At 32.3% G+C, this 122,248-nt stretch overlaps 9 protein-coding genes, 2 long non-coding RNA genes and 5 pseudogenes across 18 annotated transcripts; 7 read left to right on the top strand and 9 right to left on the bottom strand.

Annotated features, from left to right (window-relative positions):
* The first annotated feature begins 17,078 nt into the window (after positions 1 to 17,078).
* LOC146911843 (alkane hydroxylase MAH1 pseudogene) lies at positions 17,079 to 18,949 on the top strand (annotated as a pseudogene). Its single transcript, XR_015014677.1, has one exon. The product of XR_015014677.1 is annotated as an alkane hydroxylase MAH1 pseudogene (transcript).
* A 3,282-nt stretch (positions 18,950 to 22,231) lies between these two features.
* LOC146911842 (phosphatidylinositol/phosphatidylcholine transfer protein SFH5-like) lies at positions 22,232 to 25,259 on the bottom strand. Of its 2 annotated transcripts, none has more exons than XM_085718002.1 (7): positions 25,110 to 25,259; positions 24,961 to 25,023; positions 24,076 to 24,153; positions 23,709 to 23,859; positions 23,513 to 23,550; positions 23,331 to 23,408; positions 22,232 to 22,819 (listed from the first exon to the last, which is right to left on the bottom strand). In XM_085718002.1, the coding sequence occupies exons 2-7, from the start codon at positions 24,976 to 24,978 to the stop codon at positions 22,631 to 22,633; spliced, it is 552 nt and encodes a 183-aa protein (XP_085574128.1). In that variant the 5' UTR covers positions 24,979 to 25,023; positions 25,110 to 25,259; the 3' UTR covers positions 22,232 to 22,630. The 2 variants fall into 2 exon arrangements, with proteins under 2 accessions (XP_085574128.1, XP_085574129.1); XM_085718003.1 differs by having other exon boundaries at positions 25,114 to 25,253.
* LOC146911841 (ABC transporter A family member 7-like) lies at positions 24,980 to 28,930 on the bottom strand. Of its 2 annotated transcripts, XM_085717999.1 has the most exons (10): positions 27,891 to 28,930; positions 27,451 to 27,560; positions 27,270 to 27,354; positions 26,857 to 26,985; positions 26,531 to 26,762; positions 26,219 to 26,437; positions 25,905 to 26,081; positions 25,507 to 25,589; positions 25,259 to 25,369; positions 24,980 to 25,145 (listed from the first exon to the last, which is right to left on the bottom strand). In XM_085717999.1, the coding sequence occupies exons 1-5, from the start codon at positions 28,095 to 28,097 to the stop codon at positions 26,670 to 26,672; spliced, it is 624 nt and encodes a 207-aa protein (XP_085574125.1). In that variant the 5' UTR covers positions 28,098 to 28,930; the 3' UTR covers positions 24,980 to 25,145; positions 25,259 to 25,369; positions 25,507 to 25,589; positions 25,905 to 26,081; positions 26,219 to 26,437; positions 26,531 to 26,669. The 2 variants fall into 2 exon arrangements, with proteins under 2 accessions (XP_085574125.1, XP_085574126.1); XM_085718000.1 differs by lacking the exon at positions 24,980 to 25,145 and having other exon boundaries at positions 25,169 to 25,369; positions 25,499 to 25,589.
* Positions 28,931 to 33,060: 4,130 nt separating this feature from the next.
* On the top strand, positions 33,061 to 34,442 carry LOC146911840 (alkane hydroxylase MAH1 pseudogene; annotated as a pseudogene).
* Positions 34,443 to 35,380: 938 nt separating this feature from the next.
* On the top strand, positions 35,381 to 35,881 carry LOC146911839 (short-chain dehydrogenase TIC 32, chloroplastic-like). Its single transcript, XM_085717894.1, has 2 exons — positions 35,381 to 35,649; positions 35,776 to 35,881. The coding sequence occupies exons 1-2, from the start codon at positions 35,381 to 35,383 to the stop codon at positions 35,879 to 35,881; spliced, it is 375 nt and encodes a 124-aa protein (XP_085574020.1).
* A 4,359-nt stretch (positions 35,882 to 40,240) lies between these two features.
* On the bottom strand, positions 40,241 to 42,030 carry LOC146911838 (alkane hydroxylase MAH1 pseudogene; annotated as a pseudogene). Its single transcript, XR_015014671.1, has one exon. The product of XR_015014671.1 is annotated as an alkane hydroxylase MAH1 pseudogene (transcript).
* A 3,177-nt stretch (positions 42,031 to 45,207) lies between these two features.
* Positions 45,208 to 47,547, top strand: LOC146911837 (uncharacterized). The gene is made up of 3 exons (XR_015014670.1): positions 45,208 to 45,506; positions 45,667 to 45,753; positions 47,216 to 47,547. It is a non-coding gene; the product is annotated as an uncharacterized LOC146911837 (long non-coding RNA).
* Positions 47,548 to 51,486: 3,939 nt separating this feature from the next.
* On the top strand, positions 51,487 to 53,859 carry LOC146911836 (uncharacterized). Its single transcript, XR_015014669.1, has 3 exons — positions 51,487 to 51,818; positions 51,979 to 52,065; positions 53,528 to 53,859. It is a non-coding gene; the product is annotated as an uncharacterized LOC146911836 (long non-coding RNA).
* A 1,374-nt stretch (positions 53,860 to 55,233) lies between these two features.
* LOC146911835 (alkane hydroxylase MAH1 pseudogene) lies at positions 55,234 to 57,027 on the bottom strand (annotated as a pseudogene). Its single transcript, XR_015014668.1, has one exon. The product of XR_015014668.1 is annotated as an alkane hydroxylase MAH1 pseudogene (transcript).
* A 1,382-nt stretch (positions 57,028 to 58,409) lies between these two features.
* On the bottom strand, positions 58,410 to 62,261 carry LOC146911834 (alkane hydroxylase MAH1-like; annotated as a pseudogene).
* A 6,176-nt stretch (positions 62,262 to 68,437) lies between these two features.
* LOC146911833 (DNA-directed RNA polymerases II, IV and V subunit 11) lies at positions 68,438 to 73,795 on the bottom strand. The gene is made up of 5 exons (XM_085717990.1): positions 73,639 to 73,795; positions 73,461 to 73,550; positions 72,635 to 72,713; positions 69,583 to 69,678; positions 68,438 to 68,956 (listed from the first exon to the last, which is right to left on the bottom strand). The coding sequence occupies exons 1-5, from the start codon at positions 73,689 to 73,691 to the stop codon at positions 68,924 to 68,926; spliced, it is 351 nt and encodes a 116-aa protein (XP_085574116.1). The 5' UTR covers positions 73,692 to 73,795; the 3' UTR covers positions 68,438 to 68,923.
* Positions 73,796 to 76,643: 2,848 nt separating this feature from the next.
* On the top strand, positions 76,644 to 80,065 carry LOC146911832 (putative glucose-6-phosphate 1-epimerase). Of its 3 annotated transcripts, none has more exons than XM_085717987.1 (9): positions 76,644 to 76,732; positions 77,012 to 77,182; positions 77,777 to 77,851; positions 77,984 to 78,040; positions 78,572 to 78,726; positions 78,856 to 78,987; positions 79,084 to 79,186; positions 79,260 to 79,359; positions 79,456 to 80,065. In XM_085717987.1, exons 2-9 carry the CDS (start codon positions 77,105 to 77,107, stop codon positions 79,671 to 79,673), a joined length of 918 nt encoding a protein of 305 aa, XP_085574113.1. In that variant the 5' UTR covers positions 76,644 to 76,732; positions 77,012 to 77,104; the 3' UTR covers positions 79,674 to 80,065. The 3 variants fall into 3 exon arrangements, with proteins under 3 accessions (XP_085574113.1, XP_085574114.1, XP_085574112.1); XM_085717988.1 differs by having other exon boundaries at positions 76,644 to 76,867; XM_085717986.1 differs by lacking the exon at positions 76,644 to 76,732 and having other exon boundaries at positions 76,924 to 77,182.
* A 4,008-nt stretch (positions 80,066 to 84,073) lies between these two features.
* GC6 (golgin Putative 6) lies at positions 84,074 to 92,526 on the bottom strand. The gene is made up of 19 exons (XM_085717985.1): positions 92,312 to 92,526; positions 91,480 to 91,529; positions 91,237 to 91,364; positions 91,096 to 91,148; positions 90,543 to 90,689; positions 90,336 to 90,409; positions 90,146 to 90,215; positions 89,526 to 89,579; positions 89,319 to 89,414; positions 89,183 to 89,233; positions 89,026 to 89,112; positions 88,827 to 88,940; positions 88,658 to 88,729; positions 87,927 to 88,112; positions 87,638 to 87,741; positions 87,417 to 87,465; positions 87,262 to 87,327; positions 85,358 to 86,125; positions 84,074 to 84,920 (listed from the first exon to the last, which is right to left on the bottom strand). The coding sequence occupies exons 1-19, from the start codon at positions 92,339 to 92,341 to the stop codon at positions 84,372 to 84,374; spliced, it is 2,748 nt and encodes a 915-aa protein (XP_085574111.1). The 5' UTR covers positions 92,342 to 92,526; the 3' UTR covers positions 84,074 to 84,371.
* A 2,062-nt stretch (positions 92,527 to 94,588) lies between these two features.
* Positions 94,589 to 99,950, bottom strand: LOC146911830 (RNA-binding CRS1 / YhbY (CRM) domain protein). The gene is made up of 4 exons (XM_085717984.1): positions 99,680 to 99,950; positions 99,167 to 99,449; positions 96,780 to 97,181; positions 94,589 to 96,263 (listed from the first exon to the last, which is right to left on the bottom strand). Exons 1-4 carry the CDS (start codon positions 99,760 to 99,762, stop codon positions 95,136 to 95,138), a joined length of 1,896 nt encoding a protein of 631 aa, XP_085574110.1. The 5' UTR covers positions 99,763 to 99,950; the 3' UTR covers positions 94,589 to 95,135.
* Positions 99,951 to 104,281: 4,331 nt separating this feature from the next.
* Positions 104,282 to 105,051, bottom strand: LOC146911829 (ribonuclease S-1-like). Its single transcript, XM_085717893.1, has 2 exons — positions 104,797 to 105,051; positions 104,282 to 104,704 (listed from the first exon to the last, which is right to left on the bottom strand). The coding sequence occupies exons 1-2, from the start codon at positions 105,049 to 105,051 to the stop codon at positions 104,282 to 104,284; spliced, it is 678 nt and encodes a 225-aa protein (XP_085574019.1).
* Positions 105,052 to 110,296: 5,245 nt separating this feature from the next.
* LOC146911828 (F-box/kelch-repeat protein At3g23880-like) lies at positions 110,297 to 112,301 on the top strand. The gene has a single exon (XM_085717976.1). It carries the CDS (start codon positions 110,297 to 110,299, stop codon positions 111,479 to 111,481), a length of 1,185 nt encoding a protein of 394 aa, XP_085574102.1. The 3' UTR covers positions 111,482 to 112,301.
* Positions 112,302 to 122,248: the final 9,947 nt, after the last annotated feature.

Below are 122,248 nucleotides of genomic sequence, written 5' to 3'. Positions count from 1 at the left end.
CAAGAACAACAAATTCATCAATTTTCAAATTATATATCACGATTATTGAAAGGAATCCCACCCTTACCTTAATTCAGCAAAAATGAACGAATAGCTACAACAATCGATTCCTTCCTAGCTCTCTCTTGGTTCTTCTCCTCTTCCTCTCCAAAACCAGTTGTTTCTCAATTGTACGTGAAAATGTTTCTGTTCTCACTTTTCTTTCTTTTACTCTCACAAATATAACTCTTTCCTTTTCTCACTTAACTCCCACTAAACTCTCATAATTATTTACTTAATTCTCATTAACTAAAATAAATACTATTTCTACCTATTTCTATTTCTCCTATTATTTCCACAAATAATAAGACAATATTCATTCAAATAAAACACAACTCTATAAATCATATAATAAAATAGCATCACACCATATATCACATAAAATCACCCAAAACACATATTTCACATAAAATCATCTATTTAACAAATAAATTCATATAAAAATACTCACACAACTACTAAAAATAATTAAATAAAAATGGGGTGTTACAACTCTCCCCAACTTATAGAATTTCGTCCTCGAAATATTACCTCAAGCAAACAACTCAGGATATGACTCCTGCATCTTACTCTCCAACTCCCAAGTAAGACTTTCACCAGTTGCTCCTCCCCAAACAACTCTCACTAGAGGTATATCTTTGCCTCTCAACGTCTTCACCTTGCGATCATCAATCCTCAAAGGTAAAGTCTCCACCGTAAGGTTGTCTCTAACTTGCACATCATCTCTAGGAATAACATGTGAAGGATCCGCTACATACTTCCGAAGTTGCGACACATGAAACACATCATGCAAGTTCGAAAGATGTGGTGGCAACCCGACTCTATAAGCCACCGTGCCAATTCTCTCAGATATTTGATAAGGACCAATAAATTTTGGAGTTAACTTCTTGGACTTCAATGCACGACCCACACCGGTCATAGGAGTGACTCTCAAGAACACATGGTCACCCTCTTGAAACTCAAGGTCTTTCCTACGCTTGTCATGATAACTCTTCTGTCGACTCTGCGACTCTTTCATATGCTCTCTTATCATCTTGACCTTCTCTGTAGTCTGCTGAACTATTTCAGGTCCCAACACATTACTTTCACCCGACTCAAACCAACATAAAGGAGTCCTACACCTTCGACCATATAAAGCTTCGAAAGGTGCCATACCAATACTCGAATGGTAACTATTGTTGTACGTGAACTCTATCAATGGTAGGTGACTGTCCCAAGCTCCACCTTGCTCAAGTACACACACCCTCAACAAATCTTCTAATGATTGAATCGTTCTTTCTGACTGACCATCTGTTTGCGGATGATACGCTGAACTCAACTTCAGCTGAGAGCCCAAAGCTTCTTGCAAGCTCTTCCAAAATCTCGAAGCGAACCTCGGATCTCTATCCGACACAATACTCGACGGGACACCATGCAACTTCACAATATTATGAATATAAATCTCCGCCAACTGAGCTACCGAATAAGTGATATTAATTGGAATAAAATGTGCCGACTTCGTCAATCTATCGACAACAACCCAAATGGCATCATGCCCTCTTTGAGTGTTTGGTAAACTAGTCACAAAATCCATGGAGATGCTATCCCATTTCCATTCAGGCACATCTAAAGGCGTCAACAAACCAGCAGGCTTCTGATGTTCAACTTTCGATTTCTGACAAGTCAAACAAGCATATACAAATTGTGCGACATCTCGCTTCAACCCAGACCACCAAAACAGTTTCTTCAAGTCGTGGTACATCTTTGTAGCTCCCGGATGGATACTCAAGTTGCTTCTGTGACTTTCTTCTAAAATCAACTTTTTCAATTCATTATTATCAGGAATACAAATCCTACCTCGGAATCTCAACACTCCTTGATTATCAACCTGAAAATCACCATCTGCATTCTAATTACTAGCACCCATCAAGTCTACAAACTTTACATCAACCTCCTGGGCTTCTTTGATACTCTTCAAGAAATCATTATTAATTTTCAGCATTCCCAACTGCACACTCTGAGGTGCCAATTCACAAACAAGACTTAAGTCTCTAAACTGTTCCAGCAATTCAAATTCTTTCACCATCATAGCCGACATGTGCAACGTCTTCCGACTCAAGGCATCTGCAACCACATTAGCTTTACCCGGATGATAATTCAAACCAAAATCATAATCTTTCAACAACTCTAGCCACCTTCTCTGCCTCATATTCAACTCCTTTTGATCAAATAAATATTTCAAACTTTTATGATCACTAAACACTTCAAATCTGGAACCATATAAATAATGTCTCCAAATTTTCAACACAAAAACCACAGCAGCCAACTCTAAATCATGTGTAGAATAATTCTTCTCATGAATTCTCAACTGTCTAGAAGCATAAGCCACTACCTTACCATCTTGCATCAGCACACCACCCAAGCCCAACTTGGACGCATCACAATAAACAACAAAAGGTTTATCTGGCTCTGGCAAAATCAAAATTGGAGCCGTCGTCAATCTTCGCTTCAACTCATTGAAATTACTCTCACACTGAGCATCCCACACAAAAGCTTTACCTTTACAGGTCAACTGAGTCAATGGAAGTGCCAACCTCGAAAATCCTTCGATAAATCTACGGTAATAACCAGCCAAACCAAGAAAACTTCTAATCTCCTTAACTGACTTAGGAGTCTCCCATTGCGATACCGCTTCAACTTTCGACGGGTCAACTGCAATACCACTTCCAGAAATAATATGGCCAAGGAAACTTACTTCCCTTAACCAGAACTCGCACTTTGACAACTTTGCATACAACTTCTTTTCTTTCAGCACCTGCAACACAATCTTCAAATGTTCTGCATGCTCTTCTTCAGTCTTAGAATAAATCAAGATATCATCAATAAATACAACAACAAACTTATCCAGAAAAGCATGAAAAATTCTGTTCATATACTCCATGAACACACCAGGCGCATTAGTAACACCGAAAGGCATCACTTTATATTCATAGTGTCCATACCGTGTCCTAAAGGCCGTCTTCTGCATATCTTCATCCTTCACCTTAATCTGATGATAACCTGACCTCAAGTCAATCTTGCTAAACACTCGAGCACCCACTAATTGATCCATCAAGTCGTCAATTCTCGGAAGTGGATACGTATTCTTTATCGTCACTTTATTCAGCTGACGGTAATCTATGCACAATCTCATGCTACCATCCTTCTTCTTAACTAGCAACACAGGCGCTCCCCAAGGTGACACACTTGGTCTTATAAACTTCTTATCAAGCAAGTCTTCTAACTGTTTCTTCAACTCTACCAACTCTGAAGCTGACATACGGTAAGGAGCCATCGACACCGGCTTCGTACCCGGCACTAGATCAATTGAAAATTCAACCTCCCTCTCTGGTGGCACATCTGGAATCTCATCAGGAAAAACTTCAGGAAACTCATTCACAACGGGCAATCTATCAATTACCGACTGATTTTCCACAGACAAATACGCCATTAAAGAAAACATCAAATTTCCATCATGTTCTAACTGCTTCAGCTGCTTGATAGATAAAAATTCTGCTCCACTCTCTTCTTTCGCAGAAGAGAAGTACACTGACTTACTAAAACAATTAATACGAACATGGTTGTATTCCAACCAGTTCATACTAAGGGTTACACAACAAACAACAGCAGGACAACGAGGACAATACAAAATTGTCACACAACACTACTAGGCTCGACACGACTCTACTAATTGGCCGGACGGACCAACCTGCTCTGATACCAATTGTAACACCCCGTTCTCCCAACAACGTAATATTAATTATTATAATCAGAGTAATCACACAACGGAGTGTCACACTACTTTTCAAAAATTCATAAATAGAAAATATCTATTTATTTAAGGCCAACATAAAGAATCTTAATAAACTGCAGCGGAATAATTCTTTAAAATATAATTTCAACCAAAATTCAACATTAATGAAAATCTTGGCACAAAGGCCCCAACATAATTCAACTTTATTTTCAACAACGATAAACTCTAATAGCAAGTCTTTTCCAAAATATGTGATACATAAAAGAATGAGAAGACATTCGCAACGATTTCCCCATCCTAGTATGTATCAGAGCCCTTGTTGTTTTTGGATTTCCAAACTGTTAAATTTGGATTTCCAAATTCTGTTATCTACCGAAGTTGTTACTAGGTTGAGTCACGACCAGGTCGCTCTCTTTAAGACGTTTCGTGGCACTACCTGATAGATCTCTGGCAAGTGCACCAAATACTATCGAAGTAGTAAAAATATCGATCCCACGAGGACTGTGTTAATCTCAATTCAGCAATAAGGTAAAATATTTAGGATGCGTAAAAGTTATTTTTGGTTTGCCACTAGGCAGTAGATTTGATTGCATAAAATTAAATAACATAAAATAAAGATTTGGTTAGAAAATAAGAGAGATGAGATCAGATCCTTCGAATCCTCTAAGTTCCCCTAATTGGTCTACTGCACCTATTTGTTATGAATCCTCTTCTAATTTACGATGATCAACAAAATAGCCCTAATCAATCCCTTGAGTTAGGACCCTCTTCTTAAACTACAGCCCCTAATTCCTTAGGTGATCTAATAATTCTTGAAGGTTTTACCGAACGTTAACCTATTATCACTAACAAACGATTATCTATTCCTAGACTAACCCTGTTTATTAGAACAATTCAATTAGGTCTAAGTCGAAAGCCATGGTCAGTGGTCATTCGTTCTCACAAAATCAGGTTATATGTGATCAAGATATAAAAAGCATTAAGAACAATTGAATTGAATAAACTAGAATTGAATTCATAAACAAAATAGAGTTTCACAGCAACATGTGTCAATTAGGGTTACAAAGATTCATCTCGGATCTAATCTCTAAGAGATTTAGCTACTCATAATTGAGTTTACAAATAGCATAATCAATAATGAAATCAAAACATACATGAATTGGTAAAAGGATGATGAAATCGCCCTCCTAGCCGTCTTCAGGTGTTAAAATCGCACTTTAGCTCTCCAAAATCGTCACCCCTATGTTTGAGAGTGACTTCAGCTTAAATAGGCAACTTCTGGATCGCCCAAAATCGCACCACGATTTAGAAATCGTACCACGATGGCCTCTTTGAACCCTAATTTCCTTTAAAGCCCTTCTTGAAATCGTATCACGATGGTATGGATCGTATTGCGATCCAACTCCTCAAAAAACATGCTCTCTGACTTCAAGAAATCGTATTGCGATTAGCAAATCGCAGTACGATTGGCTTCTTCCAGTTCTTCCATATTTGATGCTTTTAACTGCTCCTGGACACTTAATGTTGCTTAGAACTCTATCAAAATGTCAAAATAAGTCCTAAAAATTACGTAATGACAGCATGTCATCACTACCCAAAATTGTGCAAGGTAGACTATCAACCACGCCGCCTCCAGGATAAAACAAGCCCAGCTACAACTGTTCGGTTAACTACTGCACTGTAGAAAAATCGTTCGAGAATTACACCTTCAAAATATGGCTCAATCGTTTGATCGATTGATCAAAGCCACTCGATACGGTACGTAACCGCTCTATTCGAAACCGTTCAAATTAATATGGTATTATTATCATTCTATTATGGTGCTGAGACCACTCAAATATGGTGTTACCACCATTCTAACTTCTCCAAAACATGAATATGGCACTACGACCACTCAAATATGGCGATACCACCATTTCTCATTAAAATAATATAAATATACTGTTAAGATCATTCTTTAATATGATCTTAATAGTACTCAATATTCCGAAGAATCATATATTATCGAAGGGACTATGAACTTAAGACCAAGGGACTATGGTCTTAAGAACACTCTTAATACCGAAGGGACAGAAAGGAGTAGAAGCAGAAGAAACTTGTTAAAAACAAGTCGGAGGGAGAAGAGAGGAAAAAACACTGGAAGCATCGACTGTGAATTTTCGGTGTAAAGAATCAAATGAGGCGAGCTCTCCTTTTATAGGGAGAGTTTGTAACAAAAAACGAGTGACTTGGGGATTAAGTCTGCTTAATCCTTAAGCAAACGCGTTTTGTTTCTTAATTGGATATATCCGGAAGTTTCTGGATACGCGTTTTGGATCGGGTCGGATCGTAACAAATTTATTTGTTACGCGTAGCGCTTACGGATAATGATTAAATTAATTAATTAATTAATTTAACATTTTCAAGTGACAAAAAATATATATATCATTTTTTATTCTTTAACCCACGATATATATATTTTGTAAGCGTTCACCCGTTCACAAAATTGGGTACCCCAAGGGCACACCCTTGGAGGTCACTTTTCCCATATATAAACACTTACTTGTTGGGGTGACCGTTCAATGTGGGACATTTTTAAGTCACACCCACACACTAGTTTTTTTCATAGTGTTTTTCTTTCCAATTTTCTTCACTAGAATTAACTAGTGTTCCAACAATCCCCCACTTGACTTCAAAATGGTTTCGAGAAATAACGTAAAACGTTTCCATAAGATTTGCTAATATACAAAGGTGTCGCCAACAACTTGAACCTTAGCATAGTGGAAGGTATTCTGATTTAACAAGAGTTGCTTACAGCATTGAACTCTATCTCAGACATAGAATCCACACACAAACCTTTTCATAGGTGTATTCTAAAAGCCCGTGCGTTTTAAGGCCCTGCACGTGTATCCCGGTTTTAACGAATGCTCTAGGAATTCTGCCTCGAAATTCCATAGGACTGGCCTAAGTTCCACATTCGTATAGGTGAGTCTGTCAAGGGTACTCCTGTAGCTGTGTACCCCACTCAACATAGAGTATAGATCTCATTAAGAGTTACTATTACCTCATCCTTCTTTCGCTGCAGGATCATGCTTTCTATATTCTTTCTCTCATAGCATGTTCTACCACTTCATGACTTGTTTTTACCCATTGAACCTATTTCTTGGGATCTCCAGTCATGTAGGTCGGGTTACCATCACTTGTGGGCTATAGGCATTAGTCCCATCCTACTGATGTTTCTTGGACTTTCTCTCTATTAAGTCCTTTCGTCAAAGGATCAGCTAAGTTTTCATTCGTACGTACAAAATCAACTCTAACCGCTCCATTTAGAGATACACTCTCTAATCGTGCTATGTTTTCGCCTTATCTGTCGTCTCTTACCATTGTAATAACGATTCTTAATCTTTGCAATAGCCGCGGTACTATCGCAATGAATTAACACAGCCGGTAACGGTTTCTCCCATAAAGGGATTTCAGCTAGCAAGGATCTTAGCCAACTTGCTTCTTCACTAGTTTTCTCTAGTGTTCTCATCTCAGATTCATTCCATAGTGGACTGAGTCAATATCATTTGTTTTAACAAACAACTCCTCTAGTGATGCTCAATGTGCAAACACTAGTCACTAAATATTCATCTGAAAGATGTTCAATTCTATATCTTGTACCATTTAAGTACAATATGTTACTCCTAGTGAAGTAATCTTAGAGTCATAGTCTTCTTAAGGCACCTCATGACTCTTTCTATAGCATGGCAATGCTTCTCATCCGTCTACTAGTAAACTTGCACAAGAGTTTCACGACATCGACAATGTCGGATCTAATACATTCAGTGGCATACCTAAGTGCTGCCAATGATGCTCGTATATTCTGTTTTTCTAATTCCATCTCAAGTGTTCTTACACTTGGATCATAATATGTGATTGCAAGTTTACATTTCTTTAAGATCTTCTCAACTTTGTGAGAATTATCAAAAAAGTTATCTTTTCTGATCTAGTAATCTTGAAACCAAGAATTACTTCAATTTTTTGTTTAGGTCTTTCTTATCAATGTTGTTGATAAACAATGATTTCACATAATTCATAACATGAATCTTTCAATATGAGCAAGTCGTCTTCATAGAGATATATGATCGTGCAAATATTATTTGTCACTTTCATTCACTTTATACTCATTCGATTACATTAGAATGTCAAATTTTTCATGCCATTCCTCAGGAGTTTATTTTAGACCATTCAAATAATTATCTAACTTATAGACCTTGTTTTCTTGTCCATGAATTGCAAAATTTTCAGGTTGTTCCATATAGACTTGTTCTTCTAGTTCATCATAAAAAGGCAACTTTCACATCCTTTTGGAGTACTATCGAGTTATAAACGGTGGCTAAAGGGACTAGTACTCTTATGAATATGATTTTCGTGACTGGTGAAGGAATGTCGAAGAAGTCTATATTTTTCTCTTTTTCTAAAACCTTTGACTACAAGGAAAGCCTTGTATTCATCAACCGTACCATCAGGTTTTAGTTCCCTTTTTTTTTTTCCAAAATCCAAATACAACCGATTGGTTTTGCAATTAAGAGACAAGTCAACTAAGTTTCATGTTTTGTTAGACTCTAGAAAATCCATTTCATCGTTTATTGTTTCTTGCCATAATTCAGCATCCATTAAGGATATAGCTTTTTAAGGCTTAATGGATCTTCTTCCATTGTATAAACCAAGTTCATACTCTTTAGCAATTTTAGCTTTCTTACCTCCTTGAGGTTCTATAACATCTCGTATGATGTTTTCATAACTATTTCTAATTACATGAATATGATTAGATATAGTGCCCCCACTAGTTCTTAATTTTTAAAGGGAAATTTATTTAGCCCCTACTAATGTCGGGCTCCCATTAGAGCCCCCACTAGTGCCCCCACTATTCTTTAGTTAAAGGGGTAAATATTTACATAGAATTCGACATCTTTTAAATTATATGATCACTTTAACATTTAGGTCATAAAACCTATATGTTTCGTTATTTATCGCATACCCGATGAATACATATTCATAGGCTCTACTAGTGAGTTCAACTCTCTTGGGGTCCAAGATCTAAATATAGTCCAGACAATCCCAAGTTCAAAAAATAAGACAAGTTGGATTGTCTTTTCTTCAAAAATTTCTTAATTAGAATTTTTGTTCTTAGACTTGGGAACTCTATAAATTTCAATTTTCGTTATAAAAATTGAACATTCAAGCTCATCAATTTTATTTTCCAAAATTCACAGTCATCAATAAATATGATAAAAATATCATTTTATCATTTCTAATTTATGTGTCTTCAAATTAACACATATCATAATTTATTATGTTTAGAGATTCAATTCTCTAAATTCTGATTTATATGAACTTTTGGTTCATATATCTTGACTGCAATAAATAAAATTGTCTAATTATATAACGTTGGAATTAAGTCCAAGTTACTCAAAAATTAAACTTGTTCATGATCAATTTTGATATGTCAAATATTAAAATCACACAACTAATAAAATAGAAGGAGGATTTAATTTTTAACATACCATCAAAGTGCAGTCTTTTCCCACATGGTACACAAGTCTTTCTTTAAGTCTGAGTTAATCAGTCTTATTCAATAGAAATTTGAAATTCAGATTCTTTCTTATTTTTTATATGAAATATTTGAAACAAATTTCTCATATAATTTCTAATTCATCAAAACCTTTTTCAATTTGATCCATTCATTGATTTTTCAATGTTCATATTTTGTACATGAAACATTACGATGGTTAAATTGTCTTCTTGTTCGACGGTACATCCCAAACTATTCATTAAAGAGGCTCTGTTGAGAACATGACCGATCAACTTTAACAATTTATTTCTTATCATGATGATGATTATATAATAAGAATTTCATGTTACTGATTCATAAGGAAAAACAACACGTAAGCATGTGTTATTAATTTTCATCCTGAAATTTTTTGAGTTAATCAAGACAAAACCGCAACCTCACGTTATTTTTCTTTTTCAGTCCAAACATTTTCTTATGTTTCACAAACTCGTCTGTTTTATCATTATCAATGATAATCTTAAACTTTTTAGTGTTGTTGTTATATCAACAACAAACACTTCATCGTTTCGGTCGAAATATGTAATTCTTATAGCTTGATTTATCCATAATTTATTTAGGGACAATTTAATCTCAATAAGTAACATCTCCGGTAGACATAGCATATCGAAACGTCTTAAAATTGTTGTTTTTGGATTTCCAAACTGTTAAATTTGGATTTCCAAATTCTGTTATCTACCGAAGTTTTTACTAGGTTGAGTCACGACCAGGTCGCTCTCTTTAAGACGTTTCGTGGCACTACCCAAAATTGTGCAAGGTAGACTATCAACCACGCCGCCTCCAGGATAAAACAAGCCCAGCTACAACTGTTCGATTAACTACTGCACTGTAGAAAAATCGTTCGAGAATTACACCCTCAAAATATGGCTCAATCGTTTGATCGATTGATCGAAGCCACTCGATACGGTAGGTAACCGCTCTATTCGAAACCGTTCAAATTAATATGGTATTATTATCATTCTATTATGGTGCTGAGACCACTCAAATATGGTGTTACCACCATTCTAACTTCTCCAAAACATGAATATGGCACTACGACCACTCAAATATGGCGATACCACCATTTCTCATTAAAATAATATAAATATACTGTTAAGATCATTCTTTAATATGATCTTAATAGTACTCAATATTCCGAAGAATCATATATTATCGAAGGGACTATGAACTTAAGACCAAGGGACTATGGTCTTAAGAACACTCTTAATACCGAAGGGACAGAAAGGAGTAGAAGCAGAAGAAACTTGTTAAAAACAAGTCGGAGGGAGAAGAGAGGAAAAAACACAGGAAGCATCGACTGTGAATTTTCGGTGTAAAGAATCAAATGAGGCGAGCTCTCCTTTTATAGGGAGAGTTTGTAACAAAAAACGAGTGACTTGGGGATTAAGTCTGCTTAATCCTTAAGCAAACGCATTTTGTTTCTTAATTGGATATATCCGGAAGTTTCTGGATACGCGTTTTGGATCGGGTCGGATCGTAACAAATTTATTTGTTACGCGTAGCGCTTACGGATAATGATTAAATTAATTAATTAATTAATTAATTTAACATTTTCAAGTGACAAAAAATATATATATCATTTTTTATTCTTTAACCCACGATATATATATTTTGTAAGCGTTCACCCGTTCACAAAATTGGGTACCCCAAGGGCACACCCTTGGAGGTCACTTTTCCCATATATAAACACTTACTAGTTGGGGTGACCGTTCAATGTGGGACATTTTTAAGTCACACCCACACACTAGTTTTTTTCATAGTGTTTTTCTTTCCAATTTTCTTCACTAGAATTAACTAGTGTTCCAACAGCCCTAGACACTTAAGCCGACCAAACCTACAAGTCATCAGTACCTGCACATTACCCACGGTCGAGGCAACATATACGCAGAAGGGGTGAGAAACTTATCCAATAATAATAATATATAATTCATCAAATTAATGAAAACAACAAAGCATATCACAACAGGCATCATTAATAATGTATTTAAATAAACACATAAACAACGACATAATTATTTTCAGCAGCAAGGTACAGCAACAACGACAACAACAACATTATCCACAACGACACCGACAACTCGACAATGCGACAACGACAACAACTCGACAATGCTACAACGACAACAACAACCCAACAATGCTACGACAACAACAACTAATGCATCATGCAGGTGGTACCAATCTACGCGCGTTGAATGCTAAGCATTCCAGGGCATAAGCCCCCAACGATTTGGATGGTTAAAGCATCCCAGGGCATAAGCCCCCAACAGGTGAATGATAAACATTCCAGGGCATAAGCCCCCAACGGGTTGAATGATGAACATTCCAGGGCATAAGCCCCCAACAGATGTGAGTATGCAAATGGACTCAACTTGTGTATATCAACATACAACTTCAACAGCGACTACAACAACAACATATGTGCCTAAAACAATTATGACACACTCCCCAACTTTGACATTAGATGATGCAACAACGTCAACAACGGAAATCAACAACATAGCATATATATAAATCAATTACATTCATCTCAAAGTCTAAAACATCCCCCAAAAGCAATTAAGTTTTGATCAATAGAACATAAGTCAAATATCCATAAAACACCTCAACTAAATCCCTAACACTTAAGTTTGAAGTTGGAAAACCAACCATAAGTTTTTGGACTAACTAGAGATTAGTTATGCTAAGTTTTCTTAAAATTTTCTGAAGACCCACCTGAACTATTTTTATCATAACTCAAAATCTACAAATCTTTTCCACTCCAAACCAAGGCCATTATAAAGCTAACTTAATTATCTACAACTTTCATGTTTACACCGAAAGCTAATTCAACACAGAAACGGGTGAAAATCAGTGAACAATCGAGGAAAAAGTTTGCAGAAAACGTGTCACGATTTTGGAAAACGTGCCACGTTTTTACGACCAGAAAAACCCAACTTTCGACATTTTAAAATCGTGCCACGATGCCCAAAACGTGCCACGTTTTTGACAGTACCAGGTCAAAAAAACAGCTTTTCAAAAGTGCGATTTCAACATATTTTCACCCAAAAATCCCATCTTTGATCCCTTAATCACCCAAATTGTCTTAGAAACATGTTTACAGGTTTAGTATACAACATAGGGAACAAAACAACATATAATTATGCAATTCAACAACAAGTTTCATCATAATTCATCATCTATCATAACTTCTCAAACCCTAGAAACCAAGAACAACAAATTCATCAATTTTCAAATTATATATCACGATTATTGAAAGGAATCTCACCCTTACCTTAATTCAGCAAAAATGAACGAATAGCTACAACAATCGATTCCTTCCTAGCTCTCTCTTGGTTCTTCTCCTCTTCCTCTCCAAAACCAGTTGTTTCTCAATTGTACGTGAAAATGTTTATGTTCTCACTTTTCTTTCTTTTACTCTCACAAATATAACTCTTTCCTTTTCTCACTTAACTCCCACTAAACTCTCATAATTATTTACTTAATTCTCATTAACTAAAATAAATACTATTTCTACCTATTTCTATTTCTCCTATTATTTCCACAAATAATAAGACAATATTCATTCAAATAAAACACAACTCTATAAATCATATAATAAAATAGCATCACACCATATATCACATAAAATCACCCAAAACACATATTTCACATAAAATCATCTATTTAACAAATAAATTCATATAAAAATACTCACACAACTACTAAAAATAATTAAATAAAAATGGGGTGTTACAAAAAGTGTTATGTCTAATGATTATTTCATTTCATTCCTTAATATGTGTGCAATTGGCTAAAGCGACACTCATTTTGAAACGGAGGGAGTACATTATTTCTTCTTTTAAATTCTTAATAAAATTCAATGTCACAAGTAGTGACTAAGCTAGAAATATTTTTTTGAATGGACCAATTTTTTTAACGTGTTTAAATTTACATTTTTTAATTAATTTGAATGACTAGTATTAATTTAATAAAACTCAATGTCACGACTCACAAGTATTTTCCCAGAAAACCCAGCAAAGGACGAAACTGATACTGTGAAACATAAATTATGTGTTTTTTTTTTTGACAAAACATAAAGAGTATTACTTTTTCCACCCTATGCCTATCCTCGCGCACCCTATTTTTTTCTCAAAATACCCCTAGTCCGGATTATATAATCCGAACCCATTTCGGAATATTAAATCAGGATTTATTCGTGTATTTTGGCACTTCATCCACCCTGATGGATGATGATGCCAGTTATGAAAATATTGTTCCGGATTATATAATCCGAAAAAGTTAGATAGCTTCCGGATTATATAATCAGAAACGTGTAAATCACCCCGTTGAAAGTCAACAAAAGCGGGTGGTGAACGATGGTTCCGGATTATATAATCCGGAATTTGCTAAACCTGTCCGGATTATATAATCCGGACTGCATCAGTACAGAGGCTGAAGCCATCTGTTTTGGCTGAGCCTCTGTTTTGGCGCATTTTGCTTGCTTCCAAACAGACTTATCATGCCGGTGACATGTTCTAACAGTAAATCGAACTTATAACATTAAAATCATCAACACAACATAATTTTCGAACAAAACATTAATCAAATAACATTAAAAATTATCCAAGATTACATAACATTAAAAATTATCCAAGTGTTACATAATTCAAAATCATTCAAAATGTTCAAACATAAACATAAAATACAATACTATCAGCCCCTAATAACTACACCCGTACCACCGCCACATCTGCCACCACCCCTGCCACCCCTGCCACCCTCAGTGGCTCCCCGACGACGGTAAACTTTCCCATCATGCACCTCTCTCAACGCATCCTCCAAATGCTGCCATTCATCAGTCCCTTTTGGCACCAGACAGCTTCTCATCACAACATAGATGTGGTCTCTGATGCGGGACATCCTTCCGCTAAGCTGTAAGTACGCAAGGTCTCCATCATCTTGAGCATCTAGCGCATCAAGGACCTCACGCTCTGGTGGCCTCGGCACCGGTACCGGCATGTTTGGAAGAATCATGCGTGGATGAGACACCTGGTAAAACCACTCGATGTATCCATCTGCTGCCTCCACACCATGAACTGCAATCTCTCCCAACTCCTGAGGTGTCAGCGTATAATCAAGTGCACGCTGAAAGCGGTTTGTGATCTCCGCCAAGTTAACATCAACAGGTGCACTCTGAACGGGATGTCTCGGTATGGTCGAACTTACCTTCCATGATGTTTGACAAGGGTTGAAATGTGGTGCTTTTGAGCAACAAAACTCCAAATTTGGACAAGATTTGTGGTGTTCGGAATTAGGGATAATGTAGAGAGAGAGAGAGAGAGAGAAAATGTTGAAAGTGAAACTGTAAAACTGTAAAAATGGGGGGGGGGGGGGGGGGGGGGGGGGTGAAGTTCTTTTTATACTTCTCAACCGTCCGGACTCTATATTCCAAAAAACGTATAGATGTTCCAGATTATAAATCCGGAGGGCATGTTGGTAATTTGCATAGGGCGCGCGAGAAGGCCATAGGGTGGGAAAAGTAAATCTCAAACATAAATTATGTGTTAAAATGGGCCCTAACATACAGCTAAGCAATTTAAATGATTTTGCAGTACTATTATAGGTTGTTGTGACTTTATGATTCCTTCTGTAAGGAATTTAATTATGCCAATCAATTCTCAACAAATAGAAAAATAGAAAAGATATAATGTTGAAGTTAAAAACTCATGTTCGTACCTATGCTAACATCAAATGGGATCCATTCATTGATGGCACTGAAATGTGAAAATTGACTATCCTGTTCGCATGGTATTGAAGTCAATTATTACACTGACTGAGATATAAAACTAAAAAATTCAATATCAATAAATACATTAGTATACTCCGTACGGAATAAAATAATTGAATTATGTTTTACGTACGATTGTGTATACATTTTGAGCGTCAAAGAGATAAGATAAATTGATATGATAGATTAACGATGTGATAAGAAAAAAAAAATGATAGAATTAAAATGAAATGTTGAATAAGTGTTTGAATAACTAAATATTTCCTCCGTCCCAAATTAAGTCAATTATTTGTTCACACACATATTAAGTTTTAAATGCTCTTGTCAAGTATTGATGCATTCACTATTATCATAAATGTAAAGTGGAAGATATGAAATTGGAAGTGATGAAGTAGTATTAATTAGTTATATAATTGGAAAAAACAATTAATATTGCATTGAAAAATAATATATCAGTTATTTTTTTTTTTTTGAGCAAAATATATCAGTTATTTTAAGACAATGTATTTTTACAAAACGGTCATTTATTATGGAACGGAGGAAACTAAGTATCATTGTTGAAAGTATCCTCATGAGAAAAATGTTTTATAAACATTTGTACACCCATTAAACACTTTGAGAGAGGTGTAACAAAAGTGATAGCTCATGATGGCATTTGAAGGTCGAGACAAATAAAAGGTAGTGTAGTGAATGAGTATTGGAAAGACACAGTTGACCCTAAGCATGACTGAGAGAGGCGACTGTCCAGGACATCATTTGTGCAAGGAAATCAAAATTATTATTTTTATTTAGTAGTTAGTGTTCGATTCATATATTTCTTTTTAACTCACTTCGATTAATTACATTGAACATATATTTTTAAAGAAATTTGACTATGAATGAATCTTTTGCAACAAAAAATACATGAAAAAATATTTGAAATGACACAAACTTTATTGATTCGTTTAAAACACCTAAATTCTTATGACCGACAACCATATGGAAAGGTAGGGATATCCAAATGTCATTGTTGTTACCATTAAACGTCTCAAGCAACACAATTGGCGAGCATAGACAGACACATAAAGTTGCAACTCTATAAACTAACATATTAACATTTATTCTTTTGCTCATATGGTTGATGCGTTTTGGTCACAAAGAATTGTCTCCAAGAGTAAATTATTGATCATGTCAAAGTTAAGTTTACTTGGTTGTCTTAGTTTCACGGACCTCTTAATGTTCTCATTTTTTTGCACTCCTTGTGTTCAATTCGAATGGTTTAATTGATATAATTTTGGCTTTAAAAAAAACATATTAACATTTATTCATAAAAGATATCTTGAGGCAATTTCTTTTTCTTGATACATTAAAAAAATGGATATTTATCACATAAATTATATTCCCTTCGTTCGAAAATAACCATGTTATTTGATCATTTTGCATATATCAAGAAAAATTTATAGGTGAAAGATAGAGAAAAATGGTTTTGGTGTCATTGTCAAGTCTTAATACATTCACCGTTATCATAAATAGAAAGTGTAATATATTGAATTGAGAATTATGAAATTAACAATAATTAGAGTGTATAATTAAAAAATAATAATTTTTGTAACAGAAATTAAGAAATAGTTATTAATATTACATTGAAAAATTAAAGGAGTCGTTCATTTTAGGACAATTTTTTTTACAAACGGATTGACAGAGGGAGTACCATTATTTACTCGAAAAAAAAACGGTTCAAATCTACGAATGGTAATTATATATGGTAAAAAAAGAATGGTAATTATATATTTTTGAAAAATAACTATTTATTTTTTGGTAGATTGAAAAATAACTAATTTAATTGGTGCAATGCTTAAAATATCTATCACCTGTCGGTCAAAAGGAGGAAAGACAAATGTAATAAAAAAAAAATTCCATGCTAATGCTATATAAAGGACAACCATACACTACACTAAATCATATCATATCAAATAACATCAATAATTTACAATGGCCTTGCTTAGTTACACATCAATAATTTGTGCATTCTTCTTCTTCCTATGCATCGTCTTCCAAATTCGTCGTTGGAGACGTTGCAAATACCCAATTCTTACAGATTATCCAATTTTTGGCATGATAATACCATTATTGTGGAACTTGCCTCGAGTTCATGATTTCATAACTCAGTTATTGAAACAACAACATAGGAACACATGTGAGTTCATGGGACCTTGGTTTACCAGCATGAACTATTTGGTCACTAGTGACCCCATCAACTTGCATCACATGTTAAGCAAGTGTTTTGACAATTATGTTAAGGGTCATGAATATCATGAGATATTTGAAGCCTTTGGAGATGGAATATTCAACACCGATTCAGAGACATGGAAATACAATAGGTCTCTTTTTCACTCTATTCTCAAACAAAGAGATTTTGAATTCTTTCAAAAGAAAATCATTCAAAACAAGTTGGAGAGAAGTTTGATTCCTTTGTTGGATCATGTCCGACAACAAGGGTCAGTGGTTGATTTACAAGATGTCTTCAATCGTTTCACATTCGACAATATTTGTTCCGTAGTCCTTGGATGTGATCCTAATTGTCTTTCCATTGATTTTCCTGATGTCGCATGTGAGAAGGCTTTTAACCAAATCGAAGAAGGCATATTCTATAGACATAAAGTGCCTAAAAGTATTTGGAAGTTGCAAAAATGGCTTCAAATTGGTGAAGAGAAAAATATGACCAAGGCATGCAAAACCTATGATCAATTTGTATATGCAAATATTAAGTCAAAGAGGGAAGAGCTAAGCAAATGTAGAAAAAATAATGAAATGGTTGATTTGCTAACAACTTTGATGAAAGAAGAGAAGGGGTCACAAGTAGTAATGCATGATGATAAGTTTTTGAGGGATGTTGCATTCAATCTCTTTGTAGCGGGGAGAGATACTATAACTTCAGCGCTTACATGGCTCTTCTATCTTATTGCTACACACCCTTTAGTGGAAGCTAAGATTCTTGAGGAGATTAAAGAAAATTTTGGGACCATTAATATTGAAAAGAAGTTAGGGATTGATGAGTTGAAAAAGCTAGTTTATCTTCATGGTGCTATATGTGAAGCTCTAAGGCTTTTTCCTCCAATACCCTTTGAGAGAAAGCAAGCAATTAAAGGTGATATACTTCCTAGTGGCCATATTGTTAATCCTAATACAATAATACTATTTTTCTTGTATTCAATGGGGAGATTTGAAGAGATATGGGGAAAAGATTGTTTGGAGTTCAAGCCAGAGAGATGGATATCTGAAAGAGGAGGCATTGTTCATATACCATCTTACAAGTTCATTAGTTATAATGCTGGACCTAGAACTTGTTTGGGAAAGGACTTGTCGTTCATTCAAATTAAGATGACAACAATTGCTATTTTGAGCAAATATTGTGTCCAAGTAGTGGATGGTCATGTTCCTATATTAAGCCATTCGATTGTTCTTCTCATGAAGAATGGTTTGAAGGTTAGGATAACAAAAAGAGAAATTTGATGGAAAAGATCAATTTCATCTATAAAAAATCATTATTAATTGTCTCTTGTTGTTTGTGTGTATTTGAGACTTGTTAATTGTATGTTGTTATTAGTTTGTGTTTGGGTTGTAGTAGTATAATTTATTTCTTGTTGTAAATTTTAATTTTAATTTAAGGGGACGAATCATCCATTCTCAAGTTTCTTAAAAAAACAAAAAAAATCCATTCTCAAGTGAAAAAATGTAAGTTAGTTGGAACTTTACTATGAAAATTTAATATATTAATTTGTGGTTCCATTGTTTATTTTTTTCTTTTATTTTGACTCAAGTGTTTTATTGGCAAACTTAAGAATATAGAACAATGAATACATTCAAATATGTGGATAAGTCCCAAATTCTTGGTATAATGTGTATACATATCATTATTGAATTTGTTAAACCATCTACCTATCCAATTTAAAGCGTCCATGTATTAACACTATGAACTAAGTCTGGATAGTTCTTCATAATTTTTAGACTTTTTCAATAGAGTTAGCTTTTAGTCTTTATAAATTTTTTGAATTTAATTTTTAGTTATTTATAAAAAATTTCTTCATTCTTTAAAAAAAAAAATTATTCTTCATAATTTAGACTCTAGCATACATTTTTCTCCTACTTGTCCTTAATGTTAAATCCATGCACGTATGGATAACGGAAGTTCACGTGAAACATATCCTATGGACTTTCAATTATTTAAGCAGCATTTCAAGACTTAATAATAAATACACCTTCCGGTCACTAATATAAGCAAAAATTTAATTTTTAGATTCATTCATTAAATGACGTATGTAGTCTTTATTATAGACTACATACGTCATTTAATGAATGAATCTAAAACTCAATATTTTGTTTATATTAGTGACCGGAGAGTGTAATAAATAAAGTCATATTTATTTTGACAAGATGGCTTTAAATTTTCTAGTTTTGATAAATTTAAAACTTTATATTTTCCACATTTTGAAACCTTCGGAACAGAAGTCTTTTTACATTTAAAACAAAATATCATTAGAATTAGACTGGTCTATTTCTGTTTATACAGTATCTCGAATTTCAATGATAGGTCACAAAAATGAGAACATTCTAGGGTTACAGCCTATAACTCTTAACTGCTCAGAAAATAAATTGAGAGAAAAACTTAGTATACTGTTTTTAATATGGGTCATGTTAACTTGTGCTTTAAGAACACACGTTAAAGAACTTAAAATAGAATTAAGTAATAAATTTTATGTTAAAAAGATAACTTTTGAAATTTTCAAAACATTAAATGCACAATTTCCAAGAGGAAAATGTTAACCAGTGCTCCCGGGGCACTGGTTAAAGCATTTAAATGGTAACTTATCATGAAAATATGTGTAATCAATGCATCGGAAATCGAAATCTTTGACTTTTTTATAAAATTATTTCTTCATTTAGAATCCTTAAAGAGTGCCCCGAGACACTCGTTAATAAGACCCTTTACAAGAAAACACTTCTACTTTTGATTCCTTAAATTATTCCCCAAAGTCACAAGATAACATTTTCCTTTTAATATACACTTCTTAATGGTATTTAATACCAATAGTTAAAAACGGTTGGGCTCTTCATAAAGGCACCGTTGGCAAAATTCAAAGTGATTAAAGCTGTGACTGTTGCAAGAAATGCAATCCATGCATGCAATTTGGTGTGTGTACTTATACAAACAATAGTACTTATACAAACAATATTAAGATAGACGTTCTAAAATACATGTCACATTTTTGCAACGTGCAGTGTTTATAAATATATATTAAATTTTTTAACTAATATATAAATATTAAATTTTTAACTAATATATAAATATTAAGATAGACGTTCTAAAATATATGTCACTTTGACCATATTTTTTAACTAATATATAAATATAAATATAAATATTAAATTTTTATAATTTTTTTTAGATAGTTAAATATATCAATGTTCAAAGTTGTGCATTAGTATGTGTGAAGTGGTTGACTGCGACATATATTTTGAAACGGATGGAGTAATAACTTAACATATGCCTTATAGTGGGACCTAACATAAGTGGATCATTGGCTCGTTGGAGTTTCTTGCTTAGTATAAGAAGATTGCTTGAGTTGGAATGGGAAATTTGAAGTTGTCATTTATATAAAGGTTAAATAAATTTTTCGTCTTTAAAAATATAGTAAATTTTGATTTCAACCCCTATAAAATAAAATTGGATGTTTTCATACTCACAAATTATTTTATTTTGTAATTCCTAATTACCAATTTATGTTTATATTAATGTCAAGATTATAACTTTTTATGTTCAAGATATGTTCATATTAAGTTTATTTATTATTTTAAACCCTTACATGTCTACATTATAGTATCAAGAAAAGTTAAAGACATGTTAAAATCATATCCATTGAGGGATAAAAAATAAATTAAAAATGTTTGTGATGATGAAAACATCATGTTTTATTTTTTAAGGATTAAAATCAAAATTCGATATATTTTCAAGGACGAAAAACTTATTTAATCTTTTATACGAAAAACTTAATTCTACACATTAAAAAATTTGGTGTGAAGAACGTTGTTCTTCCTTGATTCTCTATGAACAATGTCTCTTTGAACTTCGACTCTCTTGTGATATAAAACAAATAAAATGGGCCCTAACAGCTAAGCAATTCGAGATATAAGTTATAAATCACAGATCATTTTGCTGTACTATTATGAGTTGTCGACTCCATTTATAGGGAATTTAATTACGCCAATTATTTTTCAACAAACTAGTTACAAACCCGTGCTTCGCACGGGGTTAGCTACTTTTTTGACAAAATATTATATCGCACGGACAGATTGCGAAATGACAGATAATTACAAACCATAACACAATATTTAGAGTACTCCTGCATCACAGGTTAGAAAATGAAATGTTCAAAACGGCTTATCACGAGTAACAAATGAAAAGATCAAGGACTTTTTTTGTAGAGAGAGATACAAAGCAAGTTGCAGCGAAGACAACAATTGAGAAGGCTAAATGTGCATTGGAAAAGTAGTGGCTTCATCCATAAGATTAGAAAATAGAAAATCAGTCTGTTAAAAAGAAAAACGCCTATCTAATGGGTGGCCAGGAAAACAACACAATAATTAATATTAAACTAATTGGAACCAATGATGTACAAATTACGATTATATAATAGCCAAAATTATCAAAGCCAGCGCTATTGTCAGAGTTACCAAAAAGGGATTAACACCAATATTCACATCACACAAAATGAAAAAAAAAAAAAAAAAAAAGACAGCATTCCCAATTTAAGATAGTCCTATTTTTCAAACTAACTTGTCTTGTTTTTGTCGAATTAACTAAATCTCTTCTTTAAGGACAGAGTGTTAAAGATTATAGTGTAACGTGAACTACTATTTTCTGAGTTATATTGCACATTGGTGACTCCATCTTAGAGCTTAGAATTTTTTTTCATTCAATGAAACAACAAAACAATAGAGCAAAAGTAAATAAATAACACTAAGACAAAACAGCCATTGACAGTAAAATAAAATGTCCAGCAAAAATACTCAGAGGAGGGAAAAAAAAACATCAAATATCTGTGGTATTCTCATTTGTTCATTCATCAATACACCATTTACATTTGCAGGTTAAATGTAAGTTTTTGACTGCAATAAAATATGCATACTACACAAGAGCAACTGTACATGTACATAATTTAGGCCAGAGGCCATGTATTTCAGAAGATTTGGCTCTGCTCTAAAAAAAATGTAAAATCATACATTAACCCGGAACTCGTAAGTTACAATGAACAAAAGTGGACTACTTTAGTCAGCTCCGCGTTTGTTTTCTTTGATTGCCTTCTTCATAGGTGCCCTGCATATAATGATGAAAACAAAAGAATAAATATTTCCGGCTTGAAGAACACCAGCACATGCAAAAGTCCACTTGCAATAATAACATCATGCGTAATAATAGTTATATTTGTATAAACAGCTTCTCTGCACATCCAGTCCTCCGTTTCATCATTGTAAAACACGTTAAAAGGTTCTCGACATAATGCACATGCATTTTGATCCTCGTCGGACGGAACTGCCAATTCTTCATCCTTACAGCTTCATGACGAACCTTGAGAATATTTGGATCAAACTCAAGGCCAATAAAATCCTACAAACAGAATATAATAACAAAATTGGTACGCAATCAAGCAAAATGGAAGGAAAATGTGATATAAAAACTGAACTAACGATTGATTTAGTTACCTCCGCAGGGGCTTGATTAGCCAATGAGATAACACCTTGGGCCATGAGTGAACTAATCAAATATGAATGCTAATCGCTGTCATAATTAGGAATATATGATCACTACACAAACAAATTCCCAATCAATCATTTTTGGAAAGAATTGGATTCAAATTTGATGACATATAAGAAGATAACTGTTTGAAGCAACCATAAAACTTTTGGCCCGCAAATGAACTTGGTACCAAGCATAAGAACAATAGCTGTTTGAAGCAACCATAAAACTTTTGCCCCAGCTCTAAATACAAGGGTTACCTTTTCCTATTATCGACAGACTTCTATTATGAGTATATAGCTTAATGCAGTATCAATTGAATATTTGATGAACTTTTCAGCAGAAATATTTGGCCTAGAGCTAGAATGGGTAAGAGAGGCACCTGGTATGCTGCAATTGGCAGTGGGGAATTATCCCTGAGTAACCTTATGATATCGAGATAAGGAAGACCGGGCTTTACCTGCACATGAAAATTTTCTAAAGTCGGTACAAAAGTGAAGATAAGATGAGTTCCATTCCTAACTATGATCGTATACATAGAGACATAAATAAAACTGAACCAACCAGGAGAATATCAGCTCGCATAGCCAACTTGAAGCTGCCTACAAAAATGAAATTGGTGTTGATTTAATAGCATGAAATGTATATGTAAATTTTAGCAATGGTGGTTTAATTTCTGAGCATACCTTCCATCCAGCTTAAGGTTATGAATTGATGAAATGAACCAAAGGTTTCACAATTTGCTTCAATAATAGCTTACCTGTTGTGATAACAGCAGCATCAGATATAGCATCTTGCATAATCAATTTATGAATTTTTGCTAATGTGCGTTTACTTAGGAATGCCTTCACCGCTTTCCACAACATCTTAAAGCCAGAACCAGCATTAATAATTAAGAGTTTATTTAGAGTCTGCAAGAATAACGATGAATTTTAATCAACTTCAATAGGGAAACTACTACAGTAAAAATTTAAGAATCTGTCTAACTTTTTATGTTATAATTGTTGTAAACTTTGAAAACTATATAATCATTGTCATATTATCAGATAATCTAACTTAATCACACATTAATAGCAGACATGTATATCCAAATCATCTGCTTATGAGCTATGATCAACAAAAAGTACCTCAAGATAATAATTGACATCAATCTTCTGAATTTCCATGAAGATGTACCTTGTAGGCTTTGAGAAATAAGACATTCCCTAGTAGAATAATACAACCACATAACCAAATCAGCCTTATTAGGCCATATAATAAATTATGAAACACTATATGAAAAATTTGCGTACTACTCATCATAACAATCAAAAGTTTAATTAACCCCTCAACAACTTCAATAATCATCATAAATGCACTTTTTGTTTCATAATTTTGACTTAACTAATAAATACCATATCAAAATCATGCATATTCAGAAAACAAACAAAAGAAATAAAACTTTGATTTCTCTGAATTGGGTATGCTTGAATTTTGAAACTCTTTCATATGCTTCATATTGGTATCTCCTTTTTTTGGTGCCAGAAGTACCCTTATCATTTTAATAAATTTTTCGAAACAATAATTAGTCTATTTTTTTCACCATGGGTAAAGCTAAACAGGGGTATCATTTTGCAATTCTCAACTACCATAGATGAGTCTCATTTACCGGCACATAAATCTAATCTACGTAAAAACAAATATGCAATTATTATTTTTTTAAAGAAAACATAATTAAAAAGAAAAGAGAAAATAATAATGTGTTTTACTACCATTCTTCCAATTCAGCTTCTACTAAACTAATGCTACTGTCAGAACCAAAAAAGAGAAAAAAATTTACTTCAAAAAATTGAAAGTTGAAGTTGCGGCAATGAGGTGGAGACAATAATAAAGCTCAGAAACATTCAATAGAAGTAATGAAGAGCAAAATCCATAGCAGGTCAAACACATATGGAACATACACATTTGCGAGTAAAAAAATTAAGTGACTACTACTTACTCGGTATCTTCCAAGGTTATGTCAATTAGCTTACTCTTTTTGCCATTAACATCTTTCTCCGTTAACACATCCTTCTCAACAATATGACCAATGACATCTGCAAAGGTAAATTAAAGCCGCAGCATTATTCGACGACCAAAAATATGAAATTAAAACACGTATTCGATCTAATTGAAAATTTACCAACATGCTTATCCTCTCTGTTAGATTGTAATATATCTTTAATAGAAACAAAGTTGAAATGGTTAACAGGTATAACACTCTCATCAATTTTTGTAAACTTTGTTCTATCAATTAAGTTGAGTTTAAACATATGTCGAGTAGTTTGGTACTTGAAGTCATTGTGAGTAACCAACACATTTTCAATCACATAAGTGGATCTTCTTGAACCAATTTTCGAATTTTAGGCTCCAAGTGCTTTTTTGCAGTTGCTTGAATCTTTCCTAGATGTTCACAAACAAAAACCATATATCAGTCATATATCTTTATTATATTCAACACAAATGAGTATGATGAACTGATGGTAGTTTGCAAAAAAAAAAAACACCAGCTAAATTTTATTCATTCCTTACAAAAACACCTTATGCATAAGCAGCACTTGCACATTCCTCACAATGTCATCACTATTCCACACTGTGTAAATCTCTCTAGGAATTTCTTTCACTGCAGTAAAAAAACACCAAAACCAAAAATCAAACTATAAAATCAATATAGATATCAGACAATTTCACAATATCAAAAGCAAACAAAAATATATGATTTGGTTGCTCTCAATTTTCACACAAAAAAATCAAAGCCTTAAAATAAAAGGAACAATTTCCTAAAAACATGCAACCTCAATTGATCAAAAAGGAAATCAACAAAAACCCAATACTCACAATTGATCCGAATATGTTATTTTCCTATCTTCAATTCACCATGATACCATTTTTACTCAAATATTTTGAAACAATGATAAAAATTTGATCCTTTACATACTTGTTCTAGATCAGATGCCTCAAAGGTAGGAATTCCAATTTCCTGGACAGCCACCAGAAAGTTTCTAACATTTTCAAAATAGTGAAACACAGATAAAGGCGCTCCATCGGGGATTAGTGCAGAATCAACAGGACTCTCCACAACCTCAAAGAGAATACATATAACTACCAGACAAACCTGCCACTTGGCAACCAATATGGATTAAATAATAAATAGAATAGTGTGATTGGTAAAATAGCAAGTTCAGAATTCATAAAACAAAATACACAAGCAATATAACTAATATGACTAAGAATTTCATAAAAAAAGTGTACCTGCATAGCTTCAAGTAGCTTCCTCTTTCTACGTGACAACAAATGTTTACCCATCTCAGCAACATCATCAGTATTAGCTTGAACATTATTAGTTGATTCACCAGTCTGAATGACTGCGGTAGATGTTTCATTTTCAACGGCAGACCCTGCTGAAGTGTATGTTTCACCCTTTAGTTCTTTCTTCAACTCCTCACGGAATCGCTGCTTCTGCTTCATCAGCTACAAAACAGCCATTGAAAAGGAATTACTATACATATCAATAAAATGTTACCCTCCACTCATTTAACAATCCTGATGCACCGTTCTTAATACCTTCTGCTTTTTCTCAGCCGCTTCATTTGCAGCTGCACGATCAATAATACCCTCAGCCAGAAGATTTTGAGGATCTTCCAGATCTTTTTTAGCACCTGGAAGTGGAAGGACTTCCTTTCTGGCAGCAGCTTGCAAGTGTTTAAGGGACTTTGCATACTCCGGAACATATGCTCCTTCGCCATTTCCTTGAAGCAGGGTCTAATCCAGTACTTGGCTCATCCAAATAAACAACCTATATTTGAATTGGCATTTACAAAATAAGAAAACTTTAATCTTCGTGAAAAAGAAAGAAAATAATATCAGATTGGTTGAAAAGAAAAACAAACTCTGGGGTCCTCAATCAATAAAATTGCAACACTAAGCATCCTCTTCATCCCTCCACTGTATTTTCCAGCTTGTTTATCAGAAATTCCTCCATGGTAAAGGTTCAAACTCTTCAAAGATTCTTCTACTGCCTGTAATAATATAATGGGTGCAAAATAGTTAAAATTTTCCCTGTCAAACAAAGGCAAGCTAAAGAGAAAGTAGTTCAAAATGCATCTATACTGAAATCATCTTTTATACAGCCATCTTTAATTGATCCATGCCCTTAACAGAAAAATAAGCTATAAAAATTGCTTGAGAAACATGTTAAAGAGCGTAAAATTTACTGTAATACTTAACTACGAAACTCCTAACATAAGTAAACTCCTAAATCTTAATATGCCAAACAGTAAGAATTCCTATGGTATGAACTTACTTGAGTCAAGATTGAACCTGTAAGGTTTTTAAGTATTCCATAAAAAAGTAGGTGATCTCTACCTGTCAAGCTTTCCCACAGCAAGCTATAGAATCATGAGAAAAAAATTAAAAACTTCTTTCAATTGATATAAATATGATTTCAAGATAAACATAAAAAATTGTAGGAAATTTCAGCTTACTCATGCTGTGGGCACACTCCCATATTAGTATATATTCCATCCATATGAGTTCTTATGTCCTGGCCTTGAATATATGCCGCACCAGATGTTGGCTCTGTGAGACAAATCATCTATAAGCACACATAAGTTGATTAGATTTATAAATTGAGAAAACAATTCAAAGGATGAAACATGATTCGTTGAATTCTAGTGTGTGTCATCAGATGTCCATTATATGTATGGACCAATCATCTTGTTGATTCATTCAGAGGAAGATAACTTCGTGAGGTGTTTCAAAACTTATTCCTTTCTCTTATGTGTTTCAAAGCTTGAAGGAACCCTCTTCAAATATATTTTCCGGGAGGTATAATTTACAATATATATATATATATATATATATATATATATATATATATATATATATATATATATATATATTACAAAATCAACTTTTAACTAACCATATTGATAAAAGAAGTCTTCCCAACACCATTAGGACCAAGCATACCGAAGCATTCCCCTCGAGGAACAGCAAGGAACAACCCTCTCACTGCAAATTTCCCTGGATTTCCATCCCTTCCTGGATAGAATTTTCCAGGAAGCAAAATAATGGACTGATTTGCGTACCGAAGCTCAATTTCACATAGAAATATCAAATACAAAATCATGTCAAAATAAGACAAAATGAATAAAACATAAATGCTACAAAAATAACACAAATTCAAAACCAATTCCAAAAAAGTACACCAAACAACAAACCCAGAAGCTTCAATGTTACAGACATGCAACAAATAAATTAAAAGGCACAAATTGACACAAAATATAAAATTGGGGTTTAGGGTTCGGTTGGGGAGGAAAAGGAAGAAAATAAGTGAACACAAAATCAACAAACAACAAAGCCAAACAAAACCAAAAAATCAAACCCTTAAAATCAATAAAACAACTTTCTTGAGAAATCCAACTCTAATCACCATTGAAACCAAAAAAAAAATTATGTAAAAACAAAACTTTAAACATGCATAATATCAGATTGATCAAAAGAAAACAAAGAAATTAAACCCTAACCAAAAAAATTCTGTAAAAATAAAGAAATCACCTTGAATTAAAAATCCCAATCCTTTTTCTTTCTCTTCTTCTCAAACAAACCAATCCTCTTCTCTCTTCACTGTTCTTCCTTCTCTTCTCCTCGATCCTTCTTTCTTCTTTCTTCTGTCTTCTTTTCCCCTTCTCCCGTTCCCCCTTCTCTCGTTTCCTCTTCTTTTCTTTTCCATCCTCCCTTCTTTTCTCGTTTCCTTCTTCTCCTTCTTTTCTTCTTCTGATGAACAAACCCGCGATATGGAAGAGAGAATTACACATGCATGGCTTTAAATTGGAGACAACCGTCTCTCTCTTACTCTTCCTCACCTGCGCCGCCGATTTTTACGACGGAGGAGAGTGGATCTCCCCCTTTCCCGTTCCCCCTTTCTTCTCCCGTTCCCCGTTTCTCTCTCCCTTTTCTTTTCTTTTGTTTTTTTTTCTTTTCACTTATATAGGGAGAGGAGTCCAATTAATTAATTTACCAAAATGCCCCCAATAAGGGCAAAATGGTAATTGGAACGGACATGTATTTTTATATTTAGTTTAGTAGATAGGCAAGGAATCGATAATGTTGAAGTAAAAAACATGTGGCATATACTCATATTGGTCCCTAGTTATATCAAATGGGATCCATTTTTTCATTGATGGTACTGAAATGTCACCATTTTTTTTTTGAGGGACAAAGTTGATTGTCTTGTTGCATGGAAGTATATATGATTGAAGTCCTTAATTAATACAATGAGTGACGGAATAAGTATTTCGTTTACTAAGAGCAAAATAGTTTACCATACATATTTATGTAAAAATTAAAGTACATCAATATATTTAATAAAACAATTAAGAGCAATAATATTTTGATACAAAATTTAGACATAGCACCGGCCCAATACATTTGTAGAAAAAATTTCCGTAGGTTGAAAGTAATTTTATTTGAAGCATGTCAGACACACTAACTGCGGATGTCTCGTTAGTCGGAATTTAAACGTTGGTTTGTCACGTTACGAGGGTTTAGCCCCTTTTTTATTTTTATTTTTTTCGTTTTGTTTTATTTGTTTTTTAAATTATTTCTTTTATTTTTTGGTTGTTAGATAAAAATGACAAAAGTTATTAAAAACTCACACACATAAATGAAGGAGTCGGGATTTAAACTTCGTTCATGGCGTTTGGACTAACAATTTTGGAATTTTTACTACTTGAGAATGAAGGAGCCAGGATTTGAACTTTGTTCACGGCGTTTGGATTAAATAAAACAAACGAAAAAATCCGTTAAATATTTGCAAGTATCCGTTGCGAATTTACTTGATTATATATGCAAAAGCAATTTTTTATGTATGATATAATAAAATCAATAATGATTTGGTTGTAGTTGACCACTAAACCCTCAAAATTAGAAATATTACGAGTTTAACTGAGATTAATTAAGAAATTTTGGTGGCTTTACTTTCATATATTATTAGTACTAGAAAGTATTTAAAAAAAGTTTACAAGTCCTAGCTCAAGTAGCAAAAATTCCAAAATTGTTAGTCCAAACGCCATGAACGAAGTTCAAATTTCGGTTCCTCCACTTATGTGTGTGAGTTTTTAATAGTTTTTGTCATTTTTATCTATCAACCAAAAAATAAAAGAAATTATTTAAAAATAAAATAAAAAGGCTTGTTCCCCAAAAGCAACGGCAAACATAAAAAAAAAATATAACCATGTTCGCCAAATCAATCATCAAACATTAAAAAGCAAAAATTAAATAAATGTTGTTCGCCATTTACTTTGTAGAACAAGGGTACTAATATCAATTTTTTTCAACAAGGGTAGTTCCATCATTTTTTTTTCATATGGAGGGCAGAAGAAAAAAAAGAATTCTGCTCTTTACCCAAATGCTTTTGCTCACTCCCAAAGTAAAAGTCCATAATGCCCCTACGCATGTTAACTCACGTGGCGTGAGTTAACTTACGCTAGTTATAAGGTGAACGTGACTTAAGTCACGCTACGTGACTTAAGTCACGCTAGTTATAAGATGAACGTGACTTAACTATCACAATTTTTATTCTAATTTACTTTATTTGAATTTATTAATTCAATACGCAATCGTAAAATAAATGCGACAATGAACAAAAATAAAGAAACAGAAATAGTAAATATAAAATATCATTTTATTAATATAATTCTTATTACATTTACAATTGGGTAAAACTAAAACTGCGAAAAAGTAAAAACCACCAGAAAACCTATCTTCCTGGGGTAAAACTAAAAATAAACCACAAGAAAACCAACCTTCATGGGGTAAAACTAAATCTGCACATTTAGTTTTACCCAATGTGGTTTTTTGCCCAAGAAAGCTGCTCACTACTTATATTTTCCCCAGCATTCCCACTACTTATCATTCTTTCTCTTTTTACACCAAAATAAAGAAAGAAAAAAAGAAGGAAAGGAAGAAGATTCATATGGGGAGAGAGTGAGAATGAGAGATGGTGTGAGGAAATGGGGAAGTTTAGGGGTGTATTTATAGGGAGAGATTGTAACATAGGTTATATCTACCATAAATAGGGTCAAAAAACGTGTAAAAACTTATCAAAAACGTGTAAAATCAATTAAAATGCATTGAACAAAGTTAAAAAAAACGTGTTCTTGAGCCCAGGATTAACACTAGCGTGAGTTAACTCACACCCAGGATTTACACTAGCGTGAGTTAACTCATGCACAGGTTAACACTAGCGTGAGTTAACTCACGCTAGTTAGGCCGGTGGTCACAACTCAATAACACGTTTGTTGGACTTTGGTCGGTTATTCAACCATGGTTTTATTGTGTTTTACACGTTTTTTTTTTTTTTTACTGTTTTTGACTGAATTTAGTGCATATAAAACCTATGCACTAAATAATTTTCAATTAGGCCTTCATTTTTTTTTGTTACATTTAAGGCCTATATTCTAAATTAATTTATTAACTTTATTCTAAATTATTTTGTTTACATTAATCTAAATTATTTTCTTAAATTTATACTAAATTATTTTATTAACATTATTCTGAAATATTTTCTTAACATTATTGTAAATTAGTTTGTTTACATTAATCTAAATTAATTTATTAACTTTATTCTTAATTATTTTGTTTACATTAATCTAAATTATTTTCTTAAATTTATACTAAATTATTTTATTAACATTATTCTGAAATATTTTCTTAACATTATTGTAAATTAGTATGTTTACATTAATCTAAATTAATTTATTAACTTTATTCTAAATTATTTTGTTTACATTAATCTAAATTATTTTCTTAACTTTATTTTAAATTATTTTATTAACATTATTCCGAAATTATTTTGTTAACATTATTCTACATTATTGATTCGATATTATTCTTTAAATAAATACAAATATAAATAAAAGTAAATGGACTAAATTAATAAAAGCAAATGGACTAAATATAAATAAAAGCAAATGGGCTAAATATAAATAAAAGTAAATATAACAATATCTCATTTCATTGATAATTCATACATTACAATTATTCATTACAATTATTCATACAATAATTTTAAACTTATTCACTAAATCTACTTATTTTATCCTTCTTGGGGTAAAAAGTGAACAATCTTCGTGGGGTAAAATAGTGAGCAACCTTCTTGGGGAAAATACATCATCAACCCTTGGGCTAAATTTAAATCTGATTTTTTTTTACCACAAGAAGTTCTTTTTACCCACGGTAAAAAGTTTCTGCGGTTAAAAAAGCAGATTTAAAATTATCCCAAGGGTCGATCACTTCCCCAAGTCGGCTACTCACTATTTTACCCCGACGAATTTTGATCACTTTTTACCCCCAAAGAGAATATTGAAAAAAAAAAACAAAGAAAGAAGAGAATTAGAGGGAGAGAGTGGGAGGAGATAATGTGAGGAATATGGGAAGTATGTGAGGGTATTTATAGGTAGAAATGGGAACCTGGGTTGTATCTAACTTAAATGTGGTAAAAAAAAAAACGTGTGAAAGTGGTAAAAAACGTGTTTCTTTAATGTTGAAAAGCTGACCAAAGTTGGAAAAACGTTTGTTCTTCACCGGCTAACTAGCGTGAGTTAACTTGCGCTAGTGCTAAGTGATGCGTGACTTAAGTCACATTCATATTACACTAACGCATGTTGAGTCACGTAGCGTGACTTAACATACGTACAAGATACACTAACGCATGTTAAGTTACGTAGGGGCATTATGGACTTTTACTTCGGGAATGAGCAGAACCGTTTGGGTAAAGAGCAGAATTCGAAAGAAAAAACTTCCCAAGATATGAGCATAAACTTAACCCATAACAAAAGGAATTGACAGAAAGGTGAAATATGTTACGAAAAAAAAATCCCCTCGTATCTCCAACTTAAGATATCTATTATCTATTATTGTCGGCCAATTAGGAGAAAAAACAAAAAACTGAAAATTTTATCGAAATATACAACTATATCATACTATAAAACTGAAAATATATTCTTTAAAAAATAACTGAAAATATCTATTATTAATGTATAGGTTAATGTTATATAAAGGACAACCCCCATATATACAACTATATCCTATATTGAAATATATCAAAAATTTATAACAATGGTTATCCTTGGCTATCCATCAATAATTTGTACACTCTTCATCATATGCATCTTTTTCCAAATTCATCGTCTAAGACGTTGCAAATACCACTCTTTTGGAACTTGTGGCAAGTTCATGATTTAGTAACTGAGGCATTGAAACAACAACATAGGAGCACATGTGAGTTCATGGGACCTTGGTTTACCAACATGAACTATTTGGTTACTAGTGACCCTATCGAACGTGCATCACATGATGAGCAAGTATTTTGATAACTATGTAAAGGGTCAAGAATTTCATGAGATTTTTGAAGCCTTTGGAGATGGAATATTCAACACTGATTCGGAGAAATGGAAAAATGGAATATTCTATAGACATATAGTGCCTAAAAGTGTTTGGAAGTTGCAAAAATGGCTTCAAATTGGTGAAGAGAAAAAAATGACCAAAGCATGCAAAGTATTTGATAATTTTATATACGCAAATATAGAGTCTAGAAGAAAGGAGCTAAGAAAATGTAGCAAAAATATGGAAATGGTTGATGATTTGCTAACAAGTTTGATAAAAGAACTAAAGAAGAGAAGAGCTCACAAGCAAAGCAGCAGTACATGATGAAAAGTTTCTAAGAGATGTTGCATTCAATCTTTTTGTAGCTGGGAGAGATACTATAACTTCATCGCTTACATGACTCTTCTATCTTATTGCTACACACCCTTTAGTGGAAGCTAAGATTCTTGAGGAGATTAAAGAAAATTTTGGGACCATTAATATTGAAAAGAAGTTAGGGTTTGATGAGTTGAAAAAGCTAGTTTATCTTCATGGTGCTATATGTGAAGCTCTAAGGCTTTTTCCTCCAATACCCTTTGAGAGAAAGCAAGCAATTAAAGGTGATATACTTCCAAGTGGCCATATTGTTAATCCTAATACAATAATACTATTTTTCTTGTATTCAATGGGGAGATTTGAAGAGATATGGGGAAAAGATTGTTTGGAGTTCAAGCCAGAGGAGGTGGATATCTGAAAGAGGAGGCATTGTTCATACACCATCTTACAAGTTCATTAGTTATAATGCTGGACCTAGAACTTGTTTGGGAAAGGACTTGTCGTTCATTCAAATTAAGATGACAACAATTGCTATTTTGAGCAAATATTGTGTCCAAGTAGTGGATGGTCATGTTCCTATATTAAGCCATTCGATTGTACTTCTCATAAAGAATGGTTTGAAGGTTAGGATAACAAAAAGAGAAATTTGATGGAAAAGATCAATTTCATCTATAAAAAACCATTATTAATTGTCTCTTGTTGTTTGTGTTTGGGTTGTTATAGTGTAATATCTAAGAAAATCTAATATTTTTTCTTCTTGTTTTTTATTTTATTTATGGGAATGAATCATCCTTCTCAAATGAAAAAATAAGTTATTGGACCTTTACTATGAATATTTAATATATTAAGTTGGTGGTTCCATTGTCTTTTTTTCTTTTTGACTCAAGTGTTTTATTGGCAAACTTAAGAATATAGAACAAATATATTAATTTGGTGGTTCCATTGTCTTTTTTTCTTTTTTTCCTTTACTATAAAATTTACGAATTTAATTTTTAGTTATTATAAAAATTTCTTCATAATTTAGATGCTATTTGTTATTTATGTTAACTCCATCCACACATTTTTATAATATTTGTGGTCACATTGCCATTTTGACATCAAAAGAAGAGACAAATCTAAATATCTCTATTTAATGGAGTGCTAGATTTTTTTTTAGAATAAACAGTACATGAATAACTGAATTTAAATTTTCAAGTGTTGAAATTTTTTTATTTTTTATTTTGAAAGAAAGTGTTTTTGAAGGAAACACTTTCTTTTAAAAAAAATAGATGTTATAGTTATAGAAAATTGAGATTTAAATGGTTTACAAGGTAGGAGTATGAATACTAACTAGCTAGAGGTGTATAGAGTAAATTCTTCATTCCACCAAGAATAGGCAAACGAAATAGGCTTCGAACCAAATGGCTCAATGATTATAACCTTTCATAAACAAGCCCTAGCCCTCTAATTCCCATTTAACACGTTACTTAGAACTCCAAATATTAATCACATAATAGTAACGAACGTTTAAAAGTTGTTAACCATAAAAGTTTTGTTGCAACTACTACTTGCAAGTTGTATACAAGAAGCTCCCACAATCGTATATTTAAACTAGTGTATCTCTGTGTTTATATATCTCGGATTTTAATGATAGGTTCTTTCTAGGGTTACAGTACAGGCTATACAACACCAGCAGTAATTCTGAACATGTTTGTAACATGGATAACAATAATGAAGTTGTTATTATTGTTGATTTTTGACTTGGAAGGTGGTACTTATGGTATTGGAGCTGAAACAGCTAGAGTGTTAGCAAAGAGAGGAGTGAGAATTGTGATTGGTGCTTGGGACTTGAAGAAGGCAATGAAAGTGAGAGACAATATACAAAAAGAGAGTCCAGATGCTGAGGTTATTCTGTTGGAGATTTATCTTAGCTCTTTCTCTTCTGTACAAAGATTTTGTTCTGATTTTTTAACTTTAGATCTTCCACTTAATATTCTAATGTAAGTTCTGTCATCATATTGTTCTACTTTTTCATTTTATAATAATAGCATAGTGAAATAAAATGGGAAAAAGTAATGATATTTTATGATATGTGCAGTAATGGTTAGAATAAATAAATTTTACAGAAACAATGCTGGTATATTCTCTCAAGTTTTGGAGCTTTTTGCAGAGAAAATTGAGATGACATTAGCCACAAATTACTTGGGTACATTTCTAATTCTTAATTCTTAATGCATATTTGGTATCATAGTGGTTACATTACATAATGAAAGTGTTCATATTTTATTGAATTGTAGGACATTTTTTGCTAACAGAAATGTTATTGGACAAAATGTCCATTCTTACTGGACTCCGCCCTCAAAATCTAAATTTTCATCATTTAGACCCTTTTTTTCATGGTGATAATACAATTCGGATTACGTAATCCGGAATGCAAAGGGGCATTTTTGGAAATTTTACAGGGCGCGGGAGAAGTCAACAGGGTGGGAAAAGTAATACTTGATATAAAGTTTAGACATCGTAAATGTGACTTCTTTAAAAAAAAAATGTGACTCATCGTCGGCCCAATACATTTGTAGGCCTAAAGCAAACTTTAAATCTTTTAAGTATGTTGAAGAACAATAACACAAAATTAGAAAAAAAAAATTATGTAGGTTGAAAGTAATTATATTTGATGCGTGTCAGACATTAAATGTGGATATCTCGTTAGTTGGAATTCAAATATTGGTTCGTCACATTGTGAGAGTCTAGCCCCTTTCACTAGAGTCAATCCAATTATTGGAAGAAATTTTAAAAAAAAAACTTAATCACTAATATGTTGAAAATAATATTTAATATAGACATTGTTTACCCAATGTAGTTTCTTAAATGATTAAAATAATATAAATCACTTTTTACTTTTGCAAACATTGACTACACCTATCTTAATATATTTTCAAAAACTAAAAATATGAATGAAAAAAGATTTTGAGATACGAATAACAAAAAAAAATATAGCATTGGAATCAAACTTGCAACATGAACTGCGACTCTTCATCTGACCATCACGTGAGTTTATGGTAAATATGTTTAGAAAATTTGACTTAAATAAATATATTCAAAGCTAAACAGATTTGAGGCCTAAATTTTTTGGGGGCATAAAGCCCTTACTTTAGTAGCAGCCCTCTTGAATCAACTGTGACGAGATTATATAAAATACATGCAATATAAATGTTAATTTGATTAAGAGAAGAAAAGGAGTATTAAAAATAAGTTTAAAGGTGGTGGATTATCAGTTCAAAACAACTTTGCACATACAATCAATGCAAACACTCAAAAATGGGAGAAGGTAGTTTACATAACACCACAATTATTTTCTACTTTTTCTTTTATTAATTAATCTAATGTGGTAATTTTCAGTGTTTTCAATAGTTGTCTGTGCAAAATTACTTTGAACCGACAATACACCACCTTTAAGTCGGTCATCATGTATATATCGGAATATAGACAATTTGCTTATCTTGGATTAAATAGACAACATACCAACATTAAAAAAAAAACTATTATTAGTTCCAACTGTTATTTTTATCAGTTTATAGACTTTAAGACTAAATATATTTTTAGTCTATATAAGAAAAATTACTTTTTGTACCACAAGAAAAAGTCTCCAACGCATTTTCCATCAACATTTTCGTCTTTGTTTTTAACTCCCTGAACATGGTGAGCAAAAGTTAATGTGAGTTGGATCATGGAGTTCATAATGAAAGTAGGCATGACAATCACGTCTTGACATTTTGGTAACCTAACATTTTTTTTACGGCTATTTCTTTTTTCACCATACTCTCTTCTCATGCATCCTATTGGATTATAAATTCCGAAAAAATGAAGGGCTTACGGAGATGTTTTAACGTGTTTTAGAGAGTTTGGGATTACATGTAAGTTGTTCAGTTTATAAAATTCATAACTGGTACGAGAAGAAAGTAGAGTAGAAAAAAGCGTTTTTCCCACACGGGTGTGTGAAGAAAGCGTTTGATTTCAATTTCATCTTGTGATATGGCCCAATATACACACCTCCTGGAGACAGCCCAAATACCAGATTAAACTAGTCTATACCCCCAACACAAGGTTCCATACTCTCACAAACCATGTGAATTTTTAAAAGGCGAAATTAAACTCGTCTTCGTTTAAACTAAATTTAAGATAATGATTTCGTCATTTATCTTTTTTTCATGTCATTTTTATCCTTCTGATATGTTTGCATATGAATTTTCAAGCATCAAATCTATAGATTTGAATCTTGAAAATTCATATACAAATTGATCAAAGGAACAAAAATGACGTGAAAAAAAAAGTAAAAGATGAAATCATTGCCAGAAGTTAAGTTAAAAGATCAGGAAAGTAATATTTCCTTTTTGTAGGTACTAGAATTTATTTTTATTTTTTTAAAAGAAAATATATGGAACATAAGTTTGTTCCTATTTTTGTTTTTTACTTTTCCAAAATGTCAGAATTTTGAATTTTTCACATTTTAAAAACTTAAAACATAAATTTTCACATTTTCAAAAAACAAAAGAAAAAATAATATTTACCCGGCTGTTTTTTCTTTTGGAGTTTTTTTAGATGTTACGCCTATATGCGGCATCGTTGTATTTTTTCTCTGCCTCTCCGCGTCTTGCGAGAGTTCCGGTTTCAATAATATTTGCCGTTTTAAAAAGAAAAAAGAAAAAAGTTGGAGCGTCTGTCTTAACGTAAGCTAAAGGATAACTAAGATTCTTTTCTCAAGTAACTTACTAGCTAGAAATTCACCTCATAAGATGACTAAGTAGAAAATCTACAGTTCAAACTTCAACCACTAAATATTATATGGAATATCCCTACCAATTGTACTATACTTACGGATATGAGACAAACAATCTGAGTTTTAATATTGCATATATAGATTTTTCACATTTAAAAAAAGCAATTAACAAAATTATAGGTCAACCTCTATGTAGGCTATGTCAAAACTACACCTAAACTTCAAAATAAAAAATAGACAAGTGTAAATCTTTTTGTTCTGAACTTTTAACTTCTTGAAAAAAAGTTAAAAAATTCACAAATTTATTTTCTATTTTGATTCTTCCTCGAAATTTTCATAGATATTGCCTTCATTTTTTTAACACACAAGTTCATATTTTCTTATATTTTTTAAGTTAGTTTTGACCAATGTTGTAACCATGGCTATATAGGTATAAGTGGTTCGGACATAACCAATAAAACTAAAAGCTTATTAACAAAAAAATATTACATCATTATAATTTTTATTCTTATTACTTACTTCCACTTAGACTTTGCCCAAGCTCAATATGAAAAATACACCAATGCACTATGAATTCTCTTTTCTCATTCAACCTTCTTCTCAACAAGTCACGAGTAACAAAATTGTGGTTTGTATGCATTATTATGCATGGTAATATGCGATGGTTTCAAAAGTTGCAGAATTCGCAAACAAGCATAGCATTAACTATTGTAAATGTATTTATTTGTTTTAATTGTATTTTCAGACGACCGATCAACCAAACTTGAACCAAACTAAATATCATCGGTTTAGTTTGTTTCAATTCAACTGCTAAAATAATGTTGAAAATCAAATCAAACCGAACTGTTCCCCATTTGATTGGTTTGAATATTTTTTTTTATTGATAATCGAACTAAACAGAACCGGTACACCTTTAATTATAACAGACAAACCAAGTCGATGGTTTGTGATTCATAAACCTATATACAAACTGCAAATTAGTTCAGATATTTATTTTCATAATATTTCACATCATTGTTGATTAACATTTTGTTAACAGATGATCTAATTGAAAGAAATAAATTAGTTATAGAACCAAATTACAAATTTTTGTTGTTTAAGGGTTTATTTAAAAATTCTTAAATAGTTTGTGGACCTGGAGGTTTTTTTCTTCTTCTAAATATAAAGAGAAGAAAAGTGAGTTTTAATGTTTCAACTTTTTTATATATTGGAAATTCTGAAATTCTCTTTTTAAAATATTGGATCATAAAGTCTTTCACATTTAAAAAAAGCAGAAGAAATTTTGGACAAATTAAAGTAAGAATTTAGATAATTTGTGAGGTTTGGAGACTAAAATTTTAATTCATCAAACAATTGGGAAAACATAATACTTAGAACCAAATGTCTCCATAATTACAAGCTTTCGTAAACTATAGGATAAGATAAACTAGCTTGTATACATGTATAATAATAACTAGCTTTCAAATCTTATCATTATCCTTTCAATCCAATTCTTGAAGAGAAAGTCTTATTCAATATTCTATTTGCTATCAAATCAGCAATTGGAATTATTTCAATTAAGATCACTTTCGAGTTGACTCAAAAGAAGAAGGTTACACAAATAATAATTTGTTAAAAAAATTGTGATGAAGATACCAATTAGTATTGACATTACATCCAATTTGGACAACACACATTACACTAGCTCACGTATAGAGATAGACAACAAATTACACTAGTTTATATGACATTTCTTATGTTATAAAAATTTTCTATGATTCTAGGAACTTATCAACTGCCGAAGTGAAAATAGATTGATAATCAAATACAAGGTCTTTATAGAATGATAATTTTATTTAAATAAATATATTTAAAATTTTAGATAGATATATTTTTTCATAATACTTCTCACATAATTGAGATATATTTAGTTATTTGATACAAGATACCATAGTTTTCAAATATATCCCCATACTTCATAAATATTTGAAATTGCTAGCTATCTCCATCAAATTAAATTCCCCTTTTGGTTATCTTAACCTTGAGACCATGTTCCATGAGAAGCACAATTGAGAGGTTAGGAGTGACTTGATGACCTTCCACAACACGGACACAATAGTTCCACAAAACAGAAGCAGCCACCATCTTAACTTGAATGAAAGCCAACTCTCTCCCCAAACAAGTTCGAGGTCCAGCATTAAAACTAAAGAACTTGTAAGACGGCGCATAAACAATTCCTCCTCTCTCAGAAATCCACCTCTCTGGCTTAAACTCCAAGCAATCCTTTCCCCAAATATCTTCATCCCTTCCCATTGCATACAAAGAAAACAATATCATATTATTCGGATAAACATGATGACCACTTGGAAGTATATCGGGTTTAACCGCTTCCTTTCTCTCAAAAGGTATAGGCGGAAAAAGCCTTAATGCCTCACATATAGCACCATGAAGATAAACAAGCTTTTTCACATCATCAACACTTAAAATCCAAGGCTTCTCTTTGTGTCCAAAATTTTCTTTGATCTCATCAAGAATCTTGGCTTCCACTAAAGGGTGTGTAGCGACAAGATAAAATAGCCATGTAAGAGCAGAAGTTATGGTATCTCTCCCGGCTACAAAGAGATTGAATGCAGCATCTCTTAGAAACTTGTCACCAAGTGCTTCACTTTCACTACCCTTATTTTTTTCTTCTCTAATCAATGCCGTTAGCATATCAACATGATGAGCATCATCACTTTCAGCATTGATTTCATTTTTGTTACAATTTTTCTTTAGCTCTTCGCGCTTTGAAGCAATACACGAAAATAGGAATTGATCAAATACTTTGCATGCCTCGGTCATTTTCTTCTCTTCACCGATTTGAAGCCAACTTTGCAACTTCCAAACACAAATCGGCACGGTGTGTCTATAGAAGATGGACTCTTCCGCTTGGTTAAAAGCCTTCTCAGATGGAACTTCGGGGAAATCTGTTGAAAGACAATTTGGATCATGTCCAAGAATTATCAAACAAATGTTATCGAATGTGAATCGATTGAACACATCTTGTAAATCGACCACCGACCCTTTTTGTTGTTGAACATGATTTAATAAAGGAATCAATGATTTCTCAACTTTGTTGTGAATGATTTTCTCTTGAAAAGCTTCAAAGCTTCTTTGTTTGAAGAGATATTGGAGAAGATTCCTATTGTATTTCCATTGATCTGAATCTGTAGTGAAAATTCCTAAACCAAAAGGTTCAAACATTTCACGAAACAAATCACCTTTGACAAAGTTGTCAAAGCTCTTGCTCATGATGTAGTGAACATTCAATGGATCAGTTGTGATTACACCATACATGCCGGTAAACCATGGTCCTAGGAACTCAATTGTTCCACCTTTTGATTTCAACAATTTAGCTGAAAATTCATGAATTTGTGATATGTTCCAAAGGAATTGTGGTAACATACCAAGGAAAGGCCAATTTGTGAAGGCTGGGGTTTTGAGGTATTTTGTTTGGTGAGAAGCAAAAAGGAATAAGGTGATGATGAGTGTTACAGCCAAAACTAGAGGTATTGTTAGCATGATCATTTTCAATGACAAAATTTCTATGTCAATGAAATTGATGAATATTTTTTCTAGAAGGATGAAATTGATGGATAGTGATATGCAACCCAATGTGTCCCTCTGTATATAATGGCATTCAAATGCTCTAATTTGATTAGGAAACAAATTATGAATGTAGTGACAAATGATGATATCAGGGTGTGAATAGTAGTCAAACAACATTTAATTAATTCATTTTATTACTATTTAAAATAAAAGAAATAATATATGAAAATTATATATATAGTATTATTCCTTAAAAAAATATACTATTATGATATATTTACATATTATGTATCAATTAAAATATTGTCCTTAATTTGTCCTTAATTAAAAGGGACAGCAATTTATATATTTTGACTGATCAAATAAAACAACTTATAAATTTTCAACTTATCATGAATAATAATAGACCAAATAATTAATTTAAAAGATAAGATCGTAATTAATTAAATTATTACATATAAAGTAGGCAACCCCTTTTGGAATAAAAATAAACATAGATGATTCTTTTTTTATCATGGAAATTTGTTATATTGAAGAATTTAATATGAGAGATTAAAAATTAATATACAAAAGTATATACTATTCATTAACTTGCTTAATTTATATTTTAGAATCATAATATGGGACCAATGGAGTAAGTATATATTCTAATACTATATTGGATGGATAAGTTCATATTATATTCAAAGGTTGAATTTTAAAATATTTTGGTAATTTCGTCTTAAAAAGAATAGATTGTAATTGTTTTATTGACCTCTCGCTGTCTCGCATCGTTCAAAAGTTACTCGAATTTATCGGATCGTAACTTCCAATAGAACAAAATCTGTCGGGAGTTACAACTTGATCATTATTTTTTGAATTACGACATGAATTTTGATTGACTTATTTCAAAGGTTGAATTATTTACGGGACCTATAGAACGATCAACAAACACTTTTTATGGCTAAAGACAGGTATTTCGATCCTGGACAAAGCCTAAATGTCAGATAAAAATTTGACTCCATATTCCTACAATGAATAATGATACATAGACATTCTTAGGTGGCAATACACATCCTTAGGTCGCAATACACCATTGACATCCACACAAAAATATGACACGTGGTCATATGGATCCCACACAAATACACTTTCTCTTTCATCTCCTCTTCTCTCTTCCTAGTGCATGAGGTGTACAAGGGTGTATGAGAATAAAAGGTGTCTACGTAACATTTTCCTTCTTCAATTGATTCCATACTCTTACAAACCATGTGAATTTTTTTAAAAATTCTTTGCGTATTTAATTAAACTAAAATTCATTTTTTATTTATAATTTTAAAGAAATATGATCCTATTTTAATACCTTTTGAAAATATCAGAATTTTGAATTTTTCCACATTTTAAAAATTTGAAACACAAGTTTTTCACATGGAACAAGCGTGGGTCTTAATGTTCCCATACCATATTCAGATTTTTCAGATTTAAATTTTTTGAAAATAGACAAAAAAGTTTAAATCTTATTGTTAAGAATTTTGAAAATTTTAAAACTCTTATTTTCTTTCTTACGTTTGGAGCATAAATTTTCCACATCTAAAAAATATAAAAAGATGTAAGTGGCAGTCAGGGGCTGTGCAAATAGTCATATAACACAGGGCTTCAAATTTTGAGTTTTTTTATTTTTTTTTATTTCATTTGCTTAATATATAATATTTTGAAATAAATTTTGGTACTTCATTCAAAGGTTGCTATGAAAGGAGTCAGTAATGACGTGGTTAAATATTTCAATGAATCTCTGTTTAGTGTTAGGGTATCAGGTGGTGCATAGATCATTTTGCATAGTTCCAACAGGTTGTTGAGTGTAGATTTCTTGAATGCTTTCAACTTGGTAGATAGTTTGGTATTGCTGCACGAGGTCAAGGTCATTGTGAGATGCCCATCTATTTTTGTATGGGTTAAGTTTCTTTATGGTCAGACAGTACCTTGGGTGTGGACATATCATGTCAGCCATTGGAGTGTAACAAGGCGACCCGTTGGCGCCGTTCCTTTATGCTCTTATGTTTCACCCTCTTACTCATTGTATCAGATATAGTTGCAAGCTTCTTTTTCGTGCTTGGTATCTTGATGATGGTCTATTGTAGGGGATTAAGAGGGGGTGCCAAAATCCCTTGGCATCATTCGGAAGTTCGGGGATTGAGCCTTGAAATGAATATTTGTAAGACTGAGATCTTTTGGCCTTTGTGTGATGGCAATATGCAGCATGAGGGGTTGTTCCCTTCAGATGTTATGAGAGACATTGGGGGTGAAATTGCTCGAAGGGTTTATCAAAGGGTTGACCAAGAAGAGACCTTCCGTGGCTGTTGAGTTAATGCATCTTTTTCCACATTCAAGATATCCTCACGTGGAGTCCATGTTGTTTGATAAGGACTTGTGGGGGGAAGTTAAATACATTGTGGTTGGTGGGGGTGCTTTCATTGGGGACCTTCAATGGAGATTGCCTTCTTTACCTATTAAGGTGGGAGGGTTGGGTATATACTTGGTACTAGATGCTTCCTCGTGCACTTTTGTAGCTTCTATTGGATGAGTGGTATGAACTTTGATTTTGACAGTATTTTGGATGGTCTTCATGATACGATTTCCGATTTTGGCTTTAGCAGTTTTACTATAATAGAAAGGACATCATCCCTCCTCAAGCACAATATGTCTTGACAAGTTCCCTTTTTTGTAAAATAGTTCATGATAATATGGAAGTGAAGTTTTACATGACCACAAGACAGTAAGCAGATTTTGGTTGTTTGCAAGTAGTACGTGCTCAAGATTTTCTTCTAAGCATGGATATAATAGGTCAGGGCGTTAGGCCAACAAATGTAATCAGTAGAGTATCGTACTATCCTCAGATATTACCTCATGATTCCATTATTTCCAATTTATGATGTGTGTCCTATTTGTCATAAGGCGTGTCTAGATACTTTTGAGGAGCATGCAATTCATTTTAAGGAGCTTACCGATGTAATATCCCGCCTGTCAGTATCGGAATATTACCGGTCGATCGTGCCAGAGGATTATTATTACGTAAAGAACGTTTAACAGAAATATTTTATGTGAAGTCAGCTTAATACGGATAAAGTATCAGTGACGGATTTAACACGCTTAAGACAAGGGCATTTTGGTAATTGCTTGAAAGAAGGATATTTAGTAGTGTTGTCCCAAAATATCTCATTTCATTTCATCCTTTCTCTTTCTAAGTTTGGCAAAGAGTTTTGCCCTCCCTTTTCTCTTTTCCATCGGCCTTCTCTCCTCTTCCTTAATCTTCTTCAAAATTTCACCAAAGCCTCAAGAAATCATCACAATCATCAAGCTTAAGGGATCCTAGTAGTGTTATTGCAAGAGTTTAACAAGCAAAGTTCATCTTTCCCTCACTTTGGAAGCAAAACCGCCCCTTTCCCATATATTTCAAACTTTCATTTTTCTTCAAAACCATGGAAAAATTGTTAGCAAACATGTTGATGGAGATACCCATGATGTTTTTAGAGCAAGGTAAGTAACAAAAATGTGTTCCCTTCCCTTTCACCAAGTAGGCCGCCCTTTACCCTTCAAATTGGGGAAAATTGCTCTTTGTAAAATTGTTCCAATTTCATGCTTTTAGTGTGTTTAAAATGTTATGGGTATTGTGGTTTTAACATGTTTGATGTTATAGGAGCTTTTGGAAGGAGAAGGCAAGTAACTAGTGGCTTGGGGTTGGAAGTTTTGCCACAAAGTGTTCAAGAGGAACCTCCACAAGATTGTGAGTTCCTTTAGTTAGTAAACCTTTCCTTTTGGGTAGTTCAATTATGCTATTAGATTGATAAATTATGATTTTGAGCATTAGAATATAGTTAGTGCTATTATGTTTAGGCTAAATACCCCTTGCTAATATATTCTAGAATTTGCTTTTATGTTAATTGTCATGCTTATGTTAGTATAGAAGTTGGAGGAAAATTATTAGGCAAGGATTCAATACATTTTTGAAAATATGTGTATGATTTCGGCTAGATTCCGGAAATTAGAAATTTGTTAAATATTTGGTATTTTCCTATCTTTGGCTAATGGGAATGAAAAACTTTTAAATGAATACACGACTAATGGCGGTTACGGATTGAACTTTCATTTTTCCGGATATGTAGCCGAAAAGTGTTATAAGAACCTCCAACCAAATACTACCATATTGCAATGCGTATTAATATAAAAGAATGTTTAGAATAAATTATGCCTTTAGAAATTATAGATTATGATCTAGTATGTTAGGACATAACATAGAGACATTATGACTTAAGATATTTACCCTTGCTAGTGTACTCTAAAATGGTTTTATATTGATAATTATGCTTATGGTAATGTATGAGTTAGAGGAAAAAATTGTTATGACAAGTTTTGCACAAGTATGAATAAATATGCACATTTCGGCTATAATTTTGGAAAGTGAGAATTGTTGGTTTTATTACTTTGTTTCAAATCTTAGCTAATGTAATTTACACTTTTAAGGTAATATAATGGTTTGGTTTGGCTAAGAATATAAATTCTCATTATTACCGAACGTGTAGCCAAAATGTATTATTATGACCTCTAATTACGTATTACCATATAGCATTATTATTTATGTAAAAGAATGTTTAGAGTAAATTGGCCATGAATAAGAGTTATGGGTAAGTCACTAACCCGGGTAAAATACCATTTTTGAGAAGAGAATAGTTATTGACACATTTTCAGTTAGAGACGAGAGTTTAATTCTCACTAACAGACATGACATTAATTGATTTATTAAATTGTGGCTTTCTCTATCCCGCCAGTTGGATACGAAAGGTTCCCGCCAGTTGGAACGGGCACTATCCGTAAGGATGACCCCACAATAATCAGAGGAGTCCGGTATCCCCGTCAGTTGGGTTTCCCGCCAGTTGGAAAATATTTATATATACCGGTTATCAGAGGAATAAATTCCGGGGTTACTCCACCTGGGTTTATTCGTAAAATCAACTCAGATAATATTGTTTGTTCAACGCTAACTTTACTAACACATTTGTTAGACATTGAGATTAAATATTCAGTTATGTTAAGATATCAGAGTTACAGGTTAAAGATGTATAATCTCAGAGAGGTCGAATTTAGACAGAGGACAATCATAGGTATTCCCAAGGATTGTCTGCAGCCTAGGATAGGTGGAGCTCACTGAGACATTATGTCTCATCCCATTCCATTTATTATTTTTTCAGGTCCACAGTCATCCAAGAGGAAAGATTAAGTAAAGGCTACATATTGATTATGGCACTTCATTGATGATGTCTATATGTGGAAGTATGTCTCAGGACTTGTTGTGATGTATTTTAGTCCATATCAGTTTATGGGAATTATGTATCAGATTATGTATAATATTCTGTGCTCGTCAGTTAGTACAGATATCATCTAGATAATATGTGAAGATTATCAGATAATCAGACAGGAGTCCTAAAGACATATGCACATTATCAGTCATCACAGGTAAATTTCTATATTGAAATTTAATGTACCCGGTATTAAATTTTAACGCTTTCTAAAATTCTAGACACTTATGAAGGCGTTACAATTTGGTATCAGAGCTGGTCGATTCAGATCGTGCCTTGGGTCATTAGAATTCAATAAAAGCAGTGGGACCATTGGGTTCCGGATATTTATTCTAAATGTCATGTCTAGTTGAGCCTGATCAACTCAGACTAGTATATGATAGTTAGAACAAATGTCTGAGAGCTGAATATGTCCTAGGAGGAATGAAGCGTACGAAGAAGGCAGTCGAGGTGTCAGGTTTTATAATGATTCTTGATAAGGAAGTATTTAATGCAAGAAGGTGGTTGGTGATTTGTGAAGATGGAAATTCCTCGGGAATGGATAGAAAATGTTATAAGTAAGACGGAGTACTTTGATATTATTAGACTGCACTTTGTATGTGGATACAAGAGAAGTAAGATACTCAGGGACGATTGTAATCATTATATAAGCCGCAATATAGGAAGTATGATGTAAGGTATGGAAAAATAATTCGAAATATGAATTTAAGAATACATGAATAGCAAGAGGAATTTGATATGAGGAAACTTATCACACGATTAATGGAATAAATGAGCTTTCAGTCGAAGTAGAGGATGTAAGAAGAGAAGGACATGAAGGCTCAGTGTGAGCAGGATTTAATGTCTGAGTTGTTAGGTGAATTAATTTTAAATTGAGCAAATTAATTTGGAGCAGACAGAGATGATCCCTCAATGTAGTCGTTGAATGGATAATGCAAACCGGATAAATTATGTTTGATTAGTGCATCTTTCGAATCTTAAGTGCCATATTTATGAATTAGAAAGTGAAGATGTTATGTAGTGTGAGAAACAAGAAGAATGGATAATTGGTAGTGGAAAAATTTTGTATGGATCAAAGTGCGGTTCAGATGTATTCTTCTTGACAAGAAATTGCAGATAAATTAAGCTAAGAAGAGTTGTTCACTAAGGAAATTGTATTAGACCCCTGCATCTATCATGAGTTATTAAGTTGTCATGGACTAAGAAACACAAGCTTAGCAGTAAGTAGAAAGAGGTTTCAGTAGCGGTAAGAAATAAGATGCAATTTTTCGATTGGAACGGAAACTAAAGATTAAATAATTTGTCAAAATTCAGTGAACTAATGGACAAATGATGTCAAGCTCTATCAAGAGGACAAGAATGTGTTAACGCATGATTATAATAAGTTGAAGTGATAAGGGTTAATTAAGATTTTTGAAATTTGAGAATTTATTTTAAGGTTCCGTTAAATGAAAGGTTGTTGTTAGTGCGAAAGTGTTAAGAATGAAGTAAAGTATTAAGGAATCACACATTTTCTTTTGATGATTTTTCTCACGTAATTGATCTAAAAACTAAAAGAATGAATGGGTCGATTAGAATGGATTTTGAGAATTGAAGTTATCTCAAGAGAGCTCGTAAGTGTAATTATCAGCACGATACGAATGAAATAAATGAAAAATAAGTCTCGAACCGTTAAGTATGTTCAGTATATAACTGATGTGAATGTGGGAATCATTCAAGGAACACTTTGCGAGAACAAGTGTACAGTATATGTCTAAGGAAAGATTTAATACATGAAAATAGTTCGCTAGTAATATAAGTTAGTACTCGAAGTAGTAAGAAGTGTAAAGTTAGCTTCTCTGATCAAGACATGTAAGCTTTGAAGGATGACTAGGAGAATTGGATGAACATGTAGTAATGAGATTTGGAAATCTTACATTATGATTGAATTGGTATGCCTAAATCGATGTAAGATGACAAATCAGAGTGGCGCAGCGGAAAATTAATCAGTAAAGAAGTGATAGAATGTGCAATAGTTCTATACTTTGAAAAGAGATATTCATGGAAAATTTTAAGAGACAAGCTAATAATTTTCAAACCACATAATTCAGAGATATTAACAGTTCAATTAATGGAGTAGGACAGAAGTATTCCTACCTTGTTAAATCTAAGAAAATTGGAATCACCTCTAGTATGTAACTTAGTCAGTCGATTTGGTGATTTCAAAGAATAAATTAAAAGTATCAGTTTAGCTGGAAAAGAGTCATGTATGAGGTAACAAATATGGATGTTGTAGCAAGATGATTTTATTTTGGTTTGAAATACTCTCATGGAATATCAGGTATAGTAAAAGGTATTTAAGTGCAAGGATACTACTCAGAACAAGAAATGCGGATGCTTAAACACAATTCTGTTGTGAAGTTCGGGAGTTTTAAACTCCGTATTTTTGAAGGTAAAGAAAAGATTGATATCATACAAGTTAGAAAATTTTATGTGATATACAATATGGAATTATACCAATTCAGGTAACGAGTATGGAATTATCAGAAAGACTGAGATAATACGTTCCTTATAGTAACGGGCAGAATAATAATGTTCAAGGAAGAAAAGTATATTTTTGGAAGAGTAGGTTCATGAGAAAATTTATGATTACAGATCTTATTTATTTTGACAGTGTAATTTGATTAATTTAAGAATGTTGAAAGTTTAGTGCAGATGAAGTATAGTCGAATGACTACAAATATATGTCATATATTTAGTTATCAGTCGTGCTACCTCGTGTATTGTGTACTCGTCAGTTAGTGCACTATTACTCATATAAGAATTACATTTAATGTACTCGCCAGTTAGTACAATTTGTATTTAGATATGACTTATGGATTGTACTCGTCAGTTAGTACTTCCATCAGCTGTTTGAGGTAGTACCATGTTTGGATTCATTCCGCAGAAAACATAGCAGACATCAGCAATAACACCTCATATTTATGTGTTGCATAATGGAGGAAATTGAATCAGTTCTTACATTCATTGAGGTAAATTTAATGTCAGATAATGTTCCGAATAGAAACGATCTTATACGGAGAATGGTGTGGTTATTATTATGAGACCTCATTACATGGGGTATAGTTCAGAAATAAATTTTTATTGGAATTAGTCATATCATGAAGAACCCCCTCAAAGGTTGGATCTGTTTATGGAAAGATAAGAATCGACGAAGTCGATAAAAGTGTTACTCCAATAAGTGTATGAGATATTTCCAGAACTTAGTGAAGGTAAACAAGAAGTAGTAACCTAAGACAGATTTATAAGGAGTATGTGGAACTAGAAATTTACCCGAAGAATATTTTATGCATTGGTTAGCTTTGCTTTACACTACGTTCAAAATGTATAATGTATTCCACAACTTACACTTAAGGAGGTTATTATCAAACCTTTCGACCCAGGTGATTGGAAGACATATCAGTATGCATCGTTTTTTTTTATTTCAGAAATTGTTAAACTCCACAGTGTTGGACAGAAGTCGGAGACAAGGTATTTTGGGGCCAGAAATTATTCAAGAGACAACTTTAAAGGTTAAGTCCATCCAAGAAAAGATGAAAGCAGCGCAAAGTTGTCAGAAGAGTTATGCAGATAAGAAACGGAGACCTTTAGAGTTCAATGAGGGAGATCATGTAATTCTGAAAGTTACACCTAAGATGGGTTCGCAAGGAATATTCAGAATAAAGAAAACTTAGTCCAAGGTATATTGAACCCTTTCAAATACTCATGCGTATCGGTCCAATAACATATCAGTTAGCATTAATGTCAGAATTGCATGAAGTATTTCATGTTTCTCAGTTACAAAAAAAAAAAAATTCATTCTCGATCCTTTTCAGCCAGTGAAATTGGAAACCATAGATTTAGAATCTGAGATACGAGATCAGAATCCGTATCTATTTTCAGATAAACTCTAAATTTCGAGGACGAAATTTTCTAAGGGGGGTAGAATGTAATATCCCGCCTGTCAGTATCGGAATATTACCGGTCGATCGTGCCAGAGGATTATTATTACGTAAAGAACGTTTAACAAAAATATTTTATGTGAAGTCAGCTTAATACGGATAAAGTATCAGTGACGGATTTAACACGCTTAAGACAAGGGCATTTTGGTAATTGCTTGAAAGAAGGATATTTAGTAGTGTTGTCCCAAAATATCTCATTTCATTTCATCCTTTCTCTTTCTAAGTTTGGCAAAGAGTTTTGCCCTCCCTTTTCTCTTTTCCATCGGCCTTCTCTCCTCTTCCTTAATCTTCTTCAAAATTTCACCAAAGCCTCAAGAAATCATCACAATCATCAAGCTTAAGGGATCCTAGTAGTGTTATTGCAAGAGTTTAACAAGCAAAGTTCATCTTTCCCTCACTTTGGAAGCAAAACCGCCCCTTTCCCATATATTTCAAACTTTCATTTTTCTTCAAAACCATGGAAAAATTGTTAGCAAACATGTTGATGGAGATACCCATGATGTTTTTAGAGCAAGGTAAGTAACAAAAATGTGTTCCCTTCCCTTTCACCAAGTAGGCCGCCCTTTACCCTTCAAATTGGGGAAAATTGCTCTTTGTAAAATTGTTCCAATTTCATGCTTTTAGTGTGTTTAAAATGTTATGGGTATTGTGGTTTTAACATGTTTGATGTTATAGGAGCTTTTGGAAGGAGAAGGCAAGTAACTAGTGGCTTGGGGTTGGAAGTTTTGCCACAAAGTGTTCAAGAGGAACCTCCACAAGATTGTGAGTTCCTTTAGTTAGTAAACCTTTCCTTTTGGGTAGTTCAATTATGCTATTAGATTGATAAATTATGATTTTGAGCATTAGAATATAGTTAGTGCTATTATGTTTAGGCTAAATACCCCTTGCTAATATATTCTAGAATTTGCTTTTATGTTAATTGTCATGCTTATGTTAGTATAGAAGTTGGAGGAAAATTATTAGGCAAGGATTCAATACATTTTTGAAAATATGTGTATGATTTCGGCTAGATTCCGGAAATTAGAAATTTGTTAAATATTTGGTATTTTCCTATCTTTGGCTAATGGGAATGAAAAACTTTTAAATGAATACACGACTAATGGCGGTTACGGATTGAACTTTCATTTTTCCGGATATGTAGCCGAAAAGTGTTATAAGAACCTCCAACCAAATACTACCATATTGCAATGCGTATTAATATAAAAGAATGTTTAGAATAAATTATGCCTTTAGAAATTATAGATTATGATCTAGTATGTTAGGACATAACATAGAGACATTATGACTTAAGATATTTACCCTTGCTAGTGTACTCTAAAATGGTTTTATATTGATAATTATGCTTATGGTAATGTATGAGTTAGAGGAAAAAATTGTTATGACAAGTTTTGCACAAGTATGAATAAATATGCACATTTCGGCTATAATTTTGGAAAGTGAGAATTGTTGGTTTTATTACTTTGTTTCAAATCTTAGCTAATGTAATTTACACTTTTAAGGTAATATAATGGTTTGGTTTGGCTAAGAATATAAATTCTCATTATTACCGAACGTGTAGCCAAAATGTATTATTATGACCTCTAATTACGTATTACCATATAGCATTATTATTTATGTAAAAGAATGTTTAGAGTAAATTGGCCATGAATAAGAGTTATGGGTAAGTCACTAACCCGGGTAAAATACCATTTTTGAGAAGAGAATAGTTATTGACACATTTTCAGTTAGAGACGAGAGTTTAATTCTCACTAACAGACATGACATTAATTGATTTATTAAATTGTGGCTTTCTCTATCCCGCCAGTTGGATACGAAAGGTTCCCGCCAGTTGGAACGGGCACTATCCGTAAGGATGACCCCACAATAATCAGAGGAGTCCGGTATCCCCGTCAGTTGGGTTTCCCGCCAGTTGGAAAATATTTATATATACCGGTTATCAGAGGAATAAATTCCGGGGTTACTCCACCTGGGTTTATTCGTAAAATCAACTCAGATAATATTGTTTGTTCAACGCTAACTTTACTAACACATTTGTTAGACATTGAGATTAAATATTCAGTTATGTTAAGATATCAGAGTTACAGGTTAAAGATGTATAATCTCAGAGAGGTCGAATTTAGACAGAGGACAATCATAGGTATTCCCAAGGATTGTCTGCAGCCTAGGATAGGTGGAGCTCACTGAGACATTATGTCTCATCCCATTCCATTTATTATTTTTTCAGGTCCACAGTCATCCAAGAGGAAAGATTAAGTAAAGGCTACATATTGATTATGGCACTTCATTGATGATGTCTATATGTGGAAGTATGTCTCAGGACTTGTTGTGATGTATTTTAGTCCATATCAGTTTATGGGAATTATGTATCAGATTATGTATAATATTCTGTGCTCGTCAGTTAGTACAGATATCATCTAGATAATATGTGAAGATTATCAGATAATCAGACAGGAGTCCTAAAGACATATGCACATTATCAGTCATCACAGGTAAATTTCTATATTGAAATTTAATGTACCCGGTATTAAATTTTAACGCTTTCTAAAATTCTAGACACTTATGAAGGCGTTACAACCGACTTCAAATACATACATGACTTTGTTAGGAATGTCCTTTTTATATATTTAGTCCGTGCGGGAGTATATGTGAAGAAGGAGACACCTTTGAACTTCTTCTCCGACCCAGAAGATGGAAGATAATCACTTAGGTCGATAGGTGGGTAGGAAGGAAGCATGCATGTGTGGACTTGATTGGGGTTTCTCCACTTGTGGATTTGGGGACCGAGGTTTTTACTATGGGAGAAGTATACCTCAAAGCCAACTTAAGTGATGGTTTTATTGAGAGGTTTTGGTGCGAGTAGCTGACTCTAGGTGAGTTTTGGGGGTAGCCTTCGGTTGGATGATGTCTTATTTGGCGTTTTTGATAAACGGGATGTATAGGTTTTTTTTGCATGTTCTGCCTATATAAGGCGTCATTTGCTATATATGTTGTTTTAGTATTGCTGGTATCTGTTCATTTTATAAAATTATTTGGTTATTAATAAATTTTGCCGTTCAAAAAATTACTTTAAACTGTAGAAAGTCTTTTATTTTCATAATTTTCAAACTCATTAGTAGAGTTGGTCAAAATAAAAAAAAAAATCAATTAGTAGAGTTTTATAAGAGAAAAGTATGTGTAGTTGCTTAGACCATGAGTGGGGTGAATACATGTATTATTAGCTTTCAAAAAAGTGTCATTAAGATACCAATTTTATTAAAATTTTGATTATCAATATGACATAACTTTTTGTGCGTAAAACAACTACAAGAAAGAGACAGGAGGTAGTATTAACATCGCATCCAATTTTGACATAAATTTTTTGGGTAAAAAAAAGCAACAAAAAATAAATAGAGACAGAAGGTAATATTGATATTGCATAAAATTTGGACAACACAATTACACTAGCTTACGTATAGAGATAGACAACAAATTACGTATTCACTCACATTAGTCTATATGACATATGAATCCAACATTCATAATTTTAGAAAGAATAAATGTTTGATAGACAATTGTTATTGTGAAGAATCACAACTCCAAACCAAAGAGTTTATTTCTTATGTTATGAAAATTCCAAGAACTTATCAACTGCTAGTGAAAAGAAATTGGTATGGTAAGGGACCTTTTTTTTTTTTTTATGTATAATAAAAAATCATTATAACCAAATGCTGTTATTTTAATTTTTAACTCCTCGTGTGTTGGAAATCTTATTTCTAGAATTTTCATCCCAGGAAATGTAATTTCATAGCTTGAAATAAACGCACTATGAGATCACTACCAAAAAAACTCTATACACTACAAAAAAAAAACGCACTATGAGATGACTTGTACAAAACAAATATTGATATGTCAAAAAGAATGACATTAAAATCATGAAGATAGTCAAAGAAATAAAACATAAATGAATTTCTTGTTTCAAAGTTAAACTTACATAATCCATATAGTTATAAATGAAACCGGCAATCAAAATATTAATCTTACTACACTTTGTTTAAATAAATATATTTGAAATTTTAGATAGTACCATATGCTACTAGTATTATTTAGTTATTTGATAGAAGACACCATAGTTTTCATATATGTCCCGTTACATCAAATTAAATTCCCCTTTTGCTTATCTTAACTTTGAGACCATGTTTCATGAGAAGCACAATTGAAAGGCTAGGAGTGACTTGATGACCTTCCACAACATGGACACAGTAGTTCCATAAAACAGAAGCAGCCACCATCTTAACTTGAATAAAAGCCAATTCTCTTCCCAAACAAGTCCTAGGTCCAGCATTAAAACTAAAGAACTTGTAAGACGGCGCATAAACAATACCTCCTCTCTCAGAAATCCACCTTTCTGGTTTGAACTCCAAGCAATCTTCTCCCCAAATATTTGCATCCCTTCCCATTGAATACAAAGAAAAAAATACCATTTGATTCGGAAAAACATGATGACCACTTGGAAGTATATCGGCTTCAATCGCTTGCTTTCTCTCAAAAGGTATAGGCGGAAAAAGCCTTAACGCCTCACATATAGCACCGTGGAGATAAACAAGTTTTTTCACCTCATCAACACTTAAAATCCAAGGCTTCTCTTTGTGTCCAAAATTTTCTTTTATCTCTTCAAGAATCTTGGCTTCCACTAAAGGATGTGTAGCGACAAGATAAAATAACCATGTAAGCGCGGAAGTTATGGTATCTCTCCCCGCTACAAAGAGATTGAATGCAGCATCTCTTAGAAACTTGTCACCAATTGATTCACTTTCACTACCCTTGTTATTTTCTTCTCTAATTAACGCCGTTAGCAAATCAACATTATGAGCATCATCACTTTCAGCATTAATTTCATTTTTGTTACAGTTTTTCTTTAGCTCTACGCGCTTTGAAGTTATACACGAAAATAGGAATTGATCAAATACTTTGCATGCCTCGGTCATTTTTTTCTCTTCACCGATTTGAAGCCAACTTTGCAACTTCCAAACACAAGCCGGCACGGTGTGTCTGTAAAAGATGGATTCTTCAGCTTGGTTGAAAGCTTTCTCACACGCAACTTCAGGGAAATCAATAGAAAGACAATTAGGGTCATGTCCAAGAATTATTGAACAAATGTTATCAAATGTGAAGCGATTGAACACGTCTTGTAAATCAACCACCGTTGCTTTTTGTTGTTGAACATGATTCAATAAAGGAATCAATGATTTCTCAACTTTGTGGTGAATGATTTTCTCTTGAAAAGCTTCAAAGCTTCTTTGTTTGAAGAGATATTGGAGAAGATTCCTATTGTATTTCCATTGATGTGAATCTGTAGTGAAAATTCCTAAACCAAAAGGTTGGAACGTTTCACGAAACCTATCACCTTTCACAAAATTTTCAAACCTCTTGCTCATGATGTAGTGGACATTCAATGGATCATTTGTGATTACAGCATACATGTTGGTAAACCATGGTCCTATGAACTCCATTGTTCCACCTTTTGATGTCAACAATTTTGCTGAAAAATCATGGATGTGTGATATGTTCCAAAGGAATTGTGGTAACATACCAACAAAAGGCCAATTTGTGAAGGCTGGGGTTTTGAGGCATTTTGTTTGGTTAAGAGCAAATAGGAATAAGGTGATGATGAGTGTGACAGCCACAGCTAGAGGTATTGTTAGCATTATCATTTTCAGTGTCAAAATTCCAATGAAATTGATGGATATTGATATGCATTTCAATGTGTCATTTATATAATGGCAAATTATGAATGTAGTGACAAATTATGACATCAGGGTGTTTTAGTAGCATTCACACAAAAAAAAAGATGAATGCATAGTTGTCAAACAACATTTAATTGGTTTATTGTATTTTCCTTAAAAAAAAAATTGGTTTATTGTATTTACTATTTTAAATAAAATAACAATATTTTTCAAATGTGATTAACTTACTTTTATTACCACTTAATAAATATAATTGATATTAATTATATAGGAAATTTTCAATTTTCACTCATGATTCACGAATTTTAATATTTAAATATTATAATACTATAATATATTTACATATTACGTATTAATTAATATATTGGCCTTCATTAAAAGGGACAACAACTTCTAATTTTAGGCGGATCAAATAAAACAACTTATTATTTCTAACTTATTTTGAATAATAAGAAACGAAATATAGTAATTTACAAGATAAGATCGTAATTAATGAAATTATTACATATTAGGTAACCTCTTTTCGAATAAAAAAAAAAAGATGATATATTTCTGATTACAGAAGTTTGTTAAATTGAATAAAAATGAATATTTATTTATTTAATATGATAGATGAAAAATTAGTTTATAAAGGCATCTAATAATTCTCTCAAGAAATAGTATCTAATAATCATTTAGTCTCTTAACTTATATGTTATATATTCATGTTATGGGACAAATGGAGTAGGTATATATTGTTAAACTATATTGGATGCATAAGTTCATATTATTTTCAAGGTTATTTATGTATGTATATGTGAGAATATATATATATATATATATATATATATATATATATATATATATATATATATATATATATATCTCAGTGTGTGCGCGCGTGCGCGTGTGCGTGTGTCTGGGGATGGGGTGTGGGGGGGTTAAATATTCTAGTGGTAAGAAATTCAATCTTTAAGGTGAATAAGTGATAGATTTGAGGCTCGAATTCCAACCCTCTCATATTATAATTAGGGGTGGAAAAAAATCAAACCGTCCGACACGAGCCTACGACCTTGTCTATTTAAAACCTAATTTGACTCAACCCGTTTAATAAAAAGACTAGACTCAAGGTTTTCATAAAGTCTATTTGATTAAATAGGACAAAATTATAAACTTGAATAGTCCTTATAGTTATAAATGAAACCGGCAATAAAAATATTAATCTTACTTCACTTACTTAAATTATTACATTTAAAATTTTAAATAAATATATTTCACCATACTACTTCTCACATGATAGTACCATAGTACTAATTTAATTAATATTTTATAGAAGACACCTTGGTTTTCACATATGTCCCATTACATCTAAAATATTGGAAAAAGTTAGTAAATTCCATCATATTAAATTCCCCTTTTGCTTATCTTAACTTTGAGACCATGTTCCATGAGAAGCATAATTGAAAGGTTGGGAATGACACGATGGTCTTCCACAACACGGACACAATAGTTCCACAAAACAGAAGCAGCCACCATCTTAACTTGAATGAAAGCCAACTCTCTCCCCAAACAAGTCCTAGGTCCAGCACTAAAACTAAAGAACTTGTAAGACGACACATAAACAATGCCTCCTCTCTCGGAAATCCACCTCTCTGGCTTGAACTCCAAGCAATCTTTTCCCCAAATATCGACATCCCTTCCCATTGCATACAAAGAAAACAATATCGTATTATTAGGATAAACATGATGACCACTTGGAAGTATATCGGGTGTAACTGCTTCCTTTCTCTCAAAAGGTATAGGCGGAAAAAGCCTTAACGCTAGAGGTGTCAATAGAGCCCCAAATTTCAAAGCTCACTTAAAAAAGCCCCCACCAAGCCCACTAAATTAAAGCCCCCTAATTGAAAAGAATTATTTGGGGCTAAGCCCACTATAAAATCTTTTTATTTATGGGCCTAATAAAGCTCCATATTATAATTTTTTTCTTAACAGTTTATTTATGCAAAATAGCTTATTCGAAATAGTTTATTTATGCAAAACAACTTATTAGAATGACTTTTTAAAAACCGCTTATTCAAAACAACTTATTTATGCAAAACAGCTTATTCCGATCTCATTTTAAAAAACAACTTATTCAAAACAGCTTATTTATGCAAAACAACTTATTCGAAACAACTTATTTATACAAAACAGCTTATTTGTGCAAAAGAGCTTATTCAAAACAACTTATTTATACAAACAGCTTATTCCGATTTCATTTTAAAAAACAACTTATTCAAAACAGCTTATTTAGGCAAAACAGCTTATTCGAAACAACTTATTTATACAAAACAACTTATTTGTGCAAAACAGCTTATTCAAAACAACTTATTGATACAAAACAGCTTATTCCGATTTCATTTTAAAAAACAACTTATTCAAAACAACTTATTTATGCAAAACATATTTATGCAAAACAACTTATTCAAAACAGTTTATTTATGCAAAACAGCTTATTCCAAACAACTTATTTATACAAATTAGCTTATTTGTGCAAAACAGCTTATTAGGATCACTTTTCTTAAAACTGCTTATTCGAAACAACCTATCTATGCAAAACAGCTTATTCAAAACGGCTTATTTATGCAAAACAGCTTATTACGATCTTATTTTAAAAAACAACTTATTCAAAACACGATATTTTTTTTAAAAAACAGCTTATTTATGCAAAAACAGCTTATTCAAAACAGCTTATTTGTGCAAAACATCTTATTTATGCAAAACAACTTATTCAAAACAGCTTATTTATGCAAAACAGCTTATTACGAATAAGTTGTTTTTTCATAAATAAGCTATTTTGCACAAATAAGCTGTTTTGAATAAGTTTTTTTGTATAAATAAGTTGTTTCGAATAAGCTGTTTTGCACAAATAAGCTGTTTTGTATAAACAAGTTGTTTCGAATAAGCTGTTTTGCAAAAATATGTTGTTTTGAATAAGTTGTTTTGCATAAATATGTTGTTTTGCATAAATAAGCTGTTTTGAATAAGCTGTTTTGCACAAATAAGCTGTTTTGTATAAATAAATTGTTTTGAATAAGCTGTTTTGCACAAATAAGCTATTTTGTATAAATAAGTTGTTTCGACTAAGCTGTTTTGCATAAATAAGCTGTTTTGAATAAGTTGTTTTGCATAAATATGTTGTTTTGCATAAATAAGCTGTTTTGAATAAACTGTTTTGCGCAAATAAGTTGTTTTGTATAAATAAGTTGTTTTGAATAAGCTATTTTGCACAAATAAGCTATTTTGTATAAATAAATTGTTTCGAATAAGCTGTTTTTGCATAAATAAGCTGTTTTGAATAAGCTGTTTTGCACAAATAAGCTGTTTTGTATAAATAAGTTGTTTTGAATAAGCTGTTTTGCACAAATAAGTTATTTTGTATAAATAAGTTGTTTCGAATAAGCTGTTTTGCATAAATAAGCTGTTTTGAATAAGTTGTTTTGCATAAATATGTTGTTTTGCATAAATAAGCTGTTTTGAATAAGTTGTTTTGCACAAATAAGCTGTTTTGTATAAATAAGTTGTTTTGAATAAGCTGTTTTGAACAAATAAGCTATTTTGTATAAATAAGTTGTTTCGAATAAGCTGTTTTGCATAAATAAGCCGTTTTGAATAAGTTGTTTTGCATAAATATGTTGTTTTGCATAAATAAGTTGTTTTGAATAAGTTGTTTTTTAAAATGAAATCGGAATAAGCTGTTTTGTATAAATAAGTTGTTTTGAATAAGTTGTTTTGCACAAATAAGCTGTTTTGTATAAATAAGTTGTTTCGAATAAGCTGTTTTGCATAAATAAGCTGTTTTGAATAAGTTGTTTTTTAAAATGAAATCGTAATAAGGTATTTTGTATAAATAATTTGTTTTGAATTAAAAAAAACTTTAAAAATAGTTTTTTTTAAAAAAAAAAAAACTTTAAAAGAAAATGTTTCTAGAAATTTTGGGGTTTGGGGGCTTTTGATTTGTGGGCTTGCATGAATGTGGACCTTTTAATCTTATGGATTTTTAAGCCCCATTACTATGTAAGCTGGGGCCAAAACTTCAAGGCCCCATGATATTGACACCTCTACTTAACGCCTCACATATAGCTCCGTGAAGATAAACAAACTTTTTCACCTCATCAACACTTAAAACCCAAGGCTTCTCTTTGTGTCCAAAATTTTCTTTTATCTCTTCAAGAATTTTGGCTTCCACTAAAGGGTGTGTAGCAACAAGATAAAATAACCATGTAAGGGCAGAAGTTAAGGTATATTTCCCCGCTACAACGAGATTATAAATACATCATCTCTTAGAAACTTGTCGCCAATTGAGCCACTTTCACTATCCTTATTTTTTTTCTTCTCTAATCAATGCCGTAAGTAAATCAACATGATGAGCATCATCACTTTCAACAATGATTTCATTTTTGTTACAATTTTGCTTTAGCTCTTTGCGCTTTGAAGCAATACACGAAAATAGGAATTTATCAAATACTTTGCATGCCTCGGTCATTTTTTTTCTCTTCACCGATTTGAAGCCATTTTTGCATCTTCCAAACACAAACCGGCACGATGTGTCTGTAGAAGATGCATTCTTCAGCTTGGTTAAAAGCCTTCTCGCACGCAACTTCAGGGAAATCAATGGAAAGACAATTCGGATCATGTCCAAGAATTATCAAACAAATGTTATCAAATGTGAAGCGATTGAACACATCTTGTAAATCAACAATTGATCCTTTTTGCTGTTGAACATGATTCAATAATGAAATAATGATTTCTCAACTTTTTGGTGAATGATTTTTTCTTGAAAAGCTTCAAAGCTTCTTTGTTTGAAGAGAAATTGGAGAAGGTTCCTATTGTATTTCCATTTATGTGAATCTGTAGTGAAAATTCCTTCACCAAAAGGTTGGAACACTTCACGAAACAAATCACCTTTGACAAAGTTGTGAAAGCTCTTGCTCATGATGTAGTGGACATTCATTCAATGGATCATGTGGTGACTTCAACATTCATGTTGGTAAACCAAGGTCCTAGGAACTCAATTGTGCAACCATTTGATTTCAACAATTTAGCTGAAAAATCATGGATGTGTGATATGTTCCAAATGAATTGTGGTAACATACCAACAAAAGGCCAATTTGTGAAGGCTGGGGTTTTGAGGCATTTTGTTTGGTTAAAAGCAAAAAGGAATAAGGTGAGGATGAGTGTGACAGCCACAGCTAGAGGTATTGTTAGCATGATCATTTTCAATGACAAAATTTCTATGTCAAAGAAATTGATGAATATTAATGCTATGCATTTCATTGTGTTTGTATATAATGACATTCAAATGATGATATCACTTACCAACCTGTGCATAGTTAAACAACATTTAATTGGTTCATTTAAGAAAAGTGTTACCACGTTCGTCCCTAATTATAAGGTCCTTTTGAAAAAATAACGGGAATTAAGAAAATTGAAAGTTATAATAAATTTGTTTCTAGTTACTATTGTTTTTAGAATTTTATTCTTTAAGAGAGAGGGTTAATGTATGTTTTCAACATAGTATTTAATGTTGATTGAAGAAAAAGATATAAAATAAATAGGAGTATGTTTATAAATAATTAATTAAGGGTTAATTATGTTTTTGGTCCCTACAAAATTGCAACCTTGTAAGTTTAGTCCTTACTTAATTTTAATAGCATTTTTAATCCCTACAAAAAAAAATTTACTTATAATTTTAGTCCCTGCTAAAATAAATTTTGTTTAATTATCCTTAAACTCTTAAATTTTTTAACGATTCTTTTTATACAAGTTTAGAACACTATGAACGGTTCATTTACTAAAATCTATAATTTTTTAACATGAAATAAATTAAATATGAATTTTTTAAAACGACAAAAGTTTAAGATATAAGTAACAAAAATATGGACGTAGAAATCAAATTTTTGCGATATTTTTTTCGGAGGACCTTTTAATAACGTTCTTAACACGCCTGTAAAAAAATTGTTGAAAAACTTAAGAGTTTAAGCATAAATTAAACAAATTTGGATTGAGTAAGGACTAATATTGAGTGCAGAAATTTTTTGTAGGGATTAAAAATGCTATTAAAATTAAGTAAGGACTAAACTTACAAGGTCGCCATTTTGTAGGGATCAAAAACATAATTAACCCATTAATTAATGTAGTTGATAATACCAAAGGAGTCTTATAAAAAGAGACATTTTTTTTCTTAAAAAGGTCTTATATTTAGGGAGGGGTAGTATTGTTTTCAAAAAGGGATTAACTTAATTTTGTTTCAACTTTAATAATTGATATTTATTGTATATGAAAAATCAAATTTTGATATTTGATTCACAAATTTTAATATTTAAATATTATAATTTTATAATATATTTACATATTATCAAAATTATATTGATTTTAATAAAAAGGACAACAACTTCGAAATTCCGTGATTTAAATAAGTGATTTCCATATGCTTTCAGTCTTATTTTGTCTGTTTTTATGATTTTGTCGTTTTTTGTACTTAATTTCCCGTCTTTGTGTGGTGTGATTTTTATTTCCCGTTTTAGTGTGGTGTTTATTTGATTTAAATTGAAAGATTAACTTTGAGCACGTGATGATCCATTTGGGGTTGGCCTAGTGGTTGGCTTGGGATCGTGGAATTTGCTCCTCTTGAGATCTCAGGTTTGATACCCTCCGCAGTTTTGGTGAGCAAGTTCATATAAAGCTTTGCGTTAACTTTAAATAAGTCCCACCGCAAGTGGGTGGTTGAATTGGTCCCCTCGGATTAGTCGGTTGTTGGACCGAATACCGAGTTTTAAAAAAAAGACTTTGGCGTTGTCAACTTGCTGATCCGAAAACATGAGTATTTCAAAGTCTTGAATATAGTCATATTTGTAGGCATAGATACTATGCCGTTTTCACCTTAATGGTTTTAACGACTTTGAATGTGTATTATATTGTTGTACTCTATCAATTTAAATGAATGAATTTAAAAAAAAAAATCTAAATTTATGTTAGATTTATCAAAGTATAAAAATTTATTTATAAAAGTATATAATATTCATAAAGCACTTATAGTTTATTATCTATTCTACGCAATCAATCAATGAATACAACAAGAGAAATGATAAGGAAACACAGAAATACCAACACAAATACGACATCAAGGGTAATGTTGTAATTTCCTTCAAAAACAATGGCATATTTGAAATTCCAACTAAATATGAGGGGTATTTTTTAATTGATTGTTCTCTTCTCTCTCACTGTCTGTCTCTGAACATCCAACAGCACCACCGTCCTTCTACCACCCTCCCATGACCGCCTCTCACCACCGGACCCTCCGTCCACATAACCACCGTCATCCTCATCAGTCACCACCACCCTTCTCACCACTGTCATCATCGGTGTACAATCTGTTTCATTTATGGAGAATGACAATTTAAAATCTTTTCTTCTCCGTCGACCGCTGCTATTCAGATCTCGTTTCTCCTCCGACAACCATCGTTCTCCTCTGCAACCACCGCCTCCTGAAACCCAATAGGTCAGAAGTCGATATACAGTGATGTCGTGATCGGTGAGAGCTAGTGTTCAAAGGCACAGTGAGAGAGAGTAGGAGAGAGTGGTCGCCGGTGAGAGCAAGAGAGCGACGTCGACGACATAACAGTTGCCGGTGAGAGAAAGAGAGAGTTGCAGGAAGAGGGATTAACAGAAAAGAGGAAAACATTGTTTGTTGGCATATGACAGAGAAGAGAGATGTGCTACTGTGTGAGAAAAGGAAAAAAAATATGGAATAAATGAACAGTAAAATACGGTGTCGTATTTGTGTCTATTATTTTGTGTCTAGTTATCATTGCTCATATAACAAACACTACTACATTCCATAATATAATGGTATTTGTCAAAAAATTATTCTTTTCTATTATAGTTATACACTTAACCTTTTTGGAAATTTGATACATTGAGTATATGAAGAAAAAAAACTTATTTAATATGAGGCAGTAAATTAAAAGTTAACACTACTACATTCCATAATATAATGGTATTTGTCAAAAAATTATTCTTTTCAATTATATTATATACACTTGACCTTTGTGGAAATTTGATACATTGAGTATATGATAAAAACTTATTTAATATGAGGTAGTATATTAAAAGTTAATTTAGAAAAGCATACGATATTTTCTTCAAAAAAGAAAAAAGAAAAGCATACTATATTCTTAGCCAAAAAAAAGTACACAATATCAGTTAAAAACCAAAAAACCGAATCAAATTGCTGAACTGAACTGAACAGACCAACAAAAATTGAACCATTACTAACAGTTCTGGAACTGAACTAAAAAAGTTTGGTTCAGTTCAAACCAAATTGATTCGGTTCGGATTTACCTTCTAAATTTCGATTTTGTTTGGTATTTTATATTTTTTCAATGGTACCAATAATAACAATTTGGTTTGGTTTGGAATAGTTCGGTGCAGTTAGAAATGCGACCAATTTAGTTTAGTTCAGTTATTTTAAATTTATCTAACAGTTCAGTTCGGTTCAATTCAGTTTTCATCCTGAACTGAACAATGCCCACCTAATTGTTGCATGGTGCACTTGTTCTTTTTAAGGAACATGGTGCACGTGTTGTTAACGAGATTTCGCAACAATGGTTATGATAATTTACTTTTGAAATTGTATTAAAATTTGAATTTAAAAATTTTAATGCATCTTTTGATAAATAAACCCTCAAAAAATATCTTTTGATAAATAAAATTGTTTATAAGAAGAGAGAAAGTAAACTAATCGTTTACTTTGTGTATTTTGGTTGTGCATGGCAAGAATTGATTTTGCATGAATTGATTATGTAAAGTTGATTATGATTAAAAGTGACTTGAAGATAACCTAATTTATATTTAAATCGAGTTATCGTAAATGTTAATATTTATCGATGAATATATTGAGCACATAAAGTAGATTTATTATCTCAATCATATATTTTGTATACACATGAATCAGATTCATGTTTTTTTTTTTTAAGTGAAAACAACTTTCATGCTACTTGCTTAAGGTATATAAATTCCTTGTTACTCAAGTCAACCAAATGTTGGTAGCATTGTGGTGGTAACAAGAACTACCAATCTATTAAACCATATCTGACATTGAAAGATACATGTCATCACATATATAGCTCAAGTTTCATTCGATTGAAGCACAAAAACACAATTTACCTGGTTGCTTCACCATCACCATGTTTTCTGCCACAATAGCTTGAATGGGATTCCACCCACACCAGGGACGGATCTGGACTCACAATATTAGTGAGGCAAAAAAATTCCGTCAAATAATTAAATAATACTAAATTGAATAAAGATGTTAAAAGAGATCAATCAAATGCTCTAGTAGAATACTCGCGCTCTTTTTGTTTAAGCAAGTCGTAATTGCGTAGAAATTAAAAAATAAAAAGATCTATGTATTGATATATGAATAAAAATATAGACAGATGAACAAATTGCACAAAAAATTATTTATGTATTAAATACGAGTAAAAATATAGACATGTGTATAAATTGAAAATAAAATCAATCCCCGTATTAATTGAAAATAAAATCAATCCCCGTATTAATATATAAGTTAAAGTATAGACACATGTAAGAATTAAAAAAAATAGGTTCATTTACCAATATACGAGTAAAAATACAGACTTGTGTATATATTACAAAAAAAAAAAAAAAAGTTCATGTATTAATATATGAGTAAAAATATAGACACATGTATAAACATAAAAGATGTTTGTATTAATATATGAAAAAAAATTACAAAGTAAACTAATAAAAAAAAGTAAAAAAATAATAATTTTGGTGTGGCACTTGCCACACCATGCCCAGTTCAAATCCGTCCCTGACCCACACTGTTTTGTTTTTTAAATAATACAGACAGGTTTTTAGGTTAAGTAGTTCAATTGATTTGATCTAAGAGTTGAAAAAGTTAGGTCATGAGTTCAAACTCAAAGTAAATGTTAATCTAATAATTAACTATTAATATTTATCATTAAAAAAAGTGATATTGTTTTTAGTAGCATTTGTATATTTGTATATTCGTTAATCATAGTAAAATATAATACTTGTATCACACACAAGTCAATATTGTTTGCTATACAATTTTTGTAAAGGTGCATATACCAAATTTTTTATAAAAAATCATTTAGTAAAAATTTATTCTCCCTATTTTATGATGTAGGAGGGTTTTCAAAGTATTATTATTTCAGCCTAATTTTAACAATTTTTGTTTTATTTTCTGTTTTGGATTTTTGGGTCATCAGAGTTTCTTTAATATTTAAACACTTCAATGATAGTCAGAGAGACAGTTTTTATTCATTCATACAAAATTTCAAAGTTTTCTTATTTCTGCTGGATTTCGGAACCCTATTTTCGCAAGTTTGTCGTTTGTAAATTTGTTTCTTTTCAATCTAGGTTTAGCGTTTGCTAACCTCTGCTTGTAATTGCGTCATTTTATTAATAATATGTGTGAATTGATAAAATAGGTTGATACGTGTGAAATGCAGCAAGTGCCAGGTGTTATCATGTCTCATATAGTAATAATAATGGGAATATATGATCAGATTAGACATACTGCTCTTATAATGAAGTTGTTGATTTTATGTATCCTTTTTGCATAAAACAAATGGCATCACACACCATCTTCAATCAAATAACTTTCCATTTAGTCATGTTTGTGAATTATGAGCAATATTACTGGAATTTGTGGCTAGCTTTGTTTAATGCGTCGAGTCATGTTGATAATGATATCACTTAAACTAAATTTTGATTGTTCTTCTTATTCCAGTGTTTTTTTCTTCTTTATTTCAGAGTAAGTTTGATCATAATTATTCCGTTTAATAAGCTTTTCACAAATTTGATCGTCAAATTAAAAAAATACACTGACCGGATCAATTCTACAAAAGAATAATAAATGTTATATTGATTTTATAAAATGGACAAATAATTTAAGACAAAGATACTAAAGAGGACACATAATTTAAGACGAGGTAGTATTGTCCTTAATATGCATAAAAGTAGATAATTTTGCTTATAATTAAAGCTTAGAAGGTAGGATCATTACAAAGAATATAATAAAAATTGGTTGATACACGTAGTTGAGACATCTACAGTACAACACGAAAGTGCATAGCATCTACATGTAATGAGCTGTGAAGTTCCAATATTCATGTAGTTGAGACATCAATGGTCATTCTGTGAAGATCGGATGGTCCAAAATTCAAATTCGGTATTTTGAATTACTATACAACAAAAATTGAAATATGTTTTTTTTACCAGTTGATTAAGGCACCAATGTCCTGACAGTAGGGAATCCAAATGTTCAATTTTTTGCATCAAACACAAGTCTTGCTATGAAATCTACTTATAAGAGAAGCACTTACTTATGATTATGATGGTTGTGTAGCAAATATGAATAAACCTCAGTTATAAGATTTCTGGTAAACACCATAACAGTGCAGAATCCTCAAGAGAGAGTGTTGGATAATAAATGGTTTACACAGTTCTATGAGAAACATATCTATGGAAATTTCTTCTTATTATATGCAGAAGCATCTTGGTAATAAAGCTAGAGAAATATTCATTTGTCATTGATCTTTCTCGCCACAGCGTTTGATTTGGTCGTTCTAGAGCGCAAACAAACGCATACCAGCCAGCCACCTTCAGCTGCCGTAAATAAAGAGTTCAACATGATGTCCATGATTCACAAGATTTATGCGACAAAATTTACTACTTGTTCCTATTACAGGATTTTGTTAATATAGAAACGTTGAAATTGTTTACAACAGTTAAAATTGTCAACACAAGAATCTTTAACAAGTCTCATAAAACACAAAGTATCCTACTTAAATTTCACTGCACACAAATTCTATCTTGACCGTAAATCAATAGTCCTTCGAAAACTTCAACAACTCCGCCTGCAATTAAAATTTTGAATGTTACCAATAGAACTCTCAGAAACAAAACAAAAAATATTGAATCGATAAAAAGGATTTTTCATGTACTACAATACAATCATCTTTCTAATTTACATAGGTCCCGAAAAATTCTTTTCAATATTCATTTAGCTGGAATGTGCTAACCATATCGCATTTTCTCCATGACCATGGGGTCAACTGATATAGGGTCTGTTTGGATTGCCTTATTAGCTTATCTACTGGCTTAAGAAATTGTGATACTGTTTAAGAGAGCTTAACAAAATAGCTTATGTAAGCTCCCCGATACAGCTTATGAAAAAAGATTATAGCCTAAATGTAAACAGTTTGACTTTACTTTTATCTTTTGTTATAGAAATAGCTTGTACACAAGTACTTATATGATAAGTGCTTAATTAAGATATTTTTTTCAAACAGGGCTATATTCCAACCAATTTCGAAAATCGGATACTACTTTCAAGGGTATGGAAGTAAATGTGTTACTGAAAAGGACCAATAATACAAACATAGCCTAATACTGATGGTGCTGATAGCCTTATACTCTATCTAAAAGGATGACTATGATACATTGCAGAAAGAAGAACAAAAAAGAAACACTTAATTAATACCTCAAAGCCACTCTTCAAATGATCAAGTTCCTTATCTAGATCATTGATAGACTGGTTATATGCCTGCATCGGTGAAGACTGACTAGTGGTGTGTATCTGCAATGCAATAATAACAAAAACAGTTTATGGTAAGGAACGCCAGATTCGTATACAGAGAAAGAAATAAACATGTACTTCCAGTTCGTGGTGGAACAGAAAAATGAAGAAAAAAGCATGAAAGTGTGCAGTTAACATATTTATATATCAAAAGATAATAAGGACCCAGTTCGACCAAAAATCAAATCGGACCATTTGTAAACGGTCACGGACTAATTAAAATCAATAGATTTAATACAAGTGAACCACCATTTTAGTTCACAAAATTGTAAAGATTGAACAAATTGGTTCCAAAAATGACTAATAAATCCCCGAACAGAATATCGTCAATCCATTTAATCCTTCTGTCAATAAATTATAATGCAAAACAGAAACCAACATAAACCCTACACAAAACAAAAAAACATCTCCTAAACAACATGTAAGCTAACAAATTTATGAAAACAACCTCCTCATAAGCATTAAGCATGCCCTAAACAACTTGCAAGCTCAGCATTTCTAACCCGAACAGATTGGCCAAATTGATTGACTACCTTTAATTTCAAAGCTAAAGTTATCAGTTAATAAGTTTGGGCGATCAAATTCTCAGACCTCGACAATTTCAAGAAATAAAATATTGATTCACTCGATTCAATACACTTAGCGTCTTTTTGAATTAACTTATTTGAACTCATCTACGGATATAAACACTTGTAAAACTGTATGGAGGCAACTCTTAACTAATAAATATTACAAACTCTTAAGGGAGTTGTAATTAAATCTTAAGAAAGTGGTAACCAACTCATCAATCAATCAATTTTTATTTTTATTTATATTTTTGTAATTTCAATAATAAATCAATATTTCTATTTTTTTATATACTTAAGAATTGTAACTAATTAACAATCAATAGCTAACTTTTGAGGTAGTTATAACTAACTGTTAAGAGGGTTGTAACTAAATACTAAGGAAATGATAACTAACTCATTAATCAACATTTCTATGTATTTGACCGAATCTTGAACATGTTCCTCATTTCCAATTTATAAACCCTCTCTTTCTTTTAAACATGTTCACATTCTGAAAAATTAAAAATAAACCCTTTCTTTCTCCTTTTGATAACTCTACATCTCCAAAGAAACCCTTTCTTTCTCCTTTTTGATTCTTTTGACAGTAATAACCCTTTTATTCCTACTGATGGATATTCACAGAAAAAACAAGGCATGTGCAGCCTGCAAATATCAAAGAAGAAAGTGTACTCCAGATTGCCCTTTAGCTCCTTATTTTCCAGCCGATAAACCAAAAATGCTCGCCAATGCTCATCGTTTGTTTGGTATTTCCAACATGGTGAAGATGCTAAAATCTATTGACGATGATGATCATAAAGATGAAGCAATGAAGTCAATTATTTTTGAGTCGGAAATGCGTGCAAGATTCCCAAGTCATGGATGTCTTGGTCTTATTATGGAGTATCAAGATATGATAATTGAGTCTATGAAAGAGTTAGATCATGTAAAACAGTTACTAAGTTTGTGTATGCTATCACAACAACAAAATCTTCTACATTTCTCTTCATCGGATCATTCTTCAGTACCTTCTACTAGTTCTTCAATTCCAATATTTAACAATGTTGGTGATGTTCCTTATTATTATCACATAATAATGAATACTCAAGTTCTTGGAAATCTTGATATGATAAAGTATGAAGAAGAGTTAGATTATGTAAAAAATAATCTACAGCAGCAAAATTTTCTACCTTACTTTTCAATGGATCATTCTTCTGTACCTACCACTAGTTCTCAAATTCCAGGTATTAATCCAATATCTAGCAATGTTGGTAACATTCATTCCTCACGATGTTAACAAATTTACATCATATACAAATTCGAATATAAATTTTATGGATACAACAAGGGTACATGGTTGCACAACTGATTGGTGATAGCAAGTGGTACTACTGAAAATTCCAACTTGATGGTAACAGAAGGAAAATCTGGTGAAGAATTCGACAATCTGATCGTGATCGTGAATTGGGCACTGATTTGTAGTTTTTGGCATTTATATAGTTTTTGGAAACTAGTACTCCCTCTTAGGTAATCAACAATCAAAATTATATCTATCATTTTATTTCTGGAGAAGATTATTTTGATTCTTTAGTAGTATTTTGTGTTATTGTATATTTGATTGGTTAAATTCATTCAAAGCTTTTTAATTTCATAGCTCAATTTATCTAAAATATTGACTCACTCTATTCAATGCACTTAGCGTCTCTTTGAATTGGCTTATTTGAACTTATCAACTAGCATAAACATTTGTGAGTTATTAATGAGAACAGTTTATGAAAACAACTTATGCCATGTTCATAAATTGTTTTCACCTTATTGCCATAAGCTCCCCAAAATATCTCATGTAACACAGTTTATAGCTTATTTGTAATATGTCAACAGTTTGAATTTGTTTTAACTTTTGCTGTACAAGTAGCTTATACATAAGCGTTTATGTTACAAGCGCTTAATTAAGTTGATTCTTCATACATAGCCTTTACGGCAAATTCAAATTTACAAAAATAGCTTATAACTTATATGAAAACAGCTTGACTTTATTTTATCTTTTAATATAGAAATAGCTCTTACAAAACCACATATGTTATAAGCGCTCAATTAATTTTTTCTCCAAACATGGCCTTATTCAAAAACTAAAAAAAGGTATGAGTACTAAGGAAATGATGGTAACTAACTAACCCTGACATGTCATTAAACTGTTTTCAACTTATTTTCATAAGCTCTCTATAAATTATATAAAAACAGTTTGGATTTATTTTACCTTCCATTATATAAATAGCTTATACATAAGCACTTATGTTCAAAAAGCTTAATTAAGTTGTTTCTCCAAACATGGCCTTATTGAAACAACTAAACTAAAACAAAAGGTATGACTACTAAGGAATGCATAGATGGTAATTAACAAACTAACTAACCCTGGAAATAATTTTGTACTGAAGAGGGTGAGGAAGCTTGTATCCAGCAAATAACACATTAGGGTCTTTATGCAACTGCCTGAAACACCACAAATAAAAAGATTATGGTTAATTCATTCATTCATAGAGAGAAAATTTAAGTGAGAGTTAGAATACAAACTATGTAGCACCGACACTTCTGATGAAATGTTTGTTAGTGTCCGAGAACGGACTCAGACACAGACACCACACTTGTCACCGTTCAATTAATTCACTTTTCAAATTTTTACCTATTTCAACAGGTGTCTATCCGTATTTTTTACTTACGGTGTCTGTGTCTGTGTCGGCGCTTCATATACAAACTATATAACACCAACACTTCTTATGAAAGGTGTGTTCAGGTGTCCGCAACGGACACCGACAGGCGACATGACACCACACATGTGATTGTTCAACTAATACATTTTTTTAGTATTTTACCGGTGTCCACACGTGTCAGTATAGTGTCAGGTGTATGTGTGTATCAGTGCTTCATATGCAAACAATGTAGCACCAACACTTGTGATGAAATGTGTGTCTAATGTCCAACATCGGACATCAGACACCAACACATTTAAAATTTTTACTGGTGTCAATCAGTATTGTGTTTGGTGTCTGTGTCTATGTCAGTGTTTCATATACAAACAATGTAGCACCAACACTTCTGATGGAATGTGTGTCCAGGTGCACGGAACCACACATGTGACCATTCAATTAATTCATTTTTAAATTGTTATCGGTGTCGAAATGTCATTGTTAGTATTGTGTTTATGTCGATGCTTCATAGAAAACAAAGTAGAATACATACATGCGGAGAACATTGCCAATTGTGTGATCCTCTCTTTCAATGGTGAAAGAAGCTGCATTTATGATCTTTGTATCCCTCTCATAAGATACCCTTTCCAACAAAATTCAAAATTTATTAGAAAAATTGTAGAAAAATTTGATTAAATAAAATAATTAAAGAAGAAGAAGAGAATACATACTTTTTGGTTCCTTCAGGGACAACGAAACGTTCATAACGATCAGGGGCATTCATGGTTTTCCTCTGTTATGTTCTGTTCTTTCTTTCGTTTGTTTTTTTTTCTTCTGGTATTAATGGAAAGTTGAAATTTCAAAGGTTGCTACTTGCTACATTACAAGGAACCCAAAATTCCATTTTTACCCTTAATATATTCATACATTCCCAAGGGGTTTGAAAGTTATCCCCCGGAATATAGTTACGATCAGATTAGTTGAGCAATTTGAGAGACTTATTGAGCAAACATCTCTCATCCGGAAAAATTATACTCCCTCCGTCTCATAATGAGTGTCATTTTAGGTGTTGGCACACAGATTAAGAAATGGAATGAAATAATCATTAGATATAACACTTTTACTAAATTGCCCTTTACTTTATAAGAAAAAGACAAACATAAAGTTGCATTGGAAATTGTGTGAGAGAAAAGTTGGAGTATTTATTGAGGGTAAAGTTGGAAGAAAAAAATTAAAGTTGTATTGGAAATGTAAAGCGACATTCATTTTGAAACAAATTTTTTTGGCTAAAGCGACACTCATTTTGAAACGGAGGGAGTAACTCATATTTTAGACAACTTTGGATGCTATTTTCGCCACCTTAAGAAGGAATGGTAAAACGGGTCGATTCTCTTAGTTCAACTGTTATTTTAGGTTGAGTTGAAGTTTTAGATCTATCATTTAAATTGGTCTACACCATTTAATCCATTGAATAAAGGTTGGTCATTGCAACTTTTTGTGATACTCCATCCTAACAATCTTTGATCTCCAATAAACGTTTCAAATATTTGAGTCGAATAAACGATGCATTCTATATTATTTTTTTAAATCCAGGGTTGGGAATTCATACAAGTTTTAACATCTACGTGTAAAAACGCAATTGAAACAAAATAGTATACATATTAAAACCTTAATATCTCTATTACCAACAAAAAAAAAATATCTCAATGTCTCAACATACTTATTTGACATGTACCTCCCTCTTTTTATTTTTAACAAAAGATACTCCTAGTGTACGTATTAAAACCTTAATGTCTCTTTCCTCAAAAAAAAAAAAAAACCTTAATGTCTCTATTACCAACAAAATGATACAAAAAAAAAATGTGTTTAATTACTCTCATTTACGTAACTTAATATATACAATTTTTTGAGAAAAAGTAATTTAATATTTACATATATATATATATTTATATATACACACACTTATTTGATATGGACCTCTCATTTTGTTTTCTTTTTATAATAAGGAGAGGCCTTAAGGCCATGAACTAGAGGGACCTCTCATTTTCAAACTTAAGTTCCATCATCTAATCTAGTCGATATATTCCTTCATTACACTTAAATTTTTGTCTGCCAACTTTAATATACACTATGCTATTAAAGCACAAACAGTGTTCTACTTTTATTTATTGAAACTTTCTATGTGTAGCATAAAATTAAATTGACAAACTCATGTATCCCTTTGGTCACCTCACACCGCCCATTCTATATTATAGTGCGACCTGTCTATGAATCATACATTCTTATGTCATTTTCCAATCCATGTAAGGTTTATGCAAATGTGAGTATTTATATTTATATTTATATGAATGATTTTTGGACATGAGATCTTTTACTTACACTCCTTATTATATTCATACCATATGTTGATGCTATGAATAAACATAATAACTAGAACTTTTGCCAACTTGATCCCATATTGTAACTGCGTTCACGCTATACCGGTTACGGACAGTCCGATCAAAATTGAACTGTTCAAACTGAAACTGTATGAAACTACATTGCATGAATCTAAATCGTTAAATCATTTTTCTGAGACCGAGATCGCCTACTGCATGGAGCAGTTACAACAGACAATCTAGATCCGAACTTTTGAGACTTTGCATCCTTTGATTTTTGTGTAGATTTTTTGAAATTTAGATAAACTACAGAAAAAATAAAATGTAAGTGAGAGATACATCAATATCATAGTGTCACGTATGATACACATTGCAAATTTTGTCAAAACAAAATAACAACAAAGCAAATGTTTATTTAAGATGAAGATATTGCATTAGGCCCACATTTGTTACTTTTTAAGTTCAAGTTTTCTTCTGTCCACTCAAATCCGCGTAGATAGAAAGCAACTTATAGCTTAACCTTGGACATCATACACAAATGTTAATTAATAAATAAATCCCTTACGAATATTCATGTCCTCTCATATTACTATATTGCCTTTATAGTGATGCATTCTTGGACGTAGTAATTAAGCATATTTGTAAATTATTTCTAGGGTAGTATAGATAATACATTAGATTTTTTTTCTTAAACTTAATAAAACAATATTATATATGTTAAACCATGCAATATATACCTGCTATTTGTTTTTTTCTTACACTAACTACAAATACAACATGAACCAATCAAATATTTAAATAATATGATTATGAAATTTAGTTGAAAAATATTGCTAAAGAATTGAATTTCAAAAACAAAATACAAAACAAAACAAACACAGAGAAAAAGTTGTTTTCAAAGTATGTGCACCCATTGCTTATACATGCAATAAGGGAATCAACAAATGCACCAAAAGAACATCTCTTTTTTAAAGAAAGAGACATTTTCTTATACAAACTATATTGTGAATTTAATTCATATGCACCAATGTGCTTTAAAGAATTTTTACACAATTGTCATAAAAAATAATAGTTTTATAATTAGGTGAAAGTGTAAAAAAAATTACACCAACAAAGTATGCAAATTAATCCCTATATTATATAAGTGAGGTGGCACAAAGGTGGAGAAATATTGTTCATGTATATCATCTAGACCAACCAACCAGAGTCTAACTTGTGACAAGACAAGAGAATCTTGTTCCAACATTATAACATAAAAATTGTTGATTTCTGTTCTATATTCTCCAACTTCAACGTTAACTAGGGTCACAACATATATATATATATATATATATATATAACATGTTCTCTTGAAACACAAAGTTATTAGTTGTGCCTCTTGGAACACCAAACTGATAAACAGTTTATATGATTTATATTATATAGTATAATTAAGATAACTACCAAAGTACGTTAACCCTTTACATTTTGATTTATCTTTTCACATAATTCAATAGGAAATATTGTTTCTTTCTTGTTCATTTTGCTATCTCCTGATTCAAAATCAAACTCATTTCTTATGGTCTTTTTGTTGTTCTAAAGGGTTTGGTTAACTTTGATCAATATTTTAATTTTAACATACATATAAATTTTTATATAGATATAAATGAATATTATGTTGATGTTGTTATGGTGGATGGTGAAGATGAAATTGAGAACATTGTTTGGTTTTTTTGATTGGTTGCAGAACCTGGATTGGAGAAGAGTGAAAGTGAAGCCATTTGTGAGTAATTCAAGAGCATTAAGGTTGCAGCAACAGCAGCATCAACCAATTATACAGATGCCTTTGAATGTATTTCAAGACAAAGATGGATTGCCAAGGATTGTATTGACTGATCCAAATGGTTCATCAGCTGAGGTTGGTTTCTTTTGCTAGTGATCTTAATGGAAAAATTGGATTTCCTAACATGATAGTATTTTTTGTGATCATAAAAATCGAGTCATGTTTGTATAAACAACTTAATTTAACGATTATCGTATAAGTACTTTTGTGATAAGTGTTTATGTATAAACTATTTCTATACCAAAAGATAAATTTAAGTCAAACTATTAGTTATTTCTCTAAATTCACTCAAACAGTCTCAGAAGTGCTTATGTTAGTTGATAAGCTAAGAAAAGTCAATCCAAACACGCTCTTGATGTGTTAATTATTGATTGTGTAGCTCAACATAAATAGGTTGTAGAATATCTATGTTTGCAATAACTTGTGATCATTTTTCAGAAATTTGTGTTACTTTGGACCATACCTTGAATAATAATCTTTTGACTACTCAGAACAAACATTCTATGCTTACTTGCTTTGGTTTGTATTAATCCTCCCTTATAATTTTGACTAACTTGTAAATTCTATCATCAAATATTATTTGGACCGGTATGGTTGTCTAAGTTTTAAAATGATGGTACAGAAGCAACTATGATCTCATAATAAAGCTTTTGAAACATATGGTTTCAGGTGCTTCTATATGGAGGGCATATTGTTTCTTGGAAGAATCAAAGGAAGGAAGAACTACTTTTTATGAGCAGCAAGGTAAAAAAAAAAAAACATTCTTGCTTTATTTTGGCTTTAATTTCTTGTAAGAAAATGCAGATGTTACTTCTATGAATTTGTCCATCTTTTGTGAGCACTTGATGTAAATTATGGGGATTTTCTACTAAACAGGCTAAATGGAAACAACATAAAGCTATCAGAGGAGGTATATCAGCTTGCTTTGCACGGGTAAGTACTTTCTTCACATTCACAATATAGGTGTGAACTTTGAACATATTTCAATTTGGTCATTGCTCAAGTAAAGTTAGTTTTAACTGGCTTAGTTTAGATTAGAATGAAACACCGACAGACGCCGGACAAACATTTACACTAACACATGAACACTAGTAATAATTTGAGAAAATGGAAAGTAATTGAATCTAACCACATGTGTCGTGATAGTGTTGGTGTTGGGGATTGTCACGTGTCGGACACCAGACACGTCTTCAATATAAACTATTGATGTTACATGAAATTGGAAGCTTTTCATTTAAAATAAGTTAACAATTCTTCACTTTTATAAACAAAAATTATAGATATATACGAAGTAATTTAAGGAAAAACTTAGGAAAAAATTAATATGTAGAAGCCAATTTCAACTTACAAAAGAACCTAGAATTGAAAAACTCAGATGCTGCAATGTATTTTATTCTAAATAAAAGTGCTTGTTGAGAAATTTTTCCAAACTTGCTGATATTCAACTACAACTTTGTGTTGCAGTTTGGTGATGTTGGTTCACTTGAGACACAAGGAATGACAAGAAACAGGATGTGGTCATTGGATAGAGACCCTTCACCATTACCTCCAATAGACAATCATTCATCTGTGGATTTGATATTAAAGTCAACAGGAGTTGACTTAAAGACGCCACGAAGGTATGTATCATATGTAGTATAGACACTTTATGTTGAAGGTGTGTCTGGTGTCCGACACGTTTGCCTTCTATTTCTATTTCACTTAATCATATATATATATATTTCAATTTGTATGTTCTGTTTATGCAGTTTTGAGTTGAGACTTCGCATATCTCTAAGTGCTGGCAAGCTCATTCTGATTCCTAGAGTCAGAAACACTGATAACAAACCATTTTCTTTTGCATTTTCACTATGCAACTATTTGTCTGTATCAGATATCAGGTATGCACTTCATTTTCTTACTACATGATCATCATGCCTTAGCATTTTGGTTATTTATATGTCTTTAACTTTAAGAGTGTTTCAACGAATGTGCAGTGAAGTGCGTATTGAGGGACTGGAAACACTTGATTATGTTGATAATCTGATGAATAGATCAAGATTCACTGAGCAGGCTGATGCAATTACATTTGATGGAGAGGTTGGTATCATAAAGCATCACATTCTTTCATAGATACATAGTTCTCTAATTATTTTTTCGGTTTACCTTGTAGACGGACAGAGTATACGTGCATAGCCCAAATAAAATTGCCATCATAGATCATGAAAAGAAAAGAACTTTTGTACTCCAGAAGAATTCACTTCCAGATACAGGTTACTATTAGTTAGGGAATCACATTTTACATGTTTTCTGTTTCATACATTTGATGTATTTGCATGACTTTATATCGATTTGTGATGAGAGTGCAGTTGTATGGAATCCATGGAATAAAAAGGCCAAAGTTCTACCTGATTTGGGAGTTGATGATTACAAAATGATGTTATGTGTGAATTCAGCAGCTATTGATACTCCTATTATCTTGAAGCCATGTGAAGAATGGAAGGGCTATCAAGAAATCTCTACTGTTTCATCAAGCTATTGCAGTGGACAATTGGATCCTCGTAGAGTTCTTTATGGTTTTCAGTGAACTGTAATTGATGGAGTCAAATCAACAAAGATTTATACATATTATGTGTACACTTTACAGTGCACAATCATAATGCAATAGCTTGTCCATATATATAGACTATAGTTTCTCTTCATAGGGTTACATTGCCTTGAGACAGCAATGAGGTGTGCTTGATCAATGTCATTCTGATAGGTAGATACCATACCATGACATAAAACCCTTTTCCACCTTACAATAATTAAGAGATGTTTTGCCATGCTATGACAATTGCTTAGCATTTTTTGTGTATTTGTTAAGTACCAATGAAAATCTTCAGAGAATGGAAACTGGTGATGCTGTGTATACATATTTCATATCCATAAATTACGATAAGATAAAGAACATGAAATTGTTCTTTCCTTTTATCCTCACTTTATGTTTGGAGAACCTGCAAATTTTGTGTCCTTGTTATCATGAACATGTTTTTATCCACATTTTTACCTTTTCTAATTGCAAAATAATTAATTTACTTAATTTTTACAACGTTGACTTCTGGTTGACTTTTCTTCAGAGCTTCTCATGTACGTAAGAGACACTCTTATGCGTTCAATGTTTTCACATTTCATAACCAAAACTTAACTTTTTGTAAAAAAAAAAAAAAAAAAAAACCAAAACTTAAGAGTATAAGTATTTAATTATGTGGTCTTGCACACTTGAATACATATTAGCATATCCAATTGTTCTTTTATATTTTGTTACCATCAAAACTTCATTGACATCGTAAGAAACCCATTTTGGTTCAACAATCTCACCAACGAAACGTCCAACTCGATCAATCGGTCCTTAAGTACTATCGACCAAATATTGAGAACATGGTTCTCATGTCATCGTCGTTCCTGACCTTCATCTGGGTGAACTAAATGTTTCCGTCTGAGTTGGTAATGGTCGACGATACTCAACATTGTCCACCGTCCTTATGTCTATGTGGATGGTTGACGGCTGATTTGGTCCAACTGATCCTTTAAGCCATTTGACATCAATCCGGACCCATAATTAGTATAATATAATTATTCTCATTTTTATTTATAAGATATAAAACTAACTTTATTGATTAATGACAAATTGTTCCGTATATGAATTGTACGTCTCAATGTTACAGTTTAGGGACTCCTTTATAGAAAAATAACATGAAAATAATCAAGCGCAAAAAACTCACTCCCTTCATTTCTTTTGAAGTGATGTTTGAGTACGAATTTTGTATTTCTATTTAACTGTTGTCTTAACAATTTAAGGGTACAATTTATCAATTATACTCTTTCTCAGTCTTACTCCTTTTCAATAAAACTAATTGATGATATACTTTGGACAATTCAAATTTTTTTATAAATAAAATTTGTTTTTTGTTATGTGCAAATTTAAACTTCCTTAAAACAAAATTTTGTTATCTATAATAATGCAAATAAAATCTCCAACCCTTCCATAATAACGCATTTTATATTAAAACATACAAATTTACTTTTGAGTCATAGACAAATAAAATCTCCAAGACCATATATAATATTTTTTTAATAAAAACATTACGTTAATATTGATAATTTTCATTTATTATTTTTAACTTTCCGCCGGCTTTAGTTTTTTAGTGAGAGAAACTTCTAATTCTCTCTAAGTTCTCTTTCTCTTTCACTCATCGAGAAGGGGTGGTTTTAGGTCATTTTTTCACCTAGAATCACCCCTCTGCAACTTTTTTTCCCGTTTCTTTAGATCTAAATAATTGATTTTCACATATATCAAGTTTTTTCTTTTGTGTTTTTTCGTGATTTTGTCGTCTGAGTGCGCCTTTCTGTTGTTCGTCGTCTTGTGCGGCATTGTGTGATTTAGCCTTATTGCAGTGTTCGTTTGGTTCATGTTGAAAGATTCAGTCAATGATTTGGGCGTAACGTTGCAGATCCGGAAGCATGAGTATTATGGTGATTTAGATTTTATCATATTATTTGTAGGCATTTTATGTTATTAACTTCGATGTTATGAGTTTGTGCGCAGGTTCACTTTTACGTTTTTTAGCGGGGTTTTGATATGTTATTGTAATTTAAATGAATGAATATCGTTTTGCTTTCGTAAAAAAAAAAAAATCACAATATTAACAATTTATGAAAAATAACTCGTCACTATAAAAATTTCCTGCAACCCTAATTTTCCATTTTCACTCTTTCTCTGCATAACCTACCTGGATTTCGTTTTTGCTAGGTAACATCATTCTCCACGTATTGTCCCTTTGACTCGATCGATTTTTCTTTATTGCTCAATTATATGATATGATTCTTTTTTATGATTCTGTTCGATTTTTGTTTTTCTCCATGTTTGATATTTTTATTATTGTGATTTGATTCACGCAGGTCACAATGTCTGTTTTCCAAATTCTCAAATCCCGTCTTGCTCTCTCGAAATTCCTCCGCAACCCGGAAGGAAGGTTCTTCTCTGCTGCTCCGTTTAAAGCAACTCCTCCTGTGCATCAATGCAACAAGCTTGCTCCCAAGATAGAAGGACACCCATGCTCCTGTGTAGGTATCAGTGATGCTTTCTATAATGATGCCAGTATTGTATTGATCGTGTTTCCTCTACTGGCTTCAAGTTTAATCCTTCCTATTCTCGCTAGAGAAATTTACATTCACAATATAGCCGAGTGGTGGTGCGAGACAGATGGCAAAGTAGAGAAGTTTGAATATAGGAAACGTTTAACTGGTTGTAATCTCCCCTTATTTGGTTGGCTAAGTCCCTTCCGTTAGGTTTAGGGTTTAGGATTTAGGGTTTAACCCTTTCTGTTAGTAGAACACCAACCGAAAAGGAAATGCTCTAGGCACTTTCTTTTGTGTTGATGCCTCTTTATCGTTATTAGTATCTTTCTTGGACAATATTTAATAACAAACGTGTGTGATAACACGAGTACTTTCCTAGTTAAAGTTAAGGAAATCCTCTCGACTCAGTTTGTCCCTTCTTTCTATAAGCTTAGTGTGTCCTCTAAAGCTTATTTCTATTACTTTTTTGTGGTCTTGATGCACTCTTGAGAAATATTGTAAACTCTTGGTAATGTTTTCTTCTTTTTCTTTTTTTTCAGCCATTATGTGATGCTTTATATACAACTGCAAGTATCGTATTCATTGTGTTTCCTATATTGGCTTCAAGTTCAATGCTTTCTACTTTGGCTAAAGACAAATTCTACCATGAGGCTGCGTACTATGAGTTTATGAGTGCGTGCGAAAGAAGTGGGATACAATTATCCCATCGGCAGTTCAAACAATTTAAATCCATGTATAAACTATTTCATCCACTCTAAACTTTAGAAAGCAACCTTCTTCTTATGTGTCAATGTTTTTTATTTTTCTAATAATAATACTAGTAAGATAACCGTGCCTCCGCATTGGTACTCGTCGGTGTTGACGATTTATTTCAGTTTGACATTTTTTTTATATGTGACACTACTAATTCACGTCTTCTAGTTTTTATATCAATCAGTCATAAATCTTTGGTTTCATGTTTTTTTATATTTATTAATCACAAACCTTGGTTCCTTGTTTTATTTATTTATTTATTTGTAACAAATCTTAGTCTTATGTGTTTTTTTACTTATCTATCAATCACAAATCTTGATTAAATGTCTTCATTATATTTATTATTCAAAAAATCTTGATCCCACGTTTTTTTAATATTTATCATTCACAAATCTTGGTCTCGTGTTTATTTATAAAGAATATATCATGGATAACATGTCCTCTGTGGAATACTTATTTTTAACTTTTAAGTAGTGACAACTTATCACGTGTATCCTTAAAAAAAAAAAAAAAATCTTATTCCGTGTAAAATTATTATTTTAAAAATTGTATCAACGACAACTTTTACCCTGTATAATTATTATTTTTAACAGTGACAACTTGTCCCGTTTATAAATTATAACCATTGTTTTAAAAATTGTATCAATGACTTGTTTGATGTATAATGATTTTTAAAATTTTAGCAGTGACAGCTTGTCTCGTGAAGAATAATTATTTTAAAATTTGCATCAGCAACGACTTGTCCAGTGTATAATAATAATTATTTATCATCTTTTATCAGTGAATTTCGGAAACTGGTGATGCTGTGTATACACATATTTCATATCCATAAAACATGATAAAGAACATGAAATTGTGCTTTCCTTCTATCCGCACTTTATGTTTGGAGAACCTGCAAATTTTGTAGCCTTGTGCTTTATGTTTGGAGAACCTGCAAATTTTGTGGCCTTGTGAATTGTGATCATGAACATGTTTCTATCTACATTTTTACCTTCTCTAATTGCAGAATAATTTACTTAATTTTTAATGATTACTTGTTGTCAATTGTGATGTAAGTTAAATTTATTGTTGCTTTTAGACTATTTGATGAATGTGGTAAAAAAATAACATAAATTTGCAGACACTTGCAATAGTATATCCTCATGTAAAAACATTCAACAGAATACAAATGATTGCCTTAAATTTCTTTCTCGCAAATTTGATTGGCTAACACGACAAAGGAGAAAGAAAATAAAACGCAATAGACAGTTTTATCACACCTGAATATTGCAAAATAGAACCAGCAAGAACTGTGTCATGAAGAAATCATAATTTAAAATCCAACCATCATCTCCAATAAAAATCCAACCATAATTTGAGTTAGCTGTACAATTTAACATGAAATGTATAAAGTGAGACACAAATAAAAATATTACTCGTCATCCTCGTCTTCGACATCTTCAGCAGCTCCAGCATCATCTCCAATGCCTTCAAGTAGTTGGTCAACATCCTCTCCCAACTCCAACAACCTAGCACTAAGTCTATCCACCTTGCTTTGTTCTTGCCCGAGGCATACAAGCAGATCATTCAGTTCACCTTCACTCTCCTTCAGAGCTTCTTCTCTTGCTTCAGCTTTTATTGCCTCCACATCCGGGAATGTTGAGGGTCCTTCTCCCCTCAGTGCTTTCACCTCATTCTCCAGTTGGAGATTAGATTGCTCAAGGCTATTGTATGCATCGGACAGACTCTGTAGATCAGATTCCATCTTTCCAGCTAAATTCTGATACATAGTTGCCTCGGATTCAATTTTGGCCTTTTCTGCCTTAAGCATCTCCAACCTTTTAGATGCTTCTTGGAGATCTCTACGGAGTGTCTCTATTTGGACTCTGTCCATGCCTCCACTTACTCTTTGCTCAGACTGGAAACTACTACCTGTCTTAGCCAGGTCCTCGGCCAATGTACCATTTCGAATAACAAGATCCTGAGACGATGAAAATAAAAATAAAATAAATAACCACTAAATCAAACACATATCAAGAATAGTCAAACCATATTGATAAATTTGTTAAAGAGCACTGGCTCCTGCAGTTCCACACACTTCTTATTTTTCTATGGACTCTATATCACATTCATGTCAAAAAGAATTACAGATATTCTTGCTGAACAAACCTAAGGTACTATTATTAAACAGAAAACCATCAGAAAAAAACCTACCTGAATTACGTAAATGTCACATTACGTAAATGTCAATGTTAATAAAAAACTACGGAACTAAATACTCTGAATTTCGAAGGTTGATTTTAGAACATCTATTCTCTACGTTGTTAATTATACAGTAAGGTAGACTACATGAAAGAAACAGATTCATGGCTTATCCACGTATATATACTGAGAGGAATGGACAAGTACAAATAATACCTGTATCTCCGAGTGTTGCTTCTCAACGAAAGCTTTCAGCCGCTTTATATATTCACCATCACTTTCGCCTCTCTTCTGCTCTATTTCTTCTGGCACTACTGTTACCTGGGTTTTTGGACGACTATAAACCTCCACAATCTGTTCTCTAATATTTGCCTCCAGTCTTTTCACAAAATTCACGAAGTAAGAATCCAAAATTGTAGTGAGAATTGGATCATCTGTATTTTTCTTTTCTGACAAATCATTCTCATCTACATCTTGAATATCTGCCATGCTAGCTGCTGAAGATCTCGAGAACGATCTATGTGTGAATGATGACCCCACATTAGCGAAAACAAAACTCTTGTGCATCTCATCAAATTTTAAGAAGTACGAACTAAGCCCAATTTTCTGACTTATTATATCAACAATGGCAAATGCATCTTTCCCGCTATCTGTGGATTTGTTATAGATCACACATTCACCCAACACAACTGCTGCAAAACCCCTTATACAAACTGTTTCTGACAGATTTGATACTAGCTCAAGAAGATAAGTAAGGTGTGGTCGAGCATCTAGGAAGCAGTGCACTGCATTGGGGCAATCTGCTAGCCAGGTAACCAGCAATTTCAAAATAATAGCTTGAGCGTATGAATTTCCCGATGGATTAGACTTTCCATCTTTGGATTTCATTGAAGAGGTGAGGGCCAAATATTTCACCATTCGATGCATTAGTGGTTCTGCAGCTCCTAATGATTGCATGGGTGCCTCGATTTCAATTCGCAAAACCTGAAACATTTTTTAAAATTTCTCTGAGCACCTAAATTTCACTTCTTCCTTTCCTTAATCTTACCATTCATACTATCATTATGTATAAATGTATGGGAAAAAATATCTAGAGCAAAATAAACCAATAGGTAAACACTGATGTGGCATGGCTAACCGCAATAGTATGAATAGTTTATGATGTAAACCATACAAAAATAGCAAAAGTAACATTTGGGTTATCCTTCAAGTAAATTCATAAGAACATCAAAGAATATTACATCAAAAAATTATAAAAGTGAGAGTGAGAAAGATGAAAAGCATGATGGTCTGAAGTAACTCATATACATGTAAGTAAAACTTGCACTAACAAAAGGCAGGACTAGATCTCCGGTGAGAGTATTTATTGATGCTAATATTATGCATTATTGAATAGAAAATTAAAAACTTTATACAGAGATTACTCTAAATGTCCTCCCTAGTGTATTACTTCCCCTATAAGTTTATTTAATCTGATTACCTTTAATCAACAATTGTTGTTTAAACATAAGAAGTTTTAGACTTGCAATATTCCAGTAAAAATAAGTGCATTGACAGTAAAAGTAAAACCCAACAAGATACAGTACGCAAAAAGCCCAACTACCGACACAGGAAAAGCATGGGAGACACAATTTACCAAATGGTGTCACAAAATTTCCATTCAACTACTAACAAAGGGAAAATAAAGATAGATATGTTACATAGATCAAAGAGAACATGCTAACAATACACCTATTAGCTTCTTTCACAGAAAAAGAGAACCTAACTAATTTCTCAATCTGAATAAGCTATTGCATGCAAGAGACGTCAGCTTCCTTAAAATTAGAGAGTCGAGACAATTTTCTTTTTTCATTTCATTTGGAGTAAAAGCTTAAATTGGATAAGAAATACTCATACAATAGAATGCCTTTCTATAGTAGAAATCTGTAGTTCATAAAATTATCATGTTAAAATGTAAGATGAATACATTGATTTTTATATGATAAATGTTTTTGTTATAAAACAAATCATCTAAGCATAAAGTTAATCAGAATGTATTCTGTAGTCCTTACATTACATCTACCAAAACTTGTTGTAAAATAAAGCTAAAAATGCAATGAAGCGGGGAATTATTAACATACCCTTTCCTTGCATTGGAGATTGTCCTTTAATATATGAGATAGAACACTAGCAGCTCTGCTACAAGTCTACATATTTAACATAATGTTAGCCAGATAATCCAAACAAATCTGAAATATGAAATACACACACACACACATGAAGAAGTATCACATACCTCAAGATCACCATCATTTTCACCCAACGTAAGACCGTGTAATAGCATGCTGAAAGTGAAACAAATAACGAAGTTAAAGGTGAATGAAGATAGAATACTAACTGAAATGTTATGATTTAGGAAACAAACATGAACAAGAACTTGTATAATAAATTTAAAATAACACATCATCAATATATTATCAATAAGCACACCATTAAAGCACAACCAACAAAACAAACCTTCCAAAAGACATATGAACATCCTCCTCATGGAATGAATGATTTATGGAATATGGTTGTGGAATTAGCGTAGACGCTAGCATTGCTTGGCCATCAGCATTTTTCTGATTTAGATAACGTTAATCAAGAAAGGAATAAGTTAAAAAAGAAGCATAAATGAAAAATAGGCAGTCAAAAGCATTAATGTGCACTAACCAAATTTATCAGCTCTTAAATTATGTAATATGTATGATGACAATGAATGCTTTAAAAAAAAAAAAATCAAGATAAAGAAGTATGCATAACCAACCTCACAAAAGTTTTTGAAAACATCATCAGCGGCAATGAACTCTTGCATGCTAGAAGACCTCAAAATTATTCTAAGTATAGAATTCAGGGCAGGTTCGGCCTGCGGCTCCTCTCCAAGAACTTTGCTAGCAAGAAGATCGAGATTCTTTGAATCTCCAGCAATTAAATCCCCAATACATCTCAATGCCTAATGAGAGAAAGTTCATCAACATAAAATTGAGCACCCCTTCATACTTCATAATAATTGATAATTTTCATGCAAACTAAGCCTTTCAGAAAGAAAAAAAGAAAAACAAAATTGGATTGATGCCATAGAACAGAAACTGGGAAAGGCACTACAACTATAACTAAAAAACAAAATGCTCTTTTGAAATGCATATGAAACCAAAGAAAATTGGATTCAATGACTATTTTATAACCCAAGTAGACTCCAAGTTCCACCGATTTATCAAGAAGAATACTTGTTATTGACAAACTTATACACAAATATTTAGAACAAAAGCTACTATCACTCATGCATGGACATCACTTTGTCATTACTTAAAAGGTTAAAACATCAAACAGAACAAAGATATACAACCATGTCTAGATGTCATTTGTAATAGAATGAAAGATGCGAATACTAAACTAAATTTATAGTGAAAATATAAGATCAAATAATTCGTTAAACATTACACAATATTATATATTAAGCCGACGTGTCTATACATTGTGAGAGGAGTGTTATCTTACCGCACAGCGAACTGCAACAGGTACCCATTGGCTTTCAACACCTAATATCAACATACTGTCCAGTACCTTTTTCTACATTCAATTCCACAAAACAGAAGTATAAGTTTGCCAGAAGCAGATTCCTCATCTATGCAATCATCATCATAATAAGTCTAAGATTTTTACGAACCTGAACCAGAGCTGTCTTATTTTTCTGTTTATTAGCATCTTTCCCAGGATCAGCCTCAGAACCTCCCTTTAGTAGCAATTTAATGGTTTCTAATGCACTGAGTAGATTGATTGTCTACTGGCATGGTGTTTATAACAAGAGTTAGCTATAAGGGTTCACTAATAGCACAAAGTAAGTAAAAAAATTGAAAGAATCCAACCTTTTGTTGAGTAAAAGAATAAGAACTTCCTCTCAGCTTCAAAATCAATATCAATGAATCAAATCCTATGGTCTCTCTGAGTAGTACCTGAACCACGTATAGTTGAAATCAGTATTAATCAGGTATAAACTTAACAAACACGACAGAGTCAACAAACCTGATTGGATACATTGCTACGAATCAAATTGTTCAGCAATTCAAGGCAGTCCTGAAAAGTGACCAAAGAATTATTTAGACCAAAAGCTATATAAAGCAAATTGAATAAGCACTGTAATAGAGTAGCCATGCCTCACCTGCACAACTACACCACCATCTGAATTTCCCTCCTCCCTTATGATACTGAATATCTTCTCATATGCACCTTCAAAGACGACGATCTTTTGGATCTCCTGTAACCATTAAATTTATTTAGATAAGAAAATTTGACCGCATAATGAAAAAAGTTTAAGAAAAATAAGGTGAAGTGGGGGAAAACATTTCTGTTAGAGCAAAAAGGTTACCTCAGCTTCACGGGTCAGGTGAGTAAGAAGCAGTAAGGCCTCATTTCTTATCACCTGGAAGGTAAACAGTGATCATTTTTTCATAATCAATAACAGCTAACAATCAACAAGTAATTATGACTGGAAATCTCTGTTGTCAAAGCGGAAATGCAGCGCGGCGCGGCCACCCCAAAAATTGGTGCGGTGCGGGAGCGGGGTGTGTAGCGGGTGCTATTTTGTGGTGTGGACACTAATATATTTAATACTAAAATACCACATTTTTCAAAAAGAAATACTAAAATACCTTAAACATTACTTAAAATTCATGAAGTATTCATAATTTATGAAGTTAACGTTTCAAAAATTATAAAACTACCCTTAAAACGGTTAAAAGTAATGGGCAAAACCGTCTTTCTGCATGGTGTGTGTGTAGCGGCTGCTTTGGCAGCATTGAATTCCCCCCGCACTCCTGAATAGCGGGCCGCTTTTTTCCATCGCGGCTAGGAGCGGTGGGCTGATTTTTTCCGCTCCGCTATAGCGGGCGGCGCAGCCGCTATTGACAACAGAGCTGGAAATGATTTAACAACTGTATAGTTTGAATTTTTTTGTTGAGATTATTACAAAGTTTTCAAGTCTCGAACCTCACGATCCATAAGCATGTCCATTAGCCGAGTTATACCGCGGGGGATAGTCAATATAGTTTCCTGTAACCTGAAGAAGAAGTCAGTGAGGGTCCTTTCCAACCAAGATGACATAACAATTTTAGGAAACTAGTAAACTAATACCTCTGTCGAGAATTTAGGAATACCTAGGAAACTAGTAAACTAATACCTCTGTCGAGAATTACTGAGAAGGGCAGTCAATATTTGCAGAGTATAATATCGAACATAAAAATCATCCTCTTCCTGTCAAAATATACAAAGGAAAAGTCATAAACTAAGAAACTTCATGACTTATATGCACAAGCCTAAAAGTACAGGACACTTTCAGCGATATAAATGAGAATACATCCCATGATTTTGGTAATGGAATTCTTACCAACAAACTTAGAAGAAGAGGGATACTTTCTTCTTCTCTAGAAAGTAAATCAGTATTCATCAAATCTGGTTGAACTTCATTACTTGGTCCTTTTGGATGATTAATAGGAGTCAATGCACTAACAAGAGTTTCCAAGGCACCACGAACCTGCAAGGATATAATTTCCAATTAACTTGCCAGTAGGACTTGTTATATAATGGCAGCAAGATATTAATAATGAATTGTTTTAAATCAATAGCTGCAAACAAAAATTTGCTATTTACTCATGATAGATATATGTAAAATTCGACCACAATACCAATTCCAAATTGGTAAATAAAAAAGCCATATATTAAAGGCTGTATCAAAGTCTGTAAGCACGCTGACCTGAGTTATGAATCTAATAATCAACTTGTTAAAAAACAAGTTCACATATTTAAATTTAAATCTTCTTTTTCCCTTTTTCATCTATTGTCGTATTAAAAATTAACTTATCGAAGTGGATCCTTGAAAACACAGAAACAGCAAAAAAACAAAAATAGACGGTAAACATAACAGGGAAGAATGTTGTCACCATTTCAACATCATTACGTTCTTCCTTTAAGACGCCCAACATTATAGGAAAACCTACAAAGATGCATCAAACATAATTCATAAGACAAACAAAAGAAACAAAAGAAACTAAAACAATTTGTTTGAGAGAAAAGGGATATACCCATTGCCCCAAATGCTAACTGGAAAGCTTTATTTTCTGAAACAACAGCTTGAAGCTCAGTAATAGCATTTCTTCTGTCATCTGGTAGTTTACCATTGTTTATCCGATCAAGCAAACGCTCAACATACCTATTGATACATAACATTAACAAGAAATATATCACTAAGTATACTTACATAAAGAATCAAAAACGGAACCAAAAGTTTGACAAAAATTGACAACAAAATTGAAACTTTAACTTACCTATCTTCATTTGAAGAATTCTCGTTGCCAAAAACAAGTCCAACAACACCCTGTGAAAAATTAATAGATTAAGAACCCATTTGTTACGGTGTATAAAAAATTGATTTTGATACTCAATAACTTAGAGATCAATTTTTAGAATTTTTTTAGAAAAGCGGAAGTTGTGTTTGTTTACTAGCAAGAAAATCACTTTTTTAAAAAACTCAGTTATCAAAATTATTTTCTGGAGAAGCCAGTTTTTAGATTTTTTTTTTCACATTGTAAGTTTTTTGAAAATTTGTAACAAACAAGTCTTTTCTCACCAAGTGAAAGTCGGCTAAATGGATCAAATTACGCCGGAATGTTCAATTGTAAACCATATTTCGATCAAAGCATTACTCTCCTCACTACAGAATCTACAATTTTTCTATCTACATGCAGAAACCACCTAAGCTTATTTTCCACATCTTTTTCTAAAAGTGATTTTTTTGTTCAAAAAAATACATTTTTCCACAAAAAAACACTATAACAAAGAGGCTCTAATCTATAAACTATAAACAATGTACTGAGAAAGATTAACATCTTAAACTATAAAACATACAAAATTAATAGACTAATCTAGTGATGATCATTGATCACTGTCAAATGAATACAAATACAATGAGAAAGATTAACATGTTAAACTATACAAACTTAACAGATTAATTAATTTCAAAAAATGATTAATTACCCTAATCTAGTCATGATCACTGTGAAATTGATACAATATAATGCACTGAATCAAATTAAAATCTTACACTATAAAATTCAGAAAATTAATTATTGAAGAGAGTAATTAGGATAGAAGTATTACCTTGTAACCAGACATTAAATCCATTTTCATAGCTCACGGATTCCTTGAAGAAGAAAACAAAATCGAAGCAAATCTGAATTGAATTGATGAAAATCGAAATTGGGAATTTTGAAGAACCCTAATTTGTGTTAAGACAAAAATTCGTGTTTTAAGGTTCGAATCAGAAGAAGGAGGTTTCTGGATTGTTGTTGTTCATGATTGAAGAAGATTTGTATGAGAGAGACACGTTACTCTAGTTTGTTTGACAAATGTTTGTGTTTGATATTAGATTGGGCTTTTTGTGTCAAATAAATAAGCCCATGGGCTTCAAAAGTATATCTAACATTTGATTCGACGACTTAATTGAGGATATTTTACCCCATACCCCAACACTTATACCTCCACCCCTACTAATAATCAAAAATACCAATTTTAACCTTTTTCAAAATCTCACCCATTCACCCCATAATACATGACTAAAGCTTTCTGCAAATTGACACCTAACCCAAACAATTTTTCTTTATCACCGCCGGTAGAGATATTGATGACAGAAAAAATCACAATTTTTTAAGATGAAACAACAATCAATACTTTAGTGCTCAAAAAGTAAGAATAGAAATTTGTAATAGAAAAAAATAGAATAAAAACAAAATGTAATCTTAAGGAAGATAAGAGATTAGGATTTTAACCAATAAGAACTCAATTCAATTAATTGTTCTTCTATCGGCAACAATTCAAGGATTGTGATAATTTACATGGCCAATTGTTAATTTTTTTGGGAGAAAAAAAAAATTAGGGTTTGTTTTTTTTAATATGAATGGAGATCTTGGTGGTGATTATGATACTCATGTGTTCTAATTCCAACCAATACATTTGTGATGCTTTTGTTCTTTGAATGGAGGAAATGCTTTTCAATTGAGGAGAAAAGATAGTACGAAAATGAGAAAGAGAAAAATATGTGATTTTGAAAAAGGTTAAAATTGGTATTTTTAATGGTTTGTAGGGGTAGAAGTATATATGTTGGGGTATAGGGTATAATTTCCCTTAATTGAAGTCAGAGCAAAACTCTGTACAAAGACTGACTTGGTAAATTGTTTAGAGAAGCACGTTCTTAAGTCTCAAACCTACATCGACAGGTCAACTCTTGGGGTTAGTAATCTTAACCATATCGAGTATCTAGAAGTTCTAAATTTCTTAATCACTATTCGTCGAAGTCACACTTTTATTTTGATCCGTTATGATTTTTTTAAGAAAAAATTGGGACAAGGAGAATTTTATTAAGAGGAATGATATTTTGACAACCAATTTTCAACAACTTTTGTGACAACTCTCTTTCATACTCTCATTATACCTTTATTCTCTCTTCCTTTTTCTCTCTCTATTGTTATTGTCCAATAAGAATGGAGGAAAAAGGTTGTCCCTAAAAAGTTGTTGAAAATTGGATGTCAAAATATCATTCCTCTTTTATTAATAACAATAATAAAATTATTGTTTATATTACAGTTGTCTTATATGGATTCGAACTATGTCCTTAAATATTACAAAATGAATTTTTAGCCATTGAATTGACACCTTTTAAACAAGTTAAGGTGTTAAACATTGAAACAATCAATTGTTCCATAAAAATAGTTAAATAACTTGGTATATTTTTTATATGTATTGAGAAAATTAACTAATTAATAATTATTTATTTAAACAAATTAAAATAAAATCAAGTGCAAATTTTTAAGAGTACTTTCAAGAGTTCACTGTTGGAGTAAATGAATTGATTGCTTGAGAATGATGCGGCAGAGATGGTCTAAGCTCTCTAAAATGAACTTGAATTTTATTCAAGATGAGACAAACTTTTTGCAACACGTTTCTTACAAAATCACATATAATTCCATAACATTGGAATTCAATTATCACAAAATTGGAACTTTAAAATTTAAAGTTCGTACTTTTTTTTAAAAGATATATTTGAAACTTAGGGTACAAAAAATAGAATTTAGTTTCGTTGTTGTTCAATGATCACGTATGTGGAAAGTACAAACAGTACTTGAACGAGTTAGCTTGTTAGGGACTTAAAGTACAGAAATTAAAAAATGTGACATACCCTTCAAACAAGAAATATGTCTATGAAAAATAGTGAAAGGGTAATTCTTGTGTGTTCATGGTGAGATATTAATCAGACGCATCATTACTCAAAAGCTACAAATAGTGGCTTCAGAAAAGCCACGGCAAAAAGGCGTTGGGACGCGAAAAACTAAAATCAAAAGTGTATCCAAATATGCTACGTATCTCCGATGAATCTGAAAATTTTCTTCCCTGTAAAAAACAATTTTCTTTAGCAGAAACTCATAGCACAATGTCTGTTATTCCACTTCTAATAAATATATCAAGTACATCATGACTAGTAGGACAATAGAACCTTGAGGAGTTGAGGAGGTAACATTATTGTGAGAAGGAATAACAGTAAGAGGAAGCTACATTAAGCTTCATCCCGTAGGACAATAGAACCTTGAGGAGTTGAGGAGGTAACATTATTGTGAGAAGGAATAACAGTAAGAGGAAGCTACATTAAGCTTCATCCCTTGATGATTTTGTTTCAACCAATCAACAATTTCTTCAGGCAGAACTTTTCCCACCCACCTAAATAACTTCGGTGTACACATATGAAAAAATCGCAAATTTTATGACGCCCTAAAGTACACATCTGAACAAATTATGTTGTCTGAAAGTACACTTCCAGAGTCGTGTGTGGTTTCTGAAAAACGAGAGGTGGGTAAAGTCGCTCTCCATCCGTTCTGATTGTCAAACAAAGTCTTAAAAACTACAATGAATTCTGGTATAGCATTTACTTGGCCTAGTCACTGTCCCAAGCTTCATCAGCTTCCTTTGGTGATCTCTTCTTATGGATATCACTTTTGACCACCTTAGTATTTTGACTTGTAGGGTAGTCCTTATCACCACCTCTTGAGTCCTCCTCACCTTCTGATTGGGACATCCAGTCTTCCAAACCGCTAAAGGCATCCATGGACACGGATTTAGTGCGGATAATTCCTGCTTCCCTGCCTCTCAAACTCTTTGGTGCATTAAAACTATTACGATATTGAGCGGAATCATCAATCTGACCCTCATCATCGCTGCTGCTGCTCTTATAGTTACTGCTATTGACTCCTCTCAAATGTACCGAGTCATTGTCCTCCAAATCCGACTCCCACATTGCATTTTCAACTTCGCTAAGTATATCTTCTGATTCAAAATCTTGTACACCCATATTCGTCCTAAATTTAGCTTCACCGTGTCTGCTCTGACCACCATTAACTTGACCATTGCCAATACTTGTATTATTTATCCTCTCCCTTCTCCCCCTACTTTCCTTGAACCTACCTCTAGCTTCATCAGAGCCATCAAAATTGCTGTCAACATCACTGTCATCGGCAATATTACCATGATGCCACTCACCATCGTCGTCGTCGTCGTTAGAATAAGCATTCTCTTCATCGTCGCTATCGGCAGTCCGATGCTTGGGATGTATATTCTGCCGAACTCTTGAGCCTCTAACCTCACCATCATAGTCATCATTTCTAGAATCGTTCAATCTTCTGAATCTTCCACCATACTCTTCTCTGTTCCAATATCTAAGTCTTCCAAACTCTTCCTTTTCTTTGGCCTCTTCAGCTTCATATTCTTTATCGGCGGCATCCTCTATATCAGCGATGAACCGATCTAGCTCTTCCTGTTCAGCAGGATCTGATTCCTCCAAACCATCATTAGGTTCTATTACTGACGGCTTGTCTCCACGGTTAACATAAGGACTTCCATCTTTCTTGTCAATTGCATTGAAGAAAGTGGAAGCCACTCTTTGGATGCTGGCCATTGCAGTTGGATCCTCAGGATTTACTCCCATCCGCCGCAGGTCCTGTTCTATTTTCTTTATGTTTAACTTTTGAGATTCAAGAGCTTGCTCAAATCTGGCCTTGAATAGGGCCTGTATATAATAACGGTAACAAATATGTTATTTCGTAGTATTTAAGATCTTTGTTTAATAGATACCATAACTAGGACCAAATTCTTTTGTCCTTGAAACATTAAAGTCAATCATGCAAGCATAATAATTTAAACCAAGAGCAAACAGTAATTTTAGTCCCTAAATGTGTGAGGTAGTGTCACCGAAACTTCTGAATGTTCACAATTACAAAAAAAACACCACTGAGTGTGTATTATATTAGTAATTTGAAGGACCAAACTGACTAATGCAAGACACACATTCAAGGACCAAACTGACTAACGAAAGAACATTTGATGGACAAAACTGACTAACGGAAGCCACATTTGAAAATGCTTTTGTGATTATGGTCAATTCAAGGACTACAGGTCTACAACTGATAGTGTCTGACACATTCAATAACCAAAACTACTGTTTACTTTCAAAACTAAAGCTAACTGATAATGAACAATATTGGAACCTAAATATGACAGTTCATGATTCTAAAGTTAATCTTACCTTCCTCTTTGTAAGGGTATTAATAGGTATCAAATTTTTGGGTTGGCGGTAATTTCTACCACGGAACATGATGATTGTTTTCACATTATGAACGTTTAACACGATCCCACCACTCAGTCTTGCAAGCATTGAAGCCATTTCTTTAATTCTTTCCTTGGGGAAGTTGTCACAACAAACTTGCACAGTCTCATGAAACTTCCAATGGAGATGCATATTTTGCACAACTCCTCCAAATACTCCACGAACACCAACTGGAACATAATTCTTGTTCTTGAATCCAATTTTTTTATACGCCTGAAGCTGTTCGGGTGTAAAGAGCTCTGGATCATGCCGTGGTGGAGGCAGCTCCGGTAGCTCATATTTCTTAAGCTTTTGTAGTAGCAATGCAATTTTCTTCTTTGCCTGCAAACAGTTGAAGGGTAGGAAAATAAGATTTAACCAAGAGATCATATAACGAGCACCACAACAAAATTAAACATAGACAATATCATACAGTTCAAATCAAATATATGCAATGTTATAAATTATAACAGCTTGAAAATTTTCAAGTCACGGTTATCATGTGCGCGCTACAATTTAAAGAATCGAAGCCAATGAAGTAGTTAAATTCTTGGCAACAGTGAAGTAGCGAAAACGAAACAATTACTTAAAACTGATAAGGAATATACAATTTCTACAATGAATAAACAACAAGAATCTTAACCAGTACACATGCACGCATTCTTTCAAACACAACAATATTTCTCAATGTAAACCTCAATTTTGTTAAAATCGCCAGAATTGTCATACAAGTTTGTTATAAGTTGTGGCCATGGAAACACTTGAACTTGCCCCATTTCGCACAGGCATCAAAGTTCTTTTTCAAATATAAGCCAATTCTGCTTACTACTTTCACATAGAAATAGCATACACACAATTTCTTTAAAAAAAAAATAAAAAAAAACAGTAGTATTGTTTAAGGCATTTGAACTTAGAGTGACTGATCGACGAGGACTCCTATCTATACAACATTTACAATCCAAAATCAGCTTGAATAAACTTCTCAATGAGCATCTTTGTAAAAAGAAATATTAAAAGATTCTTACAATAAACCAATACTTTACAACATAAGTTGAAATTAGTTTCTACATCTCAATTTTTTTCAAAATCACTCTTAGTTAACCATGAGCCTTTAAACCATAAAACAATTTTAATTGAGAAGCACGGTGGGGCCGGCCCTGTGCCTGTGTAGGCTGAGCTACAGCACAGGGCCTCAGATATTTGGGGCCCAAACTTTCATGACTTTGGCCCAGATCAGAATTCAGAAGAAACACTCCCTTCCCCCACCACACACATCTCATCCCACCGACTACACACAAATAAAGGATAAAGAATCGAACTTCGTGATCGAGGATTCCACAGCGTTTAATTTTGTCTGAACAGAAATTACCTTCCTGGATTTATTTTGCCGCAATTTTGGGAGTTCTCTTTGTTCTAAATGCGGCATGGGTTACTGACTCGACTGGCTTTGGTAAAGCTTTCGTCAATGCGGTTTCAGGGCTTTCAGATTCTCACGATAGAATAGAAGCTCAAGCTTCCTGTATAAAGGTTTGGTATAATCACTTTTACTCATTCTACTACAATTTTTATTTTTGGTCTTTGTATCTTTTCTCTCTTTTATGGGCTCTACTATATTTTTGATTTAATTAGTTGGAGTTTAGTAGTTAATATTAAAAGTTATTAGCTTGTTAGTCTATACAATCACTTTAACTCGTTCTTACAAACCCCCGTGATGGCAAGATAAACAAAAAATCTACAAAAGGCTAGCGAAAACATGGAAACATAGATATGTATAGCTCTATTCAAGAAAATATCAAACAGTTCCATTCAACACCTGTTAAACCCAGCTTCTATACTCATAATGTAAGATTTCAGAACAATTTCCCCTTCTTGACAGAATCTCAATCCTAACAGTTCCATGTCTATTTTGAATCACTCTTTGATATCCATCAAATTATCCCCTTATGATCAATCATGCATCAAATTATCATTTTCATTACTTTGGTTTGATGTATGAGTTTTTTATGAAAGAATTTTTTCATTACCAATTAAACTTTCTAATGTCTAAATTAATTGTATTTAACGTGATATACTTAAAATTTGGAATTTTCTTTTTATTAGCAGCCCAATTGTTAAGATTAGAACAGGGGCCTAAAGTGTTTAAGAAGGCTTTGTTGAGAAGCTTCAATAAGTTAAAAAATAATTCAAAATAGAACCTTAAACCATAAATTCGAATACATAAATCAGAAGCGTTACAACATCTCAAAGCAATATATGGAATGCAAAAACATGAATTACAAAAAGTGTAGTCGACAAACAGTTATTAGACGGGCTGCTAGATAACTTACTCTTTTGAGATTGTAAACAAGCCGCTCCTCGTCAGTCATAAGTTTCTTCGTAATTTTTTTAGCTTTTCGAATTTCCCTTAATGTTTTACCAGACTCTTTCTGCATTCTTCTTTCCACCTTGCTTCGCATACTCTTTCCTCTCATCGTTGACATTCCCCGACACAAGGATCCATTCAAAAGATTCAACGGTTTAACATAACAATAAAAGCTATCGTTATGGTACTCTTCAACTTTATCATCAGTTTTACTTTGCTCTATTCCTTGTCCTAAAGGCACAACATTTCTGAACCAAAAAGACAAAAACATCGAATCAAATCAAATCAACATTACCTATTCCTATGAAATACCAATTAACAAATGTAAGCCAATCTTAGTAAAAAAAAAAAAAAAACAACCTTAGACTAGAATCTTGGTGAATGATGTAAAAATATAAACTTTAAGGAAAAAGCGTAAAAGGGGTTTAAGGGTTTATGAATTTGAATACAAAATTGAAGTAAACGGAAAAGGGTTTACCTGAAGAGATTGGATTGAAGTTGAAAGAGAGATGAAATGGGTTTGAGGGAGTAATGTTTATGAAGATTTCGAACACTGAACATTGTTTCTTTTGCTTCAACAGTCACACAAACTCATTCTTCAAACTGAAAAGGGAGGACAATGGCGGCAGTGAGGATAAGGATGGCGCGGCGGAGGGAGTTGATTACGGAGGAGAGTGGCGGAGCAAAGTGCGTCGGAAGTAGAAGAGAAGGGTTTCAAGGGGTTTTGTTTTGTTTGTAACAAAAATGATGAGTTTGTTTTCTTTAATCTCAACCATTTAAATCTTTGCCACATGTCATACATCCGTAAAGTGTTGATTCGGTCAAATTTTTGGTTTCTCGTGTAATATGTAAGTCTAATCGAAAATAAGTAAAGTCTGTCCAAAAATTGTTACCATCAAAGATCAAACTTGGTTCCGCTGAAAAATTCATTAACTATTTAAGTTTAATCATTTTGTTTTGATTATGTCAATTTAGTCGTTAACATTTTATTTTAGTTTTTGTTAACTCTCCCTTTTTTTTAACATAGGAGGGCCAAAGCCTAAACTCTCGAGTTTTTGTTAGGAGAGAGACTATGGTAGTTCATAATTTGGTCGTGATGTAAGTAAGTACGGTAAAGAATTATTTCACCTATAAATAAAAATCAGTTCTCTTGAACAATTTGTTATTTGGTGAAGCTCATTAAATATTTGTGTATAGAGGATTGTTTTTTTTTTTTTTTGAAATAGCAAATTTTATTAAACAGCCTGATCCCTGCTCAAGACGAACAGAGACCGGTGAAATTGAGAATACAAACAGAAGGCGTCGTATATAGGCGGAACACCCGAAAATAAACACCCTAAAATCACCCATGAGGACCACATCCACCAAAATACACGTCACCACCTAAAACAGACTCCTTCATGAAACCACTACTGTAAAAACGATATCCAATCATCCATCGTCACTACTCACCCCCAAAGAAAAACACCCCTAAAAAATAAACCCCCCGTCCTGAATGCCAAAGCTGAGCCACAACCGAAAAGCTCCTAACTGAAAGACCATTCAGCTTCCACCACCTCTCGACCTCTGATCCACCAAAAGAAACCATAAAAAGCCCAAAACCAAAAACTTGAGCCAAACAACTGATTCCCGATCTCGAATCAAAAGTGATCGGCCCGCCAGACTTTAGGAACAAATCAGAAGGGCACCCCTCACTCCCAGTACACTGGAGAAACACCAAATCACCCCAAACAAAATTGCAGCTAGACACCGACTCCCAATCTCGAAGTAAAATTAACCGGCCCACCAGAAACCAGCACACAAAAAAGAATGACAAAGGACATGATAGAGGATTGATTTAGTCGTTAACATTTTAATAATATAGAAAAAGTTGATAGATTTTATATATTTTAAGAACTGATTATTACTCCCTCCGTCTCACAATAATTGTCTCTTACTCCCTCCGTCTCACAATAATTGTCTCTTTAACCTTTTTTCTTTTTCTCAAAATAATTGTCACTTTATAATATCAATGCAGCATTTATTACTTTTTTTCATTATTATACCCTTATTTATTGAATTTCATCCAACTTAATAAAGATATTTTATTAAATGATATTAATTTTACCATTAAAATCAACATAATTAATCATTTCTTTAATAATCGTGTTCAAACTTTAAACAACTATAATTTTTAAGTATTGGTTTAGTCCCTTTTCAATTCCATGTGTGAGATGAGTTGCAAAAGTAGTAATTTTTTTTCACAAAAAGATGTGTTTGGACACCATGAAATCTAACTTGGTTGATAAATTTTTGTTCTTTGTAGAGGATCGAGGACATTGTACCTCCACTTTTCAATGAAATTAAAACATATATGGAAAGATGTATAAATGGAATGTTGAAAGGTTTAAAATAATTTGTTTTCTAACCCAATTGGTGTTTTACATTTGGTTTTTTGTTGACTAGCTGTTACATTTGATTTATTTTCCATTTTAATTGCTTGACGATTGGCTTTAACCTACTTTTGTTACGAGGTGGATTTTTTTTTTGTCAAGTAGCCTAGTGGTCAAAACTCACATAAATAAATGTGGAGAAATGGGATGTCTGGAGTTCGAACCTCGACACTTGCAAATATTATGCATTGTCTATATTAACTGCGCTAAGCTTACGGGGACTGTGTGTTAGATTCTTAATTGGTACTCCTGCATTATTGTTGTCATCAATCAGACAAGTTATAACCGTTGTAATTAATATTTACTGATAAAAATTAATTTTCAACTTTTTAAGAAATAAATTGACTGTGTCAAAAAAAAATTTGACATTATTTCCATGATATAATTTTTTCCTTAATTTTTCAACTTTTTAAGAAATAAATTGACTGTGTCAAAAAAAAATTTGACATTATTTCCATGATATAATTTTTTTCTTAATCAAGTAGCCTAGTTGCTAGAATTCACCTTATAAGGTGAATAAGTAGGGTGTCCGGGGTTCGAACCCCGACTCCTGCATATAATAATGCATTGTCCTACCAACTGAGTTATACTCACGGGACTGATATAATTTATTATATACTGAGTTTCTTAACATGTGAATGATTCTTTATTTTTTATAAGAGCTTCTTAGAAATGAGGTGAAGAGTATGTTTTTTTTTAAAGGATCATGTTAAGAAATGCTCGATAGTAAAAAAGTAGAAATTTTACATAAAAAACAACATTTAACTTTTAAGCATTCAAAAAGTTGAACATATAATTTCTTGTCATTTTTCATAAAATATTTTTATTTTGATTTTCATAATAAGTGTCTCCTTCAGAAGAAAAAAAAAATCATAATAAGTGTCATAAGGGAGACTCATTAATATTTCTCTTTTGGAAATATTGTGATGCATTTATGATGTTCCAGTTTTGAAATTGAAATGTATGAGTTGAGACCCTTGCATTTTTCTAAAAGAAATGGAGTTATCTATTAGACCATCCACAGTAGTGGGTGCTTCACCTATTTAGCACCACATTAAATAGGCACCCCCATTGTGGAGTATAATACATGGGTGCCTATGGAGAAGGGTGGTTATGGAAGCATCATTTCTCTCTTCATTTTTCATGGGTCCCATTTAATAATTTTTAATAAAATAAATAAATTTTGTTGAAATGTAATAATATAAATTTATTTGTGGGACCTATTTAATAATTTCTTTTAAGGTGCTAGGTTGGAGAAAATTGGTGCTTATTAAGTATTACGGTAAAATGAGTGACGTGGACATACGAATTTAATGTAAGCACCCAAGTTATGGTGCTCTGTTGTGGATGGTCTTAGAATTTAATGTAAGCACCCAATTTAGGGTGCTCTGTTGTGGATGGTCTTAGTATAATTTTAATGTATAAATGTCTAATTAATGTCACAAATTCTAGAAATATTAACATTTATATCATTTATCTATTTTAAAATTGTAGTAATAGATTCTTTTTTTAGGATTGATATGGTGTAGTATTAAAATAAATTTAAGTTTATTTATGAGGATTAATTTAGTGTTCTATTGTGGGTTAGGCGATAAGAGCATTTTGAATTATTCTCTTATTAGGATGTAGCTGAAGTGGCCCGACGTGTACATATCTTTTATTCAATCAATTTTGAAAGTTAATGCCTAATAAACATTCATTCACTTCAATCCATCAACTCTTAAAAAAAAAAATACTAAGTGGGTCCTACTAATAAATTTTACATCCGTACATTTCAAAACACAATTAATATGTTTGCGCAACAATCTCCGTGAGCTTAGCTCAGTTGGTTGGGATATTACATTTTATATGCAGGGGCCGGGGTTCGAACCCTGAACACCCCACTTCTCCACATTTATAATACGTGAGCTCTAGCCACTAGGCTACTTGACCAAAAAAAAACATGTCAGTGCAACATTTTTTTAAAATATGAGAAAAACATTGATGAATAGAGTATGTAATAGGGCCATAATTATGCAAGAGAGAGAGACCATGCTTATACAAACCTTACATGCTATTAGACAAAACACCTCTCCTATTAAATATGCTCTAAGCGCCGTGAAAGAAATGCTATAATTAACTTGTCTTCAATTATATGTTTTTTCATTCATTAAGATAGTGATGGATGAAATTGCTATCATCATTACACAGAAACAAAGTTGCATGGTAGGTTCGAAGTTCGTAGACACGACACAAGAACTTGTAATCTTGTAAGAGAGAATTATAAATTTATACTTGTGAGCATATTGATAACTTAAGAAGAACCTATGCATACAATAACTTAAGAAGAACCTATGCATATAATGTTACATCTTAGTGCTAGGTTTTTTTCTTAGTACACATCTTAGTACTAGCTTGTATGATAAAAGGAGAACAAGGTATTTTGACTGGGGGTGAGGAAAAACCTCTCTTAGTGAGTTGCTCGTTTAAATGCATCACGTTTTGTATATATAAATTGACAAAAGTTAACATAACTACACAGTGGTATTGAAAAAATTGCACAAAATAAACTATATCAAATAATCCAACTCATTATTTATTGTTAATATACTTTATTTGATGCATGCATGCATGCAACCATATATTACATCATGTCACATCACATCACATCATAGTGGCCATATTATATCAGCGCCACAAGTATTTGAGGATTCAGTACAATTTCTGTAAAATGATCCATTTTGATCTAAGCAGACTCTTATCTCTAAAAGATAACTTCCGGTGGATTTTCTCACACAAATAAGTTCAGGATATGCCTTAATATTACCATATATTGTACTATTGAATAAATCTATCTTATAAGTTCGTGTACTATGGGGAACAATTTGGGCTCTTTTAAGCCAATTGTCTAGTTTTATGATGTTCTTAATCTTCAGAGCACGATTAAAATAAGCATATACATCTCTTGAAAATGATGAACATGTGCCATGATTTCTCCATTGAGCTTCCCAAAATTCATAGTTATCTCTGTTTAATAATAAATTGGGCCATTGAGGATCCATTGCAGCTGTGAAATGATTGGGAATCGAAATCTGAAAAAAGGAATAAAGAAAATAAAATAAAATTAACAAGATCATTTTTTACTACTCTGATAAGGTATCAAGTATTTCAAAATGATACTTACTTTTGCCAGCATTGGAGCAGGTTTATTAGGGCCAACACCCTTGCAATCTCTTGGTTGAGGATCAGTATGATTTGTTGGCCATAACCCATGAATAAAAAATCTAGCATTATGGTTAAAACCAGGTTTGCAAAGATTAACTGAACAGAAGGTGGGTGCCCATTGTTGGGCCATCTTAAAGTATTCATATGGATCACCATTACTTGACACAAGCAATAGTGAAAAAATGACAAAAAGATATGGTGAAGCGAACAACATTGTAATGTTCTTTCTAAGAGTGCTATGAAGGTTGTTTCTAAAGTTCTTTCTAAACAAAATATTTATAGAGTTTTGAGAGTGTCATCAATTTGGAAAAAAAAAAAAAGAAGGAAGTTAATTATATCTATTAAAACTAATTGATAATCAACAATTAAAATTAATTGTGAATAATTAACATTTAAAATTTATTTAAAACTAATACACGACATTTATCATGAAATTGATTATTTCATTTTTTTTATTTGTTTTATAATTAGCTTAATTTTTTTAGAGGCTAATTGGCTTAAGCTTCTACACTTAACGTTTTTAGCACAAGTTTTTTTTTTATGCTTTAGTTTAAATAAGTTTTTTGGTCCCTAAAAGATTATCAACTTTAGTTTTTCGTCATACAATTTTTTTTGCATAAAGTTTTAGTCGATACTAAATTTAAATTTGCTTAATTATTTTTAGGGAAATCTTAACTTGTGTCCTTAGAATACATGTTAAGATACCCAAAATAGAAATTATGTATTGAAAATTGTGGCTATTTATTTCTCAAGAAGTTAAGGATTAATTTTTCATAATAAATAGTAGTATTTGTTATTAATAAAATTCTTAACATGTGTCATAAGGGCACAAGTTAACATAGCCTTATTTTTAAACTCTTAAATTTTTGCTGACGCATTTAAAACATTATAAAAAGTTGTTCCGCAAAGCGAGAAAATAATAAATTAAAAGTGATACACATACTTTTAGTTAGAGGAACAATTGAAAAATAAATTAAAATTGTGTTAGAAACCGAAAGCAACACTCTTTTTAGGAGAAATAATTTTGAAAGTTATTTTCGGTCAGGGAAGTAATTATTATATATATACTATCTAGAAAAGGCATCTATTCATAAGCTCAAATTCAACATGTAAAAAAATATCAAAATTGTTAGATCGGACGTCGTGACTACTCTTTATTTATATGTGTGAGTTTTCAATTGTTATTATTATTTCATTTAATAAAAAAGGACACCGACTCCATAGACATTTTCTATAAGTAGCTTTGATGATTAATGAAAACAACGCACTCTTTCATCCTAAAAAAAAACACACACACACACACACACACACACATTTTTAACACATAATTTTCAACACTCTATTTTATTTGTTAGAATTTATAAGAATTCCACCAAATTTATAGATACCCCGCATAATTTGATGAAACTCGCACGAATTTTAATGAATAAAAGAAAATATGTTGAAAATTAAGTTTTAAAGCGTGTTTTGGTAGCACTCTATTGTTTTTTTAAGGTAGAAATTAACACTCTATTGTTTGATATTTATTGTTCTTTATTATTCTTAATGCACAAAATTGTATTTCTTTATTATTCTATATTCATAAGATTATATTTCAAATGAATAATTAAGCTGTTAAATCCATGTTGATTAATTTATAAAAGGCAGTATCAAAGTACCCTTAATGTAGCACATATTTGGACCTTATTGGGACCGTCATCATTTCAATAATCACAAAAATGATACTGCTATCTTATGGGTCAGTTTGATGGTCATAATATGATAAAGACTATATATATATATATATATATATATATATATATATATATATATAATATGAAGCTGAATAGAGACATGATACAGTATGGACATGATAAGCATTAATTATATCATGTGTTTTGATGCAAACATGATAGCTAACATGATATCATTATTTTATCATATTTAAATGAGAAAATTATTTTCGTAATTAATTAAATATTATAAAAACGACATGTAATTAATTATAAATAAGTAAAGAATGATAGCATTTTAAAAACAACATAATATCATGATAATAAAAAAGGAATTAATTTTTAATCCTACCAGAATAGTTTCTAAGTCTAACTCAGCTTATGCTTATAGGAAAATTGTTTATTTTATTCTACCTCTTTGATGCATCAAACATGAGATATCATATCATGTCTCCATATCCTGACTATCAAACATGCGCTAAAGGCGAGTAAAAAAATTAATAAAACAAAATTGATTGTTTGATTTAAATTTTGGATTAAATACATCAATTTCCTTTTGTTTAAATTAATAAAATTGGTTTAAATTTTGGATCAAATGCAACAAACCTATTAATTACTCTGTGCATTTTAATATACGTCACTTTGGAAAAAATTATGATAAATTATAGATTTTACAATACTAATGCAAAATTATTTTATCTTGTCCTATCATACCATTTACTATTTATTATTCTTTATTCTTTCAATTCTTTATTTCAGAGTTAATTGTTCAAATTGACACTGAAATATACGCGTATTGACACTGAAATATACGCGAAGTCTGAAAAATTCCCGTGTAAAATATATATATTCTACCCTTGTAATTTGAGATTCTTCATATATTTGACCCCGTAATATAGACGAAGTCAAGAAAAGTGACATAGAGATTGAATTTTTTTCATGGTTTATTTGCAAGCATGTTTAGAACGTTATTTCACAAAAATTAAAATTTTCTGACTCGAAATAATTAATTATGAATTTTTATTTCCTTTAATTGGGAATTTCTCAAACAAGTTACAGTTTTACTTCGTCCCTCATTTTTTTTGACAAACTTCGTCCCTCGTTTAAAAACTCCAAAATTTCATGTTGAATGTTCTTATGTTGTTAGAACTTTGCATACAAAATTAAATAACGAAATTTGACCCATGAGTATATGCTTACTCAGAATAAAATTGCAATTTTGCACGTTTTGGTTGAAAAATGAAAATAAATCTACGTGTCTTTGAGATATTATATGAAACTTTGTAAATCCTTTCTATGTATTTTTATAAATGTCTCTAAAATCAATTAGCTCAAAATGGCTCTGTTATTTTGTTTTTTCGGTTTTTGTGTTTATATCCTTTGTCGAAAAAAAATTAATATTTTGTGAAAAGATATATTTTAATTTCTTAAATTTGCCTAAAAAAACCTTATGAAAATGAATTTAATTTTATTCAATTCCAGTATCAATCACCTTTGGTGCATGCTGATTTCCTTCCAACCAATCAATTATATTCATTGTTTTTTTTTTTGAAGAAATTATATTCATTGTTATAACCTGAAATGGAAATAACAACCAAGATTTAGACCATCTTGGGGAGTCCTTCCCCTATCTAGCATCATGCTAAATAGACACTCCTATTGTGACACCAATTAATACGGTGTTTATAAAGATTAGTGCTTTTATAGGCACCCTCTTTCTCATAATAATCATGGGTACTACATGTACAATTAATTCTATTTTTTTTCTCTATTCAATTGTTGTATTATTTCAATAGTAAAAAGTAAATTATATATTAGTTGCAAGAGTAATATTTAATTGATCAACATTAAATTTTCAACAAAACTTTTTTTAAAACAACAAATAATTTACCCATCTGAATGGGAAAAAAAACAAAACAAACATACAGCGATTGGATTTAAGCAAAACAACAAATAATTTACCATCATTTATTTTATTTTGTTTTTTCAAGTTTTAACTTTTTATATAATTTATAATTAAATTACTTCAATATTTAAAATTATATAATTATGAATGAATATATAAATTATTGTTAAAATTTGATGGTATAAAGTTATTGCAAGGATCCAATTAATAATTATTTTGAGGTGCTGGATTGGAGAGATTGAGTGCTTATTAAGTATTAATTATAAAACGAATGATGTGTACAGTCGGAGCCCGTTTAAGCACCCAAATGGAGTGCTGCATTGTGGATGGTCTAAGCAAGTGAATATAATGGTGCGTTTGAATTTGATTGGGTATGTAATTATCATCAAATTATTCAATAATACATCATATTTTTTATTAGTTTATTTAAATTTAAATTTAAATTTTAAATAAGTTTTGCCCCATATACAAACCAAAAAAAAAAAAATTAAATAAGTTTTGCACTATTATCAAACTAAACTATAGAGTATCTAAGAAATTATCAGGCCTAAAAAAGTGGGATATTTTCGATCCCACTTAGAGTTTTCTACCGCTACTTCTGCAGCCACATTGCAGCCTTGGATTAATCCAACAACTCATATATAAAATGGGAAAAAGAATTCTGCTCTTCTCCCAACTTATTTTGCTCATTCCCAACCAAACTTCCAAAAATGTCTCTGCGTGAGTTAACTCACGCTAGTGTTAATTATGCGTGACTTAACTCGCGCTGTGTGAATTAACTCACGCTAGTGTTAATCTCTGCATGAATCTCTGCGTGAGTTAACTCACGCAGGGGCATTATGGGAAATTCAGTTGGGTACGAGCAAAATCAGTTGGGGGAAGCGCAGAATTCTGGGAAAAAACCTTCGGATCCAATTTGAGTGCACTATTTCGCTTATTGTCTCGCTCATTCATAGGAAACATAATTAATTTTGTGTGGAAAAAATATATTATGAGTTATTTTTCAAAATTATCTTTAATAAATTGTATGAGAAAGTTAAATTAAAGAATTGAATGAAAAATAAGTAATAAATAGTTAATGATATAATAGAAAAAATAACATTATTGTAAAGCGGCATATAATTTGGGACAATTTTTTTTCTTCTTAAAGCGACATATAATCTCGGACTGAGAGGTATTAAGGTATGAAAAAGTTGTAGATGTTGCGCCCATCCGTTTCTACTTCTAGGATAAGCCTAGTTTCTAATGAAAACATAAAAAAAACTAATTAAAGCTAATTGAATCTAAAATTTAAATTTAAATTTTAAAATAGAAAACAATCAACTAATAAGAGAGGAAAATAATGACAGTATAAACCAGTTAAATGATAATTGATTTCATAATTAATTTTGTTTATTTTTTTTTAATTTCCTTCCATATCCACATTAACATGAAAATTCTATAAATAGAGTACACTAACACACAAGATAAGAGGAGAATACATTTGGGTTCTAGTTTCAAATAAGAGTCAAAAATTGAGAGAAAAGAAATAGATCTAGAGCAGTTCTCAAGTGGTGCAGTAGTAGTTCACAGCATAGAGGTATATCTACCCCCTATATATATATATATATATATATATATATATATATATATATATATATATATATATATATATATATATATATCTTTGCAGGTTAATTTCTCTTTTTACTTATTAGTTTGTTATCAGGTGATAAAAATATAATTTTTTATTTGATCTTTTTTATGATGCAATACCTGTAACAGGCTTGAGTGGGCTACATCAATCTCATTCTCGTTAAGATTTAAAAGTATAACAACAAAACTTGTTGTGTGATTTGGAGATGGAGAAATTTGAGGGTGTCACAAATCTTAAGTTTAACAACCATATACCAGAAGATCTTGCTTTCTCTATCCTGACAAAATTGCCTCTAAAATCTTTAAAACGATTTCAATGTGTACGCAAATCATGGACTCTCTTGTTTGAAAACCTTCATTTCATGGACATGTATCGCAACTACTTCCTTTTTAATAATCATTCTTATTACGATGACACTTCTATCCTCCTAAACCAGATAAATTTGCCACGTGAAGGATTTCACTCTACATTGTATTTACTTTCAGGAGGGAGGTTTGAGAATATGGTAAAAGTAGATTGGCCGCCTCCATTTCATGAGGATGATAGTTTAATTGATATTTTGAGTAGAACTAGTGTCAATGGGACTCTTTGTCTTGTAAAAGACTCTGACCAGTATGTAAAATGTGTACTTTGGAACCCTACTACAAATGAATTCAAGGTCATTCCATCTAGCCCTTTCCTCTCTCAATCACCTTATATGGATCCCATAGTGGATTTTAATGGTTTTGGTTATGATCATGTTAGAGATGATTATAAGGTGATACGGTGGTTATATTTCTATGACAATGCCGGTGTAGATGAGCCAAGGAGAGAATATTTAGATGTCGAACCAATGTGGGAGATATATAGTCTAAGAAGTAATTGTTGGAGGAAACTTGATATTAAAATGCCTTGTAGTAGTTCAAATGAAAAATTCTACGTAAATGGAGTGTGTCATTGGTGGAGTCTAAAGGATGACAATAATAGTAGTAATGTGGAGGCACGCTTGGTGTCGTTTGATCTATGTAATGAGGTGTTCCTTACAACACCTTTGCCCTCGGACATGGTTGACCGTTATGATATTTGTCATTTAACATTCTTAAATGGGTCAATTGCTTTCATAATGTATGATAAAACAACTACTTTTAACATAAGAATCTTGGGTGAGCTTGGTGTGAAGGAATCATGGGCTAAAATCTTCAATGTTGAGCTCTTACCTTGCATTGGACATCCTATTGGAGCAGGGATGAAAGGTGATATATTCTTCAGAAAAGATGATGATGAACTAGTCTGGTTTGATTTGAATTCACAAATAATTAAAGAGCTTGATGTTAAAGGATGCGAGTGCTGGTGCCATATAGCAATTTATAAGGATAGTCTTCTCCCGATTGGAGGTTTATTAAGAATATGACTAATCTATAAACTATCTCATGATATTGATCTTACTTAATCCATTTTATTTTCTAGCTTTACTCTTTCTATTCACAAACACATCTACATTCCATTTCAATTGTAAGAAAATTGTAAGAATGTTATTTTGTCTTTAATTAATGACCTTTAGGTTTTGGAAGATATATCTTTGTTTGTGTTATCACTTTTAAACAAACAAACTATGGGAATCTGATGCAATTTTTTTCTTCTATAACTAAACCATTTATTGGAATCAAAACACATATATCTTCAATCCCTCATGTTTTACTTTCAGTCTTGTTTTTGAAATACATTCTTGTAGTTTGTGATTTCTTCATGTTTTACTTTCTACATGCTTGACATTGAGGTTGTAATTTTTCTTTATCCTTCCCGTATAATCTACAATTTCTACAAGAAGATTGTTGAAAGGGTTTAACATAAGCTATTAATGGGTCTTTAAATATTTTGATTTATTTTCTTTATTCATCATGTTATGTTTGAATAGATTTTTCATAGATACTTTTTCTGTGAAAGTTTGTGTTATTGTTTTGAATGGTTGCTTTGTCAATGTAGACAATGGTAAAAGTGTGTACAAGGGAAGAGTTTTAGAGGATTAGGTATATATTTTAATATATATTTTAGATTTTTAAAATTTAAAAGAATATGATATATGATTTGATCATATAACATTTTAACCACACATCAAAATTACCCTCCAAAATAGACCTTAACCCTATAATCGCTTGTTGAGCATTGAGGCATTCCCTAATCCTACTGAGCCTCCAGAGCCGAACTCACCTAAATTTTATTCTAAAAAAAAAAAAAAATAGACCCTGAATTTATCACAAACAAAATATCAATACTGAAGAGAATAGATACATTGCAAAGTTTCATGATGCCACCATGAACATTCCTCTTTTCCTTTTTATTATCCATGGCATACACACATATAAACAAGAGGTGAAGGCTTTTGGATGAACCTTATTTCACAGGATTATTTACATCTCAGCAACCTTAACCCCAAAATTCTCTGAGCATCCTTATACATCAAGTCAAAAAAAAAAAAAAATTAACAACTTAATAATGTTAATAGAACTTGCCACTCTTGCTGAGAATAAAGGTGCCTTCTAAGTTGCTAATAATGAACATTTTCTTATTGAGTTTCTAGTTTGCTACAATTGGTGAATATGGTTTTATTTTGTTTTCCTATTTATGATCTTTTGAGGCATCAATAACACTGATTGAAGCAGACGAAATACCCTTTGAACCAGTCTTCCACATTGGCTTTCGGGGTTTCTCCAGAGTCGTCTCGTCCAAACATTAATGCACTTGTACCAGGAGATTCTGGTGGCCACACAATATTCTCAGATGAAGCCATCCGCATTGGAACAACTGGTTCTATTGGCGAAATGGTAGAGAGATACCGAAGGAGCATCCGTATGATTTCACTAAAATTCGGCCTATCATTTGGATCCTCTTTCCAGCATGATGTTACAATCATAGCTAAATCTTCAGGAAGATCTTCGGCACTAGGCCTTGTATTCTGAAATAATTAAAATTGTGTGTCATGAATCCTTAGTAAACTACAAGCAGCAATGAATTCAGTTGTAAACACAAGTTAAATTATGATTATAGTCGGGTAAAGATCAGAGATAATCTAGAATAGAAAATGTTGTTTTTCGAGTTCAGAAAAGTACCTTTAATAAAATCGAAATCACCACCGAAGATATTACCAGGTTGAGTCACAACGAGGATGCTTTCTTTAAGAAGTTTCGCGGCACTACCTGAGTTTGTGCAAGGTAGACTAACAACCGTGCCGGCCCAGTTCACCTGTGAAAAGAAGGAGTAGAAGAAAAGAAGAAGGACTCGTCAACACAAGTCGAAAAAGGGAGAAGAGAGGAAAAGCACAGGAAGCATAAACTGTGAATTTCGGTGTAAAGAATAAGTGAGACGAGCTCTCCTTTTATAGGGAGAGTTCTTAACAGAAACGGAGTGACTTAGGGATTAAGTTAGCTTTATCTCTAAAAAAAACCGCGTTTTTTTTCGTGTGTGGATATTGTAACAGCCCGTTTTTCGTTAGGATTATTTTATTATTTATAATATGTGTTTACATGTTTTTAATTGCTTGTTTGTGTATTTGATTTGAGATTATTGGATTTTTAGGCGAGAATGATATATTTTAGTCATTTTCAGAACTAAGGGTATTTTGGTAATTTGAGGAGCAAAGGTAAACTAGTAATTTTTAGAAGATAGAATATCCTAGTGTTTTCATGTGATTGGTTATTTTTATTAAGTTAGAAGTAACTCGAGATAATTATTTTGAGACAGTAATTATGAGATGTTTTAGAGAGTTAAGTGAGTAGTAACTTTTTAGAATTAAGTGGTAAGAGTTTTGAGGCTCGTTAAGAATTGAGATAACCTAGCCCATTGTTAGAGTATATATAGATAACTCATGGGAGGAAATTAGGGTTAGCTCATTTCACACTTTCACTCAATATAGATGTTAGAGAGAATTGAGAGAGGAGAGAAGAATAGAAGAGAAAGAGAAAAACCCATTGGGAGAAAAGTGAAGAGAAAGCTAGGATTCATTGGAGAGAGTGAAGATTCTTGGAGATTAGCTTAGGCTTAAGGAAAACAAGGTAAGGGGGATAGGTTTGTTCTACCTAATAAGCTATAATCTAGTTTTCACTTATGAGTTATATTTGTTTTGAATGAATTATTAATTTGATGATTTTGGATGTTAATTTTCGTGTTTATAATCATGTGATGAATTTTGGCCTATTTAGGAGTAGGCTTACATGTGTTGCGAGGCCTTAGAATAAAATAGGCTTTTAAATTGGCTTTCAGACTTCATCGGACCTTTAAAAAGGCCAGGCCAGGCCTCGAAAATGAGCCTATGACGGGTAATAGGCCAGGCTCAGACATATAATTTTTGAAGTAGGTCAGGCTTAGGCCTTACAAAGCCCGGTCCGGCCTAACCCATTTCCACCCCTAGTCACAAATTCTAGAAATATTAACATTTATATCATTTATCTATTCTAAAACTATAGTAATAGATTATTTTTTTAGGAAATAGAGATGATCTCATCTTGAAATATGTCGGACTGATATGGTATAGTATTAAAATAAATTTACGTCTATTTATGAGGATTAATTTACGTCTATTTTGTCGGACTGTTGGGGGTTTAGGCAGTAAGCACCGTGAAAGAAATGCTATAATTAACTTGTCTTCAATTATGTTTTTTCATTCTTTAAGATAGTGATGAATGAACTTGCTATCATCATTACAAAGAAACAAGTTGCATGATAGGTTTATGAAGTTCGTAGACCCTGTAATCTTGTAAGAATGAATTATAAGTTCATAATTGTGAGCATATTGTTATAAAAAAACGCCAGAAGTTAGATGATTTTTTCTTTTTGACGATAGAAATTAAATGATATATATATATATATTGAAAAAATTGCACAAAATAAACTATATCAAATAATCCAACTCATTTTTTTTTGACAAAAATAAAAGATATCCATTCATTCAAATTGAAAGAGTACATCGATATAATGCAAATTCGCTAAAAACAAAAATGATGAATCTGTGAACAGGCTCACAACATCCATGTTAATAGCATAAAACGGCAAAGTACAAATGCCTACACATATGACTATATTTAAATCTAAGGAATAACTATGTTTCCGGATCTGCAACGTGGATGACGCCAATGTCATTGATTGGATCTGCACTAGATCGAAGCTGATCTGACAATCTGAAGCGATCAAATACCTGAGAGATACAAGAAAAACAAACAACGTCGTACAAAGACGACGAACAACCAACGTCGCACGAAGACGACGAAATCACAATAAAACGAAATAGATGTGAAAATCACTTATTTCAATAAAAGGAAAATAGAAAAACGAGTTAGAGGGTGATTTTGGGTCAAGAATTGACCCTAAATCACCCCTCTTTGGTGGATGAAGGAGAAGAAACTACGGTTTTTGTGACGGCTCACAAGAGAGAAAGGGAAGCCATGTAACCAGGGTCATGATGCCATGGTTTCTCACACCCACTTCCCCGATCATTGTAGAACCACGCCTGAGCGTTTTGCAACACAGTGGTCAGCAACTGCGTAGGCACCTGAGCGACATCCGACGGATGTCTGGGAACATCCTGTATAAAGAAAAACTGCCTCTTTACCCCCTCAGGTAAATGATGGTACACCCTCTCCTTCGACCCGGACATCAGCCATACCGAGTAAGTGCACAGAACCTGAAATGGGCGCACTTCTCTGTGATCACCATAAGTACAAAACCTGACATCATCCACCTCTAAGCGATCAAGAAGTAAGCGGTAATGGTGCACATCTTTATGCCCTTTGCTAGTAAGCCATCTCCCAGCACATGGTCTATCCGGCGTCCAGCTCCTATTTTTCTTCCTTGGGTACGGACCTGACAAATGCTCCAAAATTCATCCCTGCAACAAATAAATAAAATACATTATAAAAGCTTCACATAAATATTTAAATTAAATCCTAAATAAATGTAGTCTAACTTAGGAAAAAATAATATAACATGATAATAAAAATTATAAAATAAATTCATAAAGAAATGAAGATAAATATTAAATTATAACCATAAGAAGAGTCGTACCTCCAGCCATCGTTATGTTATTCAGAATAACAGAATCATCCAGATAATCGTACAGGTAAGCTAAGGCCATCCCTCCCTATGACCACTTCCCAATCGCCTGCAAGTCTGCCATGCAATCAAGATATATGAAGTCGATGTGTCTGTTCGTTTTGTTAGTGAGCAGTGCACAACCGACGAGATATATAAGGAAACTCCTCACACACCACACCCTCCTCATGCCTCTCTCCTGCAGCTCCTCCCTTGTCTGTGGGTCCTCCAGCCGTCTAGCCTCTGTCAGGTGGTCTTCATAAACCCGCTTCAGTGAGGGATGACTGATATTACCAGCAGATTCATTCCTAACCTTAGCCCTAGCATCAACATCTGACATGCCCAACAACCTGGTCATCAAATCAATCGAACGGTCCCGATCCATTGCCTCGTCGTGGTCCAGCATGCGGCCGTGAATAGGAATGTGTAGGAGATTATGCACATCGTCCAAAGTGATCGTCATCTCCCCCACAGGTAGATGAAAACTACTGGTCTCCGTGTGCCACCTCTCGCACATAGCACGTATCATCATACCACATTTGAAATTCAAATTAATTAAGACATTGTCACTATTTTAAATAATTAAAACACTTACGCTACATTCTTATAAATAATTAAAACACTTACGCTACATTCTTTTAAATAATTAAAACACTTACGCTACATAATACTAAATAATTAAAACACTTACGCTACATTCTTTTAAATAATTAAAATACTCACGCTACATAATATTAAATAATTAAAACACTTACGCTACATTCTTTTAAATAATTAAAACACTTACGCTACATAATATTAAATAATTAAAACACTTACGCTACATTCTTTTAAATAATTAAAACATTTATGCTACATTCTTTTAAATAATTAAGACATTTACGCTACATTCTTTTAAATAATCACTTTAAAGCATTTAAAGAATTTTAAACAATTTAAACACTTACATTATGATGGTTCCCCCAAAGAGGGTTCGCCACGTGCCTCGCGTAGTCGGACAACAATGACAAGGTCTCAGGTCCTCCAGGAATGGGAGACCCTCCAACAGGGTATGGCGGTATCAACGGAACACGACGACGTCATGGCTGAGACTGAGGCTCAGGATCACCCTCGGGAACTAGATTATCTGCCTCAAGATAATCCGCCACAACATCCTCTGGCACCCCCTCATCATCTCCCACCTCCTCATCCTCTGCCTCGTCCTGCAGCTAATAAAACATTATATCCCCCTCCATCCGATCATATCCAGCAAAACGCTCATCCGCATAACCCAGCATAATCATGCACTGGTGTTGGATCAACCACCTGGGAGGAATAATCCATCTGTGCCTGTGAACCCAACCCCTCTTCTCCACCTATCCTCAAGTCCCTACGTCTCCGGGTCTATGGAACATACGGGTGTTCAACCTCCATCTCCTTTGAAGCGCTATTTGTCATAGCAGGTTTACCTTTGCGCACCCGACCCTCTTTAATACGCCGCTCCCGTGCATCCTCCTCCCCAGCCATATCTGTACAAAAACAAATTAAAAGAAAGCATAAATATGTGGGCAATGTATGCTTTACGGTAACATGATTCTAAGACATTGAACATATCATAAAAATCCAAGGCATTGAACCTAAGACATTGAACCTAAGGCAAGTAATATGTAACATATCACAAATTTTACTTAGGCATTCATAAAAATTCAAACTTAGAATCATTCAACTTAGGCATTTACGTAGCATATAACATTATGTCATTCTTAAACTTGCCAAAAAATGTAAAAATTGAAGCTTATAATAATTACAACATATATACATTATAAAATTGAACATATTTGAAAATAAATTACACAAAAAAAGCAACATTTTCTCACTTAGGCATTTCATCAAACACCTTATGTGCATTCTAAATCAGGAGCACGGTTAGTGTTATTTGAACATCTAAACAACTACATTGTACCTACACTTACTCTAAACAACAATTCCAGCATAAACAATACATTAAAACATCTAAATCATGGTTAATTTTCAATTTTCTAACCTAACCTAAAACTAACATTTTGCTCAAAATTATAAAAACTAACACCCTAAACAAACTACATTGCATGTGAATAGGAAGGAACGAACTTACTTATGAATTAATTGAAGAAATTGGGCTCAAATTCGATCAAATGAAGTTTGGAGAAATTTGGAAGAGTGTTTTTAGTGTTTGTGTTTCTGGAAAATGGAAAAGTGATGATTCTGGTCTTGTTAAAACACAGAACTCAACGGTAGTTAACAACCGCTGAGTTCCAGCGGCAGTTAACTGCCGGCGGTTTGCAGAACGGCAGTTAACTACCGCTAGGGGCCCTAACATAATTTACTTGTGTCAATGTGAAGTTTCTTATGTCAAAAAAGCAATTTTCAAGATTAATTGAACAGAAAGTGGGTGGCCATTGTTGGGCCATCTTAAAGTATTCATATGGATCACCATTGCTTGACACAAGCAATAGTGAAAAAATGACAAAAAGATATGGTGAAGCAAACAACATTGTAATGTTCTTTCTAAGAGTGCTATGAAGGTTGTTTCTAAAGTTCTTTCTAAACAAAATATTTATAGAGTTTTAAGAGTGTCATCAATTTGGAAAAAAATGAAGGAAATTAACTATCTATTAAAACTAATTGATAATCAACAATTAAAATTAATTGTCAATAATTAACATTTAAAATTTATTTAAAATAAATCTAATACACAACATTTATCATGAAATTGATTATTTCATTTTTTTTATTTGATTTATAATTGGCTTAATTTTTTTTAGAGGTTAATTAAGCTTTTTTCGTCCCTAAAAGATTATCCACTTTAGTTTTTCGACGTACAAATTTTTTTTTGCATACAGTTGCAGTCAATATTAAATTTAAATTTGCTTAATTATCTTTAAACTCTTAAATTTTTGTATGAATTTTTGCTGACACTTTTAAAACATTATAAAATTTGTTCCACATAGCGATACTTTTTTTTCATACAAGATGCACATACTTTTAATTAGAGGAACAATTGAAAAATATATATTAAAATTGTGTTAGAAACCGAAAGCGACACTCTTTTGAGGAGAAATAATTTTGAAAGTTATTTTCGGTCAGGGAAGTAATCTTTATCTTTATATAATACAAAAGCTTACATCTTTGAGTAAAAGTACACGTGGCATCTTCATACTCCCCATTTCATTTAATGTTTTTCCATCAACCAATCAAAATGGATCTTGACTCATTCATTTTCTATTAGCCAATTAAAATTGAATCATGACTCACTTATTTTTCACCAACCAATCAAAATTGATCATGATATTATTTTTTCCCTATATATAGACAATTTGATTTTTTATTATTTTCATCTACCTCTTCCTCCCATAAAAAATCACTGCTTTCAACCTCATTATCTTTTTGTTTTATTTTTTTATTTTTTATTGTTTTATTGTTTATTTAACATTTCTTATTGTTATGTTCCTTTTTATGTGATTTCTTAGGTTGATGTTTCTTATTTATATTCTCTTTTCAATTTTCTTTTGGTGTTTATATGTTCTTTGTTTTTGTTCGGATCTTTATTTTGGACATGGAAGCCAATCAAGAGAAAAGAAGAAATGCATCACATATAAATTAATATATACGAAGGATTTCTATTACCACGTTCAAATATAATCACTTTTATCCCCCTTTTGTTTTATTTTAATCCCTCAATACTCACAACTTTTTCTATCTATCTATTCTTTTTTGTTTAATTTTTCTTATGTTTCTTATGTTGTTATTTTACTTTTAATATCTTGCTCTTTTATATGTTATTTTGGTTTTTGATTTTTTTTTGCTACTTTATGCTTGAGATGGAAACCAGTAAATAGACAAGAAGAAATGCATCCTATTTTCAAAAAATTGATTGAATCGATAACTTTGGAGTGAAAAAGATAAGAAATACATAATAGAAAATCGATTTTATGGCACCTTTAATTTTTGTTTTTTGAGTAAAAAAGTTCCTTTTTCTTTAACTAAAAGGGAGCAAGGTGCTACCCTAAAATTTTAAGCGCATTTTCAAAAAAAATAGTAAACCATACAATCATTTATATTTTATTTCCTTCATCCTAATTAAATATTTAAATGAGTTTATACTATTTTTAAAATTAATATCCTAATTAAATATTATTAAATTATTATGTGTTTTAAGTGAAAAAATATTATGTTTTATTCAACGTCATATTTTTGTATCCATCATTCATTCTATTATTAAAATTAATAATCACATATGCTTTAAAACTGCATTAATATTTTTATTAATTACCTTATTTATAAGTGGAAAGTTGTAAAAGTCTTATAATGACAAAACTAAATGAATTTTTGATTTCTTATTAATATCTTTCAATGACACTTTGCCCTCTCAAAAAAAAACATGTTTCAATGACAACCATCAAATTATTATCATTGTTTGATTTCTCAATCAATCACATGGATTCATCCACCCTTTGTCTTAATTTTTGACCAATTAGATTTAACAAAATCATGAAAGGTTTCAATCATACACATATTTTTTAACAATAAGCTAAATATAATTTTTTTCCAACAAATATAATTCTTATAACAAGCAAATTGTATGTTTTTCCACTCAACTTTCAACCATAACATAGCATGTTGACATGACATTGTTTTCTTTTATTTTTCTACAAAAGATGCAAAACCATGCAAGAATTTAATGTTATATCAATTGTCTAATTCAATGTATTTATTGGTTTGGTTTGAATGTGTTTTTCCATGATGTTTTTTTTTTAGGGATTTTTCCATGATGTTATAGGTTTTTGGTACAAAATTGGATGAAGAAGAAAACAATTAATTTTGTTTCGGGAAAGAAAAAAATCTAACAACTAATTACTAACATTTGACATTAAAAAAGCATTTGTTTTATAGGATATCTTTTTTCTTAATTAAATATATAACTTTTAAACTATGATAATCAATAAAATCTTATGTCTTTAATTTTAAATAGTATTCAAGACATTTTGCTAATTCCCTAAAAAAAAGACATTTTGCAAATTAAAAATAGAAAATAATTGACATTTTAAGGATCTACACTAACCAGTTTTTTTAAGATAAAAATAAAATTTATGGAGAAAATAAAAGTAGGGGACGTAAATCTTTTTTTTTTTTTTTTGATAAGCAAGGAGATAGGACAGGCTTCAGGAGACAACATCGACATCCCAACTAGGTTGGCACCCCGAGTTGCCGCCATCCTAAACCGCCTACCTCAGAAAAATATATTAAATAAAGGGGGAAAATATTTACAAAAAGTGGGGGGACTAGGCCAAAACCCACCAAAACAAAAGAAACAGAAAATAAAACAGACAACAACCCAAACAAAGATTTAAGGAAATCTATAATTGGGCAACCCACATCTGTCTCTAAAAAAGTCCATCTTCACCGCGTCCGGAAGAGAATCAAGCCAAATCTCTCCAACTATATTATGGCCCAAAGCTGCCAATTTATCAGCACAACAGTTTCCCTCGCAGAAAATATGAGAAGAAATTACCTGAACCCCAAGATTTCAAGCATTATGCCATCTTTTTCTTAACAGCACCGGAACCAACGAAGAATTAGAGAAAATCAAAAGAGCACTAGTGGAATCACTTTCAAGCCATATATGCCTCCAACCATTCCGAGCAGCATATTCAATAGCGGAAATAATACCATGAACCTCCGCATAGAAAACAGAATGCTCACCAACATTACAATAAAAAGCACCACGGAAAGTACCCAAATAATCACGAAACAGCCCTCCACAAGCCGCTGCCCCTCCTATCACAGAACCATCAGTGTTTACCTTCAACCACGGTGAAGTCGGATTCTTCCACACAACCTGGATTATGTCTTTCACTTGCCGACAATTTGGGGAAACCGCCAATGAATCAAGAAGAGAGAAGTCAGAGTGCAAACACTTACCTTTCGAAATATTCCCAGACATAGCAATAAAAGCATGAATACGGATTTTAGAAGCATGAATGGGCGGTTTAACATTAGAGAACCGAACAGAATTTCTAACCCACCAAATTGTGTGAAGAGTATGCAATGTGGCAGCAAGAAAAATGTCTGAAACCTG

The sequence above is a fragment of the Medicago sativa genome, chromosome 6, assembly GCF_051527215.1.
Source record: "Medicago sativa cultivar Bolivia chromosome 6, Bolivia_mono, whole genome shotgun sequence".
Lineage (NCBI taxonomy): Eukaryota > Viridiplantae > Streptophyta > Magnoliopsida > Fabales > Fabaceae > Medicago > Medicago sativa.
The sequence above is the reverse complement of the archived record's forward strand: the minus strand, read 5'-3'. Positions and strand labels throughout refer to the sequence as shown.

Bases quoted from the DNA above. Each gene is read 5' to 3' on its own strand.
- LOC146911830 (XM_085717984.1), bottom strand. From the start codon at position 99,762: ATGTTCAGTGTTCGAAATCTTCATAAACATTACTCCCTCAAACCCATT. The intron at 99,450-99,679 runs GTAAACCCTTTT...TTTTTGGTTCAG, and splicing joins CTTCAATCCAATCTCTTCAG to AAATGTTGTGCCTTTAGGAC. The intron at 97,182-99,166 runs GTAAGTTATCTA...AACTGTTTGCAG, and splicing joins TTGTTTACAATCTCAAAAGA to GCAAAGAAGAAAATTGCATT.
- LOC146911839 (XM_085717894.1), top strand. From the start codon at position 35,381: ATGAAGTTGTTATTATTGTTGATTTTTGACTTGGAAGGTGGTACTTAT. The intron at 35,650-35,775 runs GTAAGTTCTGTC...TAAATTTTACAG, and splicing joins CTTCCACTTAATATTCTAAT to AAACAATGCTGGTATATTCT.
- LOC146911841 (XM_085717999.1), bottom strand. From the start codon at position 28,097: ATGATTTTGTATTTGATATTTCTATGTGAAATTGAGCTTCGGTACGCA. The intron at 26,986-27,269 runs GTAAGTTCATAC...ATATTATTACAG, and splicing joins CAGGTTCAATCTTGACTCAA to GCAGTAGAAGAATCTTTGAA. The intron at 26,763-26,856 runs GTTTGTTTTTCT...ATTCAAATATAG, and splicing joins TATTGATTGAGGACCCCAGA to GTTGTTTATTTGGATGAGCC.
- LOC146911832 (XM_085717986.1), top strand. From the start codon at position 76,931: ATGAATATTATGTTGATGTTGTTATGGTGGATGGTGAAGATGAAATTG. The intron at 77,183-77,776 runs GTTGGTTTCTTT...ATATGGTTTCAG, and splicing joins CAAATGGTTCATCAGCTGAG to GTGCTTCTATATGGAGGGCA. The intron at 77,852-77,983 runs GTAAAAAAAAAA...TCTACTAAACAG, and splicing joins TACTTTTTATGAGCAGCAAG to GCTAAATGGAAACAACATAA.
- LOC146911842 (XM_085718002.1), bottom strand. The intron at 23,551-23,708 runs GTAAGCTATTAT...TCATTTTTGTAG, and splicing joins TGCTGCTGTTATCACAACAG to GCAGCTTCAAGTTGGCTATG. The intron at 23,409-23,512 runs GTTGGTTCAGTT...TTTCATGTGCAG, and splicing joins TGCGAGCTGATATTCTCCTG to GTAAAGCCCGGTCTTCCTTA.
- LOC146911828 (XM_085717976.1), top strand. From the start codon at position 110,297: ATGGAGAAATTTGAGGGTGTCACAAATCTTAAGTTTAACAACCATATA.
- LOC146911829 (XM_085717893.1), bottom strand. From the start codon at position 105,051: ATGTTGTTCGCTTCACCATATCTTTTTGTCATTTTTTCACTATTGCTT. The intron at 104,705-104,796 runs GTAAGTATCATT...TCCTTTTTTCAG, and splicing joins CTGCTCCAATGCTGGCAAAA to ATTTCGATTCCCAATCATTT.
- LOC146911833 (XM_085717990.1), bottom strand. From the start codon at position 73,691: ATGAATGCCCCTGATCGTTATGAACGTTTCGTTGTCCCTGAAGGAACC. The intron at 73,551-73,638 runs GTATGTATTCTC...TTTGTTGGAAAG, and splicing joins GTCCCTGAAGGAACCAAAAA to GGTATCTTATGAGAGGGATA. The intron at 68,957-69,582 runs GTATTAATTAAG...TTTTAATTGCAG, and splicing joins ATTTGAAGAGTGGCTTTGAG to GCGGAGTTGTTGAAGTTTTC.
- GC6 (XM_085717985.1), bottom strand. From the start codon at position 92,341: ATGAAAATGGATTTAATGTCTGGTTACAAG. The intron at 91,365-91,479 runs GTAAGTTAAAGT...ATGTATCAATAG, and splicing joins AATTCTTCAAATGAAGATAG to GTATGTTGAGCGTTTGCTTG. The intron at 87,742-87,926 runs GTTGGTTATGCA...TATCTAAATCAG, and splicing joins TTTTCAAAAACTTTTGTGAG to AAAAATGCTGATGGCCAAGC.